Source organism: Calypte anna, chromosome 2 (genome assembly GCF_003957555.1).
Source record: "Calypte anna isolate BGI_N300 chromosome 2, bCalAnn1_v1.p, whole genome shotgun sequence".
Lineage (NCBI taxonomy): Eukaryota > Metazoa > Chordata > Aves > Apodiformes > Trochilidae > Calypte > Calypte anna.
This window is the reverse complement of record NC_044245.1, coordinates 139,062,720-139,187,178: the sequence shown is the minus strand read 5'-3', so window position 1 is coordinate 139,187,178 and position 124,459 is coordinate 139,062,720. Positions and strand designations below refer to the sequence as shown.

Below are 124,459 nucleotides of genomic sequence, written 5' to 3'. Positions count from 1 at the left end.
CCATACACATAATGAGTAAGCCCATTCTGTGGCATGATTTGCTGCTGCCCAGCCAAGAGGAAGAGCTGAAGACACCCTTCAGTGCCAGCACCCCACTGCCTGCATGCTCAGAGAGCCATACTTTGTGTTTGCTTAGAGGCTGAAATACCCTTGAAAGAAAAATCCCCAGAAAGGAGATGGTTTGTGGGTAAATTTGCTTTTGGCAACCCCTGTCTGTGGCATGGGACTGTAATGTGCTGTGGTGGTGGTAGCCAGCACTCTGGAATGGTGCTTAATGCAATTTCAGCTGGTACTGTGTCCTTCCCTCAGCATAAAATTGGTGCCTGAGAGTCCAAAAGGAGAGCAGTGCTGCCCAGGTTCAGGTGTAGACCAAATATGAAGGAAAAAACCCAAAAACCTCAGTGGCCTCCTGTGATTTACATGGGCAAAACTCCTGTGCTGGAGGACAAAACCATGCGCTTTGGATAAGCTCTTATCGCTCCTGAAGCTGGCACAGCAGAGCAGCCCATGCTTCAAAAAGCAAAGCAATTAATTCTCTTTGCTCCCAGCCCCAGCAGCCTCTGTTGTGCAATGCTGCACTGCAACCAGGCATGGAGAAACTTTCTTTCCAATCAAGACGTATTCATTGTTTTGCTCTGAAACAGCAGAGTCGGTCTTCCTTTTAATATTACTGAAGACAAAGTCTGCCTTGCCTTTCCATGACCTTCAGTGTGTGGCTTCATGTTAAAATTTCCATCCCCCTACATTCAAAGGCTGGCATTAGAAAAAAAAAAAAAGAAAGAAAGAAAAAAGATTAAAATTCCTTTTGTTTAAATCCCTAATAGGGAGCCTTAGAACATGCTGCCCTTCAGACTTGGGGAGTTGGCTTGTGGTCCTGGCTCTGGGATGTTCACCTGGGCTCTGTCAGGATTGTGGAGAGGTCAAACCCACAGAAACCTCACCTTGACCCAGGTGCTTGCTGCCCACTGTTTGCACAGCTGTGGTTGAAAACTGGTGATAGTTGAATTTGGGCTGGAAAAAAGGTTTTCAGCTGTGCTTCCCATTCATTCTGGCGTACTTCTGCTCTCCCTTTGTGTAATGGTGCAAACAATGCCAGAACTACTGGCATCCTGTTTGTCAGCTGCTCCAGATGTGTCCCTTGTTCTCAGGACGCACAGTGCCCACCTCTGTCTCCAAATGTAATACTTAATAATGACTTCAGCTGACCAAATTTAGTGCTGATATAAATTCCTGGTTGCAAGGAGCCTCCATGGCTTTTCAGGGCCAGCTCCCCTGCCCAGCATACTTTCCTCACCTGGAGGCAGTTTTGGGAGAAAGCATGGGGGGAACATGGGGAACCCTTCAGGTGAGGTACCAGCTGATGGGACCCAAAGGTTGAAGCTCCAGCCAACTCAAGTGAAGGTAGACATTCAAAAGTACCTTCATAGAATCATAGAATCGGCTGGGTTGGAAGGGACCTCAGAGATCATCAAGTCCAACCCTTGATCCAATACCGCTGCAAGTATTAGATCATGGCACTGAGTGCCACATCCAGTCTCTTTTTAAATATCTCCAGGGATGGAGAATCCACTACTTCCCTGGGCAGCCCATTCCAATGCCTGATCACCCTCTCGGTAAAGAAATTCTTTCTAATATCTAACCTAAACCTCCCCTGGCACAACTTAAGACCGTGCCCTCTTGTCTTGCTGAGAGTTGTCTGGGAAAAGAGACCAACCCCCCCTGGCTCCAACCTCCTTTCAGGGAGTTGTAGAGAGTGATGAGGTCTCCTCTGAGCCTCCTCTTCTCCAGACTGAACACCCCCATCTCACTCAGCCTCCCCTCACAGGATCTGTGCTCAAGTCCGTTCACCAGCCTGGTTGCCCTCCTTTGGACCTGCTCCAGGACCTCAATATCCTTCCTTTGGACCTGCTTCCAGGACCTTGAGTGTGGCCTCACCAGTGCTGAGTACAGGGGCAGAATACCTTGGGAGAACCTGGAGCAGAGGCGTAGGCAACAGATCATCAGGGCGAAGTCAAATAAGCCTGAATTTTTGTGAACCCCCCACCCTCACAGTGGACAGGTGCTGGTGAAGATTCCATTATAAAGAGGTTTAAAAATTGGGTGATAAGAGGTGATGCTGCTGTTTATTCCATGTCTTGGGAGCCCATGGAAGCAGGAGGCAAAGCCAAGTATTTCCACCTTGCTGGAGAACTCCAAAATCATTCACCAGCGTTAGGTGAGAAGGGACTGCCAGGGTAGGGGATGAGAAAAAGCAATATCTATCAGATTTGAACATTTAGGTACAGATGTGTGTTAAATGCCACCATGTGGCAAAGTGCCTTTTGGTATCAGTGACTTTGAGCAGTTTGTAGAGGCCAGGGAGGCTGAAGGGCTCTGCTGTTCCCAAGCTGATGAGATAGTGATGCTCTTAATACTGGGAGGGGTTTGATCACATGTGCATGGTATTGTGTTATAAAGCACCCCAGGGCATGCCATGATCTCCTGCTTTAGAGGGAGGAGAAATTCCCCCTCTGTGGGAATAAAAGAGCAGCTGCAGCAGGGGCCAGAAATGCCAGCTGGGTGGGGGGAGCAGCTGGCACTTTCTGTGGGCTCCCCAGAACAAGAGCCACTGGACAGGGGACTCAGGGAGGATGTTTAGGGAGAGGTGAAAGGTGGAGGGAACTTTCCCTGGAGGGCTGTGCCAGGGAAGAGAGATGTCCTAGAGGGCTCATGCAGTATGTGGGTCCCTGAAGAGCTCCAGTCCCATCCCTGTCATTTCTGTCCTTCTGTCTTTGTCTCTTGGAAAGGGAAAAGCTTTGGGTGGAAGAATAAGAAACACCGACAATGGCACTGATTTGATACAAATATAAAATGGTGCTTCTTTGCTGGAAGTCAAGACAAGGCCAAGCTGAACTCCAGCTCTTGCCTTTAGCACATTTGTTCTGCAGAATTGCAATTAATTACGTATGTCTCTTGGTTTCTCTGTCCATAAACTCAGGTTAATGGTATTATTCCTTTAAATATCTCACAGATGTGTTGCAAACCCAATTATTTTTTAGAGTAAGATTGCTGCATGCTATATTTTATATGACATATTTATTATACTGGGATGATCTGGATTTTTAAGAAAGTTTAAAAAAACCCCCACAAATAGTATGAGTTTGTGTAATGAAGATGCTTCATAGATGTTCCATTTACTGTGCCCAAGCCAATTTGCTGGCTATGTGGTACACTTAAATTATAAGAACTGTAATACAATTAGAATTCCTGTTTTGGAGCATCAGGTCTGAATAAAATAAGAAAACAATGGAAAAACCTTGCTTTTGCTTGCTGCATCCTAGATGTGTGCTGTGTGATTTGGTCTGACAATTACCTGGTCACTCAGCTCTTACCTCCATCCTCACTAGAGCTTGCAATAATCTGGTTGGGATATGGTTCAGCTGCGTAGCACCCAAGAAACCTTGCCTTGTTTTTTGTGCTACTTTTTCATTCCTTTGCACCATATCTCACATTTTCTTGCTTTTGATACATTCACTTTTCCTGCTGTACAATCAATATTTTTCAGAATTATTCCCAAGAGTCTTAACTGCGTTCCATTAGTTACTGGTCAAATGACTACAGAAGCCTTCACTTTTGCTGATCTACATGGTTTCAGGCCTCTCTTTTTCTTCAGAAAATGGTTAAAAAGGTTCCTTTTCATCACTGGTGTGCTATTTCCTTGCTATCAGAATGCCAAGTGGATTTACTACAATATTACCTCATGTGCCTTTATTCTTTTTCTTCCTTCTCTAAACTAGTAAGGTTTCAGTAAGATTTTTGGGATTTTTATTTTATTTTCTGTGATTCCATGTGTCTTTTTGCTACCTAAAAATACCTGAGGGCTACAAGAAGATCATAGGCAAAGTTCTGAAGATTCGATTTCTGCTAATGGTGAATATAATGCATAAATATTATTAGCTCAGTTGCCATTTTATCTGTGTTTTTCTTTAGATTTTAAGTTATATTATCATGGTTCTCAGATCACAAAGACTTTTGCATAACCCAGCACTTCCTCCCCAGCCTGTGATGGTCCACATTGCAGGGACATCCCTTCTTCTGAGAGTGATCCCTCCCACTGCTGTCCTTCACCCTGAAGACACAGACTCCCTGCACCACTCACTCACTAGCTTAGTGTCAAAGTGATGCATTAAATGAAATTCCCAAAGGGCAGCATTGCAGATTTGAGTTTAGAAATGGTGCCACTCTAGCAATGTGGTTGGAAAGTGAAGAGCATATTTTTTCTTATGAAAAAAGAAAGCAAGCGTTTGGGATAAATGAATCATTGGGGCTGCAGAGGGGGTTCATGTACACTGAAGTTTCTGCCCCAGAACGTTTCAAGGCCAGGGTGGATGTGACTTTGAGTACCTGGTGTAATGAAAGATGCTCATGGCGACGGCGTTGGATGAGATGATCTTTGAAGGTTCTTTTCAAGCCATTCTGTGATGCTGTTATTCTGGGCTGAGTGGTCTCTCACCATGATCCTGCTTAATAAGGCTTCTGTCTGACCTCTCCTAACTTGTACCTGTGTTACTGCATGCTTGGTGTCCCCAGATATCTGACAGCAGCAAGGAGATAACGGCACCACAATTACTGAGCAGCCCCCCAGCACCTTATGGACCAGGAAGGAGAAATAATTTGCATATACAATGAAAACCCATCCTTCTGTCAGCATACAAGAAGATAAGAAAGAGAGCACCTCATTCAAGTTGTTCTTAGCTTCTAAGTGATGGACTTTTCTACAAGCCAGATGTTGTACAACTGCAAAAAATCTGAGGTGTTTTGTTTGTCTGTTTGGTTTTTTTAGGTTTTTTTTGTGTGTGGTTTTTTTTTGGGGGGGGGGGGTGTTTGTTGTTGTTAACTGAATTTCTTCTGATTGGAACATTTCAAGAGACTTAGGTTAAAACACACTGTGAATGATGTCAGTCAAAATCTGAACATCAAAGACTGTTGGTTCTGGGGCCCTGCGCAAGAAATCCTGTCCTGAGCCCCCCCTCACTGAGGAGGGTTGCCTTGTGCCAAGAGCTGGTGCAGCAGGAGGCAAGGCTGTGCAGGAAACTTGGTATCAGCAGCCTATTTTTCACCCATGTGCAACGAAACCCCATGGTCTGGGCCGTCCCTAATGGTTGCTGCATCCAGACAATGTCCTGATTGTGCCTCGCTGCTTGGACTCTCCTAGAAACAGTCACTGTGTCTGTATTAATTAAAAACAAAGCTTGCTTGCAATGCCCAGTTTGTGAACCCATTCCGACAGCTACACTAAAGCAATCTTTGTGGGGACCTGGGTTGCTTAAGCTAAAAAAAAAAGTAAGAAAGGAAAAGAAAAAAGAAAAGAAAAAGAATAATAAAAAAGAAGAAGGAAAAAAAAAAAAAGAAAAAAAAGAAAAAAGGGGCCCCTGACTTTCCCTGCAGCCACCTGATGTCTGAGGGTTTGGTATCTCACTGCAACCTGTCTGCACAAACCTACATGGCATTGCCTGTCTGCCAAGCCCAGCAAAGGTCCTGCCAGTCCCTTGCAAGCCTGTTTGTTTGCTGTGGGAGAGCTTCAGCTTTATTATCTGTGCGATGACAGACTCCAGGGCTGCTGCTATTGTTCTAGTTGAATTGCAGAGATCTTAAAAAGATCCCCCGTTCTGCGCCCTAATCCCACCGTGTTTAGGGCTGTACAAATACAGAAAATACCCAGGTGGGACTTGTTCTTCCTAACCCTCCTGCTGAGCTCTCTGGGAGTGCTGCTAGTTAAGCAAAGTAGGTCAGCTCTCCAGCCTCACAGACCCGACCCGAACATCAGACGGCAGAAACACAAACGGGACTATTGAGCCACCAAGTGGCTGTTAAAAACTACACAAGGGCAATTAAAATATTAGCATCCTTTCATGTAGGTAAAGCAGACAGATGTGGAAATTAGTTTCAGTTACAGCTTTGGAGTTTTAAAAGAGAATACTGGGAGGCATTTTCTTTTTGGCCACCTGAGGTTGGTATCTATGGGTTTGACAGCCTGTGTGCAGGATATGGATGTGACTGCACAGACATTCACCTCCATGCATGCATGAGTACAATGCACAGCACCAAGAGTGATGGGATCTGTGCATTCATGCAGCCCAGCTGCCTTTGCCCTCAGAGGAGCTGGGGAGGCTTCCCTGCCTCTTGCTGCTGGCCTGTGATGTGGAAACTCATTCAATAGTTCCTCTTAGGCAACAAACTAGGTGACCTCATTGTAGGGAAAGTTTCTGAGAACTCACTGCCACCCACTACAAACCTCCTTCAACTCTTAAATGTTGTGATGATGATTAATAAAAATAATTCCATATGGTGAGTCACAGGGACAGTTTCATTCATTCATTCTTTCATTCATTCAGGTTGTGAATGCAACCAAAATAAAGATGTCCCCAAGTCCCTATTCCTAAGCACTATCTGACCCCATATGTGAGATACCACATATCCGACCTGTTTAACAACAGGGAAAATAAATGGCAGTAGTTCACCAAGTTCATTTTAATCTGGTTAGTGTTTGCCAAGCTGATTACTACAAAACCAGTTAAAACCCCAACTGTGGCTCTAGAGGTGCCCAACTCTTGTGCCCCAAGAATTGTCACTGGAGGCTGAGTTCGTGTTTTAAACGGAAAAAAATGAAGCAAAAAGAAAAAGAGGAAAAAAAGGTTTCCAAAAAAAGGTTTAGCCTTTGTTTTATTGGGTTACAACAAATGAGCAACAAGTTAGAAAAGTTGGATTTATTCAAACTCCCTAGCATCATATTTGTGCAGCATACTGAAAGGTGGGTAAGTTTCCTGAACCCAGCTCATCAGAGGAACACACCAGAGGGGCTCTCACACCCACTCACACACATGCACCCACGCTCCTGCTGTCCCTTCTCCTCACATGTGCACAGACAGACACCCCCCCTAATCCAAATTAGCAGTACTTGAAAAAAGGGCACTCAGGAGCCTAGGACTGAACTAAAAATTTAGTGGCAAGGGTTAACTGGAAACTTCTGTTGTGCACTACAACATCTAGAGCTGGGGGCAGACTGTTGGTCACGGTCTCCATCGCTGTACCAGCCCAAGAAACATAAACAAGTTCAGATTATGAAGCATCTTAAATTCCTCACCCCAACCCCTTGGGGGTTGTACTGCATGTTTAAACAGAAAGTGCTAGAAAACAAAAGAAAACAAAAAAGGCGTTCTAGCCAAATCTTCAGAGACTCAGAGCTGGGTCTGCCTTGTGAAATGTGAAATACAGGAGCTGGAGAAGACTTGCCTTGTAGGAGCACCGAAAAACAGATTTCAATACTTCAACCAGCAGCAGGTGGCCATAAAACAAAACAAAAAAATCAAAACAACAAGAAAAAATCCAAACCCCAACCACTCCAGACAGACCCTCCCCAGTTCCATAATGCATTTAAGTGGGCTGTAATGTAAACTGGGGTGGGGATCTAAGCTCAGATGTTGATCCACACCGAGACTCCAAAAGGTTGCAAATCTTAAAACACTTCAGAAAAAAAAAATCTCCTCTCCCTACCTCACAAGACACTTCCCTCCCCCACATTCTGCAATGGAATTGTATGCAAGAATAACCTGCAACTATTAAAAAGTTAACAAAATTTCCACATTGTACAAATCTGTGCCAGCAGAGGCAGAGGCTGAGCAGAAAAGCCAGTGGGAGAGAAGCTAAAGGAGAAACCTATGTACAAGGACCCTTTTCTCTTCTTTCTTCTCTTTCTAATGCAGTAGTATACTTTGGCACTAAAAGCAATCCCATGATGATGCTCCATCAGAGTACTTCTTGCTGTGCCTCCACAAGCGTGGTTTGAGACTTGGAGCCGCAACACGCTCTCTCACCCCAGGCAGGAAAATAGAGTTTTCTTCTATTTTCAGACAGCATCTCCCCTTCAATGTCAGGACAATGCAGCTGAGGAGTAACCCTGCAAAAGTTATAAAATTTTTAAATTTTCAAAATTATAAAGTAAAAAGCATATTATTTTTGAAGGCACTATGAGCAACTACTTGAGATGCCAGCTAACATGGCATCCTGTTTACATCCATCCCTGCTGTATTTTGTATTAACCTGTCCCTATCCCAGCCTGATGATGCAGTAGGGTGCTAGATTATTTTGTTGTCTGTTGACACCCAGACAATAACCTCCTACAGCTTTCTAACAGGAACACAGAGCCTAACCTTGACTCTGCCCACCTCTCAGTACTGTTCATCTGGGGCATATTGTCACACTGGCTCAGAGAGAATGTGCACATGGGCTAAGGGCTGCTACTTTGCAGCCACAGGATGGATTTTACTAAAGGCAAGAAGACTTCAGGTGTTTCTTCCCTGGTAAATCCTCTCATTAAACACTTCTTTGACACATTATTTTAGAAAATAATTGTACAAAATGCAAGACAGTGGAAAAAATTGCACATGCCTGTCCTCTGCAGAGCAGACCCCTGGCTCTGCTACAGCTGCACCTACATCAAAGCTGCACCAAGGACCAGAGGTAAAAAATAGGCCCCAAACCCTGACCTTCAAATACTTACCCGCCTACACGTATTCTCAATTCCCAGCAAGAGCAAGAGCTTTATGGCAGGGATTATGTTCAGTGTATTTTTTCCCACTGAGGTGCACACATACAGAAGTGCAAGCACCCACTCAGGCTGGAACTGCACACAGCAGCTCAAGGCAGCTTTCCTGCAGCATCCTCCTCACCCAGCCTGCAGCAGTACTTCCTGAAACCGGAGCTAACCCATCATTTCACACCTTCTAGGAATGTTGCTACCAGGTTTGTTATTTCCCACAAAAGTGGTGAGGTCTGTCTGGCGTCTGCAATGCAGAAAGCAAGGCAACTGAGAACATGAGTCAAGCAAAAGTCCTCCCTGTCCTTGCAACCTTTCTTCAAACAGCCCACCTGTTCCTCCTGATTCACTGGAAATTTTTAATTGCTGTGTTGGGTTTTGCTTCCTCCTCTGAAGTCCTTCATCGTGCTACAGCTTGGGCCTCTGACATACCTCACTGGTTTTAGGGGAAAAGGTGAGTCCTCTGTACTTTGGCCTCACTCCTCAAAAGGCTTCAGGGTGACCAGAATTTTGCAAAAGCCACTGGTCAATCCCACACTGACTTCAGGAAGGCATCTTGGAACCCAATACCAGTAATGGGCACTATAGCTAGTTTTATGGATGAAACCCTAAAAAAAAAGTTGGACACAAAGGGAGGGAAAGCCCAGCATTGTTCATTTTTACTGGTTTTGGACGCAAGGGATGCACTGGGCCACCAGCAGAGAGCGATCTCATCTCCTGCAGTGATTGCAAAAGGTGCAGAAGACTCCAAGAGGAAGCAGAACACCCCTGATCCCAAATACGGTATCTACAGCAAAAGCAAGGGGTGGCTTTTTCCTTTCAGGTGTGCAATTCCCAGACATGGTTTTCCTTTGGCACATCTGCACAGTGGTCACAGTGGTCACAACCATCAAGAGCCGGGATGTCCACCCACCTTGCCCCACTGTGAGCCATTGGTGCCTGTATCTTGCAGGGTTCAGGCTTAAAATGGAGGTCATGAGGCAACGCTTAACAAAGAAAGTTTACAGTGGAGAAGGTGGTGACGGGGGGAAAAAAAAGTATGCTTCTGAGAACAGAAGGTCTGGGCTGAGGAAATACTGATCTTGGGAAAACCCCACGGGGAGACAATGCTGTGAAGAAAGGCAGCAGTAGCTGCCAACTACTCTGGCACACTCCGGTCCTGCTCTCATGTCTGAGCTGCAATGTGCTGTTATTTAGTTTAGGATCAGTTTCTGTTTGTCAGGCTTGTGCAAATGAGGATCAACAGACCTAATTTTGACCCATGCTGTTGCAAGGCAGGAATATCTCTACTGATGGAAAAGGAGCTAAAGAATGCTCTTGATAGAGCAGTTGGGCCTGGTTACAAGAAGCTTTATTACAAAGCAACTGGAACATTTTCAGTGAGGGCTTTGGAGCACCAATCTTGCAGGCCCTGGTACCCTACAGGGACAGGTCTCCCAGCCTCATTGTTTAGGGCAGGTAACCCGCTTCCTGGAATAAATCCAGTTTGCCAAAAGTTTCAGATACAGACTATGCAAATGATGCTTTTCCTAGTGCAGGGATGGTATTTCAGAGTCTGGCACGAATCCTGCTGAATCCAGCAGAATCTGCCAAACACAGATCAGTTTTGAAAAAAAGGAGTTTTCTAAAGCTTAAGGTCTGTCTAGGCTGCAATACAAACACTCCATAATAGTTTCAGAAACTCCTAAAGCTGCACATGGGAACAGAATGACTGAGATGGTCTGGAAGAGCTCAGGTTTTGCAGAGGTGACACACAAATTCAGCCAACAACTGAAATATGAAGATGGATCACCAAGGAGCATTCACTTTAAACCATGTACATCAAGCTGAGAAAACAACACCACTATAAGTATCAAAGGAGCATGCTTCTGCCCTTCAGAAACAGTGCAGAAATAGGGTTCAGCTGTGAAAGTTTCACATAATGACTGGCTGTGTGAGACTCAAGAGAAGTCCTTTGTCTGCTTTTCAGTTCACCTCTTACATGGAGCCAGGACAGCAACCTGACTCCTGTAAGGTGCCAAAGAGCATGATGTTAGGAAAAATCAGACTTCAGCATGACAAAAAGCAGAAACAAGCTCTCTATCAGGTCTTATGCAGTCTTTCAAGTCATACCCTGGATGTCACTTAAGATAATAACTCGTTAATTTAACACCAAAGTTTGAGTTAAAAATTACATAAGAGAGGCCTCACAAAGGTAAGAGTGAAAGCTTATCCTGAAGGAAAAATGAGCCAGTAGTTGTGATTCTTCCATGGATCCCATCAGTGGGGGATATAAAGTTCCAGCTTTTTTGCCACAATGCCAGTGACAGTGCCTCCATGCTGGCACTGGAGAGCAGGCACTTGCATATCTGGGCCAAGAATTACAGGGAGAATGAAAGTGAAGGAAAATGAAAGTAAAAAAGATTTCAGGCTTTTGTCAGGCCAGCATGCTGAGAAATGATCAAAGAGCAGAGGACAAAATGATCCTCTGATATTACTGCATGGCTTTTGCAACAGAAGCCCTGCTCCACTGCATCTCTTTTCAGTAGGAGTATTTTACAGTCAACAGAAAACTCCTCACTAAAAGGCTAACCCAGTGAAAGTTTAACTGAGATCAAAGTTCTTATGAAAATTCCTCTCTGGTAACATTTGAGCACCTCCACAGCCTCAGAGCTTTATGGTCAGCATCTGTGCCAGGGCACAAAAGCAGTAGGTTCATCCCAGCTTACAGTGCTCACAAGAACAAAAATGCAGGTACCAAACCTACATTGTTGGAAAAGGGTTGTTGCAGAGCTTGGTTTCATGGTACAAGAGGTTTTTAAGAAACAGTGGTTTCCGGCAACCATCCCTCTCTCCTGACTTTCTTGCTCATAGCCTCTGCTCTGCTCCCTTTTCTCAGTACAAATGTTTATAGCTGGAAGGGGGAAATGATCTGGAATAACAACCCTGGAAAAGAATAAATAATCCCACACTGCACTTATTCACTGCACATTTGATTTTACAAGGCAAATCAGATCCTTTCTTATGTGGCTGCACAACAGTGCCACCCCAGCATGCCCCTGGCTGATATTCCTATGTCCTTCCTTCCTTCCTTCCATCCATCCATCTCTGCTGCTGCCACGCAGGTAACACAACTTGATGCTCTTATCCCTTACTACCAACTTCTGAAAGCACAACATGGAACAGTGCTTAGAGCCATCTGCATCCTCCTTGTGCAGTGCTGGTCCAAAAGTCTCCTGGAAGTTTTTTCTGAGTTGGAAAGGGAAACCCTGCAGTGTTTTCATTTTGAAGTATGAATTGTGTTAGCTAATTTTGAGAGATGTTAATACTATGAAATGTATCACAATGTATCTTAACGCTCCAGACAGCAAGGAGGATGTGGATGGCTCTGAGGTACCCAGCAAAGCTGGCTAAGAAAAACTGCACCTCTGCAGGAGATAGTAATTCAACTAAAATACTGCCAGCTGCAGCAGTTGAAGCCTTCAGTGCAAATGCAGAAGGACATCTATCAGTCCTGTTTTTTTTAAATTTTTATTCATTCTTAAAAAAGAAATGCTGAAATATACTTATCAGACACCAGGAATCTACTAATTCTTTCTAAAAGAGATGTTCTCTCACTGCGGTGTCTAACGCAGAGTGCTGAGCTTTCTGTGGGATAAGGTGAAGCTTAAATAGAGTTCAGTTTGGGAGAGACAAGACTTGGTTATACTGAGCACAAAATTTTAAAGGCTCCAGTGAACTCAATTCAACATGCAAGTCAAGAAATGCTCACAGGTCTTGCTCCAGATTTGTACCTGTGCAATTCCAACCAAAAACAGGCTTCAGGTTTCCAAAGAACCATCTTCCTTTTGAATTGTGAAAGATTCTACAAACTCTCTCTTAAAGAAAGGCCCAGCAGCTTGCTTTCAAATTCAAGATCCTGTGAAGAGCTGCTAAAACACCCACAGAGCTGTCTGGGGCATTTCCTAAGCCCTGGAGTGAGCAATGAGAACAAAGCAAGGTTGAGACCGTTCTCACCTGCAAGAGGAAGACAGCACATTTGCATTTACCACTTCAGTCCCCACAACCTTATTTTTTCACTTGCTGCTACATAAAAAAGCAGCTGTGTCCTGGGCCCTTCCCCCAGTAACCTTTTATTCTGAGCAGGGCAGGATGCTGCAAAGGAAGGACCTGAGGTGCAAAACCAGGCACAGCCTCTCTGCATAGGAGATCAATGATCTGTTAGCAAGTGAGATATTATCAAATATTGTTCCTACTATTTCTTTATGTGGCTTAACTGGTATGTTTCACATCAAGCCCTTCAGAGGCTATACAGGTCATTTAGAGGCAGAAAGTTTAATTTTTAATCATAGAATGGCAAGGGTTGGAAGGGACCTTAAAGATCATTGAGTTCAAATCCCCTGCATGGGCAGGGACACCTCCCACTAGATCAGGTTGCTCAAGGCCTCATCCATCCTGGCCCTGAACACTTCCAGGGAGGGGGCAGCCACAGCTTCCCCAGGCAACACGTTCCTGTGTCTCACCATCCACACAGTAAACAGTTTCCTCCTAATATCTAATCTGAATCTCCCCTCTTCAAGTTTTAAACCTTTGCCCCTTGTTCTTTCACTAAACACCCATGTAAAAAGCCCCACCCCAGCTTTCTTGTAGGCTCCCTTCAGGTATTGGAAAGCACTATAATGTCACCTTGGAGCCTCCTTCTCTCCAGACTGAACAAACCCCAACTTCCTCATCCTGTCTTCACAGGGGAAGTGCTCCAGTCCCGATAATTTTTGTGGTTCTCTGGACACGCTTAAGGAGATCACTTACTGACATTAAAAAAAAACCAAACCCAAACATCCCTTACCCAGGACTTGATTCATAAAGAGACAAGAAATAAGGCAAACAGCACTAACCCCTCCCCTATAATGCAGTTGCTTTAATTTACAACCAGGATGGGTGTTCCTTGTGTTCAGGCATCCAGCAGGCACAAGGATCCAGCAGGGGTGGGGTCCAGGGATTTATACTGAAGAGGAGCTACGGGATGCTGGAAGCACGCCCAGACAGATGCAGGCTCAGAGAAACAGGGCACCATCAGCATTACCTGTCTATACGTGGGAATTGTCTCCAGATATACTTTCAGAGTCAAAGTCCACCAGCTCTGCCTGGACTTCAGGTGCTGTTTGGCTCCAGCTGTCTGTACAGTCCGATGCAGCATCATCCTCACCCACTGTCACCTCCACCCAGTTGACCTCGGCCGGCTCCTCATTCTCTTCACTACCGTGGCCGTCATGGCTGTTACACTCCAACCTGTCCGTACCCTCTGCTTGATTCCCCAACAAAGACTCTTTCAGTGGCTCACAGTCTCTTTTTGCTCTCACCACTAACTTCCCCCCATTCTCCTCATTCATTTTTTTATGCTCCTGGCAATGCTGCCGAGACACCTCGTTACTGTTCTTTGGACTCTCAACATTCTTTGATCCCTTTTTCTGGCTTTGCTCATTATGACCATCAACAACGTGCTGCTGCTGGTACTGGTCAATCCATTTAAGTGACCCTGTTCTTAGTGAAGAGCGATTTTCCTTGAACCAGCGAACTATTTCAGTTCTTGTCAGCCCAGTCTGAGATGCTAACTGGTCATACTCTTGGGGCGATGGCCACTGAGTCCTTGCAAATGTGCTTTTCAGTAGATGAATCTGCTCTTGGGTTTTCTTAAATGTGGTGGAGGACCCAGATAAAGCACCAGGGAGCTGGGAGCTACTCAGCAGTTCTGTCTGGCTTATTGCACCATTGGGAGTTCCCTGTTCTTTAATTTTTCTGTATGATCCCATGGAATCCAAGACAGCTTGCTCCATGCTGTCTCTTATCTTTCTCCGCTCAGAGAACCACGAATCTATCTCCCTCCTACTCAGCTTAGTCTCCACTCGAAGCCTGTCCAGTTCTCCTTGGGTAGGAAAAGAGCATCTTAAGAAACTCTCCTCAAGGGCCCTAAGCTGCTCTTGGGTTTTCTCTTTGAATCTCTGAGGAGCAAAATCTGTGTAGGGGTGAAATGAACGGCTGTGCCGACCGGCTGAAGGTGCTACTTGATCTTTCCCTAAAGCATCGCCGGTGATATGCACAACCCCCTTTTGACTTCTGTACCTGTGGTCACTGAACCACTTTTTGATCTCACTCCTGGAAAGACCCGTTGCCTCGATCAGTCGGTAGACTTCTGCATCACTGGGAAACTGGCTTGCCATGAAACTGGCCTTCAGCTCTGCTATCTGCTCCTTTGTCTTCTTTCGCTCGCTGGCTGGTGTCAGTGGCACTGCAGTCAGCTTGGCAGGAATCTCAGGCACCTGAACTACATGAGGACGCTTGGCCTCAGGGGCACTTGATAAGGTCTGTATTGTCCTCTTTTGCCCCTGGTTCGGGGCAACAGCAAGTGTAATTGGTGAACAGGAAACAGTTGAACCATTTGACACTGGAGTTAAAACCAGACCTGTCTGGCCCAGTATCTGGCAAGGCAAAGCTGTCTGGATGATGGGCTGGGGCATTTTTGCAGTTGTCAAAGGAGCTGGCAGGACAGTGATGGTCTGGGGAACTGCCTGGATAGTGCCATTGAACATCTTCTTTCTTGCTTCCTCCACTTCTTCAGGAGACCAGCTTATACCATGCTTCAAACGTTGAGTAGCAAACCAGATTCGGATTTGTTCTTCTGGATGTTTTGATGCTGCTGTCAGCCATGACAACTCTGCTTGCGTTGGGTAAGGAAATTTATTAAAGGAGTTGATCATGGTTGCATTAGTGTCCAGTGCAGAGTTGTATTTGGTACTGTTCAGAGGTACTGGGACCTTGGGGACAAGGTTAATATTTGGTGGCAGCTGTACAGAGGGCATAACATGGGCTAACACATCATGGAGAAGGTCTCCATTTATACAAGCAATAGCTTCAGTGGCTTCTGTTATGATGCGAGGGAGAGTGCCATCCACATGGTTTTCTGTAACTCCCTCTTCTGGCTTTTTGGGACCCTTCTTGGTTTCCCCTTTAGGCTTTCCCAGTTTCATCGCTGATGTTTTACTTCCACTAAGTCCCCCATGAACTGAATCATCACACTCTGCATTTTCTAGCCCACTGCTTGTGGCAGTGACATCGTTAGCAGTGGTCTCAATGGACTGCTCTAAAACAGTCTGATTATTGCGCTTAATTAATTTCAGTTTAAAGTTTGTCTCTCCTGGGTGATATTTTGTGTTGTGGTCAGATAAAGAATCATATTTTTTGGTTGTGAAATTGCATTCAGCGCAGACATACAAGGGGTTGAGAATGACATTTGGGTGCTGAGTGTCAACATGCTCTGTAAATTCATTTAAGTTCTGTGTTGAGTAAGGGCAGTATTTGCATTCATAACCACCCTGGGGCTTCTTAGACTGATTTTCAGCTGTGGGCTTTGCCTCAACCACTTCGCAGTCTTTGACTGAGCTTTCTGAAGGCCAATTTTTTTTTGAGTCCTGCTGCAGTGCACCAGCCCCCTTCTCTTTAGAAGCCTCTGCACTCTCAGTGCCTTCCTGCTCCATGACTTCAGAAGTTCGCACCATACAGGGAGTCGTTGACTTCCTTTTGCTAGCCATGGCAGTGCTGGCAGTGGGCTGCTGTCCCAAATGGTGACTTTTTTTGACAGGTTGAGCAATCAACTCAATAGATCTTGCAAAAAGCTCCAACCTTTCTTGATTATTTTACTCTCTTTTGTTTAACGAAGAATTTCTGCCCCAGCTGTAACCACCAGCTCTGCCAGTAGACTTGTCAGCCACATGACACCTGTGAAACAAAGCACACATAGTTAGGCACTGATCTATAGAAGACAGATTTAGCAGAAAGTCACAGCACAAGATATGTGCATTTACAAGGCCGACAATGGTGAATTCTTCCTCCCCTTTGTCATCAACTTAGAATCAAAAATCTCCTCACAAAGAATGAAAGCCAGTAGGTAAATCACAATGAAATGTGCCATGGGCAGAAAATGGTTTTGAAACATGAACAGACAGGGGATTTTAATCTCCACTAGACTCCATGTGTTTAGCTGGAAAAGAAAGAAGACACTTCTATAAATACTGCCTCTTTTAATAGAAGCTGCAGTTTCTATTAATTATTATTTTGAAGCCTGCAGATTTGAAATTGAGTGTGATTTATATTAAACTTAATTACTTCCCACTGTCACTTACCTTGTAAATATGTCTACTAAATGACTGTGGTTACTAATGATGGGTGATTTCTAAATAAAGATATAGGATCTGCCTTAGCTGTAAAAGTAAAGGCAGAAAGAAAAGTTATTGCAACTCAACATTTTCAAAGGTCTGTGTCTTGAGGAGATGTGGGTTCAAAGAAACTGCACCAGATCTATGGAGGCCTGTCAAGTCTTTTCTGGAACAAAAGCTTCTTCAAAACACCACTTTTCAGTCAATATTGACAGAAATAGCAAGCAAAAGTCACAGAAGCCCTTAGATCCCTTCTAAACAGGATTCTTTCAAGTGACCCTACTGATATTCCCATCAAACCCTGATCTGTGCACTTCACTCCCTAGCGAATTGAAAAAAATAAGAAATAAATTTTTAAGCATGATTCACATGTTGAAGTGGTTTTGGAAGTTCCCAAATGTGAGAATTCTTTAAAAATGCATATTTTTAAAATGATCTGAGGTCATTGTCAGTCAGCACAACCACATGAAAACTATGCCAGCTGTCTTACAATCTACCTGCACTCATTGGGATGAGTGGAAGGTGGGGAATTTAATTCTTGTAAGAGCCATCAATATAAAACAAACTGATGCCAAACTCCTGTTTGAGAAGATGCCTTTTCTAATCAATGCTTAACTCCAATTTGCTTTTCTTCTCAGTCAGACAAGCTCTGGATTTACAATACTTCCAGACCTAACAGAAAACTTTTTTTTGCTAACAATGAGTCCTTGTGATGGGCTGAGAGAGGCATCAGGGTTTACAAACTGGAGAAAGATGGAGTTGACATTTGCTGAGTACGTTTGCATTGGTTCTCGTAGAAGAATATTACGTGGAGAGTCCGAATTAGAGAGCTAATGAAAGATTTCTCTGCCCAAGTCAAGGGCTATGGATGATTTTAGAAGTCTCTTTCAACCCAAACCATTCAATGATTCCAAGCTTTCATGTCTCACCAAACTGATTTTCTCATTGTGAAACTTGTACGTGATAAGTACCCAGTACCCAGCAGATGTGAAGATCAAACAAGATAAAATCCCACTGCAGTGACATCTGGACACATCTAACATCAGCAGACAGTTTATAAACACCTCAGTCCTGCCCCTGAACCTGCTCCTCTCACTTGTGTGTTGGCATGAGAGCCAAAACCAGTCACTTTAAAAGCATCCACTAACTTGCAGTTGATGAATATTTTGCAAGCTTCTAGAGCATATTTCTGCTACTCTGCCCATTACAGACCATACTGCTCCTGTATATACAGGAACCCCAAATGATACACTGCCAGAGGAAGCAGCTCCCCAGAGAAGCTGGGGATATGGATACAGATGGTAGCTTCCAGCTCCATGTACTCAAAACACAAAATGAAGCAATTCTCCATATACGAAGCACGTGGTACACAAATTCCCCACAAAGCACCTTTGCAGATCAGGCTCTCATGAAATTCAAGCTGTGAAACACACAGCACAGAGAAGATGCTGCACAGAGATACCATTTGTTATGCTGTGGATGTGCCAGCATAACCACAGTGCTCTGTGTTCGCTCCCCTTGCCTCTGCACCCCTGAGCCCTGATGCAGACCAGGGCTGCTTCCAAACACATTCTCCATTTTGGTGAAGCACTGAGAGCATCTCGTTGCCTTTCAAGGATGCATTTAAGCTCTGGGAATTTCTCTGGGAAACGGGGTACCTCAGCTAAGCTCCATGGAACAGAGATGGAGTTGCCCTTGTGCTTATGGCTCTGTCTCAAGCATCTGGCTCATTCAGAATGACACAGTGCCATTTCTCTCCAACCTGGGATCAGCAACATTACCATCAGCAGTCTTCAAAGCATTAGCACCTTTGAGGAAACAACTCTTCTGCTTTCTTTTTTCCTTCTCCCTTTTTAATAATAAAGCAAGCAGATGAACAACAGAAAAAACGGTGTCTGCTTTTCTATAAATCTGTGCTGACCTTTAAGCTAGATTACACTGAATATTCTCTATTATTTCTACATATTCCTTCAAAATTTCCTTCACCTTCCCCTCACAATCATACTCCTGCAGAGTATTTTGGCTGTGATCTGTGGCTTCTGTCCCACTGCAGACAGGATCAGAAGTTAGAGACAAACAGACAGCTGTCCAAAAACCCATCTTCCTGGCCACCCATTTTTAATGATGTCTGCAGAGATTTAGTTATCTTTGAAGCTTCTTCCATTGCAACAAATCTGACTGAAATGGGCTGAAAGGTGTGAGGAAGGGGCAGAAGGGTTTGTGTGAGCCTGAATGCTTCAAGAAATAAGGTGCAGGACATCATGTCACCTCACCACACTGCAGATCCCACTGCCCTTGTGACTGATTTTCATAGATGAGGGGAGGCACAAGGCAGCTCCCTGGGAATGTGTGGAGGAGCTGAAGATGGAGCCACAGCTCGTGGGATGCTCTTCTGTGCCTTGCTCTCCCTTCCAAGTCACAGAGCTGCACCTAATGGTCTCCTTCCCTGGTGTATGACCTGTTGCAAAAGTCATGGGGCAACATCGGCAAAAGGAAGAAAAATCAAAAGACATCAAAGACAGAACAAGGCTTACTTAAATTTCAATGACCACCATCCCCCTCCCAAGGAAGAAAGAGATAAGAACAAAAAGATAAAGGAACAGAATGGGAGTGGAGAACAAGAAACAGCTAGGTTACAACTTTCAATCAATCAAAGGTTTCTTAACAGTCAATCTAAAAGTTTTGAATTTCCCATTTTCTGGAACCTCAGCAAGCTCTCTGCCACATCAGGTTGCTGCGCTGAGCCACCACCTCTCTTGGGGACATAGGTATCAGCCCCAAGCAAGAATTCTCTGACACAGAAGAAGGGCAAGGTCCCTCCAAAATAGATATAAATGGGTAGATGTATAAAAAAACTCCATCCACTGTTTTACTATAAAACTGTGCATCTTATTGCTTCTGTTCTCTTGCATGTCCTATTCCACAGTGCTTTCTTTGTATTTCTAACTTGTTTTGTTACTCTACACTGAATAGTTTTTCTGACATGAGGCTAATTACTCTTTGTAGCAATCAAGTCCCAGTCAAATGTTCCTTTTTGGAGGTCAGTAACAAACCCCATGAGTTTCAGTCCAAGATGTACAGCTTTGGGAAGCTGGGAAAGACCACACTAAACTAGAAATGATCTTTGTCCCTTCAATTTGTGTCCTGAAAGAGAGGGAAGAGATGAGACTCAACACCTGGTTGAGCGGGGAGAATTTATTGGGACCTCCAAGCCACAGCCCCTCCCGGATCTTGATAGGGAAGACATTTGGGATAAATCACTACACAGTTGCTATGGAAGACAGACCACCCCATGGCACATCCCTGGAAGCCACAATGTGTACACATTTGCCATGTCCTGTCTGAGAACATCAGAGAAAGCACCAGTAGCATCACCCAGCTTTCAAACATGAGCTGCTCACCTGAACATAAAAGCCCCAGTGGACAGCTTCAGACACCGTGTGGATCCTGACAGAGCTGCTAAATGATCCCAGTGCAGCTCCTCAGGAGACAGGCAGCTCTCCAGGGAGCTCACTCCTCTGGAGCACAGCAGGCAGAGGAAAATGCAAAAGTAACCCCACCAGCCTCTGGATTTCACCTGCAGATGTCTGAGCCTTCAGCTCATGATGACTCCCAAAATTTGGTGTGGGGGAGAAATGTTAACCCTCAGCAACAGCCCAGGCTTAACAATCAGCACCTCACATCTGGAACTTCACCACCTGAGCCATGTCCATGGCACACACAACCCTTTGAGAAAGAAAATTCACAGTTGGTACACAACAAACAGAGCTGACCCAGGTACAGGACAACCTCTATCCCTAAACATGTCCTGGTTCACTATCTTGTCCTGGTTCACTATCTTATGTTTCACTATGGATAGGACCCTAGAAAACTGACCTCCCTTTTGGGCTGCTGCCCCAGTGGGGTGGCCAGCGGTGTGGGGTACAGGGCTGCTGCTGGTGGCTGCCCCATGAGCATTCCCTGGACAAGCAGAGAGAAGGCAGCCCTCACTCCCCCAGCTCATCTGCCACAGCTTCTGCTTGCCTTGCCACACTGCAGGACATTGAAAAAAGGTAAATCCAATAGAGTTTTTTTTTCTTTTGAATGAGTAAACACACAAAGCAGCTAAAGGCAACCTGGTGAAAAACAAAAGCCCTCTGCTCCAAGAAGAAAGATGCTGTTGTGGAAGAGGTCCCAACCACAGAGAGCCTCTGTGCAGGAGGCTCCATTTGTTTTGCTTCAGCAAAGCCACCTGAAGACAGGAATGTACAGGTCAGAAGCCACAAGCTCTTTTAAACCTGTCCCCAAAAGTGCATCACAGCAGTAACAAAGGAGGCTCTAGTCTGGTTTTCTTTACTCTCCAAAACTTACTTAGTTAATGAAATAATCCAGCCACAGGCCTCTGATCTTTCAAACCTTAAAATGGCTCTGGAGCATCTGATGTGAGAACAAAATGGGATGTAATTTGGCAGCTTCATGCACAACTGAGGAAATGCCCCATTATCTACCTGGTTGCCTGGTCCCAAACTGGGGAAACTGCAGGGAACTGCACAGGGAAAATAAACCATGCTTTTAGGCCTAGCTGGCACTGGAGAATGTTTGCCTGTGTTGCAATGCCACCTTCCAGCAGCAAAAGATAACTGTATGGTTCAAGCAAAGGGCCTGAAAAAATAAAAAATGATGAACAATGAAATCTTGATGAACATTGAAATCTTTTTACTCTCTGACATCTCTCCCTTATACACATAGGTAGTTTTAGATGCATCCCTCCCCAGACAAGCAAATATTTAGGTAGAGACTGAACTCCTTTTCTGCATTGCTGTTCCCATGCAGGCTCCTCTGACCTTGTGGTAGAGTAGGGATTTGCTATGGCAGATGGAACACATCACAGTCACATGAACCATTGGCCAAGTCCCTGCAAGGTGTGGCTGGGGAAGTGGTAGGGCAGTGGAGAGACAAGAGTGAGATGCTCTCTGTCTTCTCTTGTACCACCAAAAAATGAGTGAGTCTGAAAAGGGCTATCCAAAGACAACCAGGTTTGAAGGGATGTCAAATTAAAAAGCAAGGAAAACGTCAGCTTTGGCAAAAAGGGAAAAGCACACCAGAAATACAGTAATATGACAGAGGCTGACACAGGTTGAATCTCCATTCAGAGTAAATGGATCTTTAATTTTCACAGATATACCTTGCTTTTTTTCTCTCCTTTTTTAGTAAGGAAAAAAACCCCAAAACTCCAAGGTACAGAAGTAAGAACACTTTAGTGACACTTATGTGACTCGCCAATAAACACTTTCTTATTTTTCACCTCACTCATTGCTTGCTCTGACCTGTGCTAGCAAAGAGGTCCCAGCACTGGGCTGCATCTAAAGATGAACAGCAAGAAAAACACCACCACGAGAATACCTGCAAATCAGTACAGAAATAAAGGGGTTTCACTTGCAAAAGCCAGCTGATGTTTAAAGAGGGTGGAAGCATGTTATTGTTTTGCTGCTCAGGAGATCAGTCTCCATGAACAGCATCCTACCTGATACACAAGACAAGCAACAGTAAATTATGCCTTTGCAAGTAAAAAACAAATCAAAACCAAGCACCACAACCTCCAAAAACCCCTCCCCCATTCCTGAACATGATGTTTAGTATCACAAAGGTACAAACTGCTCCCTGCAGCTCTCCCATGCCCCTTCCCCAGCTGCAGGATGTGGCAGGAGGAATAGAGGAGGTGCACAGCACCAGCTGGAGCTCACAAAAAAAGAGCTGCTGGACTCTCTGTCTCTCTTAATTTTTGGGTACTGTGCCACTTTGCAAGTGGATCTCAACAAATCTCAACATGGATGCTGTGCTCTGTCCTTGTATGCCAGCCAGGCCCCACTGCCCATCACCTTGTGAACATCCCAGGCTGCTTTTAAAGCAGAGTCACCACCTGCACTACTTTTTCGCTTAGCTGAAGAATTTGCCACCCCTCCCAAAGGGTTTAACCAACCACACTGCAGTCCTCCAACTCTTCTGCACCTCGGTGGGTCAATTCATTCCTGGCTAGCTTCAATCATGGTCCTCTCCCTCCCATAACCTTCCAAGCTTGTGAGTCCTTGGCTCCCCCAGGACTCTAACTGCATGTCTCTGGGAACATCTCTACTTTCAACACTTGGCTCCAACCTGAGTAGCTGCCCAAAAGTACTGCCCATGGAGTTTAGAGCAGAAATTAATTGATGTTACTTGGCAGCATCATAACTCCTTCACCATCATTTTCACCCATGAAGGCTGTAGCAACAAGAGCACAGGCAGAGCAGTGATGCTATCCAGCTCCCTACCAAAGATGTGGCACTCAAATTCATTAATGTAGTGGTAATATTATTCTCCTACAAACGAAAGGATGAGAGGCGAGATACACATTTCACGGTGCAAAAAAAGAACATGCTCAGGGTGATGTTTTCCTTTCTTACAACAGTTTTTAGCATGCAGCTGCTACAGTAATATCAAAAAGCACATCAGCTAGCACAGCAAAAAAAAAAAAGCTGTTGCTCTCCACTGTGATAAAACACTTAAAAACATTGCTTAATTATATGCAGGAGAATAAGCAGAGGCAAACCAGGGCAAATAATTCCTGCATGATGGATCAAGACTGAAATGATTTGCAAAAGAAAACCAGAGAAAAGCAGGCAGGTTTTGTGAACTACAGAGCAGAGTTGTTACAACAGCATTTAAGTCACAGCAGCCTAGAGCTCTGACATTTCTGCAGTTCTTTGTAAGCTGAATAAAACAATTAATGGGGAGGTATACAGATCATTACAGCAAAACTTTCTGCAGATATGTGAAAAATAAATTTCAAAGTGCTATACATTTTCAATTTGTGTATGCCAATGTAGATATTTCTAATTAGAAAAGAAAGCCACACAGATGTCTGCAGCAGGCTGCCATGGTCATGAGTTTTTGTCTACAGAGAAGAAGCAATTGATACTCTTCCTTTCTTTCAAGAACCACAGACTCACACCTTTCAAACGCTACCAGCAAACCAAACTGCCTCCAGGACTCCTGACTCCCCCAGAAACACATCCTGTGAAACTGGACGTCAACACATCCGTGACTGAGGGCAAAAGCAAATCCAGTGCATGTCCCACCTCTGCCTTGTACCCCTACAGCACGACTGCTGAGGGGCTCTAAAAATAAAAAGATGAGACAAAAATGAGGAGTTTTGGCAGAGATGGGCTGAGGGTAGGATGAAACGGATTTAAAAGGCATCTGCAGTAGTAGAATACCCCAGAGAACAGCATGCCTAAGCCAACCCATGTGAAAGCTGCCTCTTTAACAGCTCAGCTGTGATGTGACCACTGTGTAAAGATAAAGAAACTTATTCTGGAAAACACAGGTATTCTGGGAAAAAAACCCCAACCTCCTCTGTAGATTTTACCAGAATAGGTTGTACAAGGCAGTACCATGCAATAGGTATATTTCAGAGTATACCACTCACAGATTATTCCTTTCAACTAAAATGTTCTCATTCATGCTGCTGCAAAGCCAAAGACACAGGGAAAAATGGTGAGTTTTCTGTGCTGCACACTGACTGGCAAGTGGCCAATCCCTTTCCAGACAAGGGAAAATTGAATGTCCTGTGCTGTGAATTTTCTGTTATAAGTACTTATGTACAATCCCTGCCTGGCATTACTTTTTTTCTTTTCTTTTTAAACACAGGCTTAAGTTTAGCAGCTAAAATCTAGGTTAGGACTGATTTCAACTGTTTTTTTTACTCTCCAGAAAAACAACAGAATAATCTATCCAGGATGAAAGACATCACCTTACAGACCTGTTCATGTTCTGAGTCAATATTTATATTGTAGCAATGGTAATTTGTCCCATGTAAAACAGTGGCCTTAATCCAGCCAGAGATGGCCTCTCTCCAGGAGGATGTGCAGGCAGGACAGTGATGAACAGGATGGAATGTACCAGGGTGCAGAGGTGAGGACAAAATTCAGCTTTCCTTGCTTCCTGGCCTCTGTTTTCTCCTTCCAGAAAAGGGCAGGCAACCCCCATCTTGCACACAAAATAGGGAACATGGGCACACGCAACTGGTACACAAAGACTGCAACTCCCACTGGTATTTTAAGTTGGCACAGCCCAGGAAAAGCTTCTTGATATGTAGTGTGGGCTCCTGCTAGAGACACCCACTTCAGGGTGCTGCTGAGCACGTGGCTTAAGCTCCTCCACTGGAGTCACAGATGCCCAGATGCAGAAAGGGACCCAAAATCCCAGTGCACCTATGATGGTGCCAAAAAAATCCCAAAAGGTGCTATTGGGTGCACTCCTGGGGCCTCTGTCTCTCCTTTGGGAAGGAAAATTTTGAACTGATATCACCCTTGCAAGATACAGCTCATTACAGGAGGGCTGAACCTCTATCCAATGCCCTCCCCATTGGTGGGTTCCAGAAGCAGATGGCTCCAAAGATTAGTCACATATCCTATCAAAATTATCTCCTTTAATCAGCAGTGTGTTTACTCCTAGGATGGGTACTTGCATGTCCATAAGAGAGAAATAAAGACCAACAGATTTCTTAAGAGAGAAATAGAAACACTATAAAAACATTCATTCTAATTAGTTTAATCACTTGTCTGTGCAGCTCAGTGAATCCTCATCACTGGACTGGATTAAAGTCACGGGATTTAAGTAATTCTTCATATTGAGTTTTTATCCAGCACTGTGTGGTGAGAGAACATGAAACTCACAGACACAAAACAAAATTACCTGTAGATACTATCTTCCTCTACTTGGATAAACCCTGGATATTGCCACCTTTGACTTTATGAAGTCATAGTTCACTCTGTTCGACTATTCAGCTTCATTTCTTTTCAGGTATGCTTTTAAAGAGCAGCTTTTTTCAGGCAAGGAGGAGTGTTTAAAGAAGTACTCTTCAGTCAAGCAACTTTCAAGTAATCATTTTGCATTTGTCAAGATAAAAAAACTTAACAGCAATGTCTGATCCTCTCTCTCCTTTGTGCCATTATTCCATGACATTGCTTCCTAGGTAACACTTGTGGACATTTTTTTAAATTAACATTAATTTTGTGTATTATTATATATTCTCTCCAGATTAATTGTTATTACAGGGACATTACCATGCCTAATTGCCTTCAAAGCAGGAAGAATATGGGTTACCAGAATGAAGGTATCTGATTTCTTTACTCCATGTGCTTAGAAAACTTAAGCAACAGTAGAGGAGTTTTCCTCATACCACTTGCCTTCCCTCAGCAAATTTTTCTGCTCTGGGAAATAACAGTACCTTACCTTTAGTCACCTGAGAATCAATTTTTTCAAGTAAAATTATCAAGGCACACATAAACTCTTTTACAGGTAAACTTCAAAAGACAAACAAAATCACATGCAAATTCTGGGTGTCTCTCTTGCATGGCTCCATAGTAGAAAGAACTTTCTCAAAAAAACCAACCTAACACTTTGATTTCTCAAGAAGTAGCTCCTAGAGACCTGCATGTCTTGGTTCAGGCAGCACATCACAACAGGAAACAGAAAGAAAAGCACCCAGAAACCCTGATGGAGAGGAAGGAACAAGGGCTGAGGCCATGAGATATTTCGTCACCACTTCTCAGAAGGTTTCGGATTCAAAGGAAAGAGATGAGGAAGAAATCCATGTCACGTCTGAACAAGACAGGCAATACACACATTAGGGGATGCCTCACCATCACTATTTGTCTGACATGAAGAGCATCCCTTGCTTCAACACAACAGCAGCACTGAAGGAGTCTGCAGAGTTCCCAAAAGAAATGAAGGAGCTCAATAATTAACACAAAACATTAGTAAGCTGTGTGTGTCTATATCTCCACACCTTACCCTTTGACTCATTCACAGTGTGTTTGAGAAATGCAGATGGCTTGTGATTTATAATGCTGATGAGTCACTGTATCTCTTCCCTTTCTATCCCCAAGGGCTTCTCTGTGTATCTTCATGTTCCTGGATGATGAGTACAGACGAGAGGATGAAACACTACAAGCAGACTGGTGTAATGTCTCCCACCCACACAATGGTTCTACCCATGTCCCCAGACCACCACTATTCTCTCCTGCCCTCATTTCCCTGTCCACTCACCCATGCTTTGGTGAACTAAATGGATATCACCTCAAGTCCTCCAGATGGACACTGCTCATGCAGTCTGAACCTTTGCAGTGCTAGGAAAAGCTTCAGTACACAATATTCCCATTTCAAAACATTAGGTGTGGCTTATAATTGTAACTCCTAAAAATATTCGCTTTCTGAATGGAAAGAAAATCTTGAATTACAATGCCAGATGCTACTGAAGGAAGCCCAAAAGCTGGGTTTGGGGTACAAAAAAAAGCATGTTGGAGCCCACCAAACTAAAAACTTGCACAGTGGTGAAATGGAGACATTCACCTTGACATTTCTGGAGGCAAGAAGTTCAACACACCTCCTTTGAAACAAAACCACTTGGGAACTGCCAGCTGGATTTTTACAGGACTCGAACACCAAGAGTCCTCCAGCCTCAGCCAGAGGACATCAAACAAACCTGATGTCAGAAGTGCTTCAGGACAGCTCAAATTTTAAGCACACCGTCAGCCATTGGCCTAAATCACATGGTTTGTTACCTTGACGAACCAAGGGGGCAAACCTCAGGCATCCCACACCAAAATGCCACATTTCTGTCTTGAGGTGCAAACAGATCCCCATGCACCTACTGCTGCTGGCTCAGGGGAGCACGCTGCAGACACCCACCCTGCCTGTGCCCATGGCCAGGCTTGGTCTCCTACTTGATACCAAAATTCAGATAGACCTTAAACTGCTGGCAGATGAAACACGCGTTCCTCAACATTGATCTCTACTTAGGAGACTCCTGTGATACAGATGAACTCCTGTATTGCTGGGAAAATATATCTTCAAACTCAATGCTATTTTCTCCAACTACAGCTAGTGCCCACCCTCCCAGATAAGGCAACAACAAAATGCAGGTGGACAATATCAGGAGGCCACATCTCCTGTCCCAGAGTGCAGGGCTGCTGCTTGTAAGAGGAATGAGGTGCTAAGAGTACTTCCCTGTGCAGTGCTTGGCATTGGCCTGACCTCCTTGTCTTCCTCTGGCCCTGGTAATAAGCAGATTTGGTTTTGCTGTGGGGCTTTGCGAGTATCTTGGTGTAAATAATGTTCACTCTCATCTTTTCCCATGTTACATTAAATTTTTTTGTGCTCTGCTTCCTTAAAGGAAAGACTGTTTCAAAAGTGGCCTTTTATCAGGCCAAGAAAAACAGTTCTGTATCTGGAGCCTAATGCCATGACTTCCACTGCCTGTTGTAAAATAGGTATTATTTCTGGGTCCTTTCCCCTCATGTAGGAATCTGCCTTAGATAGTTAATGACCTGTGGTTATTAGAGGATCTCACTGGCCCAGTATTTGGAGGCTTTACAGCTGTTAAGACACCTACTCACCCAGTAGTCCCTGTGAATTAAAGCACTGCTATTATCCCCATTGCTCAGATGGGCAATTAAGGCATGAAGAGAGAGAGGCTGAGGCTTTGTAAATGGCAGAGTCAATTTACAGCTTGCAGACACCAAAAGGGATGTGGTAGACAGTGCAAAAATCACACCTCACCCAAGGTCTTCAGCAGTGCTGGAAACCACATCCAGGTTTTCTGTGGTACTGGCTACTGATGCATCCTTCAGTAAATTCAGGTTATCATCCTTGTTTTGTGAGCTGAAAATATTTAATAGCCCCTGCAAAAGGAGCTGGTGCTCTTAGATCAGGTCCCAGTGAGCAAACACCAAAGTCACAAAACCACAATTCTTACTAATGGGCAGGAAGCAAAAGTCTGAAGATCAAAGGTTTTAACTGTCTGCCTTCCCTCAGAAATCACTTATCAGGCCAGGTGCAAGTACATGGCAGAAAAGCCAGCCTGCTTCTGACTATGGCAAACTAGCAAAGCCACACCAGTTCCTTCCATTCTTCCTTTGCTTCAGTGCTACAGTCCAAGAACTCTTTTTTTTTTTTGGCCTAAGTTCTGGAAAAATATAGTACTGCAGAGAGCAATTTGATATGATGAGGACTTTCTCATGACATCCCCATCTCATCCAAAGTCTGTAGGCACAAATATACTTGTTCTCTTTCTGTCCCTGGAAGAGCTGGGCCACACCTCGTTCAGTCAAGGGCATATTTTTCCTGCTGCTGGTAACACAAACTGAGCATTCCTAACATGCATCACATTATCCCTTCATCAGTTCCTTGATCAGCTTCAAGGTCAAATACTGAAAAAGTGACCCTCTAAAAGATGCTTAGCTACTCTGTTTTCCATCATCACAATCACATGCTGTGCCTGCTGAAGTTGTTTTATTACATCTGCTGTACTTCATCTCCAACAATTCCCACTTAGCTCACCTCTGCACATCACTTGCCTCTTACTGATTTCAAATTTTACTTCAGTACTTGGTTTCAAAGCGTATTTAATTACCTCTCCTTCTCTTAGTAGAGACCCAGACCTCATACCCATACAAACCACTTTGTTTTAGCATAATCCTATAGATTTTGTGACAGAGGACCTATACATTCAGCAGGAGAAGCAAAATGACAATAAATATCAATTCCAGAAAGATCTTTTGAAACATCTGCATGCACCCCCATCATTGCAGGTCACAGAACACTTTTCCCAGCTTACTTGGCAATTAAGGCATCGAATACAAGACCAAAAGCCACCAACTGTTGTCCATCACCTGAAACCAGAAGATAGCTGATGTTCCAGATGTCTACACCATATGAAGCTCACAATGAGTAGGTGTTTAGAGCTGAAGCTATTCACCAAGTAGCACATTCCTACCCTGTGCCAGTGTTCTAATTTCTTCTATCATCTAACAAATATGCTCCAAATCTAGTATTTATCTTCCTTAAGATAATCACAGTTTATACTTAAAAGACTTAAAAAAAAAAAAAAAAGCCCAAAACAAAACAAGCAAAACCCAAACCACACATAGTTAAGAAGCCTTTCAAAACTGTACTTGCTTAAGGGGAAGAGGCCTTGCCCTGCAATACGCTGGGATTTCAGATAGGGGCGTACACGCTGTATGATGCCTCCCTACGGGCGCCCATTAGGCAGGATCGCAAACAAACGCATTTTGCCCCCCGGGAATCACAGGACCGAAAGAGCTTCCTCTTCCTCCCGGCAGCTCCCCTCGCTGCTGCCATTTGTCACAGGGCAGAGCCGCTGCCCTCTGAGCACAGTAACACTACTGCTGTGGGGAGAATCTGGCACAGCCACAAAGGACCTTTGTTCGTGCCAGGAGCTGGACGCACACTGCAATCCTTTCCCCTTGTCACACAGGGACGGGTTTTCACAGCCTGGTTACAAACACCCTCCGAAAACTGCAGCCCACAAACCCGAACAGCATCCTCCTCCCCAGCCCGAGACTTCCCACATCAGGAGCTGCAGGACAGGGGAGACACAAAGGAGCAGTCGCCGCTTTCTGGAGCATTAATTCCCATGCACTCCAACTTGACTGCTGGAACTCTGCCCTCAGTCTCTTTGCAGGACTTTGGCTACTACAGGACCACCTGAATATGAGGCTCTCCAATTTCCAGGTATATTTTTGCCCTCCAGAGGTAAGGAATGTGGCACGTAGATCTAATCTAACAACAGCACATTTTTGTGCCACATTTCCCAAGCTGTGCCTAATCTGCAAGCCTCTGCGTGCATCTCTGTGTCTATATTTATTTATTTTAATGCTACAGTTCTGGGGTACTTCTCTGAATTCAGCCTGTCCCACCTTTCCCTGCACCAGCCCTTGCAACGAGGACCCTGTTCCACGATACAAGCAGCCAGCACCCAGCAGCTCTGGACAAGGATGGGGGAGAGGGCACACCCTGACACTTTTTCTGCTGGCAAAGAGTAAAATTTAGCAGGACACAATTGTCTCTGCATTTTCATTTCACCTAGGAAATGGCAAAGAGGAGACAGTTACTGGATCATTCAGAAATTATTTAATATCCCAGTTAAAAAAAAAACAGTACTTCTTTTGGAAATATGCAGTGGAAGAGACTGAAAAGAACCTTTGGAAGTAAATGAAGTTTCACAGGACCCGATTATGTATTAAAAAATAAACTAATTGACATGCTCGTAAATACAATACTATCACAATCCATTCCTTTGCAGACTTTTGCCACAGAGTGCACAAAGAAAAAGACATTCTGTTTTTTCCACATCTCATTTTAAACATCAAGGGCTGCAGAACAAACCAGTTCATACTTCCAAAACTGAGCTAGATCTGGACCATCAAAAGCCTGGATGTTTGGCATCAGCCTGGAATGCCCTTTATGCTCCTAAACCACAGAGGCACCATGTTTCACCCAGACAGATGATTACTATGCTGAAGAATAAATCATCAAGGAAAACAAACAAACAAAAGAATTGGAAAAAACTCCCATTCATTTATTTCTTACCAGTGGAAGCATTTGCCATCAGAGCACCTTAAAGCGTGGCAAAGTACGCTTGGCAGTCACCTCCTCCGGTCTCTTCCCAGGGGTTTTGATCCAGGCATACTCACCAGGGCACTGGCCTCTTTGTTTCCCTGGTGCCTGGATTACCCCTGGGGCTACTTCCTAGCGAGTCCAGATGAACAAACTGTAACAATGATGCTTGAGCAATACTTGAGAAATGCAGAAAAAGAGGAGAACTGCTCCTTAAAACAGTTTCTCACTGAAGGATATTTTTCTAAAAAAAATTTTTTTTGAAACTGGGTTTCTTCTCCTCCTCTTTCTGGTGAGTAGGAGGATCTCACTTGAAAAAGCAAAGGCTGGATTATAGACACAAAATACATCTCCCTGGGGGAACGTGTCTTTGTTGCCTCTCACAAGGTCAATTGATTATTTTGTGTTGCCTTTTGGTATGTCAGAAATGTATTGTTGAGCAATTCTGCTCCATGAAATAGTATCTGAAGAAATTATTTTTGTAGAGTCTCATATATAATTGATAACCTTCCAAAAGCAAAAAATGGAATAGCTACTCTCCATATTACACCCCAATGAGTAAAACAAAATCACCATGAAGATGCCACAGGAAGGCAGAAGCACTAAACCCCAATTCAACTCAGAAGGCAGCTCCTCTTACTGGTATCTAGGTCAAGAGAAGGAAAGCAAGACCTGAGCTTAAGTTTGTAACATCCCATAAGCCTCATTAGTTCAGCTTTCCTCTTATTTCATATGATTCATGTTCCCTTCCCTGCCCACTTTCCCCTCCTTCTATAAACTCCAGAGATCTGCTGGTCTCGTGGATGATCTTGCAATTTATTTATTTTTTTTCCAAAAAGGTCAAAGGGAAGATAGAAGGAAAGTGTTAACTTTTTTCTATCCATACCTATTACCTTTGCAGGCTCTGGCCTCTTCATCTGCTGGCATGACCAGTGAGGTCCATGAAATAAAGGTCTTACAGATGTGTTAAGTCTCATTGTTTCTGAAAAAATCCTGTCATTGGGACAGCCTACGCTTCCTCTTCAAGCAAATGGAGCTGGAAATTCTATAAAGCCCTGAGTGTAACCACCACAGGGAGCATTTGGGAATGGTTTGTCAAATGTTAGACCAGGAGAGCCCCAAGATGTGGGATCAACAGTATGGCATGGGCTCAGAAACCGCCTCCACGCAGCCTGTGGAGCCAAGTTTTACAAGAATTTCTAAGGCCCATCCCCTCTGGCACAGTACATTAATAACCTGCAACTCTGCGTGTGCCAGGGCCATGGAGCACGAGAGGCACAGAAACAGCCAGGACCAGGACTGCACCCAGGGCACACGCTTGTTCCATCCACTCCAGCAAACCTTCCTCCTTCCCCCTCTCCTCTGAGCTGCAAAACAAGCTCCAACCAACCAGTCATCAAAATCCAGTGTGACATTAATATTCAGTAATGGTTTGCCAAAACACATGTGCACTCATTTCCAAGGGAAGGGGAAAGAAAAAAAAAATCCTTAATGATACAATTTCAAGAGCAGCCGATTTTGTGACCAGATTGCGTTAATTTAGTTTGTCTACTGGTTTTATAATGTTTGTGAAAATTTCTCTCTCAAAAAGGAACAACCATCAAACACCCCACTATGAACTCAGTGCAATGTGGCAGCTCTTTCCATGGCAACCCACCAGCACTGAGCCTGCTTTTCTGCACCGACTTCACCACAAGATGAAAGAGGGCAGGGAAAGAGCCTTCAGAAAAGCTCTGGGTGTCCACTCCAGCCTGGCAACCCAGCCACCCAGGGGAACCAGACACAGGAGACAGGCAGTAGCAAATTAGCCATGTAGTCCCCAGATCATTCTACACTCCAGAAAGGAGTGGAATCAAGGCAACTGGGCCATGCTCCCAGATGAACTCCACATGAAACAGCAGGATGCTCACCAGGGCATATGTCAGTCTGGAAGATAAGCAGAAGCCTCTGTCACTCCCAGCACTGGGAGGACAACCAGGCTGGGCTCACCCCTGCTGTGGAGGGCAGGCAGGCATTTAGGGTGCTTGTGAGCTCCCTTGCTGCCTCTGACAGCCTGCTGGATTTTGCACCTGATATCCTGCTAGGGTGAAGCTGCCATTGCTGCAGCTACAGGCTATACTCTTAAGCTTGTCTCTGCAACTGTAAGTTTTCCTCCAAAACACTCCTGTCCCATGCTCTTTAACAAATACTTCAGAAATTCAGCATCCCCAGGCATAGGGGAGTTAAGACCTCCAGGCACATCTCAGATTTGGCTATTTTGCAACCCAGCCATGTAGCCAGACCCTTTGTGCAACTACTTGGGATCCAAAGCTGACATTCACGCCAGCTCCCAAGGATTTCCCTATGCCCCCCTTCCCAGCAGCATTCTCTCCCTGTCTTATCAACTGCAAGACTCTGCCTTAAGCACTATGATTACTCAGACTGGAACAGTCCAGGGTTATTTCTCCTGAGGCTTTATGTGAAAGTTTAGTTGCACAACAGCTTCTGAGGTTTAGGAAAAAACATGTTCCTCAGCAAGAGCTGATGCTATTATTTGAAGTCAGCCAATCCCAAAATCCAAGTAAGAAGGAAGGAAAGGGAGAGGCAATAGTCCCATGGACAACGTTCCACAAGGTCAGTGATGGCAGAGACCTGAAACCACATCTCAGAGGAGCACACATCAGGCATCACCTCTCTCAAATGCAACCTGGGCTTCAGGATTCGTTCCTGACAAAAGCACTGGCAAAACACACTTCATTTCCAGCACATCAGGCACCTTCTGACAGAGAAGTCTTTGCCCATGAGCATCTCCTAAAGCAACTGCCTCAAGCTTTTGTGGTATTCAGGCAACCAGATCAAGACTTATTGAATGCTCCACACCTTAAAGAGGAACCCAGGAAGAAAAAAATTAATTATTGAACTACTTGTGTCTTTTCTCAATGAAGTTCATCATCTTCATGATTTCTTCATCTTATGAAGTGATCTGCTTCTCCTCCCATGCCTTTTGCCTTCTCCTACGCCATGATGTTCAGGGGTTAAAGGAAGCGCAGGCAAAAGAAGCCAAACAAATTACTCACATAGTTTCTGATTTGTGTGGCCTTCAGAAACACTCCCAATAACGGTGGTCCCTGTGGAAAATGGCTGTTTCTGAACTGGGGAGGAATTGGGCCTGGTATGACCTTATGCACTCATATCCCTTGGTATTGCTCCACAACAGTAAATTAAAAGGTAAAAATCAGAGGGGAGAGAGAAGGAACAAACAAGAAACCCTAAAAATTCCATCCACCTCATGCAGTCCACACATCTCCACTCTCCTTTTGAAAAATGCATTTCCAGAGCAAAGTTATCCCATGCCAGGTACTGCAAGAGGAGGAAAGAGAGCCAGGGAACAGGAAAATGCTGCAGAGCCTGTAATGGAAAATCCTCACTCAGTTACTGAGCAGTCCTCTCATAACACTTATTAAAATAAAGCAAATATGATGAAACACAGCCCAACTGCATACAACACTGCTGAGAAATTGGATCCGGCTGCTGAAATCAACTTCCAAACCCCTCCTCTCCAAATACTGGCAATTCACATCAGTTAACTGCAATGAAACCACCCCCAGATAAGAAGGGACTGGAGAGACAAGACAGGATGGGTCACCTCATGTTTGATTCATCTTCAGAGCAGGACTGGTGTCTAAATCTTCACTGGTCTCTTCTGGCACTTGCCTAGGTTCCAGTGCTGCATCTCTAGCTGTTTCCTAGTGATAAAAGGTGGCACTAAATAAAAGACTTCAAGGTCAACATCTGTGGGACTCAGTCTTAGATGCTGTGTGAGCAAGTGAGAAAAGGAGTCTTAAGGTCTAGGAAGGCAAGTTAAAAAAGGCCTCTGTTTTCTTCTCATAATTTGTTTTTAATTCTAGATCTTATTCTTTCAAAACAGAATTCAAACAAGAACAGACAGATTTCATTCCTTTTGTGGAATAAATCAGCCTAACTGCTTAGGTCAGTGTTTTCAGACCAATGCATAAAAGCAGAAGACCCAGCTGAGGAAATTCAGCACTGGCTGATTCATCCTTCAGAAAGCATGGAGAACAACCATCCCAACACGTCAAGTTTGTTCCTTTGAAGGTGCAACAATTTAGCATTTAAATCAGATGGCAGGAACTAAAAAAACCCCCAACCCTTTCCAGACTGCCCTGGGATATCTTTCCAGGGCTTCAAAAGCTGGACAACAGCATAGCCCCTGTGGTCTATGGAGCCTGCAGTGAACTGAAGTGATGGGAAAAGCATCCTTCCCTATTCACCTCTTGGTATGGTGGCTAAGCACCACTGCTTGCTGTGTGTCTCCTGCCCAGACACGCAGAGAGAGACTGGGGCAGCAAAGTGGGAAGAGAACCATAAGCTATTGGGCCCACTGAAAGTGGCTTCAGATGGGATCTACAACTCACCTTATGCAGGAACCAAAGCACTGCCTGAGCCTTGCTTAAACAAAAAAACCATCACTGACCCAAAATCGCTCATCAAAAACCTACTAAGAGCATACTATTAGAATGAGAAGGGGGGGGGGGGGGGAAACAAAAGAGCAATCAGATTTCATTCAGATGTAAAGTAAAAAAATCAAGAGGGTGTTACTGGGGGAAAAAAAAAATCTTTCCTCACTTGGACAACCCTATTTCAAGATGCAGGTGCATACACACACGATGAGTATCAAGCTATACAAACCCTGCAAGTGCCATCACTGTTTCCTTAGGGTGCAAATAGCACGGGAAAAAAATACTTTTGAACCCTGCCCTCTGTTTGCTTTGAGTCCCTAGTGACTCAAAAAAGGGCTGTGTGAAGATGCTCAGTAGTAGGTTATCCTCTACCAGCAAGTAGGAGAGCTATAAATCTATAAATAATCTTCTTAAAAAAAACAACCAAAAAACCTGAACCAAACCAAAAAACCCAAACCAAAAAACCCTTTAGGCTTTCTGGGAAGAAGTAAAATTGTGGGGGAAAAAGGTAAAGATGAAAAGCACCTGCAACCTTTTTAATGCAGCACAGAAATTCTTATGAAGAGATGAAGAAAAAAACCAGAAATGATAAGAAAAGTAAAGAAAGGAAAAGGAGCAAGCAGGTCATTGACATCAGTTACAGATACATATTTTTAATGGGCATTAGGTCAGCAGGGCATTATCCATCTGCCCTGCTTAAACTAGAGCTTTGATGATGTTACATGTGTGATTTTAATACCACATCTATCCTGGTGCGGCCCAAAGTTTATTTTTTGTGTGTGCATACATATTTATATATGTATATGTGTATGCACATCACTGCATGGATGACAGCACAGGGTTTTCCAGAGATGAAGAATGGTAAGAAAACAACAGATGTTGGGTTGCATCTCAAGTGGTTTTGGGTTGCTGACATGGGGCACGGGGAAAGAAAGGAACAGGCAGCCACAAAGGGCTTGGACAGAAGGGAAGAGAGGAACAAGAAAGACACATTTTTGCCCTCAGCCTCTTACTGTTAACCTGAATTCAGCTCAGATGACCAAAATGCCAGCCTTGCTGCTGGCTAATCCTGCCCCACAGGGACACCTTTCTTCTGCCGGTGGAGCTCTGGTCAGGGACTCCAGACTTTCCTCTTCCATGCCAAATGTACCCGAGTTGCAAGTGTTCTTCAATCCTTCCAAATTTTTAGTCCAACCTACAGGCCCATTTAAATCCTGAACGCTCAGGATATTGGCCACAGCAGGAATGATGAACCACATTTTTTGTTGTATTTTTGTCAGCGATCTAGATAAAGATGAAGACAACCCAGGCTTCCTCCTTCAAGAAGACTACAAAAAAGGAAAGATGACAGAACCTGCATTCTGCTTTCCTTTCAAATCCCACAGTGCTTTTCCAATCTAAATCAATAAGGACCCTGTAAACAGACTGCAGCCCATAAGCATTCCCAGTGAATTTGCTGCTTGACTAACACAGTGGAACTTAAATAAGGTTAGCTAGAAACTGAAGTCAACATTTAAAACACCTACTAGGGATAGATGAGCAGGTTTGGAATCAGCAGGCTTTCAGAAAACCCTACCCTACAAACTTAGCACTCCCTTAAGCTTAATTACTGCAGTTTTAGGATAAGTTACCATAGTTAGATTAGATTATAGTTTCTCTTAATGTGCAAAAGATCCCTGAAGAACAATGTTTGTGCCAGCACTGATTTGCTATCCATTTAACTTCATGCAATAACTCTTAACTACACACAATGCCTTTTAGTTGAATATGTACTAGAAACCCCAAATAATCCCAGAGAATCTCAGTTTTTCCATTACATTATACACAGCAGCAGTGTTACCCAAAATGGTCACTGCTTCAGGAGACCTGAAGACTTGAAAAACAGCTGGAAGATGTGAAGAACAAAGAAGATATCTGTATTTCTATAGTGAATCTCCACCATAGGCAGCACAGGTGTTGGGATCTTGCAGATGGATGGTTCACAGATTCACTTTCCCCTTGAGCAAGTGAAATTAGGGTAGGAAAAAGGCACTTGAGACCCAACAAGAAGCTCATCATTTACAAGTTGCTGTAAAACAACCAAGGGGTTAATAATTTCCAGTGTTTTTATTTTACAAGGGGCAAGACAGAAAAGGGGATACACTTTCAAATTTAATTTTACATTCCCTGAGGATTATATTCCAGGAAATTACTGTTATGTGAATATTGTTAGTGCATGACATTTTGGTCCCATTATCTCAGACTCTTTTTGGCATGTATGTCAGATGTGATTCACCATATGTTTAATGACATGCAACACACTGGTTCAAATACATCCTCCTAATGCAACAAGCCAAGGGAACTTTTATTTTCTTATGCTTCAAGTTACAACTTAGCTCAGAAATGCCGCAGTTAGTCACACAGTCATCATCCAATTTTTAGATCTCCCATGTAGATTTATGTGACTTTAAACAACAAAAGAAAACCTCTTGGGACTGACAAAACTTCTTTTCATAAATTTTGAGAAAGACAGGATATGGTTAAATTGTTAGCACTAGAAACATCCCAGTCCCAATACCATCTCCAGCATCTGAGATATTAAAGTGGTTTCTCCGTATGATTACTAGGCAGGATTTTTACAGCAAGAAAGTTTTCCCAGATCAATAGTTTTTCCCCACTCAAAACTTCAGTGCTACAAAATCAAACAAGCCCAAATCACTGTTCCAAGGAGCCTATATGCTATTTCCCTGTTCAAAGGGGAGTTAGGAGGATTATTAGCAGTAAATTGCTTTGATGGTAAAAAACCCAAGAACTGACAAATATTGCTTTCTCCATGAGTCAACATGTAGTCTTCAAAATTCTCTATTAACGATTCTACTATGATAAAAATAGCTATTTTGAGCAGTAAGCTAGATGCTCTACAATCAGTGCACAGGAACAACAAGCAACACTAAGTGTTACTGCCTCTGACAATAACTCCTTGCAGGCAAATTTGCTTTAAAGTTAAACTGAACAGATTTTTACTCATGCAGTCAGACAAATTTCATTCAACCCCTTTGGTCCAACAAAGACAGAGCTGAGTGTGCTTCTAACCTGCAGAGGGCAAAGAGTCCACCAGAATGATGTGAGCCTCTGGGAAGCAGGGATAACCCTCCCGGATTTCCTGTGAAACAGAGCTCATGGAGTTAGCCAGTGCTGTGCTGAAGGTGCACAGAGCATCTGCCAAAGAGATTCTTGGACAAGAAGCAGCAGAAACCACCATAACCCCTAACGCTCACAGGAAGGACTCACAGGCTGGCATTGCATGTGGATCTAGCCATGCTATCAGTCATCCTTTTGACCAAATAAATAAATAAATAAAAAACCTACCAGACTCCTTCATAGGAATGCAAAGCCCCACCCTCTGCCACCAATTCCCCAGCTTCCAATTGCCTGGAATAAAACCCTTTGTAAAGCAGCTATAAGTTATTTTTCAGATGTGTCCAGTATCCAAATCTCCAAACAATTTAAGAAGAAACCCAGGAGTTCAGTGCCCTGAAAAAAAATGGAAGTCCTACGCATGTCATACAGGCGTCTGACACAGCACTGGTGCTTAAATCCCAGCACATACACCAGCTATGATGTTATCTGGGTCTGCACTGCCATCCAAGCCCAGGCTTCCACCAGCTGGAAGCCATGGAAAGCACCAGGACACACACCCAGGTCTTCACAGAATGCTGAAGCAAGTGGGATGGCTGGCTCCTTCCCTTAAACAGATTAGGGGCTACCTAAAAATGAAAGCACAGATGATTACACGATCTCTTTGAACCTCAGCGTTTCCCACAAAGTTACAGTGGGGATTGTCCCTCCTTTTAGAGACTCAAGGCTGAGTGTTTGAGGAAGAGCTCAGCAGTGTCAGATAGCACCAACAAGACTGATCCTGCTGGAGCATCCTGAAAAGCATAAGATGGTTTATAGCAAGTAATGGGACTGAACAAAAGAGGTTGGGTTCTGCCCTCAAACAGCTTTGGTCACGGACAGTCATGGTAATGACTCAAAACATTAGCAAGCTGTAATGTTCAGCTCACCCCAGGAGCCTCCTCCTGAGCAGACACTATGCCAGCACCAGGAGAGGCCACAGACACGCATTGCAGGGGGCAAGAACTGACACATTGTGAAATCACCATTTATTGCAAAATTCTGGGGTTTGAAAGCAGCACAAAAGCAGCGTGTCTCACAGGAGGCTTTCAACAGCCAACAGATGGTTGTTACGGCATCACCTCGGTACTCAGGGTGTTGGGAAGGGGTCCTGGAAAGGGACTGTGCAATTTTCCAGCAGCTGTCGTGCTGTTGATGCCGCGCATCACTCAGAGCTCATTACGCTGGTGACACCACTGCTAAGCTTGCAGGCATGTGGCTCAGGAGGCTGCAGGAGAGGACACGACACTTGAGCCCTCTGCTCAGTCCTACAGACACATCCCAGGGTGCAGTAAAAAAGCACAGAGGTTTTTTAGGAGGAGAAGCAACATTTTGAACACATATCTATCATTGGCTGATAGTCACAGCTGTGTATCTGCTGGGAAACAAACTAAACATTGCAGAACAAGTGTCAGAAAGAGGCACAGGTAGACTACAATTTGCAGGGCTAATTCACCTGGTTTGTTTTTGTTTGTTTTTTTTTTGGTTGGTTTCGTTTTTTAAGTATTTGCTATGAAAGAAGCACTGAGCAAGGAGAGCATGGCCAGATGAGCAGAGAGGGGTCCAAGGCAGCTATGGAGCTGAGCAAACCAATAAACTGGAATGATCACAAGGCTTCATTGCCCTGAAACTGCAGTTCTGCCCAGCATTCCTAGTCTGGGAATGCTGCTGGGAGCTTCTGTACAGCCTAGAAACTCCCCATCCTTAGAAATGCCTTTTTTTTGTGTGTTTATTCCTTTTGTAATCAACTTATGAAATCCCTAAAACCACCCATTCTCAGCCTGAACTTACTGCTTGGTTTGCTATTCAAATGCTCATTTGGTGACACCTACCCCTCTATCAAAACACAGATCAGACAAACCACTAAGCCTTTCCTTCCCTGTTGCCACCACAGAAGCTGTTTGGAGGTCACCATCTCCCTCTCCTCCATTTATTCTATCCCTGAAAGCACAACTGTGCATGGACCGAATGCACCACGACTGCAGAATGGTGTGGGGACCATCTCAGGGACTGAGCACAGGATATTTTTTTTGTCTGGCTGGCCTCAGGCTTAAAGAAACAATTAAGCCATTTTGGGGGGGAAGGGAGATGTGCACCACTGTCCCCTCATGTCTGCCTGTGCCACCTCTGTCAGCCCAGCAGAGACACTGGGGGATGCAAACCTGACCCCCAGCCTGCCTTGTCTACTTCCTATGCTCAAACACCCTTTTGGGGATCCACAAAGGTGATGTGTGTTGTGGCAAGCTCTGACAGCTTTACACTCTTTTAACACAGAGGGTGTACCTTCCATTTCACTGCCACTGCCAGCGGCCAGGGCTAGCACAAGGCTCACGTACACAGTCAGGAGTTCATCCAAATGACACAATCCCTCTGCCAGGCTCAGCTGCAAAGAGATGCTCAGAGATCCTCATGACACGTACAAAACACACCCCCTGAATTTCCACAGACAGCAAAGGTGCTTTTGAACACTCTCTTATAAAAAAGTGGCACAATTTCTGTAGTAACAGACCAAAAGTGATGGCTGCAACAGGCAGCACTACAAGTTACACTACAACTGAAGAGACTTCTTTCCTTCTGAGAAGATGGACCAAAAGGAACATGTTTATAATGAAGCAGCCCCTATGAAGGGTGCACTCCCCTCCCCCTTCACAGGCACATATGGGATGCTTCTCACCTACTTGCAAGTGCTTTCTCCGAGTGCCTTAAGAGTATTTTTAGAGGGGCTGATCCTGGCTCACTGAAGTCCTCCAAAATGTTGCTACTGACTGCTGAAGAAACAAGTTCAAAGGAGAAAGCTGCTCCTTCTCTGTACTTTCCCAGTATCACAGAGGTCGGTCTGTCCATGGCCACTCAGTGAACTCTTCTACTTAAGAGAAAACCCTCAGAGAGCAAGGTCACAACAAGATGAGGATCCACTGAATGCTTTACAACAGAGCTTAAAAGAAAATGCAGTTTGTCTTTGTATTTATATAGTATATAGCCATTACTATATGGATATGAATTTTGTAAATAATAAATTATATATAAGGATAACAATTAATGGAAGACCATTCCCTCTTGCTGGAACTTGACTCTCCTCCTGTAGCAGATCCTGCACTTGCTCCTCTCCCTTCCTACACACACGGCAGCATCTGAAACCCAGTCTCCCCAAGCCCTGCGGGGTTTGATTCATCTGTAGCAAGCCTGGATGGATTTCAGAGTGTGGCAAATGCAGTTACAGTCTGGTTTGAGGCATGCAAGCAGAAGACTGTTCTTGCAGAGTGTAGACAGGAAACGTGCCAGATTGTTTATACCTTAGTCATGACTAATGTTGACAGTGAAAACTGAGACAACTCAGAGACCACTACTGTGCTTCGTGCATGTGTGATGCTCTACCCTAACTCCACTAGCAGCAAAAGTGGAAATAAGTACATATTACCCATGCAAATACCATGGCTGCACTGCATGAAACTATCTGTGATGTAAAGCTCATGATACTCCTCCCCCCAACTGCATTTGCTGGGCTGGCAGACAGGAGCTTGCTCTCCAATAGATTTGCAGGTTCAAATGCTCCTGCTTTCAGGGTATCAGCTTCCCTGACTTCCAGCAGACACCCAAGTGAGCAATGTGGCCAAAACTACTGACAGTAGCAGAAGAAAAGCTCTAGGGCAGGTGGAAACTGGAAGCTCCAGGAATGTTCATTGTAATTTCTGTAACTTCCCATCTCTCTCCTTTCAGTTCACCCATCCCTCTACTCCATCCCTTGATGTTCTTGCTTACCAGGCAGACAGGGAAGAAGCAGAATTTTAAATCAAATGGGGCCAACAAAGAGGAAAGCAAGCAAAGCCTGGGTTAGTTTAAGCATAGAGCGTAAGGATTTGGGAAAGAGACTCTATGCTCAGTTAAGAGGAGGATTTGGGACAGACAACCAACTTGCAATATAAGGTGTATGCATAGATCCTAAACCATCATAATAAAAAGAGAGGCCCTGGGGCTTCATTTTGGGGATTCCTTGTTACTGCAATATCTCTGAACACTCGAGAGAGCTGTGCCCTTTGCACCCACGCAGGGCTTTTTGCCAGCTTGGATCCACCCTTGTCCTTAGGGCTTGCAAAATCAGAACTGCCAGAGTACATGTCACGCCTCTTCAGACAACGTGCCAGTCCCAAACTGCTGTAAAGTAAAAATTTGTACAGCACATTACACCTATATGGAGACGTAGAGTAGTTGAGGCTGAGCTGGGGACCTCACAGGTAAACTTTTTTACACCAGTCTGCTTGTAGTGGAACCTTTATTTCCGGTGCAAATCTACCCCCAGAAAAAATACAGGCCAAAAATACCTCCATGCCACTTCTTCTCAGGGACAGTGGTGCTCCCAACCTTCCCTGTTCTCCCATCTGCTCTCCTGTCTGTCTTTGGTTACCAGCCATGTCACTCTCTCACCTACAACCCGAGGGCATTTCTGCTACATCCCAGCACACAGCCCAGCTGGATCACTAACCTGTACCATTGTTCTCTGTATCCTTCTCGAAATTATGCAGCAGAAAGAACGTTGCAAGTAGAAACATCATTTCTCTGCCTTCTCACCACAATTCCCATTAAAGTGATTTAACCATCCAATTTCCAATGGTCAAAAGCCCCTTTGCATCTCTCTGCAAAGCCTGTCCGTGGCAAGCAAGACTCATGGAGACTCATGTTTGCTATGAAATCTGTTGAATTTAATTTTTTGCACAACGTTTCAGTTCCCTACTGGTATAAAATAGAAGGGATTCCTTTGGCAGACCTCTCAGGAAACAGCCGCTGACCTGGGTGGCCGTGAGCATGTGCTGCTCTTGTGGTTGTCACTACCCACCCAGAGACTTTGCTCTCATCACAGCTCCCACCACATCCTGGGATCGCCTTTGGACTCCTTGAGGTTGCCATCAGCTAACAGAGGGGTTTCAATAAAGATAAAAAAACCTCAGCATACCAAAAAGCATGAGATTTGACTCAGATGCTTTGAATAACTGCCTCACAGACCCATACTGTGCAATGTTACTGCAGCAATAATTTTATCACTATAATTCTGGTTGCAACAGCACACCTTGAGCAGAAATAGCTCTCGTCCTGGCTTTGCTGGAAGAGCTTTATAAAGCAAATCTTCTTCACCTTTGCTTACATACCTGGGGACTGGTTCTGTACCTCCTTCTGGGCTGTTCAATCCTGGATGCCCACCCATGAGCAACATGTAGGAAAGATGAGCTGTGCTGCTTTGGAAGAGGGACCCCACACTGTGATTAGAGCAGTTTAGTGAGTGAAGACATCTCCCAGACTGGGAAACCATTACAGACCACCTATAGAAATGGTTATAGAAGATCTCTGCTGCAGGATGGCACTTCCCTTGCCTCCTTTTCCTGCCCATCTAAGTTTATGTCTCAGAGTGACTGTGGACAGACAATGCTGAGGGTTATGCCTGTGATCCACCTCAAACATCTGCCCTAAAGCAGGGTGAAACATCTCTGCAAATGGCCCAGCCTTGCAACTGATCCCACAAGCAGCTGGACAGCTGCTATAGAATAACTGCTTATAGACAGCTAGGGTGAAACAAATCCTAGCTGCTCTCCCCATGTCTACCTTCTCTCATTTCTATAATGGGATAACAGTACCAAACCAACCTCTGGGAAAGGGAGAGGCCAAGTGCATCAAGCACAGGGACCTAGTGAGACACCAGAGCAGTAAGTGATGGAGGTTCATATAGTCTCAGACCCCTCTGCATAAGTCAAAACACTGAACACCTTCCCCATCCCTCAGGAAATAAAGGTGTTACCTTCCAAATAAGCTTTCAGTACAATATTAAGGAACAAAACATGAATAGGGACAAAGTATACAATCCTGAAGTTTATCACTTCAGAAAAAAAAAGGGCTGGGAGCGAATCTCATGAGAGCGACACGTTTATTTCATTATTATATCAGAAATGACATTAAGCATCCACCGAGTCCCTCAAAGCAGAATTCTTGCATAAAAGCATCCCCATTTACCAAGCCTGAAACTGTTCCATAAATAAAGGGTGTTTACAAAGAGAGCTGTTAAATATTTATTTTTCTCTGGAGGCTGAATTCTCAGTTCATTTGTCTCTGTTGCAGAATCATTTGGTATCAGAAAGCAGAGAAGCTCACCTAAAAAAAGACTAGGAACCAGTCCAGACCCTGATCCGGACACAGCACCATCCTCCTCTACAAGCTGGTGTGGGAAAAGCATCCAACCTGACACAAAGGGAACACGAAGCAAATAAAATGGGAATGATCTCATCTGGCAGGCAAAGGTAGAAGAACGAATGCCAGTGACAAAGCAGTGATTAATAAATGCTATCACACCACTCCTTCCTTATGGATCTGCCTTAGCACTTACACAATGAAGAAGTTACAACCTTCAATTGTGAAGAGTAACTGCAGATTTGCATTACATTTGCTTTGTGTCTTAGGAACAAGCATGTGTTTCTCACAACTAATGAATTAGTGATTAAGTTGGGGGTTTTTTTGGTTGTGTGGGTTTTTTTTGTTTTTTTTTTCCTTTAAATTTTTTTTTTGGAAGCTGACAGTTTCAGATGGGGGAGGAGGGGGGCAGGGAGAAACTCAACCAAAAAAATGTGTCTCTGGAATACACTTCACTGCTAACCTTTTGTAGTAGCAATTGTAATAGTCCTTACTTGGGGCTTGCCAAAAGCTGGGTTTTAATTAAATATTAAAAAGCTATTTGTTAAAATAATGTTGCCATAGCAACTGGAGAAAGCTAAAACACCCTGGTGTTTCTGACTCACAGCATATTAATCAACCACCAGCTATTATATAATGAGCCCCCCCCTGCAGGCACTGAATGCTGAACCCGCAGCCCCTGAGCCAGGCAGCACTCACTGCCGGACTCTGCCCCTGGCTCTGGCAGGACCAGGGAGTTTTCCTAGGAAATCTCCCAGGAATCATGCCCAGGAATCATGCACCCAAATATTTTGGGGAGGCCATGCTGGAGCACTCAGGGTTGGTATCTCCCCGTGGAGGCACCAAGAAGGATGGTGCTGGTCAAGGAGTGGTTTTGGCTAGGGGCACAAGGATGGTGCCCACAGCCCTTGTGCCCACAGCAGTGAGGGGCTTACATGGCTCCTTTCCCACATGGCCTGAACATCCACCTCCAGTGCCCATCTCACATATAAGGCACTCACACCAGGTATATTCTTATATATATAAAAAAAAAAAAATTATTGGGATTATTTCTTGCAGCAGGTACCGTGCCTTCCTACCACCAGACCAACCGTGCAAAACTCCAGAACAGCAGAGATAAAAGCTTGCAAAGGCAAACCAGCTCTGCCACTCACCCAGAAAAGCTCATGATACAGATAAAAAACAAAACAAAACCAAAACTACTCCCTTTACCATCAAATCTCACCCCTAGCCAAGCTGGAAAACCCCTTTTTATGCTCTGTCCATGCATCACAAGGATGGCAACCTCAGCCACTGTGCAGTCAAAGCCAACTGACCCACAGCTGCTTCCAGCACTTGGGAGGCTTTTCCCTGGGGACACAGCAGTAGGAATTCTCCCATTGCCTTCATCCATACCGTAGCATCACCACATGTTCTGCAATGGTAGAAACAGCTGCAGGAGGGAGTTGAGTGGTTGAGGTCCAGAGCAATGTTGGTGTGGGGGAAAAGGACAGAGAGGGAGAATCACAGCTGCAATGCTGAGATGAACTTGAGGAAAACCTTCCTTCTTCCCCCTCAACAACTTGGGCTTGTGCTTTTAACCCCCTACTCCTCTTTTCTTTTTTTCAAATGGAAAATAAATACCCAACCACGTAGTTATTAAATGAAAGGAATGAGATGAATATTACAGCATTTGTATTCCAGCATCAGTTTCCTGCTGCTTTGTTTGGGTGTCCCAGGCTGTGACTATGACAACCACAAGCAACTATTGGACTGATGTAATTTGTGACATCATGCTTAATGGAAAAGGAAGAAGAGACACAGTTCTGGTAGTGAAGAAGAATGGGACAAAATCAGCTTTTGCCTCTTCAAGCATCATCAGCTCCTGCCTATGGAGTACAGTCCTGAAGGACCACCATACAGGGCCTGCTGGAATGTCTGGTGGCAGCAACCCCATCCTTTCTGAAGTGCCTCAGCCACACAGTGCTAAGGATTTTGGAAAACCTGCCCTCTTCCCACTGGCTGCAGGATGAACTTCAAATTTGCAACCACACAAAAGCAATCTCCTCACCCTTTCCCAGCTCAGAAACACCAGCACAATCCACAGCCTAAGACTGGCTTCCAGGTCTGAGATGAAGAGATGGATAGAGGCTTTTGGCAAAGCCTCATCTCTTCTGACTAAGTTTCTCCTGCTCTCTAACCAACTTCTCCTCCTCATCTCTATTCCTCACTTAGAGCAGTAATTCCCTCCTCCTTCTTAAAAATGAAATGCAGTCTGACCAACATTTCTGGACAGTCATGACTGACCGTGGGAAAAATGTGCATTGATTCTGTGAAGAGTGTTTAGAGAAGTGGTTTTTCTGATGACAAGTGATAGTTTCAGCCATTGAAGGCTGAAAGCCTCCATAAGGGCAAGAAGGCAGCATAACCATTACCATACATAGTGCTCACACTCATAGGAAACACCGTACTACTGTCAGAGCCTTTATTTTGATAGAAAATGTTTGCTAAGTCACTGCTCAAGCTCCAAGTGACAGGAAAAAAAAAACGAACAACCAACACACAAAAATCCTGAAGCCCCCAGGACAATCTAAATCTTAGCTGGTAGAGAACAGTCCACTGGAAAAAGTATCTCCTTTACGTTACACAGCCAGAGGCCTTGACATAAAGCAGTTCATTTTTCCAAGTTAGCTTTCCTCAAGTATTTCTGCCTTGACATGAAAACTGCCTTGAGCTCATACAACTTGTAGGAAACCCTTACCCCACATCCTCTCAGGGTTTGAACCCTATTAAGGGAGAGCTCTGCCTTGCACTGCCTAAAGAACAAAATCCCATCACGAGATCTTGCCAACTTAAAAAGGGGGTATTGCTTTTAAACAGCAATAGAGATGCTGCCTTACAAAGTGGAGGTGGATTAAAGCCTAACAGATGAAGCAACCACTGCTCACAGCTCCCTGCCCTGCCTCTTTTTACTTATCAGTGTCTTCAAGCCCACTGGAAGTGTCAGGAGCTTCCCAAACCAAAACTATCCCTGACTGCTCATAACACAGCACAACAGCACTTGGCCTTGGTTCCCTCTGCATGGGCATCAGCTGAAGCCACTGCAAACCACTGCTGTGTCCCATGCTGCCAGCCCTCATAGGGGACAGCACCTGTGGGAGAAGCCATGGGCAAGTTTCACCCTCTGGGTTCTAGGGGTAAATGGAAAAAAGGAAAAGGCAGAGAAGCCTCTTTGCCCCCTGAAACATTCTGTGAGCCAATACTGGAAGAGGATGCAGAGTTGACATACAGGAATTGAGCTCTTCCAGCTTTGGTTTCTCCCTGAGGTCCTCAGCAAGATGCTGCTTTCTCAGTCAGCATCACCCCACTGCAGCCATCTCTTGCTCCCCTGTTCCTCACTCAGGCTTCTGCCATGCAGCAGTATATAAAGCACAGAGGTGGGAGATGGCTAAATGGGAATATACAGCCTCCTTTTACTGATGATCAATATTTGCATCTCACTGCAATAGCTTTATAGCCATCTGAGACCATACGTAAGTTATGGTCCAAGCAGCCTGCTCCTTTTCTCTCTTGTCCTCTTCACACCACTGTGATAGATCAGAGGCATCTGTGTACTGCACCTTGCCCTCAGCATCACAGCTTTCTTTCAAATTAACAGCACAGACAACATCTACCTGGGACTAGCAGTCCACTCTGAAGAGCAGAAGCAGGTCTCCTTGTTTAATCCTTTTGTGGAAACAATCACCACAGGGGTGCAGTAAGACAGATGCACTAGGACCTCCAAGACACTTACCTAATTTCAACACTAATTTCAACTTAACAGGAAAAAAGCCTAAACTTTGATTTTGAGATGAGCAAGGAGCATTTCTAGTGTATGGATATACTTCAAGAGAGATAATATGTACACATGGCATCTTTCCATTGAATTTTCTTCACCTAAACCTATATCTGCCATTCATTTCACTCCAGAGTGAACACAACTATAAAAAAAAGAGGCTAGAGGACATCCTGTGCAATGCTTTGTAAGGAAATGACAAAAAATAACCCCCACAGCTCAATTAGCAGGTCTTTTGTACAATCTTAAACACCAAAGAGTTAGGAGAAAATGTTTCTGATTCAAAAGGAGAATATGAGCTATAGAACTTACTGAGGGAGGGGCAATAAAACCCACAAGAATTTCACATCCCTTTTCTCCCAGTAACTCCACTCATTGCTACTCTCCTTCAGAAAAGGCTGAACACAGAATTCCCTATTTAGATTCTTTGCTTACCACTTTTTGAATGTTTATTAGGTATTTATCAAGGAAATTTTACCATGTCTCTTTTTACAAAAGAGAACTCTTTTTCCTGGCTGATTTCAATTTGGGGCTTTATTCTGCTTTAGGCCAGTGAGATTTGCATTGCTGTAACACAAAACAGGCTGTAAGCCACTGAAATAAAAATGGAAACAAAACTCTGCTGATTTCCAAGTAACCATAGCTTTCCATCACCACAGAACAGAACAAAAATGGGACAGGAGTAGGGCTGATTTTAAAAAATCTCAAAAAATCTCACATTCAACCCCCCTGCTAAGAAAATCTACTTACAGAAATGAAGCAAAACTCAGAGCAACAGCATCCAAACCTTCAACCCAAACTTCAGTCCTGTTTTCCAGCTTTACACCAGTCCAGAGGAGCTGCCCCAGGAGTTCACACTGTGGCAGGCACACAGCCAGGGGCTCCAGCTGGGGCTTATTGAGGTCATCTCATGTAAACCTGGCTGGTCCACCTGGAGAGCTGCAAACCACTCACAGCTGCTGGGAAATCACAGCCCAGACCTTTAGCAATTCATAGGAAAAGACCATAATGCAACTGCTCCTTAAATATATGTATGTGTATACGTAATGTTGTATATAAGCTCCTGGCTGAGCTGCTTTGGAGCAGGGGAAGGAGCCAAGCATGCAGGTGTCTTCTGAAATGTAGAAGTTCCTCCAAAGTTACTTTACCAGCTCAGGGAAAAACTCAATATTGGATAGTTTTCTGTTCTGATGGCAGGGCCAAGGTGCTGTGCACACATACAAAACCAATCTAATGGCAAACCTGTTCCCTTCTACTCTTTTAAAACACACAAGCTTTCTTCCTGAGGAATGCTTCATCTCAGTTCTCCAGTAAGATTATGTCTTTCAAATGCCAGTAGAGCTTGGAGACAACAAACTAGCTTCAGATGCTGCTAGTAGTCCACGCTGCTGACCATATCTTCAGTTAAATGCATTCACGTGGTTCAAAGCTGCAGTGAGATAATTATTCAGCCTACATGGTAATACCATGAAGACATTTTTTTTTTTGTGAATTACAAAGTGCCAAAGGCACACAACTGGTTCCAAAAGTCAGGATTTGCTTGCTGTAAACATTTCTTGAAGTGTCTTAAAAAAATTAAAAATCCTTCTTTTGTTTGAGCAAGTTTCTCATTTAAAGGAAAAGAGAAAAAACCCACCTACTCACAGTACTGCTTTTCTTATATCCTGGGTATCTCAGTATTTACACCTCTCTGAAGGTGAACAGAACTTCTGATACCTACAAAACAGGGAAAAAGCTATAGGTCAGGGGAACAAAAAAGAGGAAAATAGAAGCCATCTCTTCCACTCTCTGACTAGCTTGTTTTTTCACCAGCACCTGGGGAATGCAGATTGACAGGAATTGCAGCAATTCTCTTTTCCACCAACCACCACTGACAGATGCAGAATTTGAAAGATATGGTGCTCCAGCCCTGTTACAGTAACACGATGAGTGTTGGTGGCCTCATGGGGAAAAAACCAAAAATCCACATTTCCTAGGCCAAGTAGACAGGGGAGGGCACTCACACAAAGATGTCCAAAGATACCACTGCTGTGGTTTGAACTGGAAATACCCACAAAACATCTGCTGCAGCTGACATGAACCAGAACAAGCTTTGTTTGGCTACCGGGAACTTTGACAAAATACCATCAAAATTATCTTTCTCCACTTTAAAGGGACTCATCTGCTGTGTCCAGAAGCTAAAGTTGGCTTTTCTCATTTTTGCTCGGTTTTTTTCCCTGCCAAGAAGGAAGAGGAAGGTTTGGCTTCAGTAGCTGCCACAGCAAAAATGATACAAAAAATTTCCCCCTATGGCTGAGGTTTTATTTGCATCTCAGAAACACCATGCCTTTGGGTCTGCAAAAAATAGGTAAAGAGAAGATAAATGGTCATAGGACTGGTTTGAATAAAAGACATAAATGCAGCAAAACATCCAACTAGTCCCTCAAGAATAGAGGCAGAAGCTTACTGATTACTTCAGAGGCACCAAGAGCACTGCCTGCATTTTCAACTCAAGCTGAAGTCTGAGTTTGAAACTTCCTACTCTTGTTATCTGGCCAGAAGAAGGTCAGCTGGCAAACCCAAGAGAAACCACTAGCATTTTTCTGCTCCTTCCCAGCAGGTTAAGTTGGTATTTTTTTTGATCTTTACAAAGGAAGACAGCACTTCATTTTTCTAAAGGAGCACCATGGCTACTGGAGAAGCTGGGAGGCCAGAAGCAGTTACACATCCAAAATAATTTTTTAAGAGCTTAAAATAGAAAAAGCTACATGTTTATGCATAAATAAAAGGGAAGTTGCTTCTTGCTTTGCTCCATCTCAGAATAAGGCAAAAAAATTGCTAGTTTTACTAAACTGTAAAAGAGAAATAAATATACGGGATAGCTGCAGGTTTTGTGCCATTCACACCTCTGTGTGCCATTCTACCCCTTTTTGGATTCAGCAGTCTGCTGTTCTGTTCTTCCTCCTTCTTTTAGATCAAGTATCCCTTTCTCTCACTGTAGGTTGCAAGCCTACAGCCGAGTGGTTTCTGTTATTTAATGGACTTAGTCCACTCACACCAAATTTACTCTCTGAAATCTCGTATTTTCAGTGCAATGTACAACACAAAAGTGACCCTAAATCCTGCCAACAGGACAAAAAACACCCTTATGAATAAAACACTTCTAAGTAAAAGAAAATACAGTGCAACACAGCTCTGTGTTTCCCCTGACCTCTAACCTCTGCTTAGAAAGTTTATTAAAATAAATACATACGTATGGTGTCACTGCTTCTTAGGACTATATAATGAGCCTCACTATTTTTGGTACCTTTCCTAAAGACCCAGCTGGTTAAGCTTCTGCAAGGTTCCCTGCTTTATGAAACATAAAGCAGGAAGAAATCACCCGGGTTATTAAATCCAGTTCCTTGCTGAATGTTTGCTGTTGTAGTTGTACTGCACAATCCTCTCCAGAAAACATGCAAAAAGTTCCTATCCCTTGTGGCTACAAGAATATGATCTGGGTTTAACAACTCAGAAACAAGTTGGTTAAATATATATATATATATATATATATACACATACACACATATATTTAAAACCTTTTAAACAATTTCATGGTTCTAGGATATCTGCTTACTGCTGCTGAAAACCTGGAGTTTGGCAATACTGAAATGAAGGAGTCACAACCATGTTTGATACAGAAACATCCCATTTTCTGCAGCAGGTAGGAATTACTAATGAAAACTCTTGTTTAAGTTTGTTTGTTCTGAACATCCCTGTGTGAGCAGCTCTTAAGTAGCCTCCTATGGAAGCATGCTTACTCCAAGCCAGCTCAAGGCAGGGGAAGCAGCTCTTCTTGGCAGGAAATGCATCCCTGAAATGCATCACAGCTCTGGGACCAGATGAATGCAGACCAGATCTCTCCACTCCACAGGAGGGCATTCAGGCAGGCATCATGTCACCTACATGGCATCATCACCTACACGAGCCATGCCACCTTAACTCCTACCCAGTCATGGTAGGAGCTGGGGAGATTTGTCTGCTGGCTTCAGCATAGGTGTCCTGTTGAGTGCATGTACAGAACAGGTGATGGTGATACATGAGTTAAATATGAGTTGCTGCACACCTCCTGGTTCAGAGAAATGCCTCTGTGTGTATGCAGCCTGCAGCACGCAGAGGGTAACTCCAGCTACCCCAGGCATCCTTCATTCTCTGCACACCAAAGCAGGAGACTCAGGCACCAGCTGCTTTGTTATTCTAGATGCTTTCCAAAAATAGTAACACCCCATGGAAAACCAAAACAAAATAATAAAAGGATTTTTTAAATACTATTTTTAAGATAAAGACCAGTGCTCTGCATGGGTTCTGCAAACCAAACACTACTGCACTAACCAGCACACTGTTTTGCTTTGTTCGTCATGAAATTTCTCCTAAAAAGACAGATTGTCAAGACATTGTTAGTGAGCTAGAATGTAAATCCGAAGCTGCTGTTAGGACAGGGAAAAGAAATAGCAGTATTTTTTTAGCTGCTTGATGGAAAAGTTCCTTTGAGACTCTCTCAACCTACGGAAATGAGCAATTTTGTAAAAAAACACTTTACAGAAAAATGGAGTAGGAGCCCTGAAAGCAGTTCCCTAGCTGTACTCAAGATGAAGAAAAATACAACCAAAACTCCCCCTGACCACTTTTCCTGAAAGATGTCCACGTGGTGGCTTAAACCATGGTTCTGGTCAGCTGAAAGCGCTGCTGTGAAGCAGGTCATGCTAACCCACCATAGTCCCACAAGGCTTTGGTGTTTGCAAGTGACACTGCTGGTTACAGATCCCCATCACCTCCCTTCCTCAATGCCCAGAACTTGGTGGGACAGCAGGGCAAACTTTCTTTATTAAGCTAAGGAGCCCTGGGATGCTGCTTTCATTTGCTGCTGGCTCAAAGAGGAAGGAATAGAGCACACTGGGGCACTGGCAGCTGCCTGCCATGTGCCCCCTCTGCAGTCCCCAGCTTTTGTATCAGACCTGGCATTTATTAACTTTTCAGTCTAGCTTGTACCTACATTTCTCTAAAAAGCACCATGATCAAAATTACCACCTTAGAGACCTGAATTACTTCTAACAACAGACTAGAAATGATTCTATTAAATTAAATATGCACAGCTGTGTTGGAAATATGGGGTTTACAGCCTGTAGATTGCAGACTTTTATTACAGTGTGATTAGCAGATACAAGCATCCCTGAAAGTTGTATGTACCCATATGCTGGAAAACCCAGTTATCCTGATGGACCTGGAGTGTCCCAACAGCTCCCAGTTGCCAGTCTGGTGCTGGTTAAACATTCACCAACCCTGGCAGATTTCAGCACGAGGGAGGGAGTATTTGTACTCACTTCAGCACCTTTATATGGAGGTAGTAAACATAACCCATCCTTACCTCCATCTCTAAGACAAATGCATAAAACACAGTCAATCCAGAGTGTCCACCAAATATCTAAATGCACAGTGACAAAGCCATTAATATACATGTATATATATAAAGTCCTCTGAGGTCTCTGTAGGCACCCATCCTCTGTATGGATGGTGATGCTCAGAGGTCTGGGGATATCCCTGTACCTCTCCATCCTCAGCAGTCTTGCCCCTACCCCACTTGGCACTCAGCCACCTTTCTCCAGCCTTCTGAATGAAGCTGAAAGGGAGACAAGTATTTCCAACCCATAGCAGCTGCTGCCAGCAGCCCTGCTGCTCGCTGAGAAAACCATTGGCACAAATCTAGGGAACATAGAGTACGAGGTTTCTACCAAGGGTCATCTCCTCACAAGGTCTTAATCCACACTACAACCTTTGCAGGCACCTGTGAGCAGAAACTGTCCCAGGGTGTCACTCCATGGCTGCAGCATGGTGCAGCTCTCCAGAAATACTTCCATAAACTGTAGGAATGGACCCAAACCCTCTTTGCAATGCCTTCTTTCTTTTACCAGCTACATTTGAAAATATTCAGAAGCATGAAAATAAGCAAATAGCAAATAAGAGCAAAAAGGAAACAATGTGTTTGGGAAAAAAAATTAAAGGAAAAAGTTTCCTAGGTTTAGGCAGACTTTCACTGTTATTGAAGCAGTGCCACAAGAAACTATTCCTCCTCACTTAGAGCTTTAGAAGATTTCAGAAAACATGCTCTCTGTCAGAATGAAACCATTCTTCTGACATTCCTCTGGGGAGAAGCATGAGAATGATGCTCCAGGCAGTAGATGACCAAGCCAGGCAGCCCAGGCAGTCACTGAGGCTGCCTTCACCTGACTGCCACTCCCAGGGGTGGCTCTGACCCCTTGGCTGCCCAGGGCTGAGACTTGCCCATCCACAGCTCTGTTTGAAGCCAGTAATAAAACATGGATTGGCTGCTGCCAGCATCCACAACTAGCCTCAGCTGCAAGGTGAAGCAGGGGCTGGCAAGGGTCCTAGCTTGGCTTTTCTGGCACTGGACAGACAGATAGACCACGATTGTTACTTTTCACCTCGAGTTTTTCTTTAAAAATACACAAACAGCACCACCATGGCCCCAGAGCAGGGGTACAATCCCCCATGTCCCTGCTCAGGTCATGCAGCCTTCCCACACCTCACTTTCCACTGTTAAGCCTGGTTCACCAGGAACCAGAGCACTGACCAAAATGAAAGGGAATGGGGAAAGCATTGCTCAGAGTGGATTGTATTTACTTTTCAACACATCCCCTGGTTGTGGATGTGAGCACAGGGAATGGTGTATTACTTTATTGCTGTCTCCTTAACTGTTCCTACTTTCCTTCAACAAATCAAAGTGCTTTCTTGAAGGGTGAGAAAGCTCAGTCTCATATACTATTTTAAATTGGCAGTAAGGGCTTTGAAGCAAGGAAAAGAATGTTTGATCACATAAGAAAACTCAACCAGAGAGAGTGATGCTCCGCAGGGCTCTGGCCAACAGAGAGTTCATCATTAATTTATTTGGATTTTAGTACAGTTAAACAATTTCACATTACTTCTCTTAAACGCTGCATTTCAGACTGTCACCCTCTGGTGAGCTATCTATTTGCCCTCAGTAACAGACATGCTGTAGAGCAGTTGTCAGACTCTTCTCTGCCAGAGCCATGATTGACAACTGTTTTCCAACACAGTGATTGCTGCAGTAGCACTGCTGAAGTATGCTTTTGCTGCCCCACATAAGCACAGCAATAACTTTTATTTTATTTTTAAACAACTGAGCTGCAGAGCGTTCATCTGCTAATTAGTTTTCAGCACCATGGGATGTCCAGTCCCTGTGTTCAGATCCATCCAGGTGTCATCACACAAGTTTGCTGAAGACGTGTGGTGTGTGTCATACACAGGGGACACAGCCAAAAGACACATTTCTTTCACTCCCCTCCCCAGATGAGCCACAGCAACAGCAGTTTTACAGAGGAAAAGACCAGCAGATAGAGAGAACTGAAACAAACACAATACAAAACATCCTAATCTACATCAGTGCCCATGGTCCAAACATGTGCCAATTTGGAAAGGATGGGGGTGATCACTGGAGATAGCCTAGAAGAGGTATTACACAGGCAGATACAGCAAATGATGAAAGCAGCAGCCCATCAGTGTCCCTTCATGTGTACACTGTGCTATTCAACCAAGACTGAATCAGAAACATGACTGGCTATTTTCACCACTTAGATCTGCTGTCAGAGTGATGCAATTTAAAGCCTCCCAGTACCACTGTTAGGTTTGGTCTGGTCTCTCCAGTTTCAGCCTGATTTTCTTACCACATGATGCAGCCCAATAGCAGACACTCTTTTTTCCTGCTCTTAATTCATGCCCTCTTTTGTTTTTCTCAACCCTCAAGCAGAAAAGAAAAAAAAAAAAGAGCAAACCCTAAAAACAAAAACAAAACAACACAACCCCACAACCCACTAATCAAGGCCAGGCAGTGACTACATTTTGTAGCTGTAAAAATAAATACAAGAGGAAGGGGTTTCCCTTTTCCAGCTGCTTAGACCATAGAAACTTCAGAAACTTTTTGCTGTAAGCAACGATGTGTTTGCAGATTCCTGCCAAACACAGCAGCTGTCAGTGCAAAAGTGGCACAAGAAATGAAGTAAGCATAGGGTGTATAATAGAAAGCAAGACATCACTTCTTCTGGAAACAGCTCATTTGAGGTGAGCATCTCCCAGGGCATGTGCCTGCCTGCTGCACTTGCTTCTTGGCCACACAGCACCAACCCCAGCACCTCAGTCAACCCCTGTGCTCCAACAAATGCAGCCTAAAGGGGAAAGTCTGCATACATAGAGCACTGAAAAATGGTGTCTGACCCCAAGGACTGAAAGGCTTGTGGAAATGCCCATAAAGCAGTTGCTTTTGTAGCCTTTTCTCCCTGTCCTGGGGACAGCCAGCACAGCTTGGGCAGCCCTCTGCTTATTCTGTTAATAATCAGTAACTTTGGGCCCATCCTTCCCCTCCAGCTAGACTTTTTTTTCAAGGCTGAGAATACAAAAGGATGGAACGAAACACTCTCCTTACAGCCTGCCAGCCAAACAGTCCCACAAAGTGTCCTATCATTTATCACCATTGCTCCATAGAACACTGATTTGTTACATCTCTGGGTCCATATCCCTAAACAGCCTGGAATGTTTTTGGAAGCCAAAGAAAAACAGGTTCAGACAATGAACGTCTGAGTCTCAAAATCAAAGTTCTGTATTTGAATCAAATCAAGATCTGGATCCAACTTATACTGAATACATCTGTAGCAGCAGATGCTTTTTACAGTTCTCTACCTGAATCAGGACCCAGGGCATACCTGCATTTCTGAGAGTGAATCCTGCTAGTATTTGGATACACCTTTGCCACTCACTCCAGTAGGGGCAGGTTTGAACTCAGGAAGATAAAGTGCAATTCACATCCTACAGCGAAGAGCTGTTCAGGAGAAATGCACTTTCACCTTTAAAAATCATACAAAACCAGATTTCAGACAAAATTTATCCTTTCTTTCCACATCACCAGCAATATTGCTTTAATTTTTTCCATCTCACAATATATTTAATGAGGGGGAAAAAAGAAGGGACACGTGCACACCCCTTTCTCCAGTGCTCCTTGTTATTCTTCCAGAACAATTCTTCAAAGCTGCTGAGATCACTGTATGTTACCTCCTTTTTGAAGGATCAGATATATTGCATCAAAAAGCATGCAAGGAAAAGTTCTAGGGCATGAAACCAATTTTTGTACACTTTTATCTGGGTCAGCTTTTCTATTGATTCTGCAAATACCATACCATTTTTAAAAAAATCTAGGCTTTTTTTTTTTTTTTTTTAGTTTAAAAAGAAGAAAAAGAGAACATCAGAACTTAAGTCAAACATCCATCTGAGCCAAGGATTAGTTTTGTTAGGTGACTCCAAATCAAAAAGGTAGATATTTTTAAATAATAAAGTCTAACTAACAGTGAAGGAGCATCTGGCTTAATTTCTAAATACAGTGAATGGCCTCTTCTCACACTACTTCTGTTTGTGTCAAATACTATTTAATGTCTTTGTGTACAAAGCTCAGACAGCTGACAACATCTAGGAAAGTTAACAGACAAACACACTAAAAACACACACACATTTTACCATTAATTCATCCCTCCCTTTCTCTGCCCCTCTGCCAAGTTTTCCTCTGTGTTTATGAACTATTTGGCAGACTCCAGCTTTGCTTTGTGTTGTTTCATCAACCTGATGTGAGTCTTGAGGCTCTCTGATAAAAGAAATAATAAATAAGAACTGGCCCCAGGTGACAAAAGGCTGGACCCTCTTTTGGAAGGAGGTGACTTGTAGCAGACATTTGAAGGTCTCCTACCAACTTCATCTGTATACACAGGTGGGAAATGGATAAAGGACACTTCCAGGAGGATGCCTACTGACAGCTGACAGTTTGTAGTTGGAGCAGCTCAGGGAATTTGCTTGCAACTTCACAACAGCAGAAAAAAAATATTAAAGTAGTTGGGATTTCTAATTAACTTATGGTGAAAACAAGGAGCTAATGAAATGACTCTCAAGTGCTTTTCCAGCATGGAGTCCTTTTACTTCTGAGAGATGCTTTTTGCATATTTGGTGGTGGTGTGATACTGGGAACAACAACATGTTGCCCAAGAACCTGAGTAGCAAGTGAGTTTCTGCTGGAAGGTGGATTCCCACTTTGGCAAGATCTTGTGTGCAGGGGTCTGACTAAGCTGAGAATTTCTTTCCTGGCTCTGGGATGCCTGTCTGGCATGCTCAATATCCAGAAGATTGTCAGGACAGATCCCTCAGCCTTTTTATATTCCTTTTTCTCAGCCCAGAGAGCTGGGATGGAAAGATGAGTAATAGTTTACACCATACCACTGTATAACACAAACAACCCCCCCCAGCCTAACAGCTTAATGATTTCTGATACACAAATAATCAAACCCCAATATTTTCTTGCCACAATTTTAGCCAATTAAGCCTTTTCTTCATTAGGGACACCATGCCAGGCCTGCCCCGAGCTGCTGGGTGATGCTTCCAGCATTGCACACCTATAACCAGAGAGTTGCATACAAGCCAGCTGTCCTCACTGCTGCAGGACCAGAGTCCCCTCACCCACAGGTGACCCTCCTCCCAGCACCCCACCATGCTGTACTCCATCCACAATTGAAATGTAGCTGTTAATATACTTCTAATTGCAAGAATTATAGCTATATTATATCCCAACTTCTCTCTTCCCCCATGCATTAACTGGTTGCTTGGAGCTTTGCAACAATTCAGAGAAAATGCCTTGAAAAGTGAGACTGGGGAGGCTCACGTTAAATAGGGAAATGAAAATGCACTGCTGGCTACCCTGAAAAACTAGGCCAGGCTTCTCTCAACCAAATCTCCAGGTATTTCTGAGGCAGTAACAGTTGGCACAATTCTTAAAATACGCAGAGGCTGATTAAAGACTGGCTTACAGTGCTCACTACACTTAAAAGCATTAGTGGTGAATTTTAGAACCAGGCAGATACAATGACTGTTGAAATAACCTACTCCAAACCTTCCAAACAGGGGGCTGCTGAACCTTCTCTGTGGTTCACATCAAGAGGTCACCCTGGGAAAGGCAGAGGTACTAAGGTTGGTATCAACACCTTGAATGTCAGTCCAAATCCAGACCAGGGTTGAAGGAGGTGTTGCAAACCCTGACATCCCAGCACTCCTTCCCTCCATCACAGAGGCTGGGCTGCAGGGCTGGCCTTGGGGGAGATGCAGATGGCAGAGGAGAAAGCAAGGGGCTGAGAAGGGAACGGGGGCTGACAGACCTAACTGCTGGAGGAGGTGACCACAGAGCAGATTTTACCAAACACATATCCCACCTTAACAGGACACTTTACCTGGGGGGATGTTGTGTTTCCCTGTGCCTTCTCCTTCATCTGCTGAAAAAGCAGCAGAGCTCTGCCTCTCCTCCTCATCCAGTTTGTGACCCTAAAAAGCAGGACTGTCACCAGCAAGTACCTTCCCCTTCCTCACACCACGGGGAAATGAAGGCTCCTTTCCTTCAGCTATCAAGTATCAGAGCCCCCTCTCACTGTAATTAATTTCATATGAGAAGTGTTTTCACCCTCTTATTATAGATGAGGTAAAATGAGACTGGTAGTTTGGATTTATTTGTGTTCTTTCAGTTTAAATTACAGCTGCAGCTTCACAAGATTGCAAACCTGGCTATGTCGTGCCCAGTCCTTGATTTAGACCACCACATCCCAGCAGTGCAAAGTGCTGCCTGGCTGTGACCACCCTGCAGACCCCAGCTGATGGCACATGGCCCCTAAAACTGTTGGTGGGTGCTGTCTGGGCACAGGGCTGGGGGCTGCAGTGCTGCCAATGCCCACGGGCTCCCATCCCTACCGGGTCACCCCATACCACTTTTCCCAGCCCGGCTCACCCCACAGCCTCAGACACATGATTTGACCTGCTTACTAACACTTCCTAACTTAAATATTTAGGCCGCTTTGCAGTGAATGTAGATGCTTTTGTGCCAGTGCTCTTGCACATGGATTTCAATGAAGTTTTGGACCACCAATCCCACAACAGGTCATAACATGTAAGGCAGTTTATCCTCCTCAACAGATCTATCAGGCAAGTGGGTTAATGTATGAACATGATGCAACTCAATGAACTCTCTCAAACAGATTTCAGGAATGACTATGGGCAAATATAGTCAGAGGTCACTGGAGATAGCAACTGGTAATGCTCAAATTTATATAGAACCATAGAATAGTTTGGGTTGGAAAAGACATCCTCTAGTCCAAACCCCAACATATACAGAACTACTCAGTGAGGAAAACAGTAGCTTTGAAGTACCTCATATAGAGCAAGTTAAGTAAACACTTTAAATAACATTCAGCAACCCTCCAAATCCAGGCAGGGTAGTTAGGGCTGTCTTTAGCATGTCCTTCCTGTGTCTTCAAAGTGGCCTATGAAATTAGTCAAAACTTTACAACAAGTTCTGAATAACTGGCAAGAAGCACACTGACCAGAACATCTTCCAATGTCAAAAGGCAAACTGCATATCTTGGATTTAATTTGTATTTATATATTTATATCTTCCAGATTAACCGTGTGACCTAAACAAAAACCAGTGAGAGTCTCCACTGCCTTCATCCGAATTCAGCCATGAGCTCTTATATATGCCAATTAAACAACCAGGATGCTGCTTGGGCCTTAAAATCCCTTTTATTTAGAGCACTTGGCTCTACAAGGAGCTCTGAGAAGCTCAAAGATGAACAGTGCTCAGAAATTTTATTCTTGATGGAAGCTGTATTTCAAATGTTTTTCTACTGTCCTCGGTGAGGTTTCACATTTTGCATGTATGACAAAGCAGACATGGTCTGCAAGAAGCTATAAATCCTAACTGTACAAAACTACCCTAAATCTAGAGCATCCATAGACCAAATCTGACCTGCAGATGGAAGATTCTTGAATCTCCTCTGCTAAAATAAAGGCAGAATTTGGTGTTTACGGTCACTCCTCAGTTTGCAGCAGAGCTTAACTAGAAGTCTGTCAAGTTTCTAGGCTGTACCTCAAATAGCTTTGTCTAATCACACAACTGGCAAGAAGCAGCCAAAGCAGAATTTTATTGTCAGTGAATGTAAACAAATACCAGGCAGCACTGCTCATCCATCTCAGGTTGGTGCATATAATTTTAATTAAAGCATTTATGTAAATACATATGCAAATTAGGTTCAGTTTCACTTCAAATTAGGTTTCAGGTTCACCATATATTTTATTTGACTTAAATTCGCAATAAAATACCACATTGGTACATACATAGGAAGTTAAGCAGTCTTCTATTTGAAAAAAAGCTCTCAGGAGGTAAACCAACATCATTAAAAACTGTCCTTTAGACAGCCTATGTCTAGCAAGGAAAAAACCAACCCTTTTCTACAACACCTATCAAAGGAACTCATAGCGCCTCTGAAATGTTAATTAATCCATACCCTCCCCAAGGGAGATCTATTTTAAAGATGCTTATATGAAGTCTGCATTCACCTCTCACTTGCTAAAGGCTCACAGGAGGGAAAGTCAAAGAGATCAAATCTGGACCTGGAACCACTGATTCCGTGCTCCTCCACGTCATCATCACAAGACCTCCCTCCTCAAAAATCACAAGTACTCACTCACACCAAAGAGGTGTGAACCTTTTTGGCCTAGATATCACTGCCTCAAAGTAGTGTTAACTTCAAAACCTTGTTAAAACAGCAAAGGCAATTGCATGACGAGAAAAATATGGGAAAACGAATCACAAGGGAAGAAAAACCTCTCAATTTTTGAAAACTGAAGGAATCTTTAGATCATGCTGAAAGGATATTATCTTTGGAAAATTAAAAGGTAGGACCAAGATAATGTTCACAGCAATAAAAACATCAAGTGATACTGGTTATTCCTCCCCTCAAGGTGCACTTCCATCTTTAGGGCCTTGCAAGTGAAGATCAAATCCCCTTCTCTCACAACCCTCCATCAAGACCAACACTTGGAAAAGGCAGTAGCTCCTAAGGTTTAAGAGCACACATAGCCTGACTAACATCAATTATGCTTAAGCACACACTTAACATTTTTCCTGCAATACCCTTGCAGACTTCCCAGAGTGTTAATTTCCCACTGGCACTGGGTGAAGCAAATCACATTTGCAGCTTAGTCAGAATGGATGCAGAAGTTGATTGGAAACATACCTGGTAATACTGGTGATGAAGAAGAGAAGGAAACACAGTAAGGTTTGAGTCATATGGGTACGATCACAGTGTGACAAAACAGGACACATACGTGACACATCTTTACTATGACAACATTGTTTGAAAGACCTGTGTAGCCAGTGTTTGGTAAGCATTTAGTCATATATTGTCCCCTTATTGTGCTCAAAACTACAAACAAACCAAAGGGATGCATCAACCCACAGCCTGGCCTGTTTGCATTCTTTTGCCCTGATATCAGTTATAATGACTGCGCATTCATTAAATGCTTTACTTATTGACTTGTTTATTTTATTTTTCTTTAGCTTCCAAAAAACCCCACAAATAAGCAGGTAAAAACAGCAGATGTTTTTGAACACTGGGATGGTGGTGTGAATTCCTGCAGTAATGGTGAGTTCCCAGCTGCAAGGAATGTTTTGAAGAGTGGAGATGGAATTATGGACATTACACTGAGGTCCCACCTCTTGTGGTCCCACCTCAATTGGAAAAGACTAAATATGAGAGCTTCATGCCCTGGAATGCTGGGCATCCCTGCTCCCTATGGCTATGAAGAGAACTGACACACACACATATATATGTCAGTTTTAGATATTTATATTAAAAAACCCATATGTAAATTATACACACACACACATATATATTTATTATATATGCATAATTATACATATATATATAAAATACATACATATATGCATATTATATATATATTAGTATTTACCATATATATAAGAGCAGGAATATTTCAGGCTCAGCTCCTCCACAGGGTGTTTGCATCTTGACTAGACCCTGATCTAGTATAATTTCCTGGGTCCCCTTTGTAGGACAAAAAAATGCCAAGCTTAACTGGGGCAGGGGGATGGGTAAAGACTGTAGCAAAATATGAGAAACTTCCGATTCTTATTCTGGGAGAAACCCAAGATGAAATCACAGGCTTGCCTCATATTTGTTGCAAGTCAGAACTAACATTCCTCACAGAAGCCAATTTCAAGTTCATGATCTTGATGCTTTCCTGGTGATAATCTCAATAACCTTTTACCTGATCTGCAACTTAATTGGGCAATTCCAATAGAACGAATGATTGCACTGGTTTTGCCAAAGTCAGTAAGTAACTTAAAACATACCATTAAGATAAATAAGAAACCTTCATGTCTAATCTGGGCTATGCCATCCATGGCACTCAGCTGGCACATACTCTGGGACACGTTCAAAAATCAATGTGTCCTACGCTGTGCTGAGAAGCTGAGCTATTCAGGTAGCAATTCATAACCCTAGGACATGGGTGCACCCATAGAAAAGGAGAGGATATGGTCCCAGTCAGGCTACTGGAGAGGAGATCTTAATTCTCTGCCTGATCTTGCATAAACCATTTTTATTCCTTCGTGCTTTTACACCTAATTCTTATAACAAAAGTTTTCTGTATCATAAATACTGGGATGGCAAATATGCAAGCAGATACTAGGTGCTTGTATATTAAGAGAGATGGGATTAAATAAGAACTGACAAACTGCTCTCTTCTCTGCTTCTTCAATGAGGCTGGGGATGACCTTGAAATGTTTTTCTTGATCAAAGAAATGTGTAGCTCTAAAAGGCTGGAGAGGAAGAGAGGAGCTGTATTTCACCAAAGGACCTTCAATACCAGTGTAAAAAAATAAGCTCTTAAAGGGAGCCAAGGATTAATACTCAGTGTGGAAAGACAGAGTAGATGTTAAAAACCCAATGGAGTTGGAGTCTCTCTTTTGAGACTCAGGGGGGAAGCTGGGAAGCTAGAAAGAGAGAATGGGATATATGAACTATAAGGATAGGTTTGCCCTTTCTTAATTTTAGGCTTAGCTAATATTTTCCTGAGTCAGAATTTACTGTGAACCAAAGTGGCTGCTAGCTGGAGTACCCACCAATGTAAATGCATAGGAAAACCTAAAATGCTGGAGACACACAAGTCCCAGGGAACTATTCATCACTTAGATGCCAAGACATCACCTTAAAGTCTAGACTGTAGAAACTACTATTCTTAAATGTGAGCAACCATTTTTATCTTGACAAGACATGTGTACACTGGCAGAAAGGGAAGATGAATAATGAGTTGCAGCATCCTCTGAAGCACAGTCCAGTCCTCACTCTGAAACTGCTGAAATCAGGAATGTGCCCAAGAGTGCAAACAGACATGCTTTTTCCTTGGAAACGTAACCCATAGCTGAGTGGCATGCAGAAGACACATCTGAAATTTCTCTGGCTGATGGTAGTTCTTTTAGTTCATATTATGATACCAAGAACCAAAAGTTAATGTTTCTACAGAGAACCCTTTCCAGTTATTTCATAAGATACAGTAAGTTTCTACTTACTGACAATGTTAATCATCATGGATTTCTCAGATCAATAATATCTGATCGTTGCTGGCCTTGGCAGGGACACACAGAGCCTCCAAAGTTTTGAATTACACTGGTGATCAGAGATTTTGCAACATCCCTCACCTCTGATCCAACCCCAAACTCAGAGAGGAGGAACCGGGTCTGTTTTGGGCTGACTCCTAGCAACTAAGGAAGAAGCATGAAAAAGGGTCCCAAAACTTAAGCAGATCTTCATGCCCTTAGTGGTATGAGGAGGTAGATTTTCCATGAGGAAGAGAAAGCTCTACAGATGGAGAGACAATGGCAGTATTGGTAGCTAAAGAAAATTATGATCTGCTTCACAGCCCCCACTTCAGCTGTCTCTGGAAGAGCTGCATCAGCAGCAGACATGGCTGATTTCCTGATTCTACTCATTTTCAAGAAGGCAGAAGACCAGACATTAGACTTGGCTAGTCTGGTTAAGAATCTGACATTTTACAGGGGGTTGCCTTATCAAGGGACCAAATGAGTGACTAACGCTTCAGTGAACCACCAGCCCATTCAACAACTGCAATCAGACATGGAAAACTAAAAAAAATAAACTAGAGAAGATGCCAGCTTCTTCATATTCATGAGCTCTTCAATAACGCTTGAGAAAACTTGGAGGCATGTTCTCTGCTGTTGCACTTGCCCTTTTGCAGAGTGAGTAGGTCATAAATATTTCAGAGGAAGAGTCCAGAAAATTTGCAAGATTGGTTCTAGCCTTTTACAGCATTAATGAGCAGGCCATTAATAGTTAATGAAGCAGCTGCTGGTGATCTCAGAGGTAAAGGAAAGACGAGAACAGCAGTGTTTGCCCATTCACTACAATGGGATAACATGAAGGAACTACTTGATCCTTTTATTAAATCCTCCCCATCACGGTCAGACCTGTGAGCTGACAAGACCTCCAGCAGAACTGCGCCTGACCTGGCTGCCACACTGCTGTCACCCAGTGGGGACAAAGGGTCTGCAAAGGGTCTGAACTGACCATCCTGATCCTCCAGGAACACTGGCAGGAGAGAAAAGACCTCAGTGCTGTGTCTTACAAGTGCAATGTCCCAAAAGCTTATCCAGGTCAGACTATGCACGTGTGCAGGAACGTGTGTGCACCCTATAGTCACTCATATGCAAAAATGCCAATAAAAAGAGTGAGGGGTTGAGCCTTTTAAAGGTCTCAGCTGCTTGTTCAAAGCCGAATTCCCAATACAATTCGGCAGCCAACTTCAAAGAACACCTCCTGTGATTTCAGTCTTCCATGCAGTGAGGACTCCTCTGAAGAGGTATTTTTGTGATACTTACTCTTTCATACCTCTGAGTCGGTATCACCATGTCTATGTTCACAGCTAGGGAAGGACAAGCATCCCTTGGCCATCACCATTTGGTTACTCCACTTGCTGGAAGGAGCTTTATGGAGAAAGGGCACCACGTGGCTGCTGTCTGCCAGCCCCCACAGCCCAAGCAAGGGCAAGAGGGAAAGGGGATGGCAAGTGGAACTGGGTAAAAGTTTCAACATTGCCAAACTCTATTTCCTTATTTCTACCCCTGCAGGTATCATTAATTTAAAAGATTTGTGAGGCTGGTTTCTGGATGCTTCCAGGTCTCTGTATATGTGGGTTTCTCAATTCCAGCACCACTTTTTTTTTTTACCTTGCTGGCTAATGTCTGCCACATTTGACAAAGGTGAAAATTTCAAAGACAGTAACTTTCTACAAGTCTCATGAAAACAGACTGGGTGTGAAGGAGACATCCCCCACACCAGTGCCATGAAGGAGAGCGGATGTGGGGTTAGTCTGACCCCTCTGCCAGTGCAGGCAGCAACGGAATCATCTCACCAGTCAAAAGCACTGGAAAGTGACTGGTGTTAGGACTGCTGCTCCCAGGAATAACCAGACTCCTGGATTTCAGCTCACAGCACATCTGACTTAGTCACAGATGAAGATCCTGTTAGACAACTGGTAAGAGGTCTGCACAGAAAGCAAGGAAGGATCAATAGCAGAGAGACTCTCTGAAGGCCCCCAGGTGATGAGACAACACCCCCCCCATCTGCCTCAACAGCAAGCCCAGGAACTGAGTCAGGTTTGGATGCAATGTGAATATCTCCTTTTCATTAAAGTGTCCTTAGCAAGCGAGTGCAAAAGTTTGCACTTCATCTGTTGTGTAGGTAATGCTCAGAGCTGGCAGTCAAGAGCCTGGATCCATTAGGGAAAAAAAAAGCTTACTTTCAAAGTTTTAGTCTTAGTTCCACCCTCCAAACCGGAGGGTGTTTAGTAGTGCAGGCATCAAAGGCAACTGCAGTGTTGGTTCCTTTTGTTAAACAATTAACTACGATTACCATTTGCCTAATCTGCCTGCAGGTACTCACTGAATGGACAAGAAAGACTTCTCTGTCAACACCCTACTCTCACCTAAACCAGGAGCTTCCAGACAAGCACCTCTTGGGATGATCTGGACAAACACCTCCTGAGATGATATCCTTTCATTTTTTACAAAATTGGTGCTTGCTTTGCTTGCTTTCAAACAAGACTCTGCCTGCCAACTTTCAATGCAGATCAAAGGTGGCCTTAACAGGTCCTTGCTGCATTAAGACTTGTAAAATAAGTTCCTTATGTTAAATTTCAAGTAATTATTTCATTTTGTAGTTTGATTTAAAACTACCATTTGCCAAACATACCTTGGAAAAAAAAAATTACTACTTGGACTTAGTAATGAAGTATGTAATTGGCATTGAATGTATAGTATTTAAAACCCATATCATGTAACATTCCTTCATGCTTTAAGTGGGGAGCATCTTAAAGTTGTTATAAACCTCGACTTAAAGACTTCAATACCTTGAACTATTTAAATCACATTAAGGATGAAATTTCACATATGAAGAATCCTGCCAAACCCAGACGTGCATTGGGCTGTTCCCCACCCGCATATCATCTATTTTACATAAGTTAGAACAGATATTTTAAAACCCCAGACAAGTTAAAAACCGATTTAATGAAGAAAAAAACCAACAAACTAACCAACTTAAATTGTTTCTTAATCATCTTCCTATTACTTGCTGGTTTCATCTTGAAAAAGTAAAACCAGCAGTATTAGTACTTTGTCTCTTCCTCTACACTGTAAAAACTTCAATACTAAGTGTTAAGCTTGCTGTTACTAACTTTTTAAGTACTTGGTCTTTACTGGTTTTAAAACACATCAAAGAGACAAGAGCTGCTCATATGCAAGCCAAAAATTAATCAAGCTGCAATCCCAACCAAGCCAAGTGAGTCCAGCAAAAGCTGAAGTGTGCTTCAAAATGAGTATCTGTGTTGTAAAAGACCAAAAATAAAGGGTGGTGAATCACAGCCCTTCTCCACTGCTATGCAGATCAGCAGTCACGAATCTGAGCACAAGAAGCTTTTCTGTACCAGAATCTCTGTTCTGGAGCTCTTTTGGAAGGGGGAAGCTATGGCAGTGCCCAGATGCACAAACTAAACCCAGTGTTACAGCTTGCTTGTGACCTATGGTAGCAGCCTCTACCCTGAGACTCAGTAAAAAGATCAGGATGAGAGGAACAAGGAACAAGTAAGACCCTAATCTACACAGGCATGAACAAAATATAGATTAAAAGTTAAGCAAAATAAAATAAAATAAAGAAAAATCAAATGACATGCTAGGTGAAAACACAATCCAGCAAGCAGAGGGACTTATTACAAGGGCATGTTGTGATAGGATGAGAGGTAGCGGCTTTAAAATCAAGGAGGGTGGATTTACATTAGATATTAGGAAAAAATTATTTAGTGTGCAGGTGGTGAGACACTGGAAAAGGCTGCCCAGAGAAGCTGTGGGTGCTATATCCCTGGAAGTGTTCAAGGACAGGCTGGATGGGAATCTGAGCAACCTGGTCTAGTGGGAAGTGTCCCTGCCCATGGTAGAGGTATTGGAACTAGGTGATGTTTAAGATCCCTTCCAGCCCAAATATTCTATGACTCTATAATAAATTCCAACCTCATCTACAGAAACTGATAGTGAAGGAGGCACTGGTACGAATTCAGCTTTCCTGTGCAATACACTGTTTCCACAATGAAGCAAACTACACCTTACCCTTGCACATAGAACACCCCAAAGAGAAGTTAAATGTGTAATTCTTAAGTAAAGCAGCCTGCAAACAGCCACGAATCCTTTGCCATACAGCACTCTGATGTCTACCACTTCACCATCAATTTTGGTATGCAGCAGTTCTGATGTTAAATGTCCAATACACTCTGTGTACTTTGACACTTTTCAGTGGGTGCTTTATATTTAGTAACACATTTCAAAGCAAAATCTCTATAAATTTTGTGGGAGAGGTGCAGAGGGCTCAGCAGGCAATTAGGGCCAGTTGGTGAGGACTGTGCCAGTGCCCAGTCATTCCCTATGCTAAACCCTTGGGGGAATATTGACACTGTCTGCCATTCACCCAGAAGCAAGTGTAGAGCACACAAAAAGGAATTCAGATTTCATGAGATTAACCTTAAATCCACCACTCAGTGCTCTGATTAGCTGCTGGAGAAGAGATGGGCTGAGAGCTAAGATCAGCCCTACATAGGAGATCTTTTCAGCATAAGTAATACCTTGAGACACTCCTCTCTGGACACAGGAACAGATAGTAAAAATGTAAAAATAAGATAAAGGATGAAAATAAAGTACTTATAAAGGCTTATAATAAGGTACTTATTATACAGTGTAACAGGGCAAGCAAATAGCATTTAAGACATTTCAAGTAGCTTTAGGCTTGAAAGCAAAACATTTCAGAGACCTTTTTTTCCTATATCTGATTAACCATGGATTTGAAATGTGTTCGCCTTGAGCAGTATTTCCCAAACCACCTTTATTCCCCCGACATAACTGCAAGGCACATAGGCGAGATGCCAGCAGATATGCAGAGGAGGGGCAGCCTGTAAAAACTGTTTCACTAAGAGCAAAATTGTGAGGACACTTTAAAGAGAGAGAAAATGTCACAGTAAGTACAGTTCCCTCCAAACACTTTGCTTCTCCTTGCTGCACCAATTGCTTTAAAACACACATGGAGGTTATTCCTTCCTTACACCAGAATCAGGTCCCAGACAGACAGAAGGAAGTAAAGACTTCCTAAGGCAGCAGCTTCCTATTAATTTACTCATTACCATTTGTACCTGGAAAATTCCCACCCACAGCAGTTGGGCAAAATCCTGCAGGTCCTCAGCAACCTCCAGCTCCTGAAGCCAGAACTCTGATATGCAGCATTTCCAGGTCCTATCCATAGGTCAAAAACCCCATGAGAGGCTTTTTCAGTATCTTATCAATGCTTCTCATAGAAAATCAAACCTAACCCTCAAAACTGCAGCACAATGGAGCTAGCACCTTCCTGGCAAGATGCTTGTACCTGAGCATAGGTGGTGGAAACCTGTGCTCAGATAAAATTACTTCTGGTTCTCAAAAAACACCTGGATGCCCCATCTTCAGAGAAAGGTAACAGATCAAAAAAATCTGCAGCCACAAGGTCATGATTCCTCTTGATACTGAGCATTACATGACAGTGATGAAAAGAAGCATCATAGATGTTACAGCTGCAAGAGATGCTATGTGGATGCAGGATGGCACCAAGGAAATAAATGAGTGATAAAAGACTCTGTAAACACCTTTGTCTGAATAAAATAAAGGTATTGGTGCAGCAGTTGTCCCAGGATGGATGGAAGCAGCAACAGCCACATGGACACCCAGCCCTATGACCAAGTGCTCTCCCTGGGGGAGTGGGGGGAGAAGAGCCTTCAAACAACTTCCTAACCTTTCACTCACATGCAAATAGATAGGCTGGGCCCAGTGCTGCTCTTCTCAGAAGACTACAAGGGGAACCTCTTTAGAAAAATGTAGGGTGTCTACTCAGCTTCAGGGAGGACCATGATTCTCTGGGATAAGCCCATTCTCCATAATTTTCAAGGAAAATGTACCAAAGCCTGGAAGACAACAAGCACCAAAGCCTGCAACAGCAGTATGCTCCCAGCATATCATTTAAATAAATCAGTTTCTGGAGAGACAAAAGACAACAAAAAACTCCCTGTGGTGCCTGACAGTTCATGCTAAAGAGGATGCTGGAAAAAAAAAACCCTCACAACAAAACATATTTGCTTTAGAGGTGGGAGGCGGGTACAGGGGTGGGGAACACATCTCTTCAAAAACACTTCAGGCCAGAACCATCAGGACTTTCCTTTATTTCATGCGAGAGTGAATCAGCAGTGCTCTTCCAGCCTGGCAGCAAAGCTTGGAGATGCTGGTGCTGTCTGCTTTGTACCGGCTCCCCCCAGCAGGAGAGGATGGAAAACCTCCCCACATTGCTTCCCAGGGCCACCCTCTCCAGCACTCTTAGAAATCCAACAAAACTTACTACCTCCAACTGCTCACTCATGGATTTTCTTCTTCCAAAAAAGATTTAAAAAAAAAACAAAACACAAATGCAACCCCCTAGTATTTTTCCACTTCTGCTGAGTGAAGTGTAACTTAAAGTAACTGAAACTAATAAGCATGAAATTTGCTTTAGAGTTACAAAAAAGTGAGAAAAAGGCACACTGGAGGTGAAGGAAGGGGCACAGAACTCTTGAGAAATACCAGTATTTTATTGAACCCCTCTGAGGGTGAGTTTAACAGTGGCACAGAACCTTCTTTTGTTTTTTGGGGCTGCTATTTTTAAATTAACCCCTAAACAACAAGATTCCACTTAAAAGAAACACATTTTTCCCTATTCTGTTTTGCTCACAGGACTTCTTGCTTCGCTCACCAGACTACAGGTTAAATAATGCTGACCCTGAGGCTTCCTTACATATTGTCACTAGTGAGAAAACCTCACTGGTTTTGGGGCTTTTTTTGTTTGGTTTTTTTTTTTTGGTTTGTTTTAAGCTATACCGAGTCAAATATGCAGTTTTAACACTTACTAGAAAACTGTGGGAACAACACACAATTAACAACAAGAAAAGAAAACTCGAATTCCACTGGTAACTTTAAGTTTAGGTTTAAAAAAATAGTTAGTATTTAAGAGGGGAAATAAGGTCAGGGCATGAAGAATGGGAGAAAAAGAAGAGAGGAAAACTAAGATTTTGGATCTACAATGGGGTACAGAAACCAGTGCAAGAAATTCCTGTTCCACCCCTCCCACTGCTCTCATGAAGTTTATAATCCCCTATTGGTGCCAGCTGGGACCACACTGCAGAACACATCACCAATATGCTACAACTTAAAAAAAAAAAAAAATTGAAATCCTTATCTATTTCACTTAAGCAGAAAGTTGCTTCTCACTGAGATAGTTTCTGTGCAAACCCACAGCTAAGGAGAAAGTGGAGTAAAATACCAAGGAAGTAGCTTTGTTTTTCAGATTTGTCAGATTTTTCCAGGGGACAAGATGATTTTCAGGTTGTGGAGGAAACTCTCAAGTGAACTCAACTATGTCATGGTCAGATAACACTGGTTGGGAGGGAACTCTGTGACATGAACAGAGCCACTTGAGTTTGGACTAGGATGTGCCTGCTCCTGTGGCCCTGAGTCTCAAAGCTTCTGCTGGGAGGACTGAGCTTCACTTGGGTTTAACTCAGGCAGTAAAAAGCTTCCCAGAGAGGAGGGCTGATGTGCAGTCATCACGAGCTGAACAAGCACACAACAGCAGATATCTCTGCATGTGAACATCTCCTGTCAGGTCTGTACCACTAATGCTTTCCATGCAGTTGTACCAGCCCAGGGCAGGACATGTCACTGATGTAGCTGTGCTGGCAAAACCCACAAGCAGAAAAGCTGTTACACCAGCAAAAGAGGAGTTTTAAAATAATGCAGCTAAATAAAGCTTATCAAACTCATCACACAGAGTTGGAAGGATAAGCCCACAACCAGCAAATTAACCCAGGGAGCAAGTTCTTGGCATGGTCATTGAGATGCTGACTCCACCAAAGTGCTCGAACACTCCTAAACTCTGGGTACCCTGTGTAAAGAGATACTAAGTAGTCTGAAATATGAATGTGCTCACTTTGTACCAAGGCCTTTAGTGATGGGACAAGGGGCAATGGTTTTAAACCAAAAAGAGGCAGTTTTAGATTGGTCATAAGGAAGAAATTTTTTACACTGAGGGATGCAAGACACTGGAATGGGTTGCCCAGCAAAGTTATAGATGCCCCATCATTAGAAGTGTTCAAGGTCAGGTTGCAGGGGACTTTGAGCAACATGATCTAGTGAATGATGTCCCTGCCTATAGCAAGACATTTGGACTGGATGATCATAAAAGGTGTTTTCCAACCTGAGTAATTCTATAGTTCTATGATCTTCTGGATATGGGGTTGCCCTTTAAACCAGAGCCACCTGGGGGTGGGAAGCCAGAGGATTTCCTCTGGCTGTGAGACAAAGTGGCAGCACAGGATGGAGACGATCTTCATCAATTCAGAGCTTGTGAACAGTGGAGATGGCAAGTGAGCTGAAGGGTGAGCCTATGCATATATGTAGCTTATGACGGAGAGGCATTTGCAAATTCCTCCCAAAATACCTGCAAAAGTTAATCTGAGGGTCAAGCTAGTGGTGAACAGGCTTTGTTTTGCTACATAAGTTCCGCATCAGAGAATCTGCCCAGAGGCCACAACCTGGAGAAGATATAAATCCCAGGTGTAACTGAGGAGGCTCATTGCTGGAGGGACACTGAATTCCTTGCATGTTCCCTGCTTTCACCACCCAGCACATAATCTGCACACTGGGCCAATTCACAAAAGGTTGTGAAATCTCTCACTGAAATCTCCCTGCTGCACTCCTGATGTATGATTTCTAACCACAGAGGAATTACAGGTCACCTCTTTCCCCATTTGCTTCCCGACCCTTCCTCCCTTCTCCATCAGCCCTGCAGATGGCCAGTGCTCCCCTCTGCCAAGTGCCAACACCACTATTCCCACTGCCAGCCCTGCCTGGAGCACCACTGCAGGCAGCTTGGGCACATGCCCTCTCATCCCCCAGTTCAAGAGAGGCATCTGTCACAGGGGAGGTGACACAATAACCCATGTCCTCAGCTACCAGAATAAACTTTCCAGAAGGACTAAAGAAAGTCCCCTCCTGGTTACCAATACCAAAACCTGCTCTGTTTGTCTGTGTCATTCTCCATCCATTCACTAATAAAAACCAGACTTTGTACTGGCTGTTTAGTACTAAATACACAAAACAATTTCCCACATCTCCTTGAAAAACTCTGTATCACTCAATTTGATTGGATCTCACAGTTACACCATCAGACTCACAATAGTGTCCATTTTTTGCTAAACTCATTATACAGAAAATTAGTTTTAACTTTAGCTTTTACTTTAGGAAAAGGTTTTGGGTCTCACAGTACTGAGAAAAGCTCATCAAGAGCATCATCTTAAATCCAGATTCCTGGAATTTCTTGCAACAATCCAAAGTGCATTATTTTAAAACAAAACAATATCTCAGACTCCACTTCTGATTTGCAGACACAGCAGTTTTGGGAAGGAGGGTTGGGTTGCTGATTTCTGAACTGCCTCTGGATGGCAAGGCTGGAATTAGGCTTTCTCCCCTTCATCTTGCAAAGGCTCAGTTCACTTCTTTCCCATTTTGCTACACCTCTGCAAATCACACTCTCAAAAGCATTTGTAACGTTCTGGAAATCAACAGCTCTTCTGGCTTTTGCAGAAAAAAGATAAATTTACTGGTACTCCAGGACTAGACTGCATCACGACAACCTTTAAACTTCAGACCTGCCTATTTTTGAAGTCGATAAAATAAACTAAAATCACAAACAGTATTTCCAACTGATGAGACACATGTAAACACACCTTGACATTAGACCAACCATTACTCAAACAGCTTTAACTTAAAATCTTGTGAGATTAGTTTGATGCCTGTTTTTATTACTTTCAATAAAAACAGATACCATCATACAGATACACAAGTTGCAACACTCAGTTTGCAACAACTTTTAGTGAAAGAACACACTTGCTGAATTATAATCACACTTGAAAATCAGAACTACCATTACACTCTCTCCACACAAAAAGCAGATGCAGCTTTACTACAACATGACAGACATGCTAAAATCTCAAGGAATTCGGTTGTGACAGTGTCATTTCTAAACAAATTCTAGGAAAAATACTATTTTGATTTATTTTCATTCCTTAAGTTGACATACAGGAAAATAATTTAGACATGGATCAAAACATCTCAACCAGAAGAGACTCCAAGTAATATCACTGAGGACCACCTGAGTTAGAGCAAAGATAAATGGAATAAAACCCAAGGATGTCACACATGCAAAACCAGTTATGTCATGCCTGGCATTAAAAATCTTCATCATGTATGAAGATGAGCAAAACCTGCTGTGTTCTCCTTCCAGCCTGCAGCAGTTTGAAACTCATATAGAAATGTAAAAAGAAGCAAGTAACTTTGCTATATTTAATGCTACTTTTTTTTTTTTTTTACTTTTAATAAAAACATAACACAACTCCAACAAAAGAGAATCAAAAATTAAATGGATTATTGATTTTACAGCCACTGTCGAAAAACTATGGATTGTAACTAGGGTAAAAAGGAAAAAAAAAGTGGTACTTTGAGAGAAAGAACACTGCACACTCTGGGAGCACACCGCCTTCTAGCACCACCAGCAGAGATATCTTGTGGGATGAAACTTTGCAGGTGAACTTTTGGGGTGGGGAGGCAGGAAAAACGTCACTTTATGAAGGTGAGCATTCACACGGTAAATGAGATATGTGCATCTGTAAGCACTTTCCAGCACTAAGCTCATCACAGGTACAAGAGGATGAACTGGAGCCAGCTCCAGGCCATTCATTTCTGCAGGAGGTGCTGCAGAAGCCTGGAAGGGGATAAACAGGCACAGGACTGCTGGGCTAAAGTAAGGACCAGCCAACGACTTTAAAAATGCATGGACTTTTTAGCATTTATATTCTTCCAGATTGCTGGCCAGAACCTTGCTTTCCCTGACCCGGAGATCAATTTGCAATTCTGTGTTTCAAAGAGCTGCCGAGTTCATGCAACAGACCGAAGCCACATCTACATCAGAAAGGCTTCACCAGGACAGGAATATATGACACTGGCAAAGCAATTCGGTCACAGATACCTCCTAAGCAACAAAATTCCTCCTCTACCGGTCTAATGAAACGATGTCAGCTCACAGCCGTGTTACCTCACATGCCATTCCCCAGTAAGGTGACATATGAGGTATAAGAGGCTTCTGCAAGAGACACAGACCCCTGCTGCTCACACCTGTGTCTGCACAACTACCCCAAGCCCAGCCAGGCGGGACAAACCTTGCACAAAGTTTAATCAGTAGGGGTTTCAACCCCCCCCCCCAAAAAAAAAAAAAAAAAAAAAAAGAAAAAAGACAACTTATTGACTAGCTACTATTTGTAGAAGAGCTGGATAATGAAGCAGAGTGGCAACGATCATTTGCTCTAAAAGACTTATGTTAAAGTTTTTGATATTTTAGTTCTCAGCCCAAATTTGGAAAGGGGTTACAATGGGATGACCATCACTGTTCCACTAAAGGGTGTGCTAAAATTCCTTCCTGAACTATGCCTGTGCATATGAATCTAGGTGGGACAAAACAAGTAAGACAAACCAGTTTTGCCTAGGTGCCAGATTTACACTGGAACCCCAGCACTGTTGACAGAGATCCCCACAGCTACCAGAGGTGCAGCTTCCCAAGGCACTGCACATTCCATCACCCTTGTCTGATGCTCCTGGAGCTGCGACCCGAGCTGGCTGGAGGTGCTGACACCCAGCAATCCTTATCATCAAGTCACCTTCACACCCAGCAGGAGTCCTCCTCTTTGCTCCTATTCCCATTCCTCTCGATGCTTTTGTCCCTTCTGCCTTCCACCTTCTGATCAAAAACTTCCAGGGTTCCCTTGCACGGCAGGGTCCTCGCAAGATCCCTTGACTTTAGAAGGAGCACCTGCCCCGAGAGGATGGGGAACCTCCATCGGAGAGGTGCCTGGGGAACCCAGGACAGGAGGAAATCGAGGCCATGCCCCCTGTCAGGCTCTCTCCCCACAGAGGGATTCCCAGGCACAGAATGAACAAAAGGTCTCAAGGAAAAGATGGGCAGAGCAACACCCCAAAGTCAGACAAGCACATCCCAACTCCACTTCCGCACTTCCAAGTTGTATTTCTAGCAAAGAGGGGAGAAAAATCAGAGTCTTTTGCTGTCTCCCTTATCTCAGAGGGGACAGAGAGAAGAAAAGGGGAAAAAAAAAAAGAAAAAAAAAGAGTTATGTGATGGCTCTGGAAACAAACTAAAACAAAAGGGAGTCACCCCTCTTAAAAAACAAAACAAAAAACAAAACAAAACCCTGGGTGCAACATGGCAGTGCTGAGTTTCCCTAAAACTCCCCATCCCAGGGAAAATGAAATGCTAGAGGAGGGCAGAGACTTTCGCAGAGGCCGAGGTGGGGATGGAGTGGGGCGCCCGGCTCTGCCCCGCCGCGGTCCCGCCGCGGTGCCACCCGCTCCGCCACTCTCCGCAGGTACCGGCTGCAGCGGGACAAGAGCCAGAGAGCCTCCGCGCCACGGACACGGAGCCATGGGGTGCGAGGGGGGAGGACAAGGATGGGAGGGCAGAGAGGAAAATAAAATAAAATAAAAAATTAAAGCAGAAACAACAGCTGCCAAGTCCGGCCGTGGGCGCGGAGCCACGCGTGGCGGCTGCCGCCGGGCCTCCCCCGCGCCCGCAGCACCCCGGGGCGGCTGCTCCCCCCCTTCCCCTCCCCCGCCCCTCCCTGGAAACCGGCGACTGCTTTTTAAAGCCCGCACTGACAAAATCGCCCTGCTCGCCTCTACGTAACGCCCTGTCGAAAGCGGACGCCATATTTTGTGTTGCTGATGTCGACATAGACAAACGTAGACATGTTTTTTCCTTCCCCCCCCCCTCCTTCCTCCTCCTCCTCCTGCTTTCTCCCCTTCACCCAAACTTGCCATCGCGAGGCGGCGGGGAGCGGGGAGGAGGACCGGGGTGGAGAGGAGGAGGCTGCACGGTGAAAATTAAAAATATACCTAAAAAAATTAAAAGCCCACCCCGAACAACCCTCCCCGCTACCAACCCCCGGCGGTTTCCCCCCCCCCCCACCCTCCCCTTTCCTCCCCTGCCCCCAGCCCTCGGCCCCCGCCGGAGTCCCGGGAACCGGACAGTTTTCGCAGGAGGAAAAGTTGGGTGCGAGCGGCCGGGGCGGCAGCGCCGGCGAGTGCCCGTGTGGAAGGAGGGGGAGGATGGGGGGAGCGCCGGGACTGGGGGGAACACGGGGACGGGGAGACCCACCTGGGAAGTTTCCTACCTGCGCCCAGGGCGGCGGCACCGACTGTCCCGGGCGCGGCGGTACCGGGGCTCCGCGTGCTGCTCCGCGCCGCTCCGTGGGACCCCGCGCCCCCCGCCCCCGCCGCGCCGGCCCGCGGGGAAACACGCGCGCACCGCCACGCGCGCACGCACGCAGACGGCGCCGGGCCCCGCCGAGGAAAAAAAAGGGGGAGGAAAAAAAAAAGAAAAAAAAAAAAAAAAGGAAAAAAAAAAGGAAAAAAAAAAGGAAAAAAAAAAGAGCCCTCGATCGGTGGGGATCTACGCCAAAACCCACATGATCTCTGACGTCAGCGTGCGTATTTGCATACGATACCACCGCCGGCGCGGCCGCCGGGGTCCCTCGGCGCGGCGGAAAGTTGTGAACGGGGCTGTGCCCCCCCAACCCCCCGCCCGGCTCCGGCCCCTCCTCCTCCGGCTCGGCCCCACCAGGTTTCCACGCACCCCCCCCGTCCCGCATCCCCCCTCCCCCCCCGCACTCCCCTGCCCGAGCGTGGGCTCCGCCGGGCTCTCCACGGCCCATGTGGTGACACCGGCTGCCCGTGCCTGGCCCGGCCGGTGCCGTCGCCGGGTACTCCGCCGCTTCCCTCCGTGACCCCGTCTCGCTCCACGAACGGAACCACACGGATCCCCCTCCCCGGTCCTCCGAGCGGAGCCGGGGCTGGCAGCTGGAGAGGCCCCCTCGGAATCGGGCTGTACGATCGGTGGCGACATCGGGGAGTATGGACCCTCCCTCGGTTCTCGACAGCGTGGTCTGGAGCTTCCCCTGTGGGGGTGGCAGAATCTGGACCCTGCTTACATGACTTGGGGACGGGACCTCCGGCTTAGCATCTCGTGGATGGAGCCTCCGCTATAGGAACGGCGGGGTTAGACCCCCATTGGAAGGACGGCGGGGGCTGGACCCCCCCTTTTGGGGAGACAGCGGGATGCTGAGGGGCTGGGTGAGGCTGCACCCCTTCCTCAGGTGCGGGTCAGGTTACCTGCGGAGGTGGGAGGCATCATTTCATCCTCGGCTTGTGACGGAGATTTTCCAAGCAACCCGAATTTGGGTGGACTTCAGGCGATGGTTGTTTCTTGCTTGGCAGAAGGTGGTGTGTATTTCCAAGGGATGCTGCAATTTCTGCTCCTGTGCAGCATCGCAGGAATCCTTTCCCTCGTTTAAAACTGTCGCTGAACTCTTGTGCCTCTTTGCCTTTCTTTCAAAGAGATGTAGATGGAGAGGACCTAGGCTACTTTCTGTTAACTTCAATTAATTAATTAAAAGAAATAATTTACCGATTGTATCTTGTTACTAGATAGCAGATCTTCCAACAAGACCAGGCTAATAGGACTTGGGGGTAGCATAATCTCACTCTAACTTCAGGGCTTTGCTATCTGCGATGAGGTATCTCTGATTAGATCGCATCAAATCAATATTTGAACTGTATACCTAAAGCTCCAAAGACTGCCCCGTACAGCCAGCGCTGTGCAGGGAGTCAGAGCTCGGCTGCAGTCCCTGTCCCAGCTGAGGAGCTTCCTCGGGAGACGTTTTTGTTTCCCTTCCCCTTGCAGGGCTGGGGACTTGTGTTAGAGTGGCTTGTGTTAGAGTGTCAGAAGAGGAGCTCCAAGTTATTGCAACTGAATAATCGCGGCAGAACGTAAATATGTCAAAGCAGTGTCAAGAGATTTCTTTGCAGGGATACCCTTATCTGAGTAGGCGTGTTTTCTGACTGCCTGATTGAGTACAGTCTCTGCAAGTATTTGATAACAGGATGGATTCCTTCCTTTCTGCCACCAGCTCGGAGATCTCTACTAACTTTTCCTCTTTTTCTATTGTAGCTGTTAGGGAGGGATTAGCATGGACATCCTCTCCGCACTTGCTGGGGGCACGGAAGATGGCCATTAGAACTTGATGATGCTCACTGAAGTCTAGTTTTCCTCCTTTAGGGTGTGGGGGTTTTGTTTGTTCTCCAAATGAAAAATCCCCTTTTTATATAAATACTGCTGAATAAATTTTGTTTAACGCTTCAGGAAATGTTTCTGAATTTTGAACGCCTAGGGAACAAACCAAACCAAACCAAACCAATGCCAACTTTTAAATAAGAACTCTATGCTATGAATAGAAAAAATTTTTGAAAGTGCAGACCACTGGAAAAGCAGGTGAAAACTCATCTGCTTGCTCTTTTCCTAATTAACACTCACTTTTAGGCCTCTTTAACTTGTTTTTGAATTGCCAAATCCAAAGGGTCTTTGATTGATTGGGTGATACAGACGGCTAATACTGCCTTTCAAGTGCAAAAAGGAGCCATCAATTGGAGCCGGGTCCGGGGTTTCAGACTTTAAGCCTGGGTTGTAACAAAGACACTTCTAACCTGAGGTCAAAGCGATCCCTGCACCAAGTAAAGCCCCCACCGGGGCTCATCTGCCTGTCCCCAACCCTTGGATGATGTCTCTCAAATTAGGAGCTGAAAGGTCATTAAAAATTGAGCAGTATTTGATGTGAGGAGGATGTGGTTTTAAAAGTGTAGCAGTTGCTATTGCCATTCTAAATGAAAGATGTAAGGACAGCTTTGTGAGCACTGTGTGTTCAATGTTAATGCTAGAGAAGCTGTTCAGACCATGTAGGTAAGTTTAAGGATACCTGTTCAAGTGTCACTTTGCATTTTCCCACATTAAAGGTTAAAATACAGTGCATAGAGATCTGTCCTGTGAATGTTTTCCAGTTTGCTTGTCAAATTCCTCCTCCATTTGAATCTTGAGCAGTGGGACCAACACACTGTGTGGCATCTCTACCCAGATATAGTCTTTTAGGAAGCTTACAGTTAGTCAGTTAGCTCTGACTGTCAAATTTAATTGAAGTTAACTAAAAGGATCAAAAATTTACTGAGGAATGAGAGAACAGCACTTATAATTAAGACTTGATAATTGCAAAAGCCTTGGTTTCTTGGGAAATCATGCCCCTCCCAAATTATCAATCATAGATGCAATGTGAACACTCTAGCTAAGTTTAGGTATCTAACTAATTCATAGAAACATAACATTAAAATACTGCAGGGCAACATAACAAAATGGAAATTACTTTTTACAGAACATGCAAAAGGAAAATTTGCAATTTTAAATTTCTTTTACATAAGGCCTCTCGTTTCAATTAATAGCACAATGGAATCCACAGTGATTACAAAGCACAGTGAGCATTCATGCACAATTTCCCTGGAAAGTGAGGGCAGAGCACTTGCTTGCTTTAAATCCAGTGTCCTCTCTGTTTCCTGGGTGCACTTTCTCTAGATTTAAAGTGACATCTGCTCCATAAAGTTGCAAACTCACCTGTGAAATAGTGCCTCGGTCAAAGGTAATGAACTATGTAGCAATATGCATATCTACTTTTTTACGGTAAGGTGATGAGTGTCTGACATGTGTATGGTCACATGCATTTCAGACTTTTTCATTTTAGTGGTTTCTTTCTGACTGTTTAATCCTGTGAAATTGCAGGCTTAGTCAGCATTACAGATCTAATTCCCTCTGTTGGAGGTGCAGCTATGAATTTCACTGTGAAGAGACTGTGTAAATATTCTCAAAGGGAATCTGAATCCTTTAAGAGGCAAAACAGAAGCATGTAAATAACAGGACAGTCATTCTCTGTTGAGTGTGTGGCTACAAGTTGTTAATTTTAATGCTGGCCTAATGCTGTAAGACCAAGTGGAGTCTGGCTAAGTGATGCAGCAGCACATGGGTGGGCTGTGAGCTTCAGTATGTGTTTGCTTCTCCAGGGCAAGGTGAACCAGTCCTAGACTGATGGGCCAAGCTGCTGCCTGAGAGCTGGTTTTGAGAAGAACCAGCCTCAGCTTCAATTGCTAATTTTACACCTTGCTCCTAGCTCTGCTTCCACCTTGTTCTTCTGACTCATACAGACATGGCAATTCCCTTGCTCCCACTTTGTGTGTTTAATGACAGCACAGTAGTAGAGTTAGGCTTCATGTGCAGTCAGCAGTAGAAATTAAGGTAAAAAAAAATTTAGAAAGAAATCAGCAGATAAATGCTGTTATATTTTTTGCCTTTCTTGTGGACATCTTTGTCCTAAGGAAGTGGTGCTTGGCTGATGGTCAGCACACATTGTGAAGAGGAGTGGCTGAGAAACAAAGCTTTTTAGTCTCCTGCATTAGCCACTCACTCCTCTATCTTGGTGGTTTGTTTTTTCTTCACCCTAGCAAAAACTACTTCTCAAATCAAGCTTTCTCCTTTTCTAAAATGCTTTGTTGATCCTGTCAGCATTCTCAGTCACTGGGGTGTGCAAATGCAAGCTGAGGTAGTGAGCACTGATTGGATGCGCTGTCTGCAAAATGAGATGTTAATATAAATGCGTAGAAGAGCCAAGCAATATCAAGGTCTGATCCAATTATAAGGGCTGACCTTATGATTTGTAGTGCCCTTAAGCTGAGGGAAGCTGTCAGAAAGCAAGATGCCTCCCCTTCAGGACGCAGGGCTGATGGTGGAGATTAGTTGCTAAGCTTGAATGGAGAGAATCCCCTGAACATTACCTCCCTAAGCATTTGCACTCCTTGCTTGAGCTTAAGATGGGTCCTGGCAAGAGGCACGCAGGCATCTGTCTTTTTCTGTTTCAAAAACTCCAGGAGAGCTGATCACTTATCACGGGAACCATCTGGCTCATTCTTAGAGAGATCAACAGTTAGTCACTGAACGAACAAGGAACATGCTGCATTGAAGTCTGCTCTCCCCATTAGTATGAGGACTCAGCCCAAGGTCCCTGAAACACGGCGTGTGGTGCCTGCTGCAGGCACAAGGAAGAGACATTTAATACTGAGTTGAGGATGCTGAGCTCCTGTGATGTGGAAGAGAGCTGCTGTGGTCAGCTGGAGGACGCTGGCATCTCTGCAACAAGCTGTGGTGGCCATGGGGACAGGGACTCGAGGTTCTGCCTCCTCAAGGTCACCTCTGTTGGGGATAGAGGAGACTGAGGGGGGAGCAGGGCTGCACCATGGCCATCTGGAAAGCTTGATGCTGCTTTGCCTCCATTGTCAGCTGTTGATGTCAGTTGCCAAGTGCAGAGGCAATAGGTGGGACTGGGTTAATGCTCTGTGAAAGAGATGCTGAAGATGAAGGGCAAGACTGGAGCAGGCTACTGTGTGGGTCAGTAATGTGGAGCTCTGAGAATTAGGGAGCAAGAGGTTACATACTTTACTTGGGGGAGTAACACTCCCCTAGGGCAAACACCCCCAGGTGCAGGGGCAAAAAACATCTGTGTGACTTGGGGGTCCTAACCTGCTGTATTAAAAAAGAGCCGTAGAAGTACCTAAGGCAGCTCCATGCTAAAAACTTCTGAATCCAGAACACTACACTTCCCCTTAGAGTAGACAGTCTGTGCTTTAAAAAAGCCTGTGGCACCCTGCTCCTGCCCTCTGTCACTCCTGTCTGGCCATTGGGAAGGGTGGCTGGCCCAGCTCCGGAGTGCTTTGAAATTCAGTGGTGTGCAGGGGGGGGGCTTGCTTGCCCCCTGCTGCTCTGGGCCTCCTGCTGACTTTTTGGACTCATCACCAACCCCAAGGGCTGGGTGAACTTGGAGAAGGAGCTCAGCCATCCTTTCCATCAGATCCCATGTGAATCCCATAACCTCTGCTGTGAGAGGCAGTTTGGGGATTTTTCTTTTCTTTTTAATGCCTTTTTCTATTGCTCTTGCTAATTACTAAAGCGATTTTTAAAATTTAAATGAGGGCTTCCTCCCTCACAGCCCATCTGCTGTGAAATCATAGCGCACATCCTTTGTGACAGTTCAAGCATTGCCATGGCAACGTGCTGTGATGTGATCAACCCTGAGTTATGACCTCACTGTGGGACTGGGCAGACAAGGCTGCTTTGGCAGGAGGAATAAAAGCAGCTTCTGTATTAACAGAAGTGGGATCTCTGCTACAAGCTGATGGGATTTGTCCTGAAGCAGACAGGCCAAAGCCTTCCCCAGAGCTTTTTTCAAGATTTCAAGTGCTAGGGCTGGGGGGGCATTCAGTTGAGAAATCATTTTTGCTCTCCTTAGAGAAAGTTGTTTTGTTGAGAAGTCTTTTCTACCAGTTTATGGCATTAATTCAATAGAAAACCTAGGAATTTTTAAGACTTTTAAATTTTTTCCCTTCTGTGTACCTACGTTCTGTGGGGCTGTGTACATATAGCCCCAGGACTTTGAAGTCAGTAGGAGAATGAAAAATAAGTGCAGATTTTATTAGTGATTGAAAGTGCTGGAGTCGAAACTCTCCTTCCTGTTTGGGGGCAGGTATGGTATGGCTACTGGCAATGCATACTTCACCTGTGCCCCCCTGTGGCTTTGCCCCATCCAGAAGATAACAGGGCTGGATCTGAGGAGTTTGGCTTTCCAAGCCATTCATCTCTCAGCTCCCTGCTGAGCCTGGTGTGAAAGATGACAACTGTCTCAAGCCTTTGTGGACAACTGGAGTGGATTAGTGGCCAAAGACCTCCCAGCAGGTGTCATACCCAGTGGTATCCATTTCCAATTAACCAAAGACCTGGTTCAGAGCCCTTGGTTCAAAGTAGAGATTTTTTTTCCTTTCTTTTCTTTTTTTTTTTTTTTGGTGTGATTTCTGTAGGTTTGGGATCAGATTTTAACATCCAACTGAGCCTGCTCTTCCAGGAAGCTATTTGCACGTGTAACGAATTCACAGAGATATCTTGTATATTTATCTGTACTTTAGTATGTATTTCAGAATGTGTCTTTATCTGTCCCTTAGATTAGAATATAGCATCTCTGGATTGGTGGTGCAAGCAGCATTGATGAGGATATTTGACAAAAACCTAGAGGGACTGGTGGTACAATCTGCCACCTCCATGGGGATCTGGAAAGTTAACAGGCAGCTGAGTTCAGCTATTTTATTTGTTGCTGAATAGACATGGTGGTATTATATGTACCTATTAAGTGATACGTATTAACAAAGCTGGGGGGTGCTTTGGGAAGGGAAGGAGAGAATCTGTGAAAATTGATACAGTTCCTCAAGTCACACACTGTGCAGAGAAATACTGGACTTCCATAGTACTAGATTTTCAAGTGTTAAGAAACTGTAATAATTTCTATATGATGATGGTTAGGTCTAGGGGACCACAGCAGGTCTGCTCTGCTGAGGTCTGTATTGTGACAGAAGGCCATGCAGCCCTTAGATGCCATAGGTTCCTCCATCCCTTATGGTGGAACTGGTGCATAAGACTGAGAGTCCTTACACATCTGTTCCATTTCTGTCCCTTTCTGAATGTGTAAAATATGTACAGCCCCAGTGTATTACTAATTAGGCCATTTCATCTGATAGAGATCACTCTGTTCTTTATCAGTGGAATGGGATAGGTGGCAAATGCTGCTTCAGCTTTGTCTTTAAGCCATTTTGGAGAGCTGAACTTGAAGACCTCCATAATTTTTTAGCTCACAACTAAAGAGAAAAAAAAAGGGAATCAAATACAATGGTTTCTCTCTCCAAAATTGGCTTTAAAAATTCTCCCTGTCTCAGCCTTTTATGCTGTCTCACAGCCTCCAGCATGTTTTTTACAGCTGAGCTATGCTCCAACCCCAGAAAATGCAGCACAGCCCCTGAACTATTGAAGTGCAAATTGCTTGACCGTAATCTAGGAAGATTCAAGAGAAACAGGTCAAATGTTACACTAAACACTTATGGCAACATATTTCAACCACAGAAAGATAGAAGCATGTTTACCTTGGGCAGGTTTAATGTGAGAAGATTAAAATAATCTCTTTTCTGATGGTGCATGCAGTTGGTTTACTGGTCTTTGGCTGGGCATTCTCAAAAATAACAGTGCTTCTGTGGCTCCATCCAAACCTGAGTCTCCAGCTGCTTGTAAGAATACCTTGATAAGCTTTACAGTACACCCATATTCTCAGCACCTATGATTATCCAAATTTTCCGCTGGGAAACTGGACCTTGGATAAAATGGAACTCAACTGGAAATTTGGCCATGGGCCAAATTATTTCAGAAAAATCAAAACCAGCATGGGGACTTTTGTGACATTTGCTGATTCCATGAAAAGAACCCCAGGCACAGCCAAATCCCCTGACTCTAAACGTTCTGTCATAGCCATGTCACCCATCCTTCTCCCCATCGCTGACCCCCGCAGGAGGGCTCGGTTCCGCCCGCTGTGCCTTGCAGAAAATACATCTAAGGCTGCCCTGGATCTCAGCAGTGTCAGTAGGAATTTTCCTGCTTTCACAGAAAAGTGTAGGCATGCCACTATCAGAATATAAAAGCAGTATCACAGAGCTCACAGAAACAAATTGGAGTCTTTTTGCTGCCAGGGCTCAGCCAAGAGTTCATATCATCTTCTCAGTAAGAGATCTGCCCTTAGGTCCTCCAAGTGCAGATTTTCCCTGTGTGCTGGGGTAGCTCTGGGATTTTTTTTTTGCTGCAAGGCCATTCTAGTAATAACTCCTGTAAGCTTTGGAAAACTGGATTTGCAAAGCTAGCTGCTGGAGAACATGCCAAATTATAGGTTAGGCCATGTGTGTTTACTACAATAAAGGAAAATGTTTTTTTCCCAGTCTTGAAAAACTCAGAAAGAGGTCTCTCTCAGTGCAAAATATTTTGTTATAGTATCCACCTTAAATGTCACACTGGTTTGGTGACAAATTTGTGATGACATTTTTCCAGAGAGCTGGCTAAACTCAACTCAAGTGCTGCCTGTAAAATACTGATTTTCCCACACTCTGCAAGTGTCTGGGGGAGAAAAACCTGAAACTATGTAAAATTTGGTTTAAAAAAAAATGAGCCTGTTACTTCAGCCTGTGGGTGCATTTACATTACAAGACACAAATTTAATTTAACATCAGGCAGCCAACAATTGTTTTTCATCCAGGATTGAGCAGACAGGATGGGAACTAGGAGGTGCAATGCATGGGTGGCAGTACCAGGGGAAGCTTGGAAAAGGCAGAGGGGGAATACACAAGGAGGTAACTGCTGAAGGTGTGTACCTTTATAAAGGCATGGGCCTGTATTTTGATGGCTGTTAAATGTAAATTAGCACCTGGTTTCAGAACTACTCTTTTCCATATTAAAAAGCACAAAACTAAGGATTTCCCCTTCCTCTAAACCCTTGAATTTATGTGCAATAGGTCTTGGAAGTCAGTACTAGAATGAAAAATAAGAGCAGATTTTCTTAGTGATTTCCTTGATGCCATAGAATCTGTGCAGATCTTACAGAGAAGTGCAGGGATCTACTATCAAAATAAGTCTGTGGTGGGAGGTGGGAGAAGGGAGGCTTTGTGTCCAGGTCCTATTCATTTTAATGAAATACATTTAAAAATAAATGCTCTTCTAAGGATGGTGTGATGGATGCTGACTTTGATGCATAGTGATACAAATGCAGATTAATATTAATCATATCTGTATAATTTAATGAAGGATATAATGCCACCTGCTGTGTGGTGAAAACAAATTACTGCTTCCTTGGTTGTTTTTGACTGGTTCTGGAAAGAAAATGATGTCCCTTTAATGTCTTATCTGTGTAATTAAAGATTCACGTGTTGCAACTAAGCATAAATACTCTGTAAAATCACAAGTTGGAGAGGCCTATAAGGGTAAGCTGCCACTTCCTGGAGGGCCCATCACTTGTTATCTTCTGGCTGAGTTTAGTAGCAGTTTCTATTTTTTCTTTCTGGACCTGGAAGACACCCTCATATACTTCCCTGCTTTTTGTTACAGGTACAAAAGAAATCCCCTTGGAGGCAACAATGACCTCTTATTTATAATGCAGTGTCAGATAGAGGCATATATTCATGTGCTTAGTGTGGGCAGGACACTTGACCAGCCCAAATTCAAGGCCATGCTGTGCTGGTGCATCTCTGGTAGTTGCTGAACCAGCACCTCTCAAGCTGTGGATGCCACATGAATCCAAAGAATGAGAGAGGATGCCTTGAAACAGGAGTCTCTGCTGAGTGCTCAGCACAAGTGGAACCAATAGGAAACAGTAAAACTCAGGCAGTGGCTTGGACCTTTTGCTGCTGTGGACCTTTCTGAGGATTTGGTGGGGTTTTTGGCCAATGGGTTTTTTCACAGCTCAGGATGCTCAGTCTAGCCAGAGCTCCTGTGCTGGAGCATGCTGTGTGTCCTCCCTGCATCTAAAGGCTCAATGACTTTGCTGCTGGGTGGCATAGTACATACAGCAGGCCGGCAAATGGTAGTAACAAAATAATTTTGTCCCTCAAGAAAGTTAATTGAATGAGATTTAATGTTGCTAAGAGATTTGGATTGCATCCCTCAAACTTGAGGAGATTGGGCTGCCGAGCAGGAGGCATTGCAGAGGGGCTGGCACTGTGCCAGTGAGCAAAGCTTTATCAGGATGATATGTTAATACTTGTGTGTACTGTAGAACTGGGAAAAAAAAAAAGAAAAGAAAAAAAAAAAGAGGGCAGGGTGTCCGACTGCCTCATCTACTACTCTGGCATAGTGATTCCCTCTGAAGCTGATGGTAAAACACCAGTGCTTCAGTAATAAAGATGGTGATTTCAACACAGCTTGATTGCAATGGAAAACAGATGCCTAATGTAGCCAGCCCACTGGCTGTTCAGCAAGGACTTCTTCGAAATGCAACAGTGCTGACTCAGCTTGTTGTGGGTGGATACAAGACCCCTCTGCCTGGGCACCAGGTTGGCCATGCACCAGTTCACCATCATTCCAGAACTGTGACATGGTGTTAGCCTGAGACTGCACTTGAGGTAACAAAACATGGTGACTAACTGAGGCTACAGAAAAAACCCCAATGAACCAGCTGGTAAGAAATGCAGGCAGTGGTGAGACTCCTGGTGTCTTTCATCTGACACAATACAGAGAGAGAAAATGTCAGGAATGCAACAGTGGATCTTGCAGGGTGTGGAAGTGCTCTTCGATTTAATCTAAACTCTGCACAATTAGTACATCAGAGCTGATGGCAAAGTGTATTTTTTTTAATTAATTGCTGGAGAGTAACTGGAGAAACTGATGGAACAAACACTGAAGATAAGAAAAAACAGGATGGTAAGGAGGGAATTTCCTGTTGGTTTAGCTAGTGATGTGTGCCAGGGTGACAAGAAATGTTTTCTGAGCATGATGTGTGTGACAGGCTTGAGGAGGGCCCCTGGCTCTTCCTGCCTGGACTTGATTTTCTCACCACTAGTAGCGTCTCACCTTGGAGATTTAGTGAAAGTGGATCATAGGTGGGTAGAAACATACCTGAATGGGTGTAAAGGGTGTCACCACTCCAGCTACAGCTGAGCTGAGTCCTACCAGAAGCTCCAGTGACATTTGCATACTACAAGTGTGGTCCACGCAGTGACCATATCAGCAAAGTGTAGCATGTAGTTTTTTCAGCAATGAAACCTGCAGCACCTGCATAGGGGATGGGAGAAAGGGGAAGACCTTGAGGTTTTGTGGTATGGAGGGCAGCACAGTTTCTACCCACAGAGCTTAGTAGTGTCAGTCATGGTTGAAACACAGGAACTACAGCTCTTCTTAATTGCCAGTGAAACAAGCAGAGCCTGGGCTGTCCAGGTGATGCCTTTTTGCTCCCTTCCAACCTACTGCCTAATTTCATAAGCGCTTTGCCTTGTCCCAGTGAAGCAAAATGGCAAATATCTCATTGGCTCCAGTGGAACAGGAGCTAATTCTCAGATAAAATTACATGCTAGTCCTATGCACTGGCTGAACTCTTAACTTACATACCCAGCAGTCACATAAAGACAACATGAAGTCATGGAAAATCCATGGCTATATCCATCTATATAAAGCATGGGAGTACAAGTTGTATGCTGTTGCAGTTTATCTTTAGAGGACCAAGGGGATGGATAAGTCTGGAGAGCCTGGTGTAACTCAGCCCAGATACAGGTTCAAGTCCACCCTTATGGCACGTCTGTTGTCTTCACAATGTGTCTTGGATGTGTCTGCCTGGATTTTGGTAGACAAGTTTTACACCTACAAATGTTCCCTCTTTGTTGAAGCACTCCCTGGCACTGGGGTGAGATGCAAGCACCTGCCTGTTGCTGTTTACATTCTCTAAAAACCCAAACTTAAGGAGAGAAGGATGCAAAATGCATCAAGCGTTTATTGGCTTTGCTGCTCATAACTGGGTGAAGATACAGAGTTGTGCAATGGTATGGCCCATTATCTGGCTCTGGGAATAAAGGGATGATTCAGTCCAAGTGCTTTACCACAGCTACACATCAGAGGAGAACTGGAGAGAAAGCTTATCTCAGGATTGTCTTGGCCTTTGCAGATCTGAATAATAATGTGGATCTGATTAGTTAAAAGTTTCATATTCCTTTAATGAGGCTTTTCCATCTGAATAGTCAGTTTTCCACAAAGAAAAACACCTCCTATTTCACATTATTTTTTATTGCCCTGCACTGTGTGGGTCTAATTCATTTTTGTATCCCAGAAATTGTCTTCCTGGTTATATTTTGGGGGAATTCAGTTTGATTTAGTGCTAGGGAAATGTACTGGTTTGCAGAGAGCACTTTGTGCTGTAGCACAACAGAGACTTAGGAAGACAAACTAAACTCAAAGTCATCCTGATGGAAATTTATTATAGTGAACGAATCGTATCTCTGAAGAAAAAGTGGAGTTTACCTCCAAACATCACATCTCCTAACTCCATAGGAGTCCAAATGATCTAATCCTAGCAACTTCAAGTGATGTAAGGTGACCTTCACTCCAAAACCTTTTTCTCTTGTCTATTTTCTCCATTCGGATGTCTTTCCATGCTCAACTGGCAGCATCAGCAGAGAGGGAGGAAAATAATAACAGCAGTCACTGCCAAAGCAAAAAAAGAAACTCTGTAATCTTTTTTATATTGTCCAGAGGGGAAAGACTATGAGCAGAGAAAATTGTGTGCTGGGTTTAATCTTAATGTTCCTTCTAATAAACCCCAATATTGTATTTAAAAAAGGGATCTCTAAATTTTTGAAAACAGGTCTTGCATTAAAAGTATTGTTTCTGGTATCAAAGGCACCAGTGGGAGGTGCTTTTGTTCATATTTTTCTCTCTGGGCCGCAAGGATTATTTCATCTGTTTAAGCATAATGCTGGTAGCTGAGACCATCACAAGGCCTGACCCCCCAAAACCAAAGCTCTTTGTTCCTCCCCCTTGTGGCTGTCTGGGAAGGGGCTCACTGGCCCCATGGGTGGGGTTGCTCTGTCACTAAAAGCCTCCTTCTGCTGGGGCTTTGAGAGCTGGAGGAATGTGGGGGGACAGAGAAACCAAACGTCCTTCCCCTCTGTCTGTTTTTTAATGTCACTTACCAGGGAACTATCGGAAGTTCTTAGTTGCACATTTTGGTCTCATTTCCCATTCAGCAGCTCTGTGCAGATGTGGATTTTCCAAGCCATCTGATCTGTTTGGATAATAAAAGCCCATTAGGTCTTTTGGGGAAAAGCTGATATGAAGTTGCCAACATTTTTGTAGATGTTTTCCAAGCAGAGTTTTCCAACTGAACCCCAGAGAGTGGGCAGGCTGGGAGCTGCTGGAGGGCTGTATGCTCATTTTCATCCATTTTTAATGTGCTTAAAAAAAGAAAGAAATAAAACAATGCCCTTTCCTAGTCACAAACTTCTCTAAAATTACACAGTTTTGGGGACTTCATACAGAAGTTTCTTTGCTAATGAAGTCTTGATTTATAGCTTTTAATATAAGTTTCTGCTTTTCTGCCAAATTATTAAAAAAGGAGCAATCTTTTCCCCATCTATGTAATGATAAGAGATCCTCACATGCTCTGAATCAGGAAAAGCATATTAAAATCTTATACTGTGTTTTTTAGAAAGCACTTAGGGCTGTCAGTTCACTTTGAAATTTTGTGGTGGTAAATACATAGCACTTCTAGAAATATGGTAATGGATATTCATCCATAAGCTCCCACCATCACTTTCCTCTGATGTGTTTTATGGGCTTCTCCCAGTGAACCAAGCCAGTAGCATTGCATCCTCTGCCGTAATGAGCAGTACTGGAGCATGTTACATTCATGTGGGACTTGAAGTGGTGAGATAGATGCTCTGACCTCTTCTCTGGAATGTCGGGGTATACTTACAGCGTAGAAAAGAGGGAGTATGGAGAAATAGGTGTGTTTGGTCTGGACTCCCTGTTTCTGGGCCTGGTTCTTGGGAGATGTAGCTGGTACCTGTGGGAAACACCCAGGACATGCCCTGCAGTGCACTGTGTGCCACCTTGCAGGCCTGTTGTGATGTGGTCATTCAGCTGAGGAGATTTATCCTGGTCCTCTGTGCTGCATGCATGCTTCCCACTCCCTTCTAAGGGTGTTCTGAGTGCCTCTACTATTCCTATGAGAAATATCCTCTCCTTCCTTCTGAAATATCCTTCTCCTTCTGAAATTGATGTTTGTTTTTTTTTTTTTTTAAGTTTCTTCTCTTCTGCTGTTTTCAGTAACTGCACCAAATGAGTGTGAATTCCCCCCTCACCTTTTCTCTCTTCCTTCTTATGGTACCTTCTCCTCCTGGAGGTGCAAATGCAGCCTGCAGACAGGTCTTCATAACTGCTGTTCATGAACTGGAGAACTTGCAGGTGAGGTTTTGCATGTGGATATAGAAATCAATATGAAAAAGTGAATCCAGGACTCAGCAACACAGGTTTTTCAAAACTAAGGCTAAAGACACCATTGCTTTATAAAGCTGTGTGCAATGGGAGTCATCAGAGCACTCATTGACCTCAGAAGGTGAACATAAGCCTCATCTCAGTAGAACAAAGGCATAAAAGCAACCCCCTGTTCTCCAAACCTGATGTTTTGCTGTTATCTGTGAGCTGGAGAACCTCCTGTATATTACTGAAGAAGAAAGATTTATTTATAAAAATTCTAATATAATCAGAAGATTTTCCCCATAAAGCTGAACAATAAAAAAGACAGAATCAAGAAGACTGATACAGGTGACCCAGCTGTAATTTGTGAAGAGACTTTAATCAGTACAACAATAATGAGGAACATGATAGTCTGGCCCTTTTTTCCTCCCCTGAACTGTTCAGTTAACACTTGGGCTAATTGGTAGCTGTCAGGCTTGTGCTGAATGTACTGAGGGCTAGTGTGATACTGCTCTGACCATTTGAAGGCAAGCAATATAGTTTGGGTTTCAGAAAAATGTCAATTTCAAAGCAATTTAATGTATTCACAGCTTACTCAAAGTGTTATAATTTTTCTTGATACTCTCCATGCTGCTTGCTCTTCCAAAGCTGATCTATTTATTTGTGTTACCTGATTCATTGTAAATTCCCAGAAAACAGACCATCTCCTTTGTTGTACACATACAAAGTGCCTGCCACACACTGCTTTCCTTCTTCTGGGACTCCAAGGTACTGCTACAATTACTGTGGGTATGAAAAGTTGAATAAGCTCCTTGTAGCTGCTCAGAATGATGAATGTGTGTGAAGGAAGCCTCCTGGGATTTTTCCTGTAGTAAAATATTATCTTTCACATTAACAATTCCAGAATAGCTGAACTTTGACTTGGGCTTTTCAGTGAATGTTTCACAGTGTATGTGTTCACTAAGCTGTTCTGCTGAGAGTGAAGCTGTGTGCAGTCCCAGGGGGCAGTGGACACTCTGGTTGCTTTTAGCAGCTTGATTTTGGGCAGCAGATCTTCCATCTTTTTTTGTTCAGATCTCTATAAAGTTTTAGACCACACTGTAGCTTGAGCACATCCCTCCAGGAAGCATTTAAAAATCCCTGGTTTTGGAGATACATCTGACAAATCGTTATTTTTAATTGGTCAAAAAAACCTTGCTTATTACAGGGCAAAACTATTTTTGCAAGCATGTCACAGGGGTGGTGGCATAGGGATAGAGCTGGTGGCAACTGATGGCTTTTTAGCTTCCTTTGCAGCCTGACAGTGAAGATAAAATGTTGGGACAGAACCACAGAAAACTGGACTCTGGAAAATAATTTTGTTCCATACTTTTTTGGGCAAATCTCTCTTGGTGCCTAGCTACATTAATATCTTTACTGAAAAGTGGGGCTTGCAGACAAGTTGGGTGCCATCCTGGATTGCCACCGCTGCTTCTGCAACTGCTGTGCCACCCTGACCTGGAGCCAGGAGTTACACAGACCCTACCTCTCAGGAGAAGTAAGGGGTTGTGACCATTTGCCAGGCAGTTTCCAAGGCAGAGCTTGGTAGCTGCCTGACAGGGCTATGTGGAATATCTGGTGCTATCTGGTGCTATCTCTGCTTAGTTTGCAACTTGTCTTACCTTCACAGTGAAGCAGCTGATTTTATCAGGTTTTGATAACATTAAAATGTTATCAGTGCAATCTCTTGGCATGATATGTTGGCTGATTCTTGCATCTGTTACTGTCTCAAAGCTTTTTTCTGAAAGTATTTAACAGGGTCAGGAGAGCATGGTGGAAATGTGGGGACATTTGAGAGCTGTGGTTCTGGGTATGATTTGTTCTTGGCACCCATTTAATGTCACTAAACTGTGCCTGCATTCTTCTATGAGAGGTCCAGTTAACCTGAAGAACCACATAATTTTTAGCCATTTACTTTTGAAAGGCTGAGAAAAGCTGAGATGAGAAAGCCAATGGCAGCCTAAGCAATGAGTGCCATTGAGTGAAGCAACCTGAATGTTAAGTAATACAGAAAGTTTGAAAAATTTTGTATTAGGCTGTTACTAGGATATGGGCTAAATTGCCAGGTACGAGGGGAAATAAGTGATATGTAGTGAGGGCTTTCCCTGTGTTTCACTTACCCTACAGGTCTCTCAGAGCTGTGGATGATGGTGCAAACTGTATGTGGTAGAGAGAGGACAAATCTGGGTTACAGGAGAGAGGGATTTGCTGTTCCTGGGATGTGGGGTCAGAGATCTTCACCCAGATTATCCTAGAGATTTTTTTTTTATTGGTGTAGAAAAAAGGTCATATTATAAAAACTAACAGATGCTTAACAGTCATGTTATGAATGACATCACTGTAAAAAAATGCCTTGGGTTATTGCCTTAAACAATTAGTTTGTCTGAGAATACACCACTGTGAAAAGAAAATTAATGCTGTGTTTTGGAGATAGCAAAGGGGAAGACCTTCTCCTAATCTTGATTCAACACCTAAACATCCCCCGCTCCCTTAGCTGGACCTGCTGCCTTGTATGTGGGTAGCTGACCTCAGGCTCCATGTTCTCTTAAGAGCTTCATGGAGGGGAGCAAATGCCATAGTCTCCCTTTACAGATGGGTGCATCAAGAAAGAAATCTTTGGGTTCAACACTATGACTCCAATGCTGCATCAATGCTGTGAGCCTTGTATTTAGGTGACCTGCTGTGCTGTGATCTCACACCTCCCATTTGGGAATTCATGGCAAGTGGGGAAGACCAAGGCTGGGATTCACAGGCATCTACCCAGATGGTGGGAAATATTGAGGTGTTGAGCTTTGCTTTTGTGGGTAGACTCTTCCACTAGCTCCTAGCCATGAGTGGGGAAGGACTCAGCCCTTTCTTTTGACATGTGCAGGGTGCTCCTCTGATGAATGAAGACTCTGGTCCTTGCTTCTCCCTGTCTGTCCCAACCCCATCCCCAAGGTAGGCACTGACCAGGGGGCTTCAGGGCAGGCTCAGCAGTCAGCTTAGTTTCTCCAATGAACCTGGACTGCTCCATGCCTTACAGCTTCTGCATACAGCATTTAATTTTCTGCAAAAATATCCCTTGCAAATGCAAAAAGTAAAGAAAACTTCTGTAAGTCCCCAATGGAACTACATCCCTATTTTGGGGCTACTTAGAGGTTGAGTGCTTCAGCCAAGGCAAAGGATGAGTGAGGGCCAGCAATGCCTGAATGTTTGACATTGCTGTTAGAAGAAGTATGTGAGCAGCTCTCATTTCTTACAAGTTTATCCTCAAATCTATTTCTCTAGGTGAAGAGATAATAGCCAGGCTCAGGGTTGCTCACAGGTACAGAACAGCCTCTTGGTTTTCCTTTTCCTGTTTTTTTCATTCATTTTTTCTGTCACTGTTCAATGAGGGCTTGATCCTTCCAGCTGCCCCTTGGAGCTCTGCCCTGAATTCAGCATTCATTCCATTTGAAACCAAAGGGCCTCGGGCCAAGGATCTCAACTCAAGACTCTTAGCATTATTTAGATTCCCAGTGCCTGAGATGTACCACACAGTATCACAGAATCACAGAATAGTAGGGGTTGGAAGGGACCTCAGATCAGTAGCCCAAATCCTCTGCCAGACCACGTTCATTTAGAGCAGGCTGTACAAAATGGCATCCAGGTGGGTTTTGAAAGTCTCCAGAGATGGAGGCTCTATCATCTCTCTGGGCAGCCTGTTCTAATAAAGAAGTTCCTCCTCAGGTTTAGGTTGAACTTCCTTTGCTCAAGTTTGTACCTTTTACCCTGTCTTGGCACCACTGAAAAGACTGGCCTCCTAGACCTGACACCCAGACTCAAGTATTGATAAGTGTTGATAAGATCCTCCCCTCAGTCTTCTCTTCTCCAGGCAGGCTGCTTAGCAGTGATCTGCTTAGGAGGGGAGGGTTTTGGCATGAGAGAGTTAAAGAGTTGGATGAGAGGTTTTTTAAACACTTGGGTGGGATCTTTGGGAAGCTTGTGGGAAGCTGCAACTTGGGGAAGGCCCCCTCACCATTGAGTCCCACAGGTCAGGTCAGCCCAATTTCCAGCCTCCTCAGGCCCTTCTGAATGGCAGCTTTCCCTCCAGCATACGCCACTCCCTGGTTTGGTGTCTGCAGCCTTGCAAAGACTGCACTCAGTACCATTATGCATGGGAGGCAAGAAGCAGCTCTGGTCCCAGGTCTGGTCTGAGGGAAAATGCCAACTCCAGACTGTCAGCTGGACTTTGCACTGCTGGTCATGTCTTCAGCCTTGCAGCATAGTAAAATTTCCAGCCCTTTGTTGTCCTTTTATCCAGCCCATATTGCACCTACCTAATGATAAGGACTCCTAAGCATCAAAACTTATGCAAAAGGGAAGGGATACAACATTCACTGCCCTTTCCTTGTGCAGGGTGCCAGCCACTTCATGGCAACAAGTAGATATTTACTATATCAGTCATGGTTTAACTTAGACACAAGTTCAGCCATCTTTGCATGGCACACCTTCCATCCTTAAGGATGCATTGTTAGTGGGGATCAAATGTGTTCAGTGTTCCCTGAACATCTGCTCATGGTGCTGCAAAAAACAACTGAACCCAGTACTGAGCAACTGAGTCTCAGTGTTCCCTCCAGTTATCCAAACCACTTGTATTTGGGAGAAAGTACAGAGGATGACATTCAAGATGAAGTAATTGAGTTTTGCAGTATTCATGTAAAGGGTTATTACACCACAGCTTCAAATTTTAGCAAAATCACCCCAATAAAGAAGCATACAATGTGTGCATGTCTGTCTCTGACACTCAGAATGCTCTTGCGTGTTCATGTGCAGACTTACATGTTTTTTTTGCTAGTGTCTTTCTCATTAATAGTCTACTTGAGCTTTACAGCATATTTTTTGGCATAAAATCAGCTGAGCTATTGCAACTAAGTTTCTGCATGGAAGGTGCTGTTTACATATTGTAATCTTGGACAAAGAGATCTATGTGGGAGCATCAGGCATTGTTCTGGGTCAATGACACCAGTGTGTTAATTGCAGGACATTTATGGCCAAGCAGACAGAGTCTGCAGCCAGAGCCACAGTTCCTTTACTCAACTGGAGGCAATAGATGGCTGAAGCTGTAGAAAGGGTGGGAGCTTCAAACAGGGGTTGCCCAGAGTCCCTGGGGGCCAAGAAATGCAGGAGTGGGATTTCTGTGTTGAGCTGAAGAAGGGCAGGAGCCTTATGGCCAGTGGTGCTGGTCCTGCGTGACCCTGCTGGGACCTGCTTAGTTCAGGGCTCTTCTCATGCACTTGCAAGGCCCCGTATGGGCACACTTTGTGCAATGTTAGGCAACATGCCACATGAATCACTTTGCAGAGGCTGGGAAAATGTAGCAACATATGGAGCTGAGTTTGGGGAAAAAATTGAAAACAAACCTCATAACTTGAGCGGTTTCCTCCCATGGCAGCTGCTCACATGTGCTCTTGATGCTTGATAGGGGCCTCCCTGCTCACTGGGGAGATAACCTGGAAGTTGTCAAGAATGTGTTTGCTTTCCAGAAGCTTTTCACCACCTCTTTTTGCGACTGCTTTGGATGAGGATTGAATTTTACACTGACCTGAGGACAATGCAGTTGTCTGCTTCCCTGCACAAGCTTCATGAATCACTTGGACAACACCTCTGCAGCCTGTGAGCTAGATTCTATCTCAATAGCCCAGGAGCTATTAAACAGTCTGCACTGATGGTGTTCAGCATCACTCAGTGAAGAACTTTCTAACCATGCTGGGAGAGCTTCTGGTGGGCACAATATAGCCTCATCCACCTCTGATTAAAGATCCATAACTTCAAGGCAACTCAAGCTGGCATCACAGCTCCCACCTGGAGATTCAGCTCTTTCACCAACAACCACAGGACTGTGCAATCCAGGTAGAAACCAAGTGCGTGGCAATCCTTGCTCTACCTAGGATGCTGCAAGGATAAAGATCAGGAGGAATGGGGTTGTATCTGCTGCTACAGACTTTGTGTAATGCTGGCTAACCGGTCCCTTTGGACCTCATCTCTACAATCATAAGAGGAGAACAGAACAGTGCCCTATGTCTTAGCCATTTGTGTTTTGAGTTTTAGAATGGACTTGTTACTGTACCCAAATAGATCCAAATCTTACTCTGGGGAAAGAAGTTGCAAGTGAGTTATTCTAAACCAGATGAGAATAAACAACTTCAGTAAAGAAGGATGAATACAAGAGTTAGAACGTAATAAACTCACCTGAAATCAGAACTCAGCAATACTTTGAATGGACTAAGCCCACAGCATTGGTAATGATAAAGATATATCTGTCAAGCAGTTCCCATTGGGGCATCCCTTTCAGTCAAGTTGCATGTGATGCATGGGGTCACCCATGGGGTCACCAAAACTCAGAGCTATGGCACTATTGCAGCTTCTGAGACTGCGATATGGCCAAGGGCTGGGGAGAGAAGACCGAGAGGATCTCACGGCTAGGTGGGCATTACAAAGGGGAAGAGGTGTCTTCCAGGCTCTGCTGTTGTCTGGGGGCCCTCTTGTGGAGTATTGGCCTTGCACATCCAGGGATGGGATAAGCTCCCATCTGGGACAAGGTGTCTCTTGAACTTTTACTGAGTGATTTTTTTTTTTCTCAGGTTGCTCCTCAGAAAGAGGCATACCAGCCCCAGTTTTGCTGGTCTGGGCCAGGGCTACCCATTGACTCCCACAGCTGGTTTTTGTCTTCAGCTCCTCCGAGGGGGATTGGTAGTCCCTGCCTTCAGCAGATAGGTGGAAGGATTCATCCCCTGATAATAATGTGTCTACTCTCAACTAGCCCCATCGTAGCCAGCTGAGTACTGTTTAATGGGATGTAGGATGAATCCCTCAGACAAAAATTTTAAGAGATCAGATAAAGAATAGGTAAAGAGCACATCATCTATCCTATAAAGGGAGTTGATGGTGAGGACCAGATGTCAACACCTGCATTGAAAGTTTCTGGACTAGGTGAACTGAATACCATCATTGTGCCTAAGAGCTTACTGAGATTCAAGCAAACTCTGCTCCTAGTCCCACTGTGGACAAGAGCCCTTCATGCAAGGAGCCTGCTGAGAGGAATTAGATACTATTTTTGTTGGCTACTGCAAATAATCCATGATTATTCTTAATCATTAGGGTCCCTGCTCCAGCAAAATTCGAGTCTTTGTTTAATGTCTAAATGAGAGGGGCATAATTATGCACTTAAAGTTATTCAGTAAATACTCTGATGAAATGAGGGGTGCACAAGACTAGCTGTAAAATCGGTTGCAGTAGAGAGAAGCCAAGGTGGAATCTGTCCAGGGATTCTCTCACTCATTTCCTTATCCCAGAGCACTTCAATGAGCTTAATGGACAAAATATGGCCAAGACTATTCTTTCCATAGTCTAAGTTTTCAAATAAAAATATCTGTATTCCAAGCACTTTTTCCTGTAATGCAGATAGGCTGTGCCTTCTGCCATCTGGGACATATTTACAGACCTGGTAACTCTGCTCATGGTTCTTACCAAAGTTTTCCTTTGTCTGTGTCAATAAAAATCTGATTTTTTTCCCTCCAGTCACTTTTTGTGTCTGAAATGTGAGTTTGTGTAGGAAGATGTGTCAACATGGCTTTTTGGGATAGGGCAGAGATGGCCCTTCTGGTGTCCAGCTTATTTTCAAACAGTTGGAATGACACCCACCACTTCCTGCAGGGACTGCTCAGCCATCCATGCAGCAGCAGCAGCAGCTGAATCGCTATGAATTGCAGCCTGATGTAGTAAAGATTCCCAAAGTGGAACACATTTTGCTGTAATACTTTGTGCTGCAAATGATAATAATTAATTTTCAATGGCTTGTGAAGCAGCTGCTTGGACCTTCATGTCAGAGCTGTAGTTTGCCACCAGGACAGGTGGTCCTGCTTCTTCCCCACCTCTCCAGTGCAGCTACCTGTTTTGCATTGTATTTGCCCTGTGTGCAGGAGGGCATAAACCTACAGTCCAGCAGAGACCTGGCCCATCAAAACTGCAGGTACTGTTCTGCCAATGCACGGACAACCATCTCAAACCTAACAAGCGGAACCTGTCTGATAAATAGTGGCATTTGTGGCATCTGACAGTGCAAATGTGGCATAAACGTGTCTAATATGCATGGGGTTTGTAATAGGTGATAGCTTAAGATCTGAGCTTTGAAAAGATGGTCCTCTGTGTCCCATCTTCTTTACTTGGCTTTCATTTACTTTTTCATACACATGGGGGAGATGTAAACAGACCATTTACTACCAGCCAGCACCTTTGTGCTGCTGATTCTTTCCCTTCTTACACTAAAAAGAGAGCAGGGGTTATCACAGAGCTCCACTGTGGATTATCCAGCTCGCTCTAGGAACAGCAAGAACATTCCTGGTTTTCTGAAATGATGCCAGCGGATTGGATGATTTTTGTCACCTGAAGTCTGAAATCTGCACCTACAAAATAACCAGCACAGTCTGTGAACACTGTTGAATGGTGCTCTGCATGTACTGTGTGCCTCCTTTTCTATTGACTTTTCAGCAGCAGCCAGGGAGCACTGAATCAGAAGGGCAGATCCCAGAAGCATAAGCTTTTCTGAACACTGGAAACTAACATTGCTTTCTACTTTAAATCCAGCAGTGGGCTCATGAGAAAGCTGTGCTTTAGTATGCATCTGGAGGAAGAGGAAAGAGTAAACTGTGTTTCTGAGAGCACTTTGCAGGTGTGAATGAGGCAAGAACAGTGTTTAATTGTTCTTGTCAGCATGTCACACACTTAAAGTTGCTTTTCCCTTTCAAAGGCATAATTTCAAGCTGTCACTAGGTACACTTTCCTAGGAAGGACAATTTGCTGAAAAGACTGGAACTATATGGTGCCTTTCCACTGGTGCCAGGACAGCTGTTTCTCTGATTGCCAGTCCCTCCCATGAATTTTCTTTCTAAAAAAACCAAACACTAATATTACAAGTTCATATTACTTGCAACCAATGACACAAATGACTTAAGAAAAGTGGTATGATTTTTATTATTGTATGTGCTAGTTCAGGGAAACATTTATGCAAAGAGAGTTCTTAGCATCTTTCCTAGTACCGAGAAAAACCCGGATGTTATCTGGGTAGATTTTTCTTTCAGAGGTGCTAATACACTGCTCCTGATGCCCTGGGCCCCAGCCAGTCACTGAGGTGGGCAGAGGATCAAGCTGGAGGAATGCTCTAGGTCTGCAGCCTAGGATCCACAGGAAAGCTGATGGCATGAAATTCTGGAGGTCTTTAATCCAAGGTCCTTCTCAAAGCAGGACAACTTTAGATTGGGTTGGCTGTGGCTTTGCCTGTTTGAGTCTTGAAAACCTCCAAGGACTCAGGTTTAGCAGACTTTCTGGGCAGCATTCTCCTGTGGGACAAAGTGAAACTCAGTCCCATCTCATCCTCCCAAGCCTCTCACCCATCAGGTAGCTGCTGACCACTCCTAAATCATCCCTTAAACTTCTTTTGATCAAACTGAACAAGTTCATCTCTCTCAGTGACTCCTAAGTCATGCTCCTGTCATGGTTTAGGCCCAGATGGTACCAACCAGGGTCACTCACTCCCCATGTCCACTGTGGGACAAGGAGGAAAAAATCCACATAAAAGCTCACTGATCAAGAAAAGGATAGGGAGGTTTTCACTCCTGAATTATAGTAACAGGAAAAAAACCAGACCAAGCCAACTTGGGAAGAAAAAGAGCTAATTTAATCTATCAGGAAAAATAGAAAACGTTATCAGATCTTAGCACCTTGCCCCAACCCCTCCCTTCTTTCCCTCAGGGCACAGGGGTTGGGCAGGGGGGTTCAGGGTCAGTTCCCCACACGGTGTTTCTGCTGCTCCTTCCTTCTCACGGGGAGGACTCCTCACATTCTTCCTCTGCTCCAACACAGGGTCCCTCTCACAGGAGAGTCCTTCAGGAACCCCTGGGACATGAGTCCCTCCCAGGAGGTGCAGTCCCTCAGGAACTGCTCCAGCCCGGGCTGCCCACAGAGTCACGGCTGCTGCGGGAACAGTCACCTCCTCTGGCACGGGGTCCTCCATTGCTGCAGAGCCACATCTAACCCTCTCTGTCATCCTACACAGGCTGCAGCTCCTCAACCGCCCCCCTGCGACACTCCTCAGCAGCACCTTCACATCTGTTCACCATGATCCTTCATGGGACTCTGCTTCTTCAGGGACTGCTCCACTGTGGCCCTGCACTGTTGCAGGGGGACAGCTGCCACCTCACCAGTGATTTATTTGCCCTGGTATTGCTCTCACCTCCTTCTCTGCTTTGCTCTGCAGATCTTTTTTAGTTGTATTTTTGCAGTTTTGTTTTCCTTTCTTGAACATGTTACTCACAGAGGTTCATCTAGTTTCCCATATCTGCTCAGCCTTGGGCAGAGACAGGGCCAGCATTGGAGCCAGGGAAGCTTCAAGCAGCTTCTCACAGGAGCCACCCCAGTGCCCCCACTTCCAAAACACCACTGCACTGACCCAAGTTCCTGGGTTAGGAACTGGCTGGAGGGCCGGTCCCAGAGAGTGGTGGTGAACGGGGCTGCATCCAGTTGGCGGCCGGTCACTAGTGGTGTCCCCCAGGGATCAGTGTTGGGCCCAGTTCTGTTTAACATCTTTATCGACAACTTAGACGAAGGGATTGAGTCCATCATCAGCAAATTCGCAGATGACACCAAGCTGGGAGGAAGTGTGGACCAACTCGAAGGCAGGAGGGCTCTGCAGAGGGACCTGGACAGACTAGAGAGCTGGGCCGATTCCAACGGGATGAGGTTCAACAAGGCCAAGTGCCGGGTCCTGCACTTTGGCCACAACAACCCCATGCAGCGCTACAGGCTGGGGACAGAGTGGCTGGAGAGCAGCCAGGCAGAAAAGGACCTGGGAGTCTGCATCGACAAGAAACTGAACATGAGCCAGCAGTGTGCCCAGGTAGCCAAGAAGGCCAATGGCATCCTGGCCTGTATCAAAAACAGCGTCACCAGCAGGTCCAGGGAGGTGATTCTTCCCCTGTGCTCAGCACTGGTTAGGCCACACCTCGAGTACTGTGTCCAGTTCTGGGCCCCTCAGTTTAAGAAGGATGTAGAGGTCCTGGAACAGGTCCAAAGGAGGGCAACCAGGCTGGTGAAGGGACTCAAGCACAGGCCCTATGAGGAGAGGCTGAGAGAGCTGGGGCTGTTCAGCCTGAAGAAGAGGAGGCTCAGGGGAGACCTCATTGCTGTCTACAACTACCTGAAAGGAGGCTGTAGCGAGGTGGGAACTGGACTCTTTTCACAGACGACCTTCAACAAGACAAGAGGACACAGTCTTAAGTTGTGCCAGGGGAGGTTTAGGTTAGATATTAGAAAGAATTTCTTCGCGGAGAGGGTGATTAGGCTATGGAATGGACTGCCCGGTGAGGTGGTAGATTCTCCGTCCCTGGAGACATTTAAAAAAAGACTGGATGTGGCACTCAGTGCCATGGTCTAGCAACTGCTCCGGTGGGTCAAGGGTTGGACTTGATGATCTCTGAGGTCCCTTCCAACCCGGCTAATTCTATGATTCTATGATTCTAAGACAGTTTCCTAAATTCCTGAGCTAGTGGTGTTGTCCACTAGTAGATGATCTACAGATTATCCAAATGCCTCTTCAGCTGGTGGGACAAAAAACAGACCCAGCAACCCAATACCTACTAGAGGAGGATATTATAAATAAAAATGCAGCTTCCTCTTTTTCCCTGTGAGAATACATTTCTGTCTCCTAGTCAAATGGTGTCCACCATAAAACTTGGGTTCTTTTCAGCAGGGTCCCATCACTGCCCTATTGATGGTGGACTTGGCTTAATTGGATGTGATAAGGTCTTCATCTTCCTGGTTTAGAAATGAAAAAAAATAACACACCACCAAACCCTCTCTATTTTTTTTGTTCTGCTCAGTAAAATTAATTTTATTAATTTATATTTAGTATTTAAACAATCATATATTTAAACAATGGCTGCCTTGCCATTCTTGTAATTACCTCATTCCTTAATAATAGATAAACACACACATTTGTAATGCATAAAGGCCCATGCCAAACTTACATAAGTAAATCAAGGAAAGCATAGTGAAAGCTACTTTTGTGATTCTCTTAATGACCAATTTCTTTTAACTCACAAAACATCAAAAGTGGCTCTTGCAATAAGCCCTAAGTACTTAAGTTGAATTCAATAGCTGGAATATAGAATTTGTTAGTGTCTTAAATTATTTATTTACAGATTTCTCTTCAACATTGAAATGCCCATTTTGATGAGCTAGTGATGAGATTTCATTACTTGTTCCACTGCCAACCTTCCATTCAATGATTAGTTACCCAACTCAAGATTTTTGCTTGATCCTATCAAGCATGTATTCACTTTGATTGGATAGAATATTCATTGGCAGAGGCTGTGAACAGGCACGTAATTCTATTTATGTTCATCCCTTAATCTAGTTCTGCAGTTTAGAGGATTTTATAATTCCAGCTCCCTTTCACCATTGATTGTGACTTTAGTAAATTTTAATGCTATATTTTGTGAAAAATTTGAAGACTTTCACTCCTGAAATGAGCTGCTGTATTCTTTACTGATAAGAAAGTATTCTGTTGAAGGAAATCACATCCACAATGTTTATATGATTAAGGATATGAAAGCTTAAACAAGCCATGAAAAAATTACCATTTTTGATCTTATACAAGAATAAAATACTCCAGGATAAAGCCTGCAAAAGTTCCTTGGAGCACTTCTTATCTGATCAGATGAAGGGATCTACAGAATTAACATCTCTATCTGAGCTTCACATCTAGAGCCATATTCAATAGATATGTCTATGATGTGATTCATGTCATCCCAAAGAACCTGTCCAAAGTAGTTGGTGTGAACTATTTTCTTTCCAGTGACTATAAAGGGACATCATTTGTCCACACCAAAAGCCATTTGAGAGGCTGTAGCGTGTTTGACACAACTGCAGAGGGCCTGCAGATATTGTGTGGGACCTAAATGAGACCTGTCCCCTTCAGGAACTGTAGATGGAGACAGGCATGTCAGGTGGCATTAAACCCCTGTGTTAGGTACCTGAATCTGGGCAGCCTGCATAAACGTGGTCCAAGGTGTTCTGGGACACCAGCTTAGGAGCTCATGCTTGACTTCTAATACTATTAAGGAGATGTACATCTCATGGGTGTAATGCCATGTAATCTAGGCCTCTGCAGATCTCCTGGATTCCCTGGAGCATATTAAACATTAGACAGTTACATTTGTTCAACAAAATCAAGTTCTGGAGCTGAGTGCAATGTGAGTTTTTAGCACATGTGGTCAGCTAAGTTTCTGCCTACAATCAGGAACTGAATTCCAGCACAAAAGTTAGGTACCTCTAATTTTCTATCTGTCACACAGGATGAGTATTCAGGGACAGCTATGAGACCTTCTCATTGATCTTGCTCCAGAAAGTGTCTGTTTTCTAGTAGAACTCAGTACAATGTAGTGTTCTGACATACCCTTCCCTCAGGAGAGGCGCCTGAAGTCAGACTTGGATGGTGACTCACTGAAAAACTATGAACTGCCACAGCTGAAATTGTTTGCTCTAAAGTGAAGATTTGGAACTAAATGTCTTTCAATAAGAGCAGAAATCTTCCCTCAGGATCTGCTGGAAGCTCTCACACAGGTATACATTATTTAGCTTCTTCCCTGGGAATTCGTCTCAATGAAGACAGGGATTTCACTTCAGGCAGCCCTGTTTGACCAGGAAGGCTGGACAGGTGAGCCCATCCCAAACTCAGCTGTCCTGGGATCCTGGGATCCTATGATTATACTGAACTGGACTCTGCCTGACTGCCATGGGGTCAGTTCAGATTTGGTATAAAATTCAGGACCTGGTCATTCTTTTCTCAATTGGGATTCATCTAAGCCTGGCTGAAGTGGAACACAAGGAGACAGCTGGTGAAGAAGGAGCAAGACCATGCCAGGCTTTCATTTGAGCACTGAGATCCTGCCGATTTCACTGCCATTTCCATACCTCCAGAGCAGTTAGTAGTGCAAATGCTTCTTTGGGTCTGAGATCAGAAAGGATGAGAGCCGGAGCCAACCCATCTCCTACTAATACTGTCTTTATCCATCACTACTAAATTAGTTTCTACATTAAAGCTACTTTTACATTTTTTGCTCTTTGAGATTTTAGTAGTTTATCTTGCTCTTTTGGGATAATCCAGTCTTTAAAAATTAGATTTAACACTGAGATTTAATGCAGAGCTTAGTTCAATCTGTGTCTGAGTATTGTGTGATATTTTAAAAGGTTCCTTCTGAATTACATGGGACTTTCAGTGCCAAAAGAACATGTCAGTGAACTAGATGGATACCTGCTCTGATCCAGAGCAGCAGTTCTAGGACAATTTCTGATCAGCCCACTGAACCTGCAAATCACAATTACAGCTTAATTTAAAAGTGTGACTTATATGTTGCTCTGTAGTTTGTTTCTCACTTTTACACAGGGAAGACCAAAACTGCAGTATCATCTGCCTTTGAATTACAGCACCTTGCACAAAGTGTAACACTGGTCTGAATGACTCCTCAAAGTAAGGTATGGGTTGAGGGGGAGACACCAAGTTGAGTCCAATGAAACAGACACTGAGAGATGGAAGTAACAGAAAAAGTTGGTAAATTAACTCATCCTCTCTGTTACAGACAAACCTTCTAAATTAAAAGATGCTGGCATTAATATGTCAATAAAATGACTTCATAAATGAAAGGCAGTTGAAAATAAAACTAATGTAGTCAGTACATTTACTCAATTTCACCTGATAACTCTTTTATAACTTTATAATATTAAAAATAAACCCTCACATACCTGCCAAAACCCATGTTTCACAACCTGTGGCAGCAATTGGTTTGGATGTGGCACCCCTGTGAGGACAGTGAAACAGGCTTCCGGGGGAGCTTGTGGAGCTTCCTTCACTGGGGAATTTTCATAAATAGGTCAGAGAAAGATGAGCTGGGAGACTTCCTAGGCAGGATTGCTCCTGCTTCAGCATTGTGTCTCCTGGGTTCCCAAAGTCCCTCTGGGAGAGTGTCTCTGAGCAATCTGCAAAACAGCTTTTGAACTGCAATATTTCTTTGAATTGGGGTATTGTGTGGTGATGAAGCCCCCAGACTGATAACCCAGTGAAGACCAATACAGTCAATTTCTAAATCCAATCACAATCTTAATATTTAATGCATAATAATTGAAGTTTTACAATAGTAATATCTTTTCTTGACTTTTTTTCAGTTGCTGCTTTTACTAATACTTAAATTTACTCCTTTAGGTCTCCACTCTTACACCACTTTCTCCTTCATGTTAGAATTCCATAATCGTAACCCCACGATGATAATTTTTTTCTTTTTTTTTTCTTTTAAAATCAGGTCTCTATTATGCAAAATCTAGAGGATCTGTGAATAAGAGTACAAATGGGAGCAGCCCCATTGCATTCAGTTGGACTATTTAATATTAAGCACTCTAAGATTTGGCAAGAATGACTTGCTGAGCCTGCAAATGGTTTGACCTCATGGTGAGAGCTTTACCTGTGGATTCTTCTGTCTCTGGGGACAGATTGTCTTCCCAGGGATCTGCCTGGATGTGGGAATCTCCAGGCATGTGCTAGACATGAAGAGAAGAAACTGAGGAAGGAATGTGGCCTCCTTCTTGGACAGGGGTGCTTACTTTTAAGCAACATACATTTTTGAACATCAAAAGGCTCTGGCAACAGGAGGCAGTGACTTTTCTATGCAGGCCAGGTGCCCTTACCTTAGCACTTCTGCTTTTCCTTTTACCTTGTCATGCTGATGATGTTTTTTCAAGTTGCATCCTTTGCATTTCTGTTTCCTTTGATCTCCCTGTTTGTCTGCTTTAAATATGCATAGGAGGAAAACAAGTAAAGTCCTTTTGCCTTTTGCATGTGCTTCTCTTTTGGGCAATGGTGTGTGTGCCATGTTTCAGATGGAGGTAGCTATTAATTCAGCTATCCATTCACATAAAGGAGCCTAGCTCTTTTATTGCAACCCCTAGAAAATCAGGGAACAATTTTCAGAGACTTTTAAATCTCTCACATAATAACAAGGCTAAAAGAATCAATATTGACACTTATATTGAAATATAAAACAATATAAGTACATTTACTAAAGCTTTTTCTTTTCCAAACCCTTTACTGGATTAGAGCTACCAAGGAAGTTACTGCATCTAGTCCATCATATATGTTTTAAAGCTTATTTAAGTAGTCCGAAAAAATATAAAACTCACAAGATGTTGGGATTTGCAACAAACCCCCGTGGACACATTCAATTAAAGAAGTGGTCAGAAGTCCTAGATTTATTGTAGGTGTTTATAGCTGTTTGTGAATTTCTTTGGAATATGGTTATTCCTGCTTAGCTGACACTACAAAATGTAAAACTTCCTCAGAGTTTTTGAGATGTAACACTTCAGTTTTTAAATAATTCCTAAATTGTGCTGGATGTAACACTGAATGTTGTTTTATTTTATTGTCCTCGGGATTCTCAGTTTACTTGAATTGACATAGCTGGAATTTCCAAATCTTAAATTGCAGAGTAGAGAGAAATATGCATAGTGCTGAAGAGATGATGGAATTTTCTCTGGCTTAATTAAAACAATTGTTGTTGCCCTAAAATCTTGGATCATTCTTGAAATGATCTGAAGGGAAAACCCCTCTGTCCTCCAGTCTAGTCAGAGAGATTGCTGATTGCAGAAGGATCCAACAGTCAGTGAATGTCAGTGCTTTTGCCTATGTCAGGACTGGTTCTTCCTCTGTTGACATTGATCATTTGACAATCATTGTCACCTTCAGCCAGGGCATCCTGCCTCACCTTGTCATCTTTTACCCTAGCCTCAGTGCAAGGATGCTTTTGCTATCCTAGTTCTGGTCTGGTTTGCCTCCTGTACATCTGATGCTCATGTTTTCACTATCATCTTGCTGGTTACTTGCATTTTGTCATGGGTCTATCACATCTTCTTGTATTTGTTTTGCTTCTTACCTGTGTGCTTTCCAGACATTTCCCAGTTATTCATCATGCATGTATCCCAAAATGGGCCAGTCAGAAGGCACCAGAAAACAGCTAGAGCACAGCTTTCCTGTCTTTATATTTAGTTAACAGTCTCAGATTTATCTGTACAATTGGCACGTAAGTGTTCTCTTTAACTGTGTAAGAGCATTGTAAAAGTGGAGAATTTGCCCTCATGGTTTGGCGGACATTGATTTGATGTATTTGTTCCTCGTGATATCTTCCACATCTTCTTCCTCAGAAAAGCAAGACTCATTTTCTTGCATTTGACTTATCACATGGTAGTTTCTGCCTTGTGCTGCCTCCTGTTTCAATGACCTGGAGAGAAGGAAGGAGCTGGAGGCTGCTGCTTCTGGTTTCTCCTTTCTGGACACCAGCTTCCCCAGTGCAGTGAGATACTGGAAGAGATCTCTGTTTGATATGGCAGTTTTCTGCTCTTTGAGAGCCTGTCTGCTGCTGGAAAAGTTTAAGGAAGACAAAGCAAGCTTAAGGTGTCTAAAGCATTATCTGTGGACTGTACATATGGACACTTAGGTCATTTCAGCTGGGGCATAGCAGCATGCAGTCTGTTGTTAAATGGTCCATATTTTGGAGTCTTGGGAAGGTGAAGTTCTGTCCCCATGGGACCTCAAATAGCTGTGTCTGCACAGTGGCACTGTGGGACTAATGATAGTTTGGCTGGTCCTGAGCCCTGTATCAGTGACAGGCTGCAATATGAGCTGCTGAGATGGGGTCTTGGGGTCTGTGGGGTTCACACCGTGTCTGCAATTCACCAGCCAGGGACCTGAATGATGACAGGTGATTTGTGTGAACTGAAAAATGGGTTTTCTGCTTACTGCATGGCCAGTGGTTAAATTTTCACATGTCCTTGTGTGGAAAGAGCTATTCAGTAGATGAAAGGGAACTCCTTCATGGGACAGCTGTGCATCCCCCCACATCACTTCTCTTAAGTTTCATTGGCAGCTGCTTTCTCTCCTGCACTTCTCCATTTGTAATTTTACATTTGACTCAACATACATTGGTCTGTCAAAATGAATGCTACCTGTTTGCTCCTCATTTTTCTTCCAGAATATGGTTGGAGGCCTGAGGGACTGTCACTGTGTGTTTGTGAAGCTCTGGACAAGAAGTCCAGAATGAGGGAGACAAAAAGCTGCTGCCACGGAGAGCCCTGGGTGGGGGCTGCTCCATCTACTGCAACTACCAAGGGAGAACTACTGAGCTCCTGCTGGAGTGGGGGGATGACAAACTTCAGTATTTCTATGTGCATCATGTGACCAGAGGTCCTGTTTGGTCTGCTTTTTAAATTGTTGCTGTGGAAGGAAGAGAAATAACCTTTTTCTCTGGATCTGGAGGGCCCACCTCAGGACAAAAGCCCAGGTCTCCAAGGCAAAGCATTCACAGATGGCCTTTGCCCATCTCCTGAGGCTGGGTGCAGGCAAACCTTTACACATGGGTTTTATGCTAACTGCAAACTGCAAAAACCTCCCTTTACTCACGCTGCTATTCAATTTTCTTAGCTCCAGACTCGTCCCTCTAACTCCTGCTAACTGTTGTACTGCATCCTCAAACATTATTGATTTTACCCACAGGAACAATTAGAATTCTCCTTGCTACTGGTACTCTGCTGACTCATCCATTTGTGGTGTCACACATGACAAGGATTTTGAAAGACAGAAACAGCCTGGCTGGAATGACACGAGAGCTGCATTCACAGCAGCACAGCTGACATAGCAGTAGTGACACAACCAAAATTAAATCACTGCTCTGGGCATACTTGGCCAATTGGAAGTACCCAGAAGGCCTGGTGATGTCACAGGAAAAATAAATGTCATTCTTCTTGTGCAAAACCACTCTAGAATAATGTGGGAACCTTATTTCATAAAATGCGACGTTCTTCAAAGTGTTGTCCCATGATTCATTTGTTTTGGGTGCAGTAACTTCCCTGTGTTCCCTGTGTACTTACACACTCATTAATCTTATTGCAGTGGAGAATTTCCATCTTCCTTGTAATTATTTGGGGACAGAAAAAAAATTCCAGATATGTCATCTAGCAGAACAATGACTTACTGATTGATCAAAGGGAAGAACGAGACCACAGAGCTTTGGCATTCTGTGATCCAAAGTCTGTTGCTGTCAGTGAGCTCATTGACTTATTTGTGCAATGGATCCAACCTGTCCTATCCAGTTTTAGAACTGGTGTCTCTAGTAATTATATTTTCAAGACTCTGGTAAAAGTGATTTTTGGAAGTGTGTCCTTCTGAGATATGTCAGTTTCATCACGTAAAAGGAGACTTAGGCCAGTGTGTCCTGATCCAGGGACCATCCAACCACTTTATTTTGGGAGATTCTTTAGGGTTCTGATTCAAAACTTAATTAAAGCTCACCAATACTATTTGCAAGAGTTACTATTTATCTCCCTCTATCACTGTTGTGTATGATCAGTCTTGTGGTTCCTTTCTGTGAAAGCCGGGTGTTCCCTTCTGACCTGTTGGTTGATCTGGGGGTCTTCTAATGGAGTGAGGGATTAGGGAAGAACAACTCTTTGAATCCATGGGTTCCACTGTGTGACTCAGCCTGATCACAGTGACCACAGCACTATTTCCTCTGTGTAACACGTATGAAGTTTTATGCAGTTTTGATGTGGATTTGATTATCTGAAAATAATATTTTAGCATTTATAAGAACACTTGATGGCAATTAGTATGGGTGGAGACTAGATCTTTTGTTTCAAGGAAACTCTGATTTTTCATCCCCAGCTGGCAAGGAAAAACTACCCTTTCCATGTGAGTGAAATTCCAGGGAAGAAGATAAATGGGACAAAATGTTTGGTCTTAATTTCAATCTTCTGTAACTTTTCGTAACCGAATTTTGTTTTGAAAGTACATTTCAGGAGAAAGGAAATCAAAACTGCCATTCCAAAAGGACAAAATAAGGTACAGGAACTTCATGATGTGTTCATTTTTTCTCTAGGGTAAATGCAATCAGAATTAACAGATTTTTGAAAATGCATAAATTATGGCAAAAACAGAGCTTCTTTTAGCCACAAAAATACCTTAATAAAATCTTGCCAATCAGCTGCTACTGTAACTGTATCCTTGGTGTGAACATCTAGGCAGATATTCTGGGATGGACTTGCCAAATGCACCTGAAGAGTTTAATCCTGTAGGCAAAGCAAGTGGAGAGTTGCAGACTTACACCCGAACAGGATACTTAGGAAAAAACCCCACTGTTTTAAAGGCAGTTAAGCTGCTGTGAAGGCTGGATCCTCCTTTTCAATTTTTTGCTTTTGGGCATTACCATCCTCCAATTTCCCTCTTGTAACTTCCTGAACCAACTTATATGTCTGCAGTGGTGTAGGGATTCTATAGCAACTTCATTTATATTGAAGGATGGAGATAGGAAAGTTAAATAAGAAAATGAATAATTCAGTTTCTACTGGAGTATGCTGTCTCTATTATTGCGATGTAGAATGTGATATATGATACTCTGCCTCTATTAACTTACATGGATTTTAGTGCCAGGTACCTCAAACTGCATGTCAGAAAACAGGGAGACAGGAAAATGGGGATTGAAGTCACCTGGATGAACATGGCCAAGACTGTCAGATGTGATGTTTTGGGTAGGCTGAAATTTAGATGTGGAAGCATGCAACTTAGTTGCTGATTTTTGCGAAACAGAGTGATACTTGCTGCTTTAAGCATTAACACAGTCTTAGGAGTACACAAAATCCAGAACTATAGGTCCTTAAATCCCCTAAATTTTTTATTTTAGTGCCAGACTTCTGCCTGTTTTCTTTCTGCCTGTGCATGCATGTGTATGTGACTGTGAACTATATGTAGAATGACAGTAGCAGCAAGCCCAAATTTTAGCTTTGGTGACCAGTTTTGAAAATGATTATTTATTTGATAGCACCTGAAAATAAATGAGGTTCTTGAAAGGAAATTGTATGGAAAAGGAGGTTACCATGCAACAAAGGATTTGACAGTTCAGTGAGGAGAGTGTTCGGATGAAAATGGGTTATGGAAATTGAAATATGTGGTTACTGGAGTTAGTGTGGGTGGCTAGAAATAATTTTGCATGTGAAGTGTGTGCATATCCCTTTTCTGAAAAGCATGTGAAAGAAATGAATTTTTATTTTAAGGGTAAATGCTTCTGTTAGAAACGTTCTTTGAGATCTGTAGATAAACAAGAACTCAGAATTATTATTTACTGAGGAACAGATTTTTGGAAATAGCCAAGTAAAATGCACTCCTCATGATCACTCATCTTTGTATGACTCTGTAGCTTTTATCTTTTGCACTGACATTTTCCCTTTATTGGACAAAAATGTGAGTGGCTAAAGCCAGTTAGAATTTTCCTTTGGAAATACTGCTTGAAAAGAAAAGAAATAATTTCATTGTCAAAATAGAAACTGATGTGGAAAATTTCTGTTTTTATTGAAACGAACAAACACAGCAATATAAAAGCCAAATAATTATTTCTGATTGGTTCACGATAACCAAAGGCCCAAACTTTTTTGCCTGTGAACAGAGTGGAGGGTCAAAGACTTTCCTTTTTTTTTCAGCAGATGAAACCCAAATCTTTTTGTGCAAAACAAGATGATCTTTTACTGGATTGTTTGTGGGAGTGTAAATATTTTATTACTATAATAGTGCAAACTCTTATGCATCCCCTACAGAAATGGGTGGACATAGCCAAGCAAACACACAGATAACTTAGTTGTAACTGTGAGAGTTTGTCTGACACATGTAGCTGCTAATCGTACAGATTTCTTTACTTACAGATCTGCTTTCGATGCCACAAAGACCATAAAATGGTGTAAAAATGCTCAGCAATGTCTTTTACATTCTGGACATGTTGAGGTGGCTTTTGAATTTCAGTGGGCTATAGGAAAGGAGAGTGTTATGGGCAGAGCTCTCAGTATGCAGCACAGATCTGCCTAGGCCAGATAATATTAATCACATCTGAGGAAATTGAGATTCTTTGCCCATTTAAAGACCATCCATCATTTTCAGAATTAACTATCCAAGAGGTTCTCACATGAAAGTTAAGGAAGCCAAGGAGAGTCAGCATTATAGTATGTGACTGCGAGGTAATGAAAGGTGCTGGGGCTCATTACCTCATTACAAGAGGTCTGTCTACTGCCTGCTAAGCATTCAGAGCACTGAGACAGATTGCCCAGCCCAGGGAGCTCAATGCCATTCCCTCTCCATCATTCATGACTTACTCAGATGACTTGTGGTCAACTGGCCAAGGGATATGGGACTGGCAGAATTCACTGATACTAAGGGCAGGGCTGTGTGTGCATGGGGATGATGAACTCCACGTCCAGAGTCTGAGGCAGGACCAGACACAGCCACCCCAGCACCCGGGAATTAGCAAGGCAGAGTCTGGGAGTGGAGGGATGGGGACAGCCAAGCTTGGGGAGGTACATCTAACTTAGCAGGTGCCAAGTGGGTCTCTGCTCATGCTGAGTGCTTTGTCCAAAGTGAAGTTCATGACTGCATCCCTGAGGCAGAGCCTGTAACTAGCTCCCTAGAAGATTAAAGTTTTGTTTTTGTAGACTGATTGCAGGTATAGCTGCAACATTGCATCTTGTTTTTTGAATTTTTACACCTCACTTGACTGATTGTATATCTTTCCAATGAGTAATTAAGCAGAACAGCCACTTAACGCATCTGACCCAACTGAGAGGGTTTCAGTGGTGTGGTTCTCAACCCTTGTCCTTGCTGCAGCTGCCCTGTGTGAAGTGTGTTCCTGTAGGGAGTACCTTTTCCCTGAGAAGATTTCCCTCACTTTGGGACCATCCTTCACTGTGCTGCTCTGGGAAAGTAGAGCAGCCAGTTCTCTCCACTCATGGAGGTGTAGGATCTATTACTTGGCAGCATGAGCTCTGTATTTCCCCTTACTATCAGGATAACACTCAATAAATGCTGATAAAACACTGTACCTTTGCTATCACTTAATAAATATTGCCATGAAGATGAGAGCCGGGAGTCTGCAAGCTGCCTCCAAAAAACAGTGTGTTATGTGTTGCACTTTGGGAAAGGGCAACGACGAGATAAGGTCAAAGCAAAAGCTTTCTCATCACTGCTATCCATAGTAAAGAGCTTTTTGTTACTTCTTGATGCGTGTTTTGCTGACACTGTTTTAACAAATACGATCAAATTCCATTCACCGAGTCTGAAAAATGCACATCAGTGCTGCAGGTAATGGGGTGTAAATATGTAGATTTTGATGGGCTTTGTATTACAGAGCTGGGGCAGGCTCTGGAAAGAACTAGTGACCCATCTGCTATCTTTTTAATCTTTATCATGACTAGCTGGCTGTTAGAAGAAAAGGTTTTGAATTTAAGAAAAAATTATGTTACACTTCATACCTGGACATGAGGGATCCTGAACAGTGCTTATATCTTCCAGTAACTGTAAAAGACAGTATTGTTACCCATTTTGGACACAGCTGAACTATCTGAACCAATTAAAGAATAATGAACAAATGTTCTTAAAAGTAAGGAGAATCAGGGTCACCGTCCTTCAATAACTGTATGATTCTTCAGAGTTGTTACAGACCCCCAGTGTCCTCTCATCTGGAGGGTCACTGTCCACAGCAGGATGAGTCCTCCTAGCCTAGCCCACTGCAATGTAGAAATGTAGATTTCTACAAGCAGTGCTGGAAGGACTGGAAATATGCACCCACACTTGGGTCAAGTTCAACCTCTCTGAAGGAACCTGGTAACTGTGGAAGCCTCTTGCAAGATCTCAGGGACTTGTCTGGTCATGGCTGACTAACTTAAACAGTGCAACCAGATGTTAAACAAACAACTGGTACGACAACTGGTTGTTTAAAAAACCCCACCTGCACAAAGGTTGCTCTCTTCTCTCCTCTCCTCTCCTACAGCTGTATTGAAAAGTCACTTGTTTCCCAGGGCTGAGCTTTAACCACCAGATGATACCAACTCAAAATAATAAATAGGGATTTCCAGCTGTTTCCCCTTTCATCCTTGCATATAGAAAATGAAATGATGATGAATACAAATGAAACCTCAATCATGAGCACCATCGAGAAAGATTTTACACAAAATTTCCTCCAAGGACCCCATACTGTGATAACAAACTTTACACTTTTGCCAATATTTTTGCCAGTATAGCAGACCTGTGGCTGACCATTTCCACACTGTCCTGTGAAGCTGAGGTGGGAACCTGTCCTAGAAACAGTGAATCATTAAGCAATTCTGCCATAGGCAGAAAAATGTGTATTAATTGAATAGAGGGATGCTTGAGTACCTAGATGAAAACACCATTCCACTGTCGTAACAGTACTTCTAAATATGTTGTTGAATTCTGGCTACAGAAGCATGACAGCATCTTAATGGCTCAGTCTGTAGTGTATCTGGGTGCAGACACTGGTCATCATGTGATTGTAGGCCATCTTGTTTGTAGGTAGATCTGTGTCACAGATGTGTGTCTGTGTCACTTTTCCATGTCAGACTCCGTGTCACTTTTCCATGTCAGAAAATATCAAATACTACTTTGGAGTCACCAACAGTACCCTAAACAACACCAAGGTCTTGTGCTCACTGTTGTTAAAGGTGTAAAAAGGGCTTCTTTTTTGTGCTTTATATTTACTCAGGTCATGTTTGAAAGCCTCCTTCTTACTCCATGAGAAAAAGAGAAAAGGATATGGGGTGAAACAAGGAGACAGAGTAAGTCAGGAATTATTAAAGTGTCAAATGCCCAATGGCTCTCCAACATCCAAGTCCAACATCTGACAGCAGCCTCGTAGATTGCATCAATGGGAAAGCTGTGAGAAAGAGACAGGAGGCGGTAAGTCCTGAACCCTCTGGATGTGTCTCTCTCTGCTTTCTCTAAGGAATATGATTACCCACCTCCCCACAGACCTGCTTCAAGGACCTGCTCTCTGCTCTTCACAGCCTAAGGGATCCCAGCACTCCTAAAGGAGAGCACCTTCTGTAGGGCTTTCCTGGTTTTTCCTTTGAAATTGTGGATCTTTGCACCATTCTCCTATTTGTTACAGAGAAAATGACCAGGAATTTTCACATGCTTGTAAAGGACAGGAAAATCTGCTGGCCCATGCAAGGGCAAGGCAGACTCTGATACAGGTAGCCCTGCCTGCTCTGCAGAGCCCTGGTTAATGCCCAGGGGTTGCACCTGGCTTCAGTTTGTAAAATGTTAAATAAATTAATATCTTCTGCTGCTGCCCTTGGATAGAGTATTAATGTGAGCAGTGTAACAAGTGCTGCATTTTATCTGGGAGGTGGCTTCACTTTAGAAGCCAGGACACCTGATGGAGAATTTTGATTTGCTACTACAGAGGCATTACACACATGTAAATATTTCTTACTGTGTAGCAAAACATCCTATTTAGCTCACAGATGAAGTGAAGTCTTTGGAAAAACTACTCATGCATCAGTCGCCTGGTTGTTCTGTTTTTTCCTTTCCTGTTCTTTTTCATACTCCGCTCCCAGCAATGTCTAATGGGCTGATTCAGAGCACCACTAGTGTGTTGTTCTCATTTTTCCTAAAGCTCTGGAGAATTATACCAATCTTTGACCTTTCTTCCCTTTCCCCTACCCCTCCAATAGATTTAATCCCAAGGTTTTTTATTTTTCTTCCTGGCAGATGCTATGGTCACCAGGATATCCAATCATACACCATGATGTATATACTGGAGAATATAAGTATTTCAATTTTACAGGCACAGACAAGAGAAATGACTTCCATAGACAATGCAGCAGTAACAGAGGAAGGTAAGAAGTCCCAAGTTCTCAATTTTTTACACTGTACTTAATCCTTCAAATCCCAAAACCACCCTTTTAAATCCAAACAAAACCACATTTTATAAGCAGGTGTCCATGAACCACATCTCTGGGTTGGAAACAGGCTGTGCCTATTCACTGTGAGCTTTTATTATCCACTTGAGACTGATACTGCTGGTATCTGACATGACCACATAGCAGTACTGGGTGCCAGGTCCTCTTCTGATTTGCTCTTGCTGACAGGTATTCTAACCTCACTCTGGTTAGCTCAGACCCATTTTTGGCAATTCCTAGTCCTGTCATCCTGTCAAGATATTACAATGTCACTGCAACAAACAGCATTTTGCTGGCACTTAGCAGTGCAGCACATGCCAGATATTCATGTGAATCACAAGGAAATAGTTCCCATTACTGAGTACATTAAGTTAACAGAGAAAACTATTTCCATAGTAACCACACATGGCAGGTCAGATGGTGACTCTCCAGATTTACCACCAGTGGTTTTGATCCTGAATTATTTATATGGTAAATTTAGTTTCTCCAGTCTTCTTGAAATGTTGCCTGTGAACTTCCATGTTAACATGTGGGAGAAAATGGAATTTTAGAATGTAGTGCCAGGAAGGCATAAACTTGGTGGTTTTATTCATACATGAAACATTGCTATTCTCATGGCAAGTGTCAATTCCAATAATAGTGGAAACACTTGGTCTCACTGACCTACTTTTTACCAGGGTCTCTGAAGAATACACTAATTTGAGCATGTTTTAGGTGATGCTGGTAGCAACTGCTATACCTGTATTGCCAAACAAGTTTCCATTATAACACCTCCTTTTCCCTTTGAAACTATTTGAAGGTCAAAATGTTTCAGCTGAATTCATCAGTTCTCCTGTTTCTTTGGGCTGTGATTTCTTGAAGAAAATTTCAGCCAATTGCAGACTGAATTTGAGGTTGAGGTATCACTTTGTTCACAGCAAAGTTTTCTTAAAATTGCTTTGGTGAAAAACTTGACTGCTTCTAGTATTGGGATGAAATACCTATAATTGCACAGTAGTCATATTAATATCATGATTTGACTTCATTTTTTCCCCAAGAATTATAGCAGATGTGGTGAAAGTATAAATTTCTTATACATTTCAGAGTAGGTTTGCATAGTTTGTTGCTTTTCCAACCCTTTGAGATCATCAGGTCTCTTCAGAGCCCAACATTTCAGCTTCTACTAATAGCAAACCTGGAAGAATGAGTGATGTGGTGTTTTATTACCTTGTGTACACCCATTGTAGATTCTGATGTAAAATACTCCTGAAACCCCTCTGTTGTTGATAATTTTCCAAACCCCTTTGCAAAGTAAAAGAAATCTCTGGATGGAAGAGAAGAGCTCCTTGCCAGTGAGTGGATATAGTTGAAGCCCCTGTCTCAGCAGGGCTAACTAACTAACTGGGGCTGGTATGTTAAATCACTGGAAGGTGGTGCTCAGATGCTCATCAGTGTCAGATGGGTCTTTTCCAGTCCCCATAACAGAAGAAGGAGGGTTAATTTGATTCATCCTGGCATTTTTTATTCCATGGCAGAACATTTCTCTTTCAAGGTCACATTGACAGCTTATCTGACTACTTCAGGATGACCTGATGTCCTGGTTTTGCTGGGACAGAAGCAGAGACCATCCATGGTATGCAGGCTCTTAGCAGTTTTACTCAGCCAGGAGCTTAAGCTCTGAGGAGCAAAAGCCAGGACAGCTGGCTCAAAATAGCTGATGTGTAGCCCAGATCATAAGCATCACAATCATTACGAAGGGGAAGGTTTACTGGGGACAGGAGGCTTCTCCTCCTGCTCTCAAGGGCTGCTATCTCTGGAAGGGCTTGATCCACATCCTACTCCTGACACTTGCTTTTCTGTTTACTGTGACAGCCATGCAGCCACTGGACTGAGTATGACTTTGCATACTTAACAGTAGCATCAGTTTTAATATTAGTTTTGCCTTTTCATTAAATCTCTTTTCATTTCAGTCCCCACTTCTCCTCTCCTCTTCCTGATATCCCTTCTTAGCTGCGGGGAGGTCATCCAGTGGTGAAACAACTGCTGTAGTTTAGCCCTGCATATGTAGGGTTAAATGTAGACAGCTGAACAAGGAGTTCCCATCATCCCCCTTCTCCTTTGCTCAGTTTCTGATCTTTGGTTTTGGTCACAGAGAGAGTTAGGACATTTTCCTCTCTCTTCCTGGAGCAGAGCAGATTCTTGTGCTGAAGCACAGTCCTGTAGTTCTCCTGTTTCAGTATGACACTCAGTTGGTATTTGAAGAACATAAAATCACAGAGAATGCTCCTTAGAGCCATATGCTTTTCTATTGATGGCCCAACACTTGCTCCATAGCCCTGCAAAGACATTGCTAATAGTGCCCAGCAGGATATGGAGCAGCTTATAGTGCTGTACACACTCATGTTGCCAGTTACTTTTTTTGACTTACACCTTTTCACTGAGGTCTCCTGCTCCAGGTTAAATATTTTCTTAAAGGTTTGGCAGAGACTTCTCAGTTGTACATGAGATGAGAGAGCAGTCCCCTGCTCAGCCCTTGCCTAGGGAAGGAAGTGCCCACGCAGCCATCTGTTGAGGACATTGAGCACCTTGCCCTGGAGAAATGCTGGCCCCTCTCTTGGCCAGGCTGTCCATGTGCTGAGCTGTGAAGTCTGCCTGTGTTCAGCAATAAAAATCTCAGTTTGGCAGCAGACAAATCAGTGAGTTTTCTGTTTAATTCAGAGGGGCAAAACCAGGCCTGTAATTCCTAACAAAATCATGAAGTCATAAAACAAAGAAGAATGAAAAGATAAAGACTAAAAAAATGAACACAGAAACCAGCCTTGTGTCAAGCAGGTTTTCCAGCAATTTTTTTACAAATTAATATAACCATTTTTGCCACTCTGTCTGTGATCCCTCCATCCTACCCCAAATCCTTTTATTTCATGTCTAAACAGCAGCATGCATTCTTTTCAAGAGCTACTGAATTGCTGAAGAGAGTGCATCATTAAATTATTCTGCATTTTAGATTCTTTCATTGGTGATGGAGGGACAGAAGATGATTTAGAATGGGCCATGACTGGGTGGCCATATTTCTGAAGCAGGTACCCGAGGTTAGGAGGGATGACTGCAGACACACAGTTGCCCTTCAGATATTGACTCAGTTCCACAATCTCAGATGTTGGATTGGTCTATTTGGCTAATTCCTCATACAGTCATTGTTCCTTTTAAAAATCATCATCATCAAATAGAGGGCCCAGATGAGTTATTCCAAAGGTGAGAGATGCAAAACAGAGTAATTTGGAATGGGAGAAACCTCTAGACTTTGCCTGATCCCCAAACCTCCTGCTCAAAGCAGAGCTGAGTTTTGAAATAAGGAACATTGCTCAGGGCCTTGTCTGATCAAGTCTTGAGTATCTCCAGTGCTGGAGATTCCACACCCTTTATGGGCACTTTCCACTGCTAAACTATGCTCACAGTGAAATATTTTTTTCCCTATGTCTCTTTAGCATTTCCCTTTCCCTGGCTTGTGTCTGTTGCTTTGTGTCTCTTCACTGTCAGTCTGAAAAGAGATGAACTTCACCTTTTCTGTGCCCTCCCCTTAGGTAGATGTTGACAGCAGTAAGGTCTCTCCCTGAGCATTTCTCCTTCTTCAGGCTGAACAAGACTGCCTCATCAGCTTCTCCTACATCATGGGCTTTAGCGCCCAGTCACCTTGGTGTCCCTCTTTGGGATTTAATCTGGTCTGTAAATGTCTACATTGTACATGAAAGTACAAAGCTAGACACAGTTTTCCATCTGTGGCTACGAAAGTGCTGAAGAAAGGGGAAGGATCACTCACTTGAACTACTGGCTTCAGTTGCAGGTCCACTTGATGTCCACCAGGATCCTTTTTTGTTAAGCTGCTTCCAAGCCAGCTGCTTCCCACTCTGTACAGGTGCACGGGACTGCTCCATTCCAGCACACCCCAAAGCTGGAAAAAGGTGTTGAATATCCTGGTATGAACATGACCAGGAGGCCAGGAGAATATGCCACAGGCTGTGGGAGGCTGATATTTGGCTTCTGTCACAGCAACAGCTTCATCTGCACTATGCTGCTGTGTGACCTGGTGTGAAATGGTGCAAGAAAGGCACAGCAATGTCATCGTGTCACCAGATGCAAACTGCCAGGTTCTTAATGAATCATGTCACACCACAGTTTTGCAGGGGTCTTTGGGCTTCTTCCCTTTTCCACTAGAGGGACCCAAATGCAAATAAAAGCTCTAATTTCTCAGCTGGGGAAGCGTGTGTGTGGGGTCAAGTATATTAGCATTGAATGAAAGGCAGTATTTTATCTATCTTAGCAATTGTATTAAGGACCTGATTCACCATTCATTGAGTTCGAGATGGAAATATTCGTGGACTTAAATAAGAAGAGGGATCCATAATTCAGAACCAGTCTGCAAGGCTTGAACATCTCAAATATGAATAGGTAAAACAGCTGCAAGCTGAAGACAATCCTTGACCATTGGCCAGAGTGTGTTATATGCAAATATGCTATATGAAGTGCATATTTCAGCTCACATGTCCATTTTACTGACGACCTCTCTGCTGTGGCTGCTTGACACTGCTCTTTTCTGCCAGATGACAGCACATCAGCGTTTCTGTTTCAGCTGACTGAGGGGAGGGAGAGAAAAAATCCCTGCTCATCAATGACTGTTAGAAATTTATTAGAAACAAAAGCTCACAGGGATGGGGATATGAATCTTCTACAGCAGCCCTTTGGAAAGGAAGGCAAAAGGGAAAAAAAGCCAAAGGGAAAAAGACAGTAGCTGGCATTTTTTATGTTTCATAGTGGAAAGACCATAGGATTAACTTTTCCTACCCCCACCCAAAGTTATCCACAGTATTCATTACATAGGCTACTTTAACTTCAAAACAGTGCTGATTAGCTCCAAGTCAGCTGAATAAATGTCCTGCTTGGAAAACTAAATCTGAACTAGGTACCAGGGAAGAATGAGGCAAACCTTTATTAAAAATTCAGTTTCCACTTTTTATCTTACTTCAAAAAAGAAACAGCTAAACACATGCATGTGGCTTAACCTTATGCACCTAATGGCTCTTCCCAAACCTTGGATATCTTCTGTAACTACACAAGTGCTTAGTAAAGGAATAAAGATTTACCCCTTTCTGGGCTGTGCAACCGGTTTGGTTGCAAAAAGCTGTGACCATCTGTCCTCATCCAGCAGGACTGCTCAGGGTTTTCCTTTAGCACATGGTCCTGCTCAGAAAGAGGCTTCATTTCACTGGAGGAGGCTGGGACTAAAACATTCTGGGGTATCTTGCTTTAATGACCAGGCACCAGAGCTGGCATAATGACAGGGGAGCAGCCAGCTAGACTTTTAAGCACTGACTATTGGCACTGGTGTT

At 43.8% G+C, this 124,459-nt stretch overlaps 1 protein-coding gene across 3 annotated transcripts; it reads right to left on the bottom strand.

Moving 5' to 3' along the window:
- Positions 1-6,681: 6,681 nt before the first annotated feature.
- Positions 6,682-78,724, bottom strand: ZHX2 (zinc fingers and homeoboxes 2). Of its 3 annotated transcripts, none has more exons than XM_030444062.1 (4): positions 78,637-78,693; positions 50,441-50,520; positions 13,638-16,327; positions 6,682-7,936 (listed from the first exon to the last, which is right to left on the bottom strand). In XM_030444062.1, exon 3 carries the CDS (start codon positions 16,138-16,140, stop codon positions 13,642-13,644), a length of 2,499 nt encoding a protein of 832 aa, XP_030299922.1. In that variant the 5' UTR covers positions 16,141-16,327; positions 50,441-50,520; positions 78,637-78,693; the 3' UTR covers positions 6,682-7,936; positions 13,638-13,641. The 3 variants fall into 3 exon arrangements, with proteins under 3 accessions (XP_030299922.1, XP_030299921.1, XP_030299923.1); XM_030444061.1 differs by having other exon boundaries at positions 50,449-50,520; XM_030444063.1 differs by lacking the exon at positions 50,441-50,520 and having other exon boundaries at positions 78,637-78,724.
- Between the last annotated feature and the right edge of the window lie 45,735 nt (positions 78,725-124,459).

What these genes read in the sequence shown, in the direction of transcription:
- ZHX2 (XM_030444063.1), bottom strand. Translation starts at nt 16,140, where the DNA reads ATGGCTAGCAAAAGGAAGTCAACGACTCCCTGTATGGTGCGAACTTCT.